The sequence below is a fragment of the Lepisma saccharinum genome, chromosome 8, assembly GCF_977018435.1.
Source record: "Lepisma saccharinum chromosome 8, izLepSacc3.1, whole genome shotgun sequence".
Classification (NCBI taxonomy): Eukaryota; Metazoa; Arthropoda; class Insecta; order Zygentoma; family Lepismatidae; genus Lepisma; species Lepisma saccharinum.
Window position 1 is genome coordinate 70,633,700 of NC_139236.1, and position 121,803 is coordinate 70,755,502.

Here is a 121,803-nt window from a genome sequence, read left to right on the forward strand (position 1 = left end):
AAGCTTGACAGTCAGGGAAGGGAAATCGCCCAGGCATCAGCAGAGATGCATAGGAAACTGGAGGCTGTTCGTATGGAGTTCCAGGCTAGACTGGACTCCATCCACAACGTAACGACAAAAACTTCCGAAGCATTGGTTAGGACGGTATCGTCAAATACCGACAGGATCAATAACGTAGAAATCAGATGTAACAAGCTGGAAAAACAGGTCAATAGGGATTATGTCCAGCTATCTGAACAAGTTAGTGAATTGAGGGAAATAGTGCAAGGGGTAAATGGCACAGACAACTAGACCACCGTAGCACAACTCCTAGGCAGGTTAGATGCCCTGGAGAACACTTGCAGGGAAATTGCCCGCAGTGATAGTGCCATCGCCATAGAAGATAGAATTCTTGAGCGATTGAGGAGGGAGATGCAGAACTGTATGGTTGAAGAACCTAGTTCGCACAATAGCATCTCTGAGGGTCAGAGTGTTCCGCAGCCCGCCCTTCCGCTATCAGACAATAGTGAGGAGGATCGGGCAACCGAACAGGCTAAAGATAGTGCAGCCCTCACAAAAATTTTGGCGTGCCTAGAGGGGTTGGAGAGGTACATTACTAAATAAACCTGCTCCGGTAAACCCATGCACCAAGCCAAGTCCTCACCCAAGTAGAGAGTCTACCGTCGGAGCCACCAACCACTAGCACAAGGTTCCCGAAGTCACTAGCAGAGGTCCAATGTCAGATCATAGTAGTGGGTATTCCTCCCCCAAAGGTACCATGTTTCACATAACTTCTCGGAATCCTCATCCGGAGGTTCGGACACAGAATTCCGAAGCCAACGGAAAAGGAAAAACCAAAGAAGGGGTAAAAGTGCACCCAGGGTTAGGTTCTCAGACCTAAAACAACTGCCCACGTTTAGCGGTCAGGGAAATAATCTGGCCTCTGATTTCCTACAAGAATTTGAGAGGGATCTTGATCTTCTAGAAATAGATCTAGAAGATGCCCTTAAAATAGTGTCGTACAGTCTACGGGACAAGGCACGTCAGTGGTTTGAAAGAAACGAACACAAGTTCCGATCGCATGTGAACTTTAAGAAACAGTTCCTGAAGTATTTTCAAGGTGATGGGTGGAGGGCTTCCTCATTATCAAAAGCCCTTAATGGCAAATATAACCCTAACCTACATAGATCAATGCATAAATATTTTTGGAAACAGGTGAAGATGTTTAGACTGGCCTTACCAGAAATCGCAGATCACCAGATTTTTACACATGTCATCCAACAGCTGCCACGTAGCTTAAGGGATCAGCTGGTCCTAGCCCCCTTTACCTCTTTACAGGCAGTGGCCAATTCCATACTCAGGTATGAAAGTGTACAGGCGCCACAAAACCCTGAGAGGGATAGCACAAGGCATGCACGACTTCCATATGGGAGAACCACCCCTCACGTCAACCAGACGTACATGAGTCGTGGGAAGGATGACCCAAGTGGTCCATCAGAGCCCGATAAAGCATACAGTAACCAGTACAGGTGTAGGGATAAGAATAGGTTTAAGGAACCCAGCAGCGGGAAAAAAGGTAAAGGACCAAGAAAGGGTATAGAACCCCAGGGTAGGAGTTCGTTAAGACCTCTCGGGTCCACAGAGCATATAGCTGAGGTGCATTCCGAAAGCCACAGTCAGGGAAACTAGATAGGCAACGTCCTGAAGTGGGGAGGGGCGATGCCGAACCTAGATTAAGCCCACCATGTTCAACCCAGTGTAATCATCATCCAATCATTAAGGCCCATCAAGCCATTGGAGATTCAATGTTGTCTAGGCTAGCTCAAAACAAGTTTGGGTACCCAGTCCAAAGGGACTATGACGGTAGATACCATGTAGGGCTATGTAAGTCGGGACAATCCTCTAGCCAGCTGCTCAGTGAACTCCGTCGTATTAAAAGTGTGCACGATAAAGTAGTGTTGATGATTGCAACAAATGACATGCTCCGAGGGGAAGACAGCGACCGAGTGCTGCGGAACCTCAAGTGTATAGTAGGGGTTCTTAAGAGGAAAGGTGCCAAGAAGATAGTCATTCTGACACCTCCACCGATTCCCAGACTAGCTAAGGAAAATAGAGCTAAGTTCTGGGCAGGGTATGATTCTCTCATAGGTAAAATTACCTCACTGGAGAACAAAGGTAATATAAGAGTGCTTGATGTTTCTTCCAAGTTTACTCACCAGGGTCGAGAATTAAATATGTCCTTATTTGAGGAAACCATGGGGTATGGCAGTTACAAAAGGCCTGACCTGGTTCACCTCAGTCCCAGGGGTATGGACGTAATTCTCAAGGCGTTGGATGAGGTACGGTGGTTTACCCAGCAACAGCCAGAGACCAACAAACGTCAGTCACCTCAACAATGGGAGGATGTAGACGCCATAATGCCATACAACCCACCCACGGGAAACTAGCCAACGCTGCTCTCGTAGGGGGTGATGGTGGCGAAGGTGAAATAAAAACCTCCAGATTAGTAAATGTATCATTCCTTAACTTAGATGACTATGAGTCCATAGAAAAGGAACTGGTTAGGGATAATTGTAACAGTGTAGTACCCATTAATAAAACAGGTGTTAGCAGATATGGTGCCCTTATAAATGTAACCCTAGTAGACATGCCCACCAGAGCTCTTGTAGACTCGGGTGCGGAGATCTCTGTACTCCATTCCAGAATGTGGAGAAAGATCAATCAAAAAGCGTCACGCCCAAGGTTAATCAAGTGTGACAACATCAAGTTGATAGACTATTCAGGGTCCAAAAAGCAGAAAATCATGAGAATCACATCCGTAGGTGTCACGATTGAAAATGTCACGCTAATGGTGGAGTTCTTAGTCGTAAATGAGCTAAGCATCGACTGCATTCTTGGTCTCGATTGGTTATATGGGGTCAACGCACAAGTACATTTTGCATCACACCAATTGCTATTCCAGAGTAGCTCTTGCTCCGCAGTCACCAAGTTCTTACCGGTTGACTCGGCGACGGAACCAGACGGGCCATCTCCTATCCACAAAATTGATATTTTCCCCCTGGATATATTCCAGGAGACAGATTTTGCGTCCCGTGCGGATATAAGGAAAGCTGCCACCGAAGCAGCAACCCTAACAATAGAACAGCAAGAGTCATTGTTTCAAACCCTCTCCCGAAGGAGAAAAGTTTTCAGCGACCGCCCTGGCAAATGTAACATGCATGAACATAAAATAGTCCTCAACAAAACCGAATATATAGCTCGTAAGAACTATCCCATACCGATCAAGTATAAAGAAGGGGTAGCGAGGGAGATTGACCAACTCGTCAGGTGGGACATTATTGAACCCTCCAATTCTGAGTTCGTCTCCCCTGTCTTAGTGGTCCAGAAACCAAATGGGTCTCTGCGACTTACACTAGACCAGCGCGAGATCAACAAACTGATCCTACCGCTGAAAATGAAGCCCCTCAATATGGAGGAGATCTTCTCACAATTTCAAGGCAAGAAGTATTTCTCCTCCCTGGACATATCCTCAGGATTCTGGCAAATTAGCTTAGAAGAAGGGTCCAGGAGATATACGGCGTTCACGTTCAATGGGAAAATGTACCAGTTCAAGAGGTTGATTTTCGGACATGTCAACAGTATGCAGGTGTTCATCGAGGTAATGAACAAGCTACTAAGTGGGACAGAATCCTTTGCGTTAGCTTATGTCGATGACGTGACAATCTTTTCGGAGACTCTAGAAGAACATCTAGAGCACATTGACAGGATACTTGAGATCTTCCAAAATGCAGGCATGACCCTCAAGTTATCCAAATGTTCCTTTGGTAGGGACCAAATCAGGTTCCTCGGACATAACGTCAACTCACAACACATATCCATGTGCCCCGAGTATGTAGAATCGATTGCGAACCTCCAAGCTCCAACCAACATTAAACAATTGCAAAAGGTCCTCGGTTTGTTTGGGTGGATAAGAAAGTTTATCCCTCAGTACAATACACATACTCAACCACTTTATGATCTGTTGAAGAAGGGTTCTAAATGGCAATGGGATGCGAAGGCACAACATGCTTTCGAGGGGCTGAAAGTAGCTGTCCAACGGGACTGTAAGATCTTCCACCCAGACTTCTCTCAGAAGTTCTATCTTCAAACGGATGCATCCGGATCCGGGGTAGGTGGATTCTGTTTTCAGTATTCAGATGGGGAAAAGCGACCTCTCGGATACATCAGCCGCTCCCTCAAAAACTATGAATTCGGATACACTTCAACGGAGCTCGAGCTTCTCAGCATTGTGTGGTGCATCGAGAAATTTTCCTTTCTTCTCCAAGGCCAGGTTTTTACCATATTATGCGACCACAAGAGTCTCTCATGGCTCAACTCTGCCTACACCTGGAATGTACGGCTAACCAGGTGGTTCTTGAAGCTGCAGAACTACAGCTTTCACGTAGAGTATGTGCCTGGGAGGGATAATGGCCTCGCGGACATGCTGTCACGAGCACCAGACAAACAGCAGCAGCAGGTGAAGCACCTAAACTCTATACATCTGTTGCCCGTATCAGTGGGTAATCTATCCAATGACCAGCTCCAGCGGGAACAGCAGGCTGATCCAAAGAGTAAGGCCATCATTGACCATCTGACTAAAGGAAGTCAGAGCAATGACCCCAGAAGTAGGAACTGGGACAATCAGTACCAGATCCAAAACAACATCTTGGTAGTCAGGGATTTCCATTTCAGGGATAATTTTAGAATTTATATCCCCCAGACATTAATACCCAAAGTTATTACCGCCTACCACAATGATGATGGGCACCTTGGTGTCGATAAGACACACAACAAGGTTTTCCGCAGCTATTTTTGGCCAGGAATGAGACGGACAATTAAAGCCTGGGTCAATGACTGTGTACAATGCCAGCAGGTCAAGCCAAATCTCCATCCTCCTCGCCAAATCCTGCAAACCCACCACATACAAAGGTTGGGGCCAACTCTCTTCTGTGACCTCGTAGGCCCGCTGCCTCCCAGCAAACGGAAAAAGAGATACATCTTAACTGTACTCGAAGGATGTTCAAGGTACATCACTGCATATCCCCTCAGGAATGCCACCACAGCGTCAATAGTAAAGAAAATAAAGGAAGTGTATTTCATGCACTTTTCACCCCCCGAAAGAATAATAGTTGACAATGGTCCACAGTTCAGGGCAAAGAACTTCACCCAAGCATTTGAGAGCATGGGGACCCAGGTTCTTTTCATACCAACGTACCTTCCTTCGGCCAACCTGGTAGAGAGGACTCACCTAGAAATGGGCAAACTCCTGAAACTCATGTGTCACGAAGACCACAAAACTTGGTCTGATAAGTTGCCAGCTGTTGTCAACATTATCAACCATTCGATAAATGACACTACAGGGTATGCGCCAGCGGAACTACGGTTGCATACATCCCTGAGAAATCCGGTTATGGAACATTTCCATATACCGGTCGGAGAACAGACTGAATGGGACCAGCAACTCTTCATGGCTGTGTCCCGGACAGCTGACAAAAGGGCTAAGAATAATAAGAAGTTAAATGATCTGCAACAACACAGGAGGGAAATGAAGGGCCAGGGGGAAAAACGATGAATGTCGATTTTTCGCCCATTTTGAGATCGCAACGCCATCTGATAGTTCAGAAGCTGTACTATAAGAATGAGAACGGCCTTGGTTGGGAAACGATGAGAAGTGCCTGAAAAACGCATTATTATTTTGGCATATATTAACGTACTTATGAAAAGAAATACTTTGTTTTTCATTTCCTGGCAAATCGTCTCGAATGAACATTCATAGTTTTTCCCCCTGGCCCTTCAAATTCAATTGCATGACCTAGTATTCCTCAAGTCACATTTGCAGAGTAAGGCCCTAGAGGGACAAACTCATAAACTCTTTCATACATTCTTTGGTCCATTTATTTGTATCAGTCAAGTAACATGTAATATTTTTAATGTTATACATTGTGTCAATGGTAGAAATATAAGTAATCAACATGTAAATAACATGAAGCTATGGAGATGTAGTCCCAAAGTATACAACCTGTACATCGACAAGCTCAAACTATTACATCCTGATTTAGCATCCAAAGTGCCTCAAAAATGCTAAGCAAAGTTGTGGATGGGGTTCAGCTCTGTCTGAATACAGAACAACCGTTGTAAATAGTATATGGGACCTATATTTCATTTTTGTGCATTTTATATACTTTCAATGTTATAATATACCATATATTTATAGTATTTCACATTTATGTTGTCTTATTTGAGGGTATGGTAAGAAACATCCCTCAGAGCTCAAAATGCCAAAACAAAATTAGCAAAGATCTCCACTACCACCATGTTTGAGTAGGCCAAAGGTAAATGTCGACACAACCAAGGTACAGCCAAAGCCAAACATGGGAATTCACCACCAACACAGCCAAATTGTGTAAGTAATGGGGCAAGTGATAGTGTGCAGTGACCCATCACAAGTGTGCCACCATCCCAAAACACACAGGTTTAGGGGTGAAGAGCGATACATCGCAAGCAAGATGTTGGGAACTATCCACCATGCCCCCTGAGGCACAGGAAGCATGGGGAGTGTCCGAATAGTGGTTGTCACCCCCCAAGATTACCGAGAGGAAATTAACAACCATGAAAACAAGGACATACCCATAGTGCGTATTGTGTAAGTGCGCATAGACAAGTGATATCCGAACCTACGTATAAAGAAAGTCCAATGTGTGTATGCAGACTTAGGTACACAAGTACAGTGTTCAAGGGCTTCTTTTTATAAATGTGTCTCTTTGGACTAAGTGCTGAAAGGGTAGAGTAATCCATTCCCTTCAAGGCGAAGAGAACAAACAGTCTTACAAATTACGTACGGTGACCAAAGTATCTTATATATATATATATATATATATATATATATATATATATATATATATATATATATGTACATCTATATAAATTCTTTATCATAATGGGTAGTCATGACTCAAGACACCCAAGAACTCTCATAGGGATAGGAATGGAACAGGAGGCAGAAACTCTGTCCTCAATGTATTACAAATATTTTTAATATGTATATTCCAAGAGTGCATCAATGTAGATGTATATTTCAAGTATGGTAATTTTCAACATGTCTATTACAGGATTATATTAATGTCAATATGCAAGACCATTTCAAGTATTTCTTTTAACAGCATATGTGTAATTCAATTTTATATAGCCGTGAATATTTATTTTTGTGTGTGTTTGCATAATAGTGTTTAAGGTTAGTGAGGGTAAAGAAAAACGAATCGCTTCTCGAATCCTTTTTCTTTTTCCCGAGGGACCGGGATATGTATGACCAATCAGCATTGGGCATACATGCCCACACACAAATAACCACAGGCCAACCTAAGTACAAGGGCCATTAGGTTGGCATCAGGGAAAGCTTGTGAGAGCTATTTTCCCAAAACTCCCCACCCCCAATTAGAATCATGGGTCATGTTTACCAACCACTTGTCACTCATGGGAGGGGTAGAAATGCTTTATTTATAAAGAACCAACCATTGTTAGGCTAACAGTAGCCATTTTGGAGAACAAAAACCATGTGCTCCAAATCACATGTTTACTAAATCTTTTATTCTTTACTGAAAATCAGAGATAACACTCACCCATAGATAAAATAATGCCTAATTTATTAAAAGTAAACTCATTTGCAATTATCTGGCATAATTAAGCCAGAAAAGCTGAAAAAACACTTTTGTTTATACTTTTTAAGCAATTGATAACTCTGCCATCTGGTGGGAGAAAGTGGCACTTCTCCTACAGACAAGGAAAGATCTCAAAGGACTCCAGCTGGCCAATGAGAAGCCTTCAAGGCTGTGACGTCACAGAGGAGACTTTCAGATGGCCTAGTGTGTTCTGAGCTTGCTAGTCAAGCTCACTTGTATTACAGACCCACCTGAGAGCAGGTCACCTGGACGTTGCTGGTAAAATCCAGTGTGTGAATGGCCACCTGTGCCAGCAACAAAGGATACATAAAGGGAAAAGGGATCTAAGGTCCTGTTACAGTAAACACAGGCCTAAGTGTGTGTGACCAAGTGGGATATTGTGTCCACAAGTGCATTTAAGGACCCCAGTGAAAATTCAGCAAAATAGCGAGTTTTGTGTCCCTCATCCCATGTGGAAATCCAGACCACATGGTCGGCAGAACTGACGCCGTAGAAGCATCAATAGGATATCAGAGAATATCCAAGTTGTTCTTAGCCATCCATCCAAGAAAAGCCAGGAAAACTCATTTATCATCCCCCAAAGTCTTTGTTACACCAAGGAAGCACATAATATTAAATTTTTAGTGTGGTGTACCCCAAAATTGTCCATGTGTCGGGATGTGGCGATAAAGAGTGAAATAGTGTGTGTACGGCCCCAGGTATGATTGATATAGTGTGAAAACGGCTGATATGCAAGTACAAAATCTTTTGTATATCTTTTTTGTGTCATGTACAGTGAAATGCTCATGTTTGGTGGCAGCTATGCCACAAGCGGTGTTCTTTTCAATGAATAAATATGTCGTTTAAAGGTGTCTGACCTATCATTTTAGTGAATCATAAGCCTATTAAGCCCTCCTCTAGTTACCGATTATTAAAGTTAGGCTAAAGTTCGTCTGTTGCTTAACAGATATCTCAGGGGATATCTGTTACTATACGGAACACCACACGTGGAATAGGGTCTGCGTGTGGCCGCGTAAAGCATGGTTCTCTTTTGTTTTTGCTGTTTTGATATATTATATATTTAAAGTTAACCTTTTGTAAAACCAACTTTAAAGCAACATAATATAAACAAGCACCCAAAAAACCATCCCCTCTTAGTATGCAATTGATTTTGCTATTTGTGGTTGGTTAACTAGACGTCACTTAGATTTATGTTAATATTCTTCTGTGAATGGGTCACCAAAATTAACACATGAATATTTCATTTTTCTTTTTTCACAGAAGTTACACAGATTATTACATATTAGTGTAAGACGTGAGTTTTAAAGGTTTGTACAATGAATTTAAATGCACCAGTGGCTTCACTGTCTTCTACAATTGATACCTAGGTATACATTAATTTCAATTTCCTCTAATACTTTTCACTGATTAAATGAACTGCCTGCCACAAGATGCACTTGAATGAATGGTTAACAGGGAGAATGTCCAGGGGAAAAGGAAGCAGCTGATGGTATATTAAATTAAGTGTGTCTTATATGCTGATGCATAAAAAAGGTGCAAGATCTTTCTTGCTTTCCACTTTGGTTATTTTATGTTGCTTTTCTACCTCTTGCATTAATTTTGATTGAGGATGAATGAGACCGACTGAGTAATATATGATTTAACTAGGGTTCGAACATGGGACACCTCTGGCTTCATAGCTGACCACTTGGCCATGGAATTCAGTGTGTGACACGATCAGAAAGCAAGGAGGTTACAGTGAAAAATTTACTAACTTTGCAGAGAACAATGAATGAACGTACTTTCAATATTGACATCTTACATAGTGATGATGAACAATTCTTGTGTTTTATAGCACTTATAAGAAGCCCTTTTTTTCATGTACTGAGTACACTGAGGTGAGATTACACATGTAAACATGAACACATGAACAAACACACACATACATGAATCTATTCACCCAAAATGCACACAGAATGGAACAGAACACTTAAAAAAACTTGTTATAAAAGGGAAAAATAATACAAAACTGATACATGTGGACTGTATTATTAATACATAACATTATTTGACACTAACAATATTTATTTTTCCAACAGTTCTATAAACAAATAATTTAATTCTTTTATAACATCCCTTTCTATCTTACATAGCTCAAGTAATTCTCTTAACAGACCTTGAGTAACCTTGTTATAAAACATCACCTAACTAGAAATTCTTTACTCTGCTCACTGCAATCTTGCGATTACACCTTCACATCTAATGAAGCCATATTATAATTTACACTAAGTATCTGGTGGGGTAGGAGAAAAACAAAATATTTATGCAATTTCTACACTGAACTAAAAAATGAACAGGTATTAATGAAGCATGTGAGTTTCTCTAATATTTACATTATCATTGATTACTTTAAACATATTTTTGGTTTTGTTGCAAGGGGGCTTTATGGAGAAACATTAAATCAGAAAATAGGGATGAGATAAGTAACCAATACTGATAGAGAAACACAAGTATAAGGGGAAATAATTAATTATTACATGCTTCTTTCATCTGGACACCATTTTTCATAACTTTTCGTTATTTTTAACCCTGAAAGGAACACACTTCTATATAAAATAAAAGCATGGACAAGTGTTCAAAAATCACCTCAAATATTATGGTGCATTGTCATAGAAAAAGATAAGAAATTGTGATCTGCACGTAAAATTCAACATGGCTAAAATTCTTCATTGTAGAAAGACATGCGTACACATACACACACAGACACACAACAGTTAACAAAAATCATTCTGCACACTGGTTTCGTTTTGAAGGAAGAACAAAATAAATCACTTCTTTGAATAGAATAACAACAGTTCTGTGTTTCTTTTGGACAAAATATATTAACTGTCTATCAATTTCTGTGTGTCTTTCCAACCATTCACATTTACCATATTTTGAGAACACGTTACAGAACACTCTTTTCTTGCTTGAAAGCATATATTACAAAATGTTATTTCAGAGTTTTACTTAATCAAGGGGAGCAATTACATCATATCAAAGATCGGATCTCACTTTAAACTGTAGGTTTAGTCCTGATTAGCCTTGTCTGAGCATAAAGTGGACTATTTTTAAAAAATACAAGAAAATAGAAATTGCAATTTTTCCCTTCGCTATTATTCTATAAGGTATCAGAGGAAGAGAACTGGAGACTACATTTCACAGATTAAGGGGATCGTTTGGGCATAATGCCACAAATGAGAGTGGTATGCCGCTGGGATCCTCTGAATAAAGCCAATTTGCAGAACAGTGGAATGTGACTGTGCAACTGAACCAGAAGAGACCTTGAGTTTCCATGACTGCCTTGTTTTCAGCAGGATGTCATGATTCCTAGGACAGATTAAAAAAAACATAATAAAAAGAAAGGAATGGAATTGGCTCTCAAACTTCCACTGGTAGTGAGCCACAATTATAAGCAAAGAACTGCATTGGTTAGATCAGCACATTTCATTTGTAATGCCTGTGGCCACTTACTGGCAGTCAGTAGCACCTTTCATGATGTTTATTCATCCAATAAAAATATGTGATCTGTAATTGGCCCAAAATAAATTGCCAAATATTAAAAAGTGGCAGAGACTCACTGAAATTGATAGGCAATTAATTCACTATTCCACAAGTCTCAGAGAAATGCAGTTATTTTATACACAGAAATGAATTTTTAACCATGTTTGTGCCATGAATATAATAAAAAAATTACCTCCAAGTTCACAATTCATGCACACCCTCACATACAAAAAGCACATACAGTACATGTAAAAAAAAATCACAGCTACAAAAAATACACTATTTTGGCTTTAAAAAAAAGATAAACAAATCATTTTTAAACATATATATAGTTATATCTTCTTTTTAAACATTACCAGTGAAGAATTGAAATGAGCAAAGGGTAGGTAGTGACTAGTAATCAAAATCAATGGGGAGGGGAAAAATTAATAAATAAATTCATAATCACACTGGAAGGGGGGAAAAATCCCAACAGGACGGACAGGTGGCTGGGTCAGTGACTTCAGTGACAACAATACTTAAGATATCACTGAATGGTAAGTATCTGCATATTCTCAAAATATGCACGGAACAGTAAAAGTACTGTGCTCCTCTAAAGCCATGCAACAGAAAATTAAACACAACCATGTATATATGCATGTGGTACGGAAAGCACCATGCTTATGTAAAAAGAAAAAATCTCATTTGTACGTCAACTGTTGAGTATAAAATCAGCAGTAAGTTTTCCTCGGTACTGTGAGGCATTAGATATTGTGTCATATTACATGTTATTTTCAGAAAGCAATTAATATGCCCATATATTTTTATAATGCTCAACCTTTTTGTAACTATCCATCACAATTCTTGGAGAAAAAAAAAGATCCATACCTTTAAACTCTTAAATCCACAGACATGAACAGGTTTAAACACACAAATATTACCTGTGGTGGAAAACTGTGTTTTGGAAGATACATAAAACACTGTAATGCAACAGTAATATAAAGTGATTTGTACTTGACAAACACACCAGCTATTTTTTAATATAAATTTAGCCTTGCCATTATCCGGTCTATTATTTTTTCTCATTATTTTTCATTCTATGAATATTATGTCTAGAGAAAAGAAAATTACACCTAACCAACACAAAGAAATTGTAATTCTACTGTAAAAAGGGGAGTCACTTTATTATTACAATCTATGAGGTTCCTTTGTAGAAATTAGATAGGAGAGAAAAAATAATCAAAAATTCTTACACAATTATATAGTACATATTCACCAAGCCTATGGCATCTCACTACAAAAGTTAAATGTTCTGATGCACCCAATTCTTCTGCTTCTATTGTTCAGGGCACTGATGTCACTCGTCTTCTGAATCACCCTCACTAGAGTAGTCTTGTACTGGTGCAGTTTTGCTGAACGGAGCTACAGCCATCTGCCTGTGGGTGACAACATTCAAATTAAGTACCTTTTACACGAGTGGATCTCTAAATACATTGGGAGTTTTCAGACCAAAATAACAAGGTACATGCAGCATGGGAGTTTCAAGCCAATGTGACAAGCCATACGTGATAAGATCACAAACTGCACATGAATGACCACGACACCGAGGTGACACAATGGATGATACTATTGAGAAAAGGACCCAGTCTGAGTGACATACGCAGCTTTTGCCACTCCAGTATGAAAATTTGCATATACTTTTGAAAGTTCACAAGAGATGTTTGTCACATCAGTCTCAAATGCGGTGACCAGCTGGAAAAGTCCCTTTCTTTGAGTCTCTGTCCCGATATTTGATGAACTTAAAACTGGATCCAAAAATGTCCTTTTTTTGCAATAGTGACTTATCAGCATAGAATTATTGCAGTAATACACCTTTGCTACTATCGCTATGAACTTGTGTAAACTTTTACAAGATGTTATTGGAAAATAAGGATGTACTGAAGAAGATCCACAAAGGAACAGTATTTATTTATTAAGTTTTCAAACATAAGTATTCATGATGAAACAGTTTTTATATTAAAATGTGAATATTTTGAAGTCCCGTTTGGTCCCATTTTCCCTTGAGGAAAATATGAAAAAAGTTCCATTTTGTTGTTTTAAAAATTTGGTCACCTTAGTCTGAAACTTCCCTTAGATGTACATTACAGTTTACATACAAATATTTACATAAAATCTAAATTTCGCATTTTAGAGTTTATTTTGCATAATTTTGCGACAAAACATGGTAGGAAAACATACCTCACACCTTTCAAAACCATGATAAATGAACATTAAAACAGGTTATTTCACATTTTGGGTTTCCATCAAAATCAAAATACGCATATCTATATTCATAAATAAATCTTAGCAAACGGTCCGTGTAGCCATATTCATCATCACTGATTAGTGAAAACTTCAAGCTGAAGAGCCATTCTCCGTACGAAATACATGGGAGTCTGAACACATTTATTAATATTTTAATACTTTTTATCTATCTTAATAAGATCCACTTACGTGAGGAGTAATCTATAATCTAGAACTCACTATTATATTTTTTCTAATACTCATGTGCATTTTGAGATAAGGAAATAAATGCGCACCTTATGTGAAGCTGCATCTCACCCCCTTAGCGGGCATTGCCTTAGAAAAAGAAACTCAATATTTAGACAATTACTTTACAAAACCATGATACATGAATTATACCTTTGGAATTTGATATTTATGACACACACTGGATTTGTAAAATTAAAGGCAATTTCACCAATAAACTCACATGCCTATATCTGCTGACAACTGATAGGACTAAACTTTCACATATCTTATGGACGAGATAAAATATGTAAAATATATTTAAGGTATGCCTAGCATCCCAGTATGTGCTCCGTGCAAACTTGAGCATGCACAGATTAGACCATATTTTCCATGTAAAATTGAAGGGTCGGAGGAAAAACATAAGTCAATGCTTGTCACACTCCAGAAAAATGAAATTTTCATTGCAAAACATTACTGGACATACAAATGAAAAGGTACAAAAACATATGCTTTGATGAATATAGGTGTCAAATGTATGAAAAGAAAGAAAACATGTAAAGTCGATTGATTGATTTAGTTTATTTTTACTTCGTGTTTTGTGCCTTTTGGCTAATTTGCGATGATTGGGATGAGTGATGAAATTGATGAATGGACACTCACAAACAACCAAACCAAGCCCGAGCGGGATTCAAATCCAGTACCCTTTGCGTCGCAGCACGATGTGCTAACCACTTAGCCACAGGGTCCGGCTGTTGTAAAGTCGAGCACATCATCAACATGGCAGGAGATGACACCACTTACTCGTTTCTTTCCCTGACCCTTCAATTAATGCGAGGAGTACTTGAGGAATTCTGGATTCAAAAACATTTTCATGCAAAAATTTCACAACATTAAGAACACACACACATACACACACAAACATGGGTCATTATGGAACTCATGACAACTATTTTTCCTGAAAGAACAACAATGTTAGAATACATGTGTGAAAGCCCTTTGGATGTGCTTGTGAATACTACCACTATATGGGCAGTGGTTGCATTTTAGTGAGCAATCAAAGCTGCCAGTATGTTGCTGGCACCATTCGAAGATGGATTTTTTCGTTTGGGAAGAAAAAGTAGTTGCTATGAATTCCACACCCCATATTATCAGTTACAAAATACCAAACTCATACCTGACTATTTTGTGTTCTCAAATTTTCAAACACTGTCCTTATTAGGTGTGGACATAAAGTAGTGCATTGCATCATGAAGGCACACAAGGGAGGGGAGGGGGGGGGATCATAGGGCACCACACATTCTCAACCTTGGCCATAGTGTAGGTGATGTGATCAACAGTATATTTTCTTAAATGTTCGCATAACCAATGCTTGCAACTATTAAATAAAACACAAGTCACTACTTATGTGTGGTTTAACAGGTTCTTTCGGACATCTCTTCTTCTATCTCCCTCTTTCCTTCCATAGAAAGAAAGAGAAAAAGAAAACGGAGAAATACCAATATCTCCTCCTCCTCCTCTCTATTTCACTTGCCCCACCCCCTGTAGGCACCTTCTTCTTCTCCCTCCTTCCAGGGATTTCCCTTGGAGGGAGAGACACAAAGTAAGTAAGTAAGTGAGTGAGTGAGGGGAGGGGAGGGAGAGAGACAGAGAGAGAGAGAGAGAGAGAGAGAGAGAGAGAGAGAGAGAGAGAGAGAGAGAGAGAGAGAAAGAGAGAGAGAGAGGAGGAAGGAAGAACTTGCTAAACCACACTTAAACAGTGACATGTGTCTTTTATAATGTGCTCTGGCTGCCATTACCTCCCAGATAGTGAGAGGCTAGATGAGCCCCAGAGCTGATTGGAAAATTTACACTTGAGATCACAAAAAATGGAAATCAAATTTGGGTTTCCCATATGACCATCAGACCCAGCAGGTTATAAAGGTTATAAATCTGCATTACAGACCTCAATTTTCCTCTCTTTACAATTTTATGTGTCAATTGAGAATCAGAACCTACAATTTATAATTTCTCACCACAAATAGCAACATCCTGTGACAAACTACTAATAGCATGGTTCACTCATTTTGGGAGGGGAAAAAAATCCTGGCCTCTACATATATATTTTAAAAATGAAATTCCAGACCATTCTGTGATGCTTTATCATGCTAATATACAAGCGTTAGCTTTTAAATGAAGAGAAATGACAAAATGTTACATGCACACATGCATGAAAAAAAAAATAATTCAGTCTCAAATCATAGCAAGTACAAAAACCACCTAAATTTCACTGCCTTTCCTGAGGATTTTGAATAGATTTACAAAATTCTGTGATTTGTTCTAGTCTCCTTCACTAATAAGTTGATTGCAGACTTCTCCAGATTTTCCAAATCAGTGAGAAACCTGAATATTGACATTTTCCGATACAGTGGAGTTATAAAAAGGCACAACTAAGCCAAACTACAGCTTGAAATTAGTCGTGGCTAAGAAACCTAGAAGCTATCGATTGGCATAGTAGTCACTACACAAAGAACTAAAATTAAAATTTAAAAAATGAAAAGCAAGCATCTTAGCACTTGCACAAAATCCTGTAAGGCATGCCTGAAATAGCACTTTGGGAAACAATCATTCATAGTTTGTAGTATGATGTGCTATTTATGATGATAAACAAACAAAATACACAGTGTCCCTCCTCTAAAGAACCACCTATATTAACCCCCTCTCTACACAGAAACGTGAATTTTTCTTCACAAGTGATATTAATAATGAGTGATAAGATGATGACTCATTATGAATGATGGCCAGTGGGTGCTATTTCTGCCTTGTGCAATGAACATGTGATTCACAGAGTCTTTCGAACATCATTCATCAGAGTTTGGCACCAACTATTATTTTCTTATGGAAATACCTGAAAAGTTGTGATTAAGTCGCACACATTAAATGACTTAGAAAGCTACATATGTGAATCAATCCAGATTACTGATGAGGGAATGCTACAGATATCTTTTGATATTATGGAGCATCACGTTTTGACTGTGTATGATGTGCAGGAGGGCATTCTCAGCATTTCTTGTGAGCACCATGGTATACTATGAACCACATGTCCTCTTTCTACAATCAGTGTGCTGACAAATATGAAGATTCTTTAGGTGGGACTACTTAGTGAAACACCCTGTACGTAGAGTATCTGAAAATTCAAAGATGCAAATAGCTTAATACTTCGTGCTCAACATTTGATGTTTTCTAATACTTTGGGAGCATGCAGTGTACTTGCTAATTTATGAAATACAAACAAACTGACCCGTATTCAATACCTGGAGACGTAAGATTCTACTCACGCAAGTCTGCGATAATGATTAAGCCACTCTTCGACCATTTGTGCTACTAGAAGTGGTCGTTTAACTAAGCGCTGTTGTGCTACCATGATCCCCCCTTCCGTTATACACACATCCATCCACTGCCTGAGGATTGCTTCTTCTCTGCCAATCTGAAATGAAAAATGGGACAGTGAAGCGAAACAAGAGACGAAAAGGGGGGAAACCCCAAGAAGATGACCCCTCCACTCAGATACATTCGAGGGCATGCACTTATGTTCTGGTACCTAAGAAGACCAGAACGTCTTTTCAACAGAATATTTGTTCCCCAGTTTTCATTTCATCGTGACTGTTTGGTTCAAAGAATACACACAGATACAGTCCAGCAAATTACAATGTAATCGCCATGATCTTGTACCGGGGTTGATCGGTAATCCAGAACAAGCCCGGTTTGCAAAGTTTGTTATTATGATAATTTTTTTTTTGGGTGTGTAGTGTGTGTTTCAGTATGTCTGTTTGACTGAGATAGTGTTAGGAGTTGAGTGGGTAAATGTGACGTTGTGTGGACATGTTCTCACGTTGTTTGGTGAGTTTATATGTGTGGTTTTGTTTATTTGTAAGTGTGTGAAGGAAGATTGAAGAATATTTGATTAAAGGTAATGAAGGCAGGGAGAACAAGTTATTCAAGTGAGAGGGTTAAGAGTTTGGACTTTGGCTTAAGTATGAAGTGTGATAGTAGTGTCAGATACAAGGGATGTGTGTCTTGAGGTAGGGGGGGGGGGGGGATGTATATTGAGAGAGCATCAATATTGACTATTCTGGAAACTCTAGGAGAGGTTAATCCTGGAATTTGTCAGGATAGTGAGGTTATGAAAGAAGAAGGTGACAGAAGAATAGTTTATTAGAAGTGGGTACTATTCTTCTTAGAAGTGGGTAAGTTAAGAATTCTAGATGTGTTTGTAATTCTGTCTTGGTTTTGGTGAGATTCGTTTGGTATGTTTCTTTTCCTTACTGGGTTTGAGTAAAAATGGTGCTTTTGGGTGGTTAGGATAAGCTACAAAAGAAAAAAAAATTCATATCATATATATATATGTTAGGGAACATACAATATTTGTTGATACCAATTAGTACTGATACATAAAATTTACTAATAACTGATATTCTCTCAATCCAAAATTATATTGCAAATTTTCTTTGAGAAACATGAATGGTTCATGAAGCTTGTTAACTTATGTTTGTAGCTAAGTGACCACAATGGTTTTTTTTACCTCTGAAAATGAAACTCAATTTACTGTTTTTTTGAGAAACCTAGTAAAAAAAACTTAAAATATGGGAAAATGTAAAATTGGGTAAAACTTTGACATTTTAATACATTGGAACCAACACGATTGAATGTATGTGGGGTAATATAAAATTCAGGAAATGTAATTTTGGGGTTCCATTGTACAAGGGTCGTTCAAGGTTGACCAGGACTTTTATTTCTAGACAGGAAATATACATACATAGAAGCACCAAACTATGTCAGTTTTTCAAAGTATTTCCCCTGAACATCCAGACACCGTTGCCGTCGTTGTGGAAGTTTTGGAAGGCAGGGATATTATTTTTCCCTAAGAGTAATAGTATGATAACATTATTTCAAGCTACAGTGAGTGACCATGTGCTTTGGAGGAATCTCGTTTGAGTGTTTGGATTACAAATACTTTTCTTCTCAAACCTAGGTCAGTACATGAATTTGTTTTCACTAGCATGGACTAAGTATAATTCAGCAGGTTAATAATAAAATTAGAAACCCAAAGCAGGGGGTAATTCAATCCAACATCCTAAAGAGAAAAATCAAAGATGGCTGTTTTGTCCTTACCATGAACAAAATGCCATTAGCATCGACCATGAAATTTTCAATAATTAAAAAAAAAAAGATTGTGAAATTTACTTCTGCTGCCTAAATAGCATCAAAGTATTACACATCTAGTATAAAAAAAAATCACAATTTTTCGATCACAAAAAAAAAATCAAGTTAAAAGTGACCCCTAATTGTAGAATCACCCATATACTATTCAAGCATCAAATTCAAGATATCTGCTTCCTAAGGCAATTACGACTATATAGCAACCACAAGGAAAAAAATCTTGGACGAAAAGTCGCTGTCCAGCTTTCCCTTCCTCCATTCAGCTCGGGCCATAAGGAAGCATGGTCCACTCTCCCCCTCCCCTCCATGTGGGAGTATGATGCACAGGAGTTGTGGGTCTGTGCAGGTTTCTTTGCTTGTGGTTCCACTATAGTTATAAGGCAGAATTTAAGCATAATTCAAGATTAACTGCCTCAGTAACAATGCACATCAAAGGTGGCAGGTTCAAGTCTTTGACTCTGGCATGGTAGTGGAAGAAAACAATATAAATTAAGATGCATACAACAGTCAAATTTTGAAGTTTAAATACTTTGTGGAGAGCACAACTTGATACCTAATCTTGAGAACATTTCCTCTGATAATAACTGTGGTATTCCAACCAGTGAAAAGATAAATGAAGTAAATGCTTCAATTTATGTCACTTTCCATCTTCCTGTGTTAATCATGACAATGAAGATGAATGATGAACTGAAGGATGGGATAAACACAATGATGTACAAATGTGGCACTGTGGTTAGCACAGAGTACTACAATGTCAGGGATTCCGGGTTTAAATCAAATGGGTGTTCTCTGGGAGTGTCCATCAGTTTCATCACATCACTCATCCTTATCTTTGCAACTAGCCAAAAGTGGCAGAAAGATGATTGAAAATACACCAAATCAATCAATCAACAAATGTTTGGTGTGGTTTGAACCTGGGACCTCCTGGGAGCACACCATGCTGACTACTGCACCATGAAAGCTGACTCACTAAATTTTGTCTGATATTTCTTCACATTGACATGGGGATAGTTTGTTTGATTGATTGATTTGTTTTATTTTAGTTCGCACTTTGTGCCTCTTGGCTAATTTGCGAAGATGGGGATGAGTGATGAAATTGATGAATGGACATTTACAAACAAACATGCCCGAGCAGGATTCGAACCCGGGATTCCTGGTGTCACTGTGCGATGTGCTAACCACTCAGACATGGGGTCCAGCGGGGATAGTTTGAAAATTTAAGATTAACTGTTACATATATCATTGCTCTACTTGTGATACACACAATATTGGCAAATGTAGCTGAAAAACGAGATATAAACTTATATAATTCTACTTGCCTGAAAGAGAGAGAAGAGAACATTCCTTTATGAGGTAAATGAATAGTAAGGTGTTTCTTCAAAGAATAATTTTAGAAAACTTCAATACTGCCATCTTGAACTTTTTAATAACTAGTGTTGGGTGATATATCATCCAGACAATATATCGCGATATTGAAAAAATATCTTCCAGGTGATATCAACTAGACAATATATTGTCTCGATATTTTGGTGATATACCAGGTGTTTCATAAATAATTGAGGGGTTACAAAAATTTATAGCAAGTATACTATTGAACTTACGTTAATGAAACCAGTGCTGAATGATCGAGTAAAGCAAACAGTTTGTTCAGGGATGTTTTGTTAAGCTGAGAGTTCATATCCCTGTCGTTAGGAGAAACTCAATCCACGCACATGACTCACAGTGTTTTGTGCAATGTTTTGGTCCCCAAGATCACTGGACATTACAATGTGTGACTTGTTTTTGTGGGTATTACTCTCACCAACGCCACGTGATATTGCAGCCCTAAGAGAGCAAATCATCGCAGTGATAGACACTATCGACAGGTCCATGTTGATGTGAGCAAGAACTAGACTATCATGTCGATGTGTGCCATGTCACCCATGGTGCACACATTGAACATTTGTAGGTGTAAAAAAAATGAGTTCCTCGTTCATTCTGCACTGGTTCTATTAACATAAGTTCAATACTTAACTTCCAGTAAATTTTTGTAACCCCTCAATTATTTATGCAACACCCGGTATATTGTGTCGGCGATATATCGTCATGATATTTTAGCAATATATATTGTGTCAGTGATATATCGTCATGATATTTGGCGATATATATCGTAGAAAAAATATCGTATCGTCATGATATATCGCAATATCAAATTTCCGATAATGTCCATCCCTATTAATAACAATAAAGCAGATACTAACCTCAGTTTGTGTAAGAAAATGGACAGGAAGCATCTTCCCATCATGGGTCATCAAAGGCAAAAATGTAACCTGAAGATCATCTGTGTCGGCCAAATTGGCCCCCGCACTAGCTCCAAGCCCATATTGTACTGAGGCGTAAGGCTCCATAGAAACAAGTGCCGAAAAATGGCCTCGGGTGTAGCCCAGGGCAAGCGGTGTTTTCCAGCAGAAACTAGGCTCCCACAGCAGTGGTAAGTAGACGCCTGAAAACAATACAATTAAGGCCATAAAAATCTACTAGTTTCGTAAACACCGCAATGGAAATTATGGGATGTAAGGGAGTAAATGTCAAAGGTTTTGAAAACAATGCAAGTCATTTGGGATTTTAGAAACCACTGGAACGTGCTTGCAAGGGTCCTTCAAGAATCCTCATAACAAAAAGTAACTAAGAAAAAGTATCCCTTTCACTACAAAGTTTGAATCAACTTTAACCTTTACTTTGGGTTGGTTCAATATACACTTCAAAATAAAGCAAGTGAACTGATCCCTTGATAACAGTAACTTTATGCAACATTATAGCATTAGCTACTGATAAAAAAAATCATTTTTATCCATGGCTAATTAAATAAGCCTGTATGGACAAATAAGTGATTGTTACTTTTACTTGTATTGGCATATTTGACACATATTTTATTCCCAACTTTGATTATTTGTATAAGAAAATTAAATATTACACAAGGCATCATCTATGGAAAAGAAAAGGAAAAATTAGAAGAGAAAACAAAAGAAATATGAAACCCAGTTCAAGGTTAGACTTAGCATGCTTGTTGAGTTGAGTTGGTGTTTTAAGTCCACTTTATGAACAGTAAGGCTAATCTCGACCTACAGATTAATGTGGGATCCGAACCACCATGTGCTCCACCAGGTATCAAACCCAGGATCCCTTGATTACAAGGCGACAACGCTACCACTGCACCATCGGGTAGTCCCCTTAGCATCCTTGTTATCTCAGATGAAGAAGACAAACAATCAAATTGTGTGTTTAGAGCCAAATGTGCCAAAAATTACCAATAAAAGTTTAAATTTAACTTATTTATTGATAGGAATTGTAGCTTTCCTGGCGACGTGATTCGAACAGGTGTTCTTGGGTTACCAACCAGGTTAGATTGGAGTTAACTTCCAACGTTTTGAGTGCATACATTGCTCTCATCATCAGGGAATATAGAAATACAAGACCAGTGTGGGGTTAAATATAGGACAATTATTGTGCAGAATTTGGGTTCTGTCTTTTGTCATTGTTTTTACGGAGGAGCGAATACCAGGCGTGACTGAGCTGGAGTCTCACGTCCCTGTTGAGATTGGTGCTTTCCCGTGATATGGCTATGGCTTCTTTTACTCGTCGGTCCCAGTACCTGGCACATTTGGCTATTATGTTTATGTCGCAAAAGAAAACCCTGTGTCCCTCTGTGATGCTGTGTTCTGCAAGTCCTGACTTTTCAGGTTGGAATAATCTGATGTTGAGCTGATGTTCATTGCATCGTTGTTCAATCGTGTGTCCTGTTTGGCCTATGTATGGTGTCCCACACTCGCAAGGAATACGGTATACTCCTGGAATCCGTAGCTCCAGGTTATCCTTGACTGAGTGGAGAATAGCCTTGGTCTTGAGTGGTGGTCAATGGATGGTCTTCACTCCGTGTCTTGCGAGAATTCTACTAAATTTCCCAGAGGTGTGCCCAATAAAAGGTAAAACTGTTGTAGTGGGGCGTTCTCCTGTGTTGCTGCTAGCAGGGGGGCTGTGTGGTGGAGGCACCACATCCCCATGTTTGGCTGGTCCGGGTGGTGAAGAATCGGCCCACTTCCCACTGCTCAGATTATTCCAAACTGAAAAGTCAGGACTTGCAGAACACAGCATCACAGAGGGACACAGGGTTTTCTTTTCTGACATAAACATAATAGCCAAATGTGCCAGGTACTGGGAGAGACGAGTAAAAGAAGCCATAGCCATATCACGGAAAACCACCAATCTCAACATGGGCATGGGACTCCAGCTCAGTCACGACTGGAATTCACTCCTCCATAAAAACAATGCTGCAGCCAATAAGAAGACAGAACCCAAATTCTGCACAATAATTGCCCTATATTTAACCCAACACAGGTCTCTATTACTATATTCCCTGATGATGGAGAGAAATGTATGCGCTCGAACATATCGACTTTGGTACAATTTATAAGTTACACTTCAGTACAAACATAAAAAAATATGGAAAAATACTTTCAAGAAGCTCTTAATGCAAATTAAATTTCCACACATCCCTTAATAGCAACCCCACAACAGAAACCACGATAAGCACAGATATTTACCTTCAAACCTGGCATACCCCAAAGCCTCCCCTCTAAAGCTCTTCACGTACTTAACGCCATACACTATAATTGGCCTCCGCAGAATATGAGCAAGGGCAAAGACGTGCAGCTGCTCCAAACTAGATCCCGGTTGGCTGGCAAGGGACAGGAGACCTGCCCAGTCCTCTTCCCACTGCTCCTCCTCCAGACTGAACTCCAGCATCTGGGCTTGGGTGGCCTCATATTCTTTCCACCGAGGATAAAACCTGAACAATAAAAGTAAGGATAAGCTTCTTCATAATAGTGTTTTGATAGAAAATCAAATATGAATTCAATAAAATAGGGATGGAACGATATGGAAATTTTACCGAAACTGATAAAGTACCGATATGACATTTACCAATAGTTTACAGATCTGATATAACATTCCAAATAGTTCATGAAGAACGTGAATGGTTTATTGACCTTTTTAATAAATGTACGTAACCAAAAGACTGCAATGCAAAAGAAGCTGCATATTGAGGCAGTTATTAGGGAAAGAGGATTATATGTGCGTTCCCACAGAAAATTCTAACAACATGGCAGAATATTGCACGGAAAATACTATGGGTAATTTTACCGATAAACTGATATGACTATATCAGTTGATTGATACAGTACAGATTAATCATTCCCATCTCTACAATAAAACAACCAGATTACTAGAGTTGCATAAAAAACCTAACTACGAGGGTCATCCAGAAAATAAAGACTTGATTGGTTATACAAAATGAAAAACACAATATTTATTGGAAAAAACAATTCTGTTACATACCTGAAGCTTCCTTCACTTCTCTACATAATCACCTCCTACATTTAAACATTTGTCGTATCTGGGCACGAGCTTCAGAATTCCCATGTTTATACTCTTCTGCCGCCAGTTCATTAAGCCAGGTGGTCACTGCATTCTCCAACTCTTCACCACTTCCAAAATGTTTACCGCCACGCCAAGAAACTCTTTCAGCTTAGGGAAAAGGTGGAAATCGCTAGGAGCAAGGTCTGGACTATAGGGTGGATGATTAAAAATGTAACATCTGAATTGATCCAGCAATTCTAGAGTTGCACCAGCAGTGTGTTTGTGTGTGTGGGGGGGGGGGGAGGATTGTCGTGCAGAAGCACAATTCCTCCAAAAAGCATTCCTCGCCTCCTGTTTTGGATGGCTCACCGTAGTTTTCTTAAGAGTCTCACAATAACGATTTGCATTGATCGTAGTACCTTTTGGCGGAAATGCATGAGCAGTCTTTTGTTTGAATGCAGTGACCACCTGGCTTAATGAACTGGTGGCAGAAGAGTATAAACATGGGAATTCTGAAGCTCGTGCCCAGATACAACAAATGTTTAAATGTAGGTGATTATGTAGAGAAGAGAAGGAAGCTTCAGGTATGTAACAGAATTGTTTTTTTCCAATAAATATTGTGTCTTTCATTTTGTATAACCAAACTGTCTTTATTTTCTGGATGACCCTCGTACATTATTAAAAGTATTGCATTAATGACACTGACATTGTAAATTCTTTTAACTTATATCTGCTTAGAACTCCTACTAGACCATTCTGGAGAGATTGAACAAGGATTCTATTCACTGTTGTGTATATATTTGAGATATAAAATTAGCGTTCTGGGCAATGACACAGAACATGCAATTCACATGAGCACTATTCTTAATATTCCAGGATCAGTTTAGAATTTAAAAACTCTGGGAGATTCTTCAGGGGAAGAAAACCAAAGTATTTTATAGATATTTCCAAGATTCAGCATGACCTTAAAATTCATGAAAAGTTATGAAAACCAGATGAGAAAAAAAATTATAATAAATAAAAAAATGTAAACATCGCTTTGTGGAATGCCACCATGAAGAACTGGGAAAGTTTTCAGGAATTTTGGCCTTCAGGCTGTAACTCACACTGGCCTTGTGCTTTACTAAAATTATTGTAGAGTGAGAGTTTGCTCACAAAGTTTGTTCAATGTCAGTAAAAAATGAAATAAACTTTCTAATAATTCTAAAGTCAGTACTTATTGTCTCTATAAGAATTCAATGTAAAAGAAGACATTAAAACTCACACATGGCTACCCTGATGCAAACTATCAGCCAATGCTCTTCTTAGTGTGTTGTCCCTGTCGAAGACACCCCAAGTGGCCTGCATTGCAGAGTCCAACAAACAGTCTCCGGCTGAGCGATTCCACAGAGCATACAGTCTCGATCCCAATCTCACTGTCAGTTCCAGGGACCAGTTTAGGACTGGAGGTTCACACTCCAGCTGCTGCTGTGCATCTTTATCCAATAGCTCCTCAAATAATTGTTCTTGTACTGTAGGGTTCAGATCTTCAACTTCTGAAAGTGCAAAAAAAAGGATCATTTAGCAAAGTTAATGAGTAAAAATCAGAAGTGAACAAATTAATTTTATTTGTTGCATACGGAAACATCTCTATCCAAATGTCTTGTAGTACAATTAGAAACACATGCAGAAAAACTAGAAAAATCTAGTAGTACTTAGTGATGTTACAAAACAGGAAATTTATACATTTTAAAGTTTTCACTAATAATTCTTAGTACACTGTTCTGATGTCAAATTTAAAGGTTCCAATAAGATTTTTTAACAAATATTCGATGTTATTTCCAACATTCTGAATATAAATGCTAGGAAACTTTCATTTTTGTATTATAAATGGATCAAATCAAAATTTGGTCCTAATGAGATGGAGAAGATACTTGCTATCAAGAATTACCACAAGGGTTGTGGGAATTAAATGTGTTTGTAAACTGCACTTTTCGTTGCAAATAAAATATATGTGAAATGAAACGGAGTACTTAGGAATCAATTGTTGTTAATTAATAATGAAATAAAAAGTACCTGCTGCAAAGGCAGCCAGAGAATGGTGCATATTACATCTCCGCACACCCTCACATACCTTCATGGCATGTTGCAATGTGCATTATCATATCTATATATATTTATATATTTTCGAACTTTGATAATTTAAGTTATTCGGTAATTCAAACAGAAGTTTATTCCCCTTGCAATTTCTATTGATAGCAATGTTAAAAATTTATATGTAATCAACATTTCAAACCTTTTATTTGTATAATTTGAAGGCAGCTATCCAGAGACAATCACACGGATAGGAACAGAAAGTTTCCATTTGCTGATATGCAGCCTCCAGCCTCTCTTCAATAACATGAGACTGCCCACACCTTTTGTGTGCAGATGTTCATTCTTGAACCGCAACTAGCCAATGATTTGAAAGGGTCTTCCTATCTGCCCTCAGTTGTCAGTTGTGATTAGTCAGGGTATTTGTTCATAATGACTATACTAGATTAACAAATATCAAAAACTTCTGTGAGAACAGGTAGCTAATGTTGTTACTCATGTATGTAATTCTGTGTTGATACTACTGTACTTACTTAAATGTGTTTTCCATTTACTATAGGGCGTACAGTTTTAGAAGCGATATCGGGCACGGCAATGCAGAGCGTGTTCTTTGTGACCAGCCAATGGCAGGAGTGCAACGTTGTACAGTTAGGAAACTGCAGCATGCAAGTTAAATGCAGTGTCCTGTATTTTTCTTGAAAACTCGCCACTTTAAAGTCCATCATAAGATGGGGACAAGACATTTTGAACCTGACTGTCCAAGTCTCATAAATTTCAGTCACCTACAGCCAGAGTTATCGTTTCTCGCAGAAACACGGGAAACAACACGTCTCAACACATCCTTTCATTTTCATTCTGTCTGTTTTGTTACCACTGTGTTGACAGTTGAGTTGTTGTTTATTGTTGAGTTATTTGAAACAACAAATTCTTCTTTCCCCTTCCGTTAGCAGTTAGTTTTGCAAGAGCGCAATAGTACTGGCTGAACTCATGTTCCTTTTAAAAGCGTACACCGTATAGTAACTTAATTACAATTGTGAGAGGAATTGCTTTTTGCTTGCACTATAACACCATGCTCAAAATAAGGCAATTTTTACAGTAAGATCCAAAGAATGTTCATTAATTTTGTTTATACCGTAGTACAGTAGTTTTTTTAAAATTTTCTTTAATAATGTATGCTTTTGTTCATTCAATTTTCTTTTATTCTCCCTTGGAGTTCAAAGTAAAAAGAGTCCACTGTACATCAGATTTCCTATCTGAATTGGTTTGTTTTATTTAATATAATTGTGTATTAATGGTGTACTTGTGTGTTAACAATGAAGAAAATGGCAGTAACACTGAACCAATATGTTTTAAATTTTGATTCTGGCTCATTTTCACTGAAAGCATTAACAGACCAAAATAATGCTGAATATATCTTCAAAATATATTTCTGTAACTGGCATGTTAGGCAAATTTCAGTTATATTATGGAATGTATCTTATTCATATGCTTTTAAGTTAATAACTTGAATTAAATTATTTATACTTAACTGTTTTCATAATTCATGCATATATTTATGTTTTCTTACGTTATTATATTACTCACGTATTTGTGCAACATTAATTCAGATTTTATAGGCTAATAATTATACTTTATAGTTGCAATGTTGTTGTTTAAACACATGTTAAATACATTTCTATCTAATACCGACATTTCTCAACAATAGACAAGATCAAAGTAATTTAGTCTTTGTTATAACCAAATCTTTATTTAATCATTTTATGTGCAAGGGCAAATGTGAATTACGTTATAAAATCTCTTCGTTATTTGCTGTTCTAGTTTAATATTATAACATTATAGCAAAGCAATTCTCTCTCTCGCTTTCAATAATATAGTATTTTCCTATTGGCTGTTTATTTTAGGAGTGGGGAATGACGCTTCGTGTATATGGTGACGTCAAAAGTTCCACGTTGGAAATCTCAATTGTTGCCAACCACAACCTATCGCTATTTAACATTAATCTGACATATACATTATCAGCATTTCTTGTGTTATTTTTATGGTATGAGTTTGAAGCATTGACAGAAAGAATCTGTTAAGCTGTGCCTCGCGCCTGAGGTAGCAGTTGAAATCGTGCTATTAACAGTGAAGGCGGTGCGTGGATTCTGTCGTGATAAATAAGTTGCTTATCACTGCCTATGAGCGTGCAGGACCCAACAAATTATATTTTTATTCAGTACGAATAAGTATGTACGCGCGTGTTCGTAGATTAAAGTTTTTGGACATTTATATTATAACATATTTAATTTTATTTGACCTGATGTCCTGCTCGGTAGTTAACTTCCTAGTAGTTTGGGGATCGCCTTAATCCCAATCCCTGGGTGAGAACTGATGCTTAAACTGTATCTTAAACACAATAACAACTATAACTAACCTGCCGGAAGAGCAAATGTAGTAAGCTCAGTTACAAAGTAGCAAGGGAAGGTTCCTTTCCTCTGCCTAACAGTAGATGCCATGTGCCTCCGAATGTCAGCTGCCAGATCTGGGGCTACGTAGGAGGGGACTCTCTTCACTCCCGACCCACTGCCTTCTATTTGTGACAACAGGGTGGCCAACATATCTTCACGGTGGAATCTGGATTAAAGAATTGTTACAAGTTAAAAAGATGATGAACACTGATATTCATAATTTTCCCTATTAATCTACCAATGTGAAATTTTTACAAGTTCAAATGAAAACAATATAAGAACTGACAAATTTTGGAAATCAAATTCATTATTGCATGCATATATTTGACTATTCTTAACACCATATATCAGTGACACCTGCTTCTTTCTGTGTGTAGCCTTAAAAAACATTAGTCATATTGGGAAAACAAACCCATTAAATCTTTTCATTTTCTTCTATTTAGGAACAAGTTACTCGACTATTCTTAACACCCTACATCAGTGGTACTTAAGTATCCTAATCACAGGGCCCATTCAGTATGGTCACAAAGACCAGGATTCCGATTGCATAAAGAATTTTACAAATTGTCCAAGGGGATGAGGACAATGTTTATAATACTGCCAATGAGTTGAAGTAAGTATGAAGTTTGGAAAAACTTATCTGCATCGGTTTGCCATTGAAAACATATGTAAATGCAGTAAAAGGAGGGAAAATACCAAGGCATCAAAACCAACAATCCTAAACTAATAAAAACTTAACACTGCAAGCATGTAGCAACATAATTACAATTTTAAGAGCCTCAAAGCTGACTCATCTAACCTACCCACTTCAGCATATACGAGAGGAATTATAATCAGAAATAGTTACATCCATGCCCTGGCCGGGATTCGAACCCAGGACCCCAGGCAAGTGTTCCCTGGATGCGCATAGTACAGGCAATATCACTTGAATGTTTGGAGTTACGATGCTGGGCCATTCACGTGCAGAATGTTCCTGGGAGTTCTTTTGGTATGCCTCTGCATTGTGCTGTACCCTGGTGGTGAAATTCTGAACCATCTTGTCATTGAATGGAAAGCACAAAAACACAGGAAACTGGCACGTAACGTGATACAAAGAAGTGTCTTGCTGCAAGTCTTTGTGAAGTTGGAACCGCTTTTGAAGAAAAATAGACAAAATGCCGAGAGGACTTAGTGCAAGCGATATTGCTGAAGCTTTAGAAGAGTTGACAGTAAAAGAGTCATATATAGATTCTGGATCAGAGGGCAAGTTGGAGTTCTTAGATGACGATCCTGATTTTATAGCCGAATCAACAGGTACGCATTTTTTATTTTCTTTGTAATATTTCATTTCATTGATTGCAGTACTAGGCCTATATTATTAGTGCTTTATCATCACTCACAAACACACACACACATACGCACACTTGACCATGGGCACCCATAAGGGGGCCTCGAGCTCCCCTTCCTGGCTAATGGAATTTAGTATGCTAACATTACTTTTTATGTTGATGACAGGATCAATTTCAGTACACCCTACATATGGAATCTTAAAGAGCCCCCCCCCCTTGAGAAAACTTCTATGGGCGCCCATGCACTTCACCAATGTGTTTACTTGAAATATCGAAAGGAATGGAACACTTATTTATTTACTTGCACACTGCCTGCATTTCAGCATAGAGATTAGCTTTACCTTATGACCTACACGTTCAATGCATAGAGGTGTTTTTATTTTCTTTCAATGCAGATTTTGGAGAAAATTCAGATTCGGAAAATGGATTGGATTTGGCCCAACCAGTCACCTCATCTCCAATCCCACGTCATGTGGCCATTGTTGATGATATACCAGACCAAGCAGAAAGTGTAGAAACGCAACCAGTAGCTTCGAGCTCAAGGAAGCGATCAAGGCTTGATGTGCAGTGCTCTGACTCAATGCAACATTGGTCTTTGCATGCCAGAATATATCAAGTTGTATCATAATAAGGGTAGATATGTAAAGTATTAGAAGTACGGACTTTTTCATTATATGAAAAACGAGGATTATGTTCAACATCTCTAGCACATGCCAGAATACACAGATTTTAATTGTTTCTTTTTTATCGTGTAGGCAAAGAAATTGCCTTTATTTTGATGTATAACACATGTAGTATAGTAAGACGAAAAATAAATTGTTTCACATTGTTGAAAATTTGAGTTATTGCCAATTTAAATACTCTGGGATTCAATGTGTTAAGAATATAATTCTTTAACTGACTTGTTAACTGAAAGTTTATTGTTTGTTTTAATATCCCCATTTTTAAACATGTCAATGTGATGTAGTAGCTAAACAAAAAATAGCTGCTACAAGATTAAAGCCTCGCGTGTTCAAAATACTGCTAGCAGCAATTATTTTGCCACATCTTCAGAACCTAGTCAATTTTTGAGAGCCCTTATCATAATAGCATTGAGACTGGTCATAAGTCTGAAGCGATTAATGTACATCATTCAATTATTAACCAATAAACATACAAGAAAGCCATTATCTTGTTTCCTTTGTCAATTTCTTCATGTTGACAATTTTATATAAAAAGCAGTAGCATTAATTTTCGACATATTCTATGTGGACATATTTGTAGGTATTTTTGAGGGGGAAAATGTGTCTGATGGAAAAATTCGACTCAACTGTTTATTCAACCAAGCCTACATGATTGAATTGCAGTAAGTCATAATTTTTCTATCTTAATAATAAGTCATTCTTATTAATGAATAGAGCCCGGAAGTTCAGGCATTTATTTTCGTTAAAATAGGCAGGCAAAAAGGCATTTATAATGTGGTAAATATGCACCAAAAATGAAAAAAAAAGGCACATTTAGAAGTCGCTTACTTTTATCTATAATTTCTGGCAAAATGTTAAAATCTAAATTGGGAAGAGCATTTCAATTTTCTCCGTCTTGATTGCACAGAACAACAAGGTGCTTTTTAAGTTCTCAACATTCATTGATAGTCGTCTGTCAGAGAATGTTTTTCATAATAGAAAATGATCTGTCTACTTCGACAGAAGTTATTGGAGCATACATATAACAAGCTAATGTAGCTGGACTCATTGTGGTAACAGCATTTTCACCTTTTAGAATATCACAAATTGTTTTCAATTGTTTCAAGTCCTCATTTGCACTCACTACCCGTTAGCACTTTCCCGCAACAGCTGACCCCTTTTCTCCTGGCACTTCCATCATCTGCTGCATAGCTTCCTCAAAGATTTTCATGGATGCTATAATTGTAATTGTCTCTGGCAATGCACCATAATGTGCAAAAGTAAACTTGAATAGCACAGGAGTTTTTTCACTTCACAAATTGAAGCCGCTTCATTTTCTGGAAGAGCATCGATCACCTCACTGATTTTTTGAAGGTTGTTAGCATAATATATAGCTGCTGATATCCAGGTTTCCTATCTCGTCAAGACTGGTTGCTGAGGTAAACTAAGCTCAATCGCAACTTGCTGAAATTTTCGGATTCGAGAGGGAGATTTCAGTACTATTTTCTTTGTGTTCGAAATCAACCTGTCCACTTCAGCAGTCAATCATGCACAAGAAATGTTAACCGAAAGGCAATATCCTGACTCAGCATGATATACTTTTTTCTCACATTTTTCTCCTTCAGCAATGTTGAAACATGCATGAGTTCAATATTACTTAAATAAGGTGAAAATTATTCACATAATAAAGGGAAGAAAAATAAATGCCAACAACGTTTTTTGGGAGAAAAATAATTTATATACACTTTTTTTTAAAAAAATGTCAAATTTCATTGAAAAAGGCATTATAATTAAAAATAGGCAGTGGGGCCCCAAATAGGCAAAGTGAAAAGGCTTCCAAAACATTCGAAACAACATAAGAAACGTATATCCGGAAAAATTTTATCAATATATGCAGTAGATAAAAAGAGGCATTTTGCCAAACTTCCGGGATCTATTAATGAATATGAAGAAGCTTCTAATCGTGTGCACAAAGAGTGAAAAATACGTGTATCAATGTACACTGTATAAAACACACAATATTAGTAAATTTGTTGTCCCTGTAGAAGAGAGTTTATTATTTTACAAGTAAAAATTGCACAACTTTTAATTAAAAGTTGCTATGCATAACACTAGAAGCATAATTGTTAAAAGTTGCATGGGTACTACTACTACTAATAACAGCAGTCTTGATAAGAGAGAAATTAACACTAAGCGAAAATCAAATGCAATTATGAAAAAGCACACGATCTCTCAACCTTTTGCCACCCAAGCATCTCGAACGAGATACCCAAATGTAACCCTCACTGTCCCAAGCATCTTGATCGAGACCCTGTGTCAAGGTCGTAGTTTTTACGTTATAACTTTTCTATTTTTGGCTAGAACTCCGATTTTATTTTTTTATATTGTTCATAACACATGTATTTAACAGAAATGGTTTTTTGCATTTTCTTTTGTCTTCATGAAAATGGAGGGGAAAAGGCGGAAAAAGGTACTTCTCTTTTGCGGCTCTTTTCAACGTCAAATTTTTGCCGACAAGGGAAGACCGGCTTTGTTGTTCTAAAGCAATGTTTTTCACTCCCTCCTGCTAAGTGCATTCGAAGGAAGCTTGTTTATCAGTATCCGATGTCAAAATGAAAGTTTTCCATGAGGGCGCAAGCAGGGGGTGGGGGAGGGGGAGGGGGAAGACAGGTTGTTGAATCTGCTTTGTGAGAATGGAATTTCGAAGCGCGCTGAAATTTTTTTTTTTAGCACAAGTGTCCACAAGTGGCAACAGGGGTTACCCAGCATTGTCTAAAAATAGAATTTCAAGCAGCTGCAAGAATTGGCGCTCATTTTTCACTACGTTGTAGCTTTTGTAGCTCTTCGTCTGTGAATGTTGTGCGTAGGTGTCGTTTTGTGCCCAAGTGCAAGGACATTTTTTGGGTGGTGACAATTTTTTAAAATAATTTTTGGGGGTTTTCTCCCTTCCCCCACCATATATATGCCAAATTTGCATAAATTTTGAATTTTTTCGGGGGGCTGGGAGAAACACCATTTTTTTTAAAGAAAAGTATTCTTGAGGGGATTTCCCCACTTTCCCCCTCCATATGTACGCCGAATGTGCATAAATTATATATAGTCTGAATCTGTGATTCATTCTGCGTACAACGGTATATCGTTCATATCTCTAGGGCATTTAGTTTCTGAGCTATAGTCATTTCAATGTAACTCTGCATTTTGAAGCCTGAATCAGTGGCGTGGCGACCATTCCTTTTGGGGGTACCACTCAAGTTACATTGGTCATATGATAATAATGCAAATATTTTTGTGTTCCTTACATGTTAGCGATCATTTCCATGTGCATGTCGACACTGTCATGTACTTTTTGCTTGAGGGGAGGGTGGGGGAACAATTTTTTTCCCCCGAAATTTTGGAATTTTGAGAGTTAGCCCTCTCCCCCCCCGCCACATATACGCCGAATTTGCAAAAATTTCATATAGTCTGAATCTCTGGTTCATTCTGCGTACAACGGTATATCACTCATCTCTCTAGGGCAATTAGCCTCCGATCTACACTCATTTAATTGAAACTCTGCATTTTGCTCAAAATCGGCTTGGGACAGAGAGGCTTACATGTGAAAAAGGCCTTGGGCGGCAAAAGGTTAAGTGAATACAACAAATCTTAAATATATGGTTAACAATGTCGTACTATTCCTTGTACAAAATGAAAAAAGACGTTTTTCCATGACCCTTAAATATCAACAATCAATCGAGTGAGCTAAAAATGTCCCTAACAATTATTCTATTTGACAATAAAGAAACCACTTACCTTATAGCTAAATGAACCAGTGTATGACCCACATCAAATGCTGAGGGCCTGTTGAGGAGATTAACTTCACTTTGGGTCAACTGCCTGGCAGGATCGCCTCCTGATGACAGGTAGGCTTCCACTGGATTCGGGTCCCCATCGACGACAGCAAGACAAGCATTGATCCACTGCCAATCAGCCTCCCGCATCCGCTGACGAAGCTGCCGGACTCTCCGCTCGTGCTCATAGTTATTTGCTGCTTCTGTAGGAGATTCTATGTGCTCTGTGCTAGCATAAGATCTATTGTTGCGTTGGCTTGTACTACGTCGGTTTTCGTCACATTGATTGGAAGTGTGGCCCTGGGCATTGCTATCTTTGTCGGGGGAGTTGTCTTGCAGCCTGTCAAACACCCGGTTCCCTCTGGAGGTACCGCACATTATGCACTTGGTGGATTTTGGCCAGTTCTCGTACGTACACACGCTACAGCACCATTTCCGCACGAGCAACTGTGATTTACTCCTGTCGTTCTCCACTTCCTTGTTCTCCTTCACATACTCTGGTGAATTGGGTGATCCTGTCCTTGCACCTGCGAGGGAAGAGGCACTTCCCTCGGGAACATTTATGTGCAAGGGTTGCAACTGTTCATGCAGGTTATTTGTTGTTACAGGGGAGGAGCGCAACTTTGGTGTTAAACACTCGGTGCAATGGGTACTTTGGGGCCAGTTCACATATGTACATAAATTACAAGACCACTTTCCAGTTGGATTTCCTGAATCTTTGGAACTATGGGAAGCATTCTGGGAAGGAACACTTGACTTTTCCGAAGTGCTAACAAGAGCTGTAGTACTATCATCCTGCAGCTTGTAGATATCTTGATTGCACATTGCCTCTGCAATGATCTGTGGTGGTCTCGGAGCCCTACACATGGTGCATTTCAGTGATGATGGCCAATTTTCATATGTACAATATTCACAGGTCCATTTTCTGGTTTCACAACTCATAATTATGAAAGAAACAAATCTTATAAATAGATTTGCCCCCAGTCTGTCACCTTGTGTCAACTCCTTACAATGTCTATTAAATAAATATGAACATGCATTCATTCACACATACACAGTATTATTCTTATACAGATTTAAATGCCTACAAGGGCTGCTTTAAGTCATACAATTATCATAAGTTCCTCATCTTGCAGAATTCTTGCCTAAGAGTTCTCAAATTGGACTAAATCAGCCAGAATCTTCAATAAGAGATTATAATCCTGGGGGACATCTGAATTTGCACAAACATTTGTCAAAACTTCTCATCTGTTACACATCACACGTCCAGTACTGACTGATTGGGATGTGTTGAGTATTTCATTCGCATAAGGCTCACCTAAAACAATACACAAAATAGATTATAACAGAACATTATCTATGAAAACGAACAAAATAGTACACCATCTATTCACAGGTGAATTTTTCAGGATAAAAGTTGACTTTTTGACTCTCAAAATTCCATATATGAAGTTTTAAAGGAAAACCGTGAGAATTTATACACAAACAATTCAAACTGTCAGACATACATAAGAGGATACTGATTGAAATTAATTACTTTCAAAGTTCAATTGTTCCTGTGAATGTAGAAAAGAAGTGTCTTTAATCATGTACTTTCATTTTTGCAGTTCTTTGTTTGGGTTGATTTTTCATGTTATCTAGTGCAAGGCCAAATAGGAGAGAATTTTCCAACTGCAGAAAAACATGTAAAAATGTGTTGAACATATAGTGCCTTGGGAAAGGAGTTGATAGTACTCTTGTAATACTCTGGGAAATAAAAAAGTCACTCCCTGTAGCAAATTGAGGTTTCACATTAATAACTAATTTGTTAGAAAGGGAACCTCATTTTACTAGGAAGTTGTTACTTTACACAACATTTCTGCCATAAAAGTAAGGAACACAGGTATGGATGATCGCTCAGAAGATCCTACACAATATTCAGAAATCAATATCCTTGGCAATTTGACCTGCACGTAAAATATAACATTACACGAAATTGTTGATTCGTCAATAATAACCTAGGCCTGGGAAGTTATTTACGATGTACACAACAAAGATCACACAGCGGATTTCCTGACCTTGATTCGAAACCCTGTTCTTCGAAGCGTAACATGGACATATTTACACTTTTTTTTTTTAAAAAAAATTATTAATCTTGGCATTATAACCAGCAACATAATAAAAGTACACAACCATTTACTATGAAGTTTAACTATACCATAAACATAGGTCAACATAAATGATCTCTCTACCTACCTGGTCGCACAGAGTTGAGCCCCAGTCGATTTTAACTTTCACAATTATACCACATCGTCACTATAACACCTTTTCTTTGACTATCATGTGCGGATTATCTGCTAATAGGATCAAAATTTTTCATTTGTTGCACACCAGATCTTTATGAAGATTTCAGCCTAAATACTTCATTGTTTTTATCTTGTAACCCACTTCACCCACCAGAGACCACCGAAGTTTCATTACGTCACAAATACTTTGCTGCCATCTTTCGAGAAAAGATTCGAGATAAATTCGAATGTTACCATCTCATTCGACTCTTGGGAAAACGATCTTTTCGAGATTATCCAATAGATCATCAACAACATCAATAAATAAAAAATTAAATGTAACACCATTTCCTGTGCTGCAACAGGCTGAAACAGTATAGAATTAAAGAAACTAATTCCTATATATGATCCACGTATTATCTGGAGTCATGCCTATTCCTATTACCATGCTATTACTATACCAGAATATCACTATTTATTTTTTTAAAAAATATATTTTATAGTTAGCCTGTGTTTTCATATATGAAATACATATTAATTGCTCTATGATATGGAGGTTTTGAATAATTTCTATCCTAGTATCATTGGGATGAAAAGCTGGTCAAACAACATAAAAGGACGATACAATCACGATGTGTAAGAAATACCGAAAGTAAGTAAAAAAGCTCGTGATTGTTAATTTACACACAATTGAACGGAATTTGTGAGGTGTGCGTGATATTGGTAATAGTTAGGATTTTAATGTCTAGTTAACCATACCGTAAATTACAGGGCATAATTTATTCACGTGCAAGTGCAGAGCAGATTTTTGTAAAGAGCAACTCTACAAGTTGGTTACATAATAGTATTTTGTACTATCTCGTAGGAAATCTAGGCGAAAAACTGTTATTTGCAGTCTTTAATTTTTGAAGTAAATATAAGTAAGTAAATATGTGCACGTATTTGCAAAATTGGCAAGGGAAAGTGAATATGTTATTGTTGTAATTATTATATTGTAATATAATATACGTAAAAATAATCACCAGAGAATTGTCCACCTACAGAAGCGTTTTTTTTTTTACTTCCCTGAAAGCGTAATGAATATTAATTGTGCGGATCCATTTCTAGTATGTTTAATAACGTATATCTCCCAATTTTGGAAGGAGTAAGTTATAACTGCAGTGACAACTGAAGGCAAAGAATGGCCCAAGTTCCTTTTGTTTTATTGCGATTTCATCATGCTACGAATGCAATTTTTACATGGTTCGTTTTCGATTAACTTCTGTTAACACATACTGCTGAGTTTTAGCGATTAATTAAGATTTTGTTCGATATATGCTTTCGTAGTTAGGTTAGACAGGCCAGGTTGGGTTCCCTTAGCATTAAAATAAAGTCCCTAAATGCATTGTACTAAGGTTCCGATTTACTTTACATTAATACCCACTAGTCTACGATACTTACAGTCACTTGCCAACGGAAAATACATTGTCCATGGGAAGCCCACATGCTTGCATAAGATAATTTTTAAGTTGTTTTTTTTCAACATAACTAACTTTTTTCGAAATCCAAACAGTGCTCATTACTTTAAGGAAGGTTCAAATTTCGTGTGACAATGATTGCCGAAATTCTAGGATAATTAGTCTTCCTGCTGGGAGAATTTGAAAAAAAAATCATAAAACAATCTGAACCGTTACCGCAAAGAATTTATCCTCATTTGCGTACTGGTAATTCTGTTTCACATGTCAAATTAGATTATTTTTTTTGTAATTTACCATGGAACAAGAATCTACCAAAACCTCAGAATGAAAATGCATGTTCACGTAAGCTGAGGATGCCCTTGTGAAACATGTTAGGTGATTTTCAATCGCACCATCAAAATTACCAGGTTTGAATCCTACTCTGTGCACTTGAGTTCTTTGTGTCAGTTTATCAATTTCATCTAATTGTCATGATTAACCAAAAGTGGCAATAAAAGCGATGTAAAAACAAAAATACAGTGCATGTCACCTATAAAACAGGGACATATATCATTTGTAAATATCCAGTACTAAGTTGTTGGGCCCAATCAAGATCACTTGCAGGGGCTTATCCAGAAATAAAATTTTGGGGGATGGGTCCAGTCAGGGTGCCCATCCCCCAAGGCCAGTGGCACATCTCCCCCCCCCCCATCTCTATAATAGTACAATGATAGTTATCTCTGTTTTTCTTTTTGGTTTTCTTTTTCTTTTGTGTTTTGTCATTTTTGGACTTGAATGTCTGTTGACACTTTTCTGAAGCAGTTTCGTGACGTCTGTTGGGTAAGAAAGAGCAGAGGCTAAATTGTGATGAGGGCTCTAAATACTTTGAAAACTGTCCCCTTTTCAACTACAGCTAGATGAGATCACTTGCTTAGAATGATTCACTCGAACTGGCCCACTTAACTGACAAGATTGAAGAAATTTAAGAAAAACATGAAGTGAATATTGTTTTTCTAGAATTCGAGTTTCACATACTGACAGTAGTTTGTTTTTACTGTCTGGTACATAATGCAATAGATTTGTTTTTAGTATTTCACCTCTGCATGCATTATGTGTAAAAAAAGACAAACTTCACGTACTGTACCAAAACAGTTTCTCACTGAAGTTAGATTTTCAGCTGAAATGAGCCATGAGCCAGGACCTCAAATTTAGGCGATAGGTACCACTTGGGGGCATGGGTTCTCATATCATTTTTTTTTTCAAGGTCTGGATGTCTGGAACTTGAAAATGTGTGATAGCATCTCATAACTCTTTGATTTTTATATAATATTATTGAATTAGTAACCATAGCTGAAAAATAATGGTTTTTCATATTTTTTATAAAAAGCATATAAATTGATCACAATATTTGAATAAATAAATTTAATTTCATCAGACTTATTAAATTCAATATTATTTTACAATTTCAATAATAATAGTGGCTAAATCTTAAATATGTATGTATGTTATAATTTAACATAAACAAAATTATATTATTTACATTCATCATTATCTTCCGAATAGGTGTCATCCTTTATTGATTTTCACATGTGAGTAGTCGGCACTTGTCAGTGCACCTGATGTTATTTAGACAGAAGACTCAGTTTGTAGTTTCTAATGAATTGGTTGGTTGATTGATTTAGTGTTTCAAGTCCACTTTATGCACAGTAAGCCTAATTTTGATTGGACCTACAGTTTAAAGTGGGATCTGAACCACTATGTGCCTCCACCGGGTATCGAACCTGGGACCCCTTGATTAGAAGGCAGTGATGCTACCACTGTACCATCGCACAGTGGGATAGAATCGAAAAAAGCTGGCCATTGGGGAAAAATCGAAAGTCCCAGTTTAACGTTGCCTTGTGTACCGACCGTTAGTTGGAACCCCATAACACAAGGAAAACCGGTTTTCAAGTGTTTGATGCCACTCAGCAGTGAGTCAGGTCATTTCAAAATTCAACGTGCAAGCGGACGCATCTAACAAAAATACAGGGTGTATATAAAGTGCCGGAGAAATAGTGCGCTATTATCGGCATAATATATGATATAAGTATAAATTGTTTCGGATTCTTTTCTGCAAGGTATGTGTAATACGATAATTAAATCCAAGTTTATTCATAATTAACTGTAAATTAGTTATTAATAATTAAAGACACTCATGTTTTTTTCATTTTATTGAGAACATTTTTATAAACATTGAGAAAAAAGTTAACCACTCGACTTCACTCGATCGATGATTCTCACTGGAAAATGTTTGTTGAACCCTTAACTTTCGATATTTCAAAGAATTGGCTGCTACAACCTGCTACCCTAGTATTAAGACTAATTGTTTAAACAATCTGCAGTCATAAACAAAATATAAAGAGAACGTACGTGGGTGGAAAATCGGTTAGATATTAATGAATGTTGTTGAAAATGGATACTCGGGGGTTTTTGAGGTCGCTGATTACGAATCTGACAATATTTTTCCGAAAAACAAAATGGCGGATCCAATATGGCGGCCAAAAATTCACCAATGTTGATAAATATTAACGAAAATTGTTACCCGGGGGCTTTTCGGGACCGCTGATTACGAATCTGACAATATTTTTCCGAAAAACAAAATGGCGGATCCAATATGGCGGCCAAAAATTCACAAATATTGATAAATATTAATTTTGATTATAATTATTTATAATCAAATAATAAATAAATCGATTATTTCTTAGCTCCGATCCATATGTTTCAAGTGTTCGGAAAATCCTCCCAAAAAATAAAAGATCACTGTCACTAGAAGCACGTCAAATGATAATTAATGATACCGATACCGACACCGAAAGTGAAGTAGAGTCATCAGATGTTGGAGATGGCAGCAATTACGAAATTGAAAGCGATTAAATGTATTAATAATTTCTTTACTTTAAATCATTTAGTAATAAAAATTAAACAACATTCCTTTGTCATTTTAAAATTATATATATATGTAATAAAACCTTTTGCTTAAATAAATTTTCACGGTAGAAACTGTATACTGCAATAAAAATTGTTTTTACAAAATTATTTTTAAATTTATACACTTTTGAAACCCACGAGTAACGATTTTCGTTAATATTTATCAATATTTATGAATTTTTGGCCGCCATATTGGATCCACCATTTTGTTTTTGGAAAAAAAATATTGTCAGATTCGTAATCAGCGGTCCCGAAAACCCCCGGGTAACGATTTTCATTAATATTTATCAACATTTGTGAATTTTTGGCCGCCATATTGGATCCGCCATTTTGTTTTTGGAAAAAAATATTGTCAGATCCGTAATCAGCAGTCCCGAAAACCCCCGGGTAACGATTTTCATTAATATTTATCATCATTTGTGAATTTTTGGCCGCCATATTGGTTCCGCCATTTTGTTTTTGGTAAAAATATTGTCAGATCCGTAATCAGCAGTCCCGAAAACCCCCGGGTAACGATTTTCATTAATATTTATCATCATTTGTGAATTTTTGGCCGCCATATTGGATCCGCCATTTTGTTTTTGGTAAAAATATTGTCAGATTCGTAATCAGCGACCCCAAAAACCCCCGAGTAACGATTATTGTCACGATTTTTCAATTCTGTCTCGAGTTATTTGATGATGACCACCTTTTTCGAATTTTATCCCACTGTGCATTGGGGAGACAGAGATTCTAATGGAGTTGCAAGCTAGTAGATCTAACACAGTTTAAGATGCTGGCTGCCAAGTGCATCCCAGACATTCTCTATGGGATTTAAGTTCAGTAATCATGGTGGCCACTCCATAGTCACTATTCCCTCGCCCTCTGGCACGTTGTGCACTAACAGAACTCTGCGAGAATGAGCATTATCGCCGATGAAAAGGAAACGATCACCTATTGCATCTGTGCATGGCCTGGCAATAGGTCTGAGGTTCTCGTCCCCATATCTAAGGGCCTTCAAACTGCCATTTGGGATGACATGGAGGTCCGTACATGCCACAATTTTTATTCCAATCCACACCATTAGTCCACCGCCTCCATTTTAGAATGTTTCTTGAACAAAAACAGGGTTATAGCATGTTCCACATTCCGTCCAGATTAGGCACATCTATTGTAAGGCAGGGGGTTGTATCGCGACTCGTCTGAGAACACCGCTCAACCCCATTCATTGTGGCCCCAATTGCAATGTTCCTTAGTCAAGTTTCTACGGACTGAAAGCTGCACAGTGGTGGAACACACGCCATGAGTGTACGCTCATAGAGACCATCTTTAAGAAGTCAATTGCAGACAGTTTGAGACATCTGCACCCTATTTCTGTGAGAATGGCATGTTATAGTTTCATTTCATTCTATCGTCTGTTCCAATTGGTTGTTAACAAGACGTACCTGTTGTCTCTTGCTGTTGTTGCTCGCGAACGGCCTTGACCGTGTTCGTCCTGCTGTTTGAATCCGAATATACAGGCGAGAAGTTGCATTTTGAGACACTCCAAGGGCTACAGATCAGGGTTGGCATTTTGCCTGGGTTTTTTCAGATAAAACCCGTATTGTTTTTTTTCAGGTTATGTTTATAAATATATATATTTAAAAAATGAAATACATTTTTCCCTGATAGTAATATATTGGAATATTCAATTTGTATTGTTTTAGTTCACTGAGTCAAAACTACTTAATATTTTCTGTTAACATAGTTAAGAATTGACAATGAAGGTCTCACACCTTGAAATGATTAAACTAAAAACATACATAACCCGTGCTGCAGCAGACCATTGAGGGCCCAGGCCTACCTACTGACTGCCGGCCGCACTCCCACCTGATCCTACTCTTACGGGGTGATGTGTGGTCAGCACAACTAACCCCCAGTCGTCGTCATAGGTTTTCATAACCAGGTTATGCTACTCATTCGTAGCTCCCCAATTTAATCATGATTGTGAGTGTTCACAAGTCTCATACACAGGCCGAAATCTCAGGAGATTCAAACTTGCACACGTCCCATAGCCAGAGCCCAAAGCATGACCGCACAGCCACAGTGCGGGACAAATGATTAAATTATCTAAAATATCATGTTCTGAAATTTTTGACCAAAAGTTTGATTCTACTCTTCCTGGATGGCGTAACAGTTAGTAGATCTGTGATCAGTTCCCTGGGTTGTGCATTGCAATACTATACTAATTACTAATACTTGATAGCTGTGGTGGTTTAGTTGACCTCCGTGACACAGTGGTGAGCACAGCACACTGCAATGCCAGGCGCCCCAGGTTCGAATTCTGTTTCGGACTTGGATGTTTGTGTTTGTCCCAATGAGAATACAGAGAAAATGGAGAAAATTGATGTGTGTGAAAATTGAGAAAAAGGGGGATACTACTGCTTAGGGGCATTCCTTTTATTACAAATGCAAAAAAAGTAGACAGGCTGGCTGACTGCCATGCAGAAGACCCAGGTTCGAATCTCGGGGAGGGTGATCTAAGGTCTGAATTTTTCCGGTCTTGTCCCTGCATAAAGCAGCTGTGGAACTCACCCAGCCTCAAATCAATGGGTCCTGGGGGGTAAACGCAACCAGAGTTTAATTGTGATCACATCATCTCGAAAATGGCCAAGTTCAAGAATATGTCGGGTCCTACTCCCATATACCCTGAATGTGCCTTCATGGTGTGGTGCTATATGCACGGCGAACTTTACCTACTATACAACATACGGTAGATGCACACACACTTTTAAATCTGCTTCAATGCAGTTTGTTCACAATTTTATTTTTTCATTATTTTTGTAGATGTTTCAAGTTTAAATATCTCCTCCGTGTATTAATCATGCCAAAATTATAAGGCTGACATATTTGTCTTGACTGATTTCATCCAAATGGAATACCGTATCCATCCTCCAAAATATCTGATTGCTATGAAACTAACAGTTCCCATGGAACATTAGTGGCCCCCATTTGGATCCCAACATACATATGCACTATATTGTTAAAAAATTATTTGTCCCACCATAGCTTAAGAAATGCCCTAAAATATTTAAGTCTCTTTTCTTAATGTCCAAAAATATAGTTTAGGCAGATATTTGAAAGTGGCATCAGAATTTGGAGCTACCTCAGAATATGAAAAATCAATTTTTCATCCACCATCTTGAAATGTTTTCAACAAATGCAAAATAAAACCATTCCTTGGGTGTACCTATATGCAACATGAGTTTCAGCTTAAAAACTCTAAATTTGCTACAGATATCGTGGTCTCAAAATTGGTGACTTTCCCCCATCCTTACTAAACCACACACTATATTACAGAGTTTTACTAAAACCTTCAAGCTCAAGTAATGTCCTAACGTAGCTGAGGCTTGGTTTTCTTAATCTATGAAAATCTAACCTCAAATATTAGCATAACTTAAAGCTCTCTCAAGGCATGTTAAATTGTCCACCATCTTGAAACATGGTGACATTTTTTTCCCAAATACAATATGACAACGATCCTTTAAGTTATCTTTTAACTCTAAAAATTGCAACTCAAAAGCTTAAAATTTATGGCAAAATGTATGTTTGCGATTTTACCACCAATCGTCTCTTAAACTATGAAATATAATTTTAAAAGTTTTACTGCAAAATTGCGGACTGACAGATTATCTACAATGACTGAATTTAGTTCCTTATACTCCGAAAATGCATTGTAGACAGATAGTTTTGGGAAAAAAAGAGAGCATGGTATAGAGCGTGTGTGCAACATGAGGAAAATCAGTTTTTCATTCACCATCTTGAAACACATTGTTCAAATTTTACTCAATGCAATATCATTGCAGTCTGCCAAGTTTTTTAGCTGCAGAAACATGTTATCATGGTCACTAAATAGCTGACTTGTCTTTCTTTGCCCATCCACCGCACCCATGCTCCTCCTAAATTATGCATTATGTTTCAATAATTTTATTGTGAATTTACAGAGCAAGTATTGTCACAATGCTCCTGAAAGTTTGAGGCACAAAGCTCGAAATTTTAGTCTATAAAGGTTTGAAAATGTCAAAAATGGTCAGAATATGAAAGTACGTATATAAATGCATTGTCTTTACTTGAGTACCCCACACCCCCTATTTTTAAGAAAAAAATGAAATTGTGGTAGATTATGAGAGTGCTCGACTTCTTGGGTATAGAGCTCCTAAACACAAATAACATTTATCCTACATGGGCAAGCAACCCATTATGTTCAATCAATGCACGGAACTGGAATGGTCACTGTCTCAATGCAAGGCATTGGAAAGAAAACAGAACACTTGCACACACACTAAATTTTGAGAAATGAAATTAATGATTTGAAAAGTGTTTGATTTAATTATACCACAGTTAACTTTATACTTTCATGATATTTCAATAAAATGTACTTAATTCTCCTTTGTAGTTTTATACATGGAAAAATTTATTGTAAAAGTTGATCGTCACAGGTGAAACTATGTGGCTTGCCCACATACGGAAGTGACTGATATCTAAAGTGCTACCACATTTCAAAATTATAAGCTTTGTTCGTTCAATGTTTTATCTAAATATTTTAGACCCTTTTGATTTTTTGTTTCTTGGATATATGTTCGTATTATTTCTTGTTAAAAGTCTATTTCTAACATGATTTGAGAAAAATATCCTGAAAAAAGCCCCTGTGACTTGTACCACATTAATTATTTTGAGTATTATAAGCTTTGCTAAGCCTTTACTTTACAAGTTTTCTCAAGCTGTTGACAATTCTAGAATCTCGCAATTATTTAAAGCAATAATTTACAACATTTTCTGAAAAAAACAACACATTTTGAGTGTTTTTTTTGGTGGGTTTTTCAAGGTTGGTTTTTCTGAAAAAAAAAAAGAAACGTGGGGGGGGGGGAAACTGGGCTGGGCTCACCTGGGCCAACTTCCTATGGCTCTCTCCATGCCAGTTATTCAGGTAAATCGCACTTTAGAGGCATTGTACTACTTGCCCACGTTCCTCAATGAACTCTTACACTGTCCTTGGTCTGCTACTGTCATTCTCACAGCTGCGCACCAGTTGTTAATTCAGAGATATTGGCATTAATGATGGGCAAATAGCCAATTGACTCCAGTAATAGTGTTAAATACCATCCAACTTGTCAATTAAATTATTAAAATATTCACATTTTAATTAGTGTTATTATTATAATCTTAATTATCATCATCATCATTATTAATTTAGATCAGAATTACTGTAATTGTCATTTCTAACAGTAAAAGTCAAAATATTAAAAATTATCAAAACTTTCCATTTACATACAGGTTATCTGGGGAGTGGAGTGATAACACACAGAAGGCAAAGAGTTATGACATGCTATCACATATTTTCCATCTCTAGGCATCCCAACCTTCCCAAAAAATCATATTAGAACCCATCCCCCCGAGTGGTACCATCAACTTGCCTGGCTCAAGGCCTGTATCACTATAGTGGAACCACAAGCAAAAAAACCTGCGCAGACCCGCAACTCCTGTGCACCATACTCCTGCATGGAGGGGAGGGGGAGAGGAGCATGCTTCCTTATGGCCCGAACGGAAGGGAAAGGTGCACGGAGACTTTTCGCCGAAGGGTCTTTTTCTTGTGGTTACTCTATACCCAGTGTGAAACAAAAAAAAAAATCTTTTAGTGGATATTGTTTTCAGAATCCACCAACTGTCCACTCTGAGAGAATTTTCTATACCTGCCACATCAAGTGTCTCATCAGAACGTGTGCTGAGCCTACCATAGTATTTTAAAAAAGGAAAGGAATTTGGAGGGGGTGGTCCTGGATCCCCTGGATATGCCCTTGATCACTTGTACATCCAACAGCAAAAGTAATAGTAGGTGAATTGTCCATCAATATTTCTGTTTAGTATATCAATTTACCTACTATTAATCCTTCTTTGCCATTCACTGTACACACCCGGTGGAGGCACAAGTGGTTCGGATCCCACTTTAAACTGTAGGTCCAGTCCCGATTAGCCTTACTGTGCAAAAAGTGGACTTAAAACAACAAATCAAATCAAACCATTCGCTGTACAGCTGACGGCAAGGATAATAGTATGCAAATTGTACATTACCATGTTCTATATTAGAAGACCCTGCATCCAACCTCCAGGATTGAAATAGTTTCATGTATTAAAACACACACAAAGAGTAAAACATAAACAGGCATTGGATTTACACATTCCCAAACACACACTGCAAATGTCGAGAACCTGACATCAGAGGAAATTTGGAAAAAAACAAAACGGAAAATCATAAATCATCTAAAGGTGTAGAATATGCCCATACTTCCTTAAAATATTAACAACTAATAAGCACTAACTACTTTTCATGGTATATAGGCTTTAGATAGATGGTTATTTTGCATTATGCCAAGCTCCATTCCAGAGGGTCTCATTTCATCATATCATCACTCATCCCCATTGTCAGAATTAGCCTAAAGTGGCAGAAAAACAAAGCTAAAGAAAATCAAAATTTATTGTGCATTACGCATTAATTGAAATTTGGGTCATTCGTAAACTACTGTTTGTCAAACTTACGATAATATTTGTTCTGTACATGATGTGTTCAAAATTTTATTTTCTTCACTGTGCAAAGGTGTTTAGTCTCGTAAAACATGTAATATTAGTTCTTAATTAAATGCTTAGTGATGCCATTTTATTCTTAAGTTAGTTTTGTTATTGGCATCATGAAGTGAAATGTTATGAAATTGTTGCTGATACCAATAAACTACTGATATAAAACTGATTGATGCTGGTAACTGATATTCTACTGATTCAACATAAAATTTCAAATGTTCCTTGAAGAACATGAATGGTTCTTTCATTTCTTTAATGAATGCATGCAACTAAGTGATTGCAATGGGTTTTCTCACGCAGTGCGTCTCACGGTCGAGTTGTCCATGGAGCACAATAGGACCTTTGCTGTCACAATGGCAGCAAAGGTCCATTATTAGTGAAAAAGGAAACATAAAGACACATAGTGTGATCAAAACCAAAGAGAAACATTGCAGTAGAGCTCAGATTTTTAGGGAAAAACAAACTAAAACACTCGCCCTCGAGTCCACCGTCCGTCACTGGGGCATGCAGTAAAATTTTTGAATAACTCACTCGAAAATGAATGTAGAAAAGTGAGACTTTTCCCCCCTGCAAATTTGCTGTACGCAGAGTGTGGCATTATCAGACTGCAGAAAAGCACCAGTGATACATAAACTAAAAATGAAACATCTAAAACACTTATTAACACCTTAAAACTTCACAAACACGTGCAAACTGTAGGGTAATTCCATACAAAAAGGAACAAAATAAACAATTTTTGAAAATACATCTAGTGAAATATTAGGTATGATTTTACAATACCGGACACTTTCCCAATTTCTTTCATATTTCGCATACTCAATAATTTAGGGCTCCTAATCATGAATCTGCAGTTAAAATTTGGTGCTCACGTGTGCAACTTGCAAAATAACATGTAGAAGGTTGCAATTTTAGAATACCAAAAAGAGGCATAATTTCGTTAAAAAAAATTCTAATACTCACTAATTATGGAGCACTGGTGACGTATCTGCAGGTAAGATTTGGTGGTGATGTGTAGAAGTTGTAAAATAACGTTGTGAATTACCACGATGATTCTCGATACATAAACAACAATTGGAAACCATGTTTTCTCATATGAACAAGTGACTTTCGCAACTCTTTACGTTGTCTACAGCATTGCCACACTGTTGCATGGTTGGAGTGCATTCAGCATGGAAGAATGGCAGAACAGAAACATGTTAATGTGATACAGTTGTTTAAGTGGAGTGTGGAGGAAGTTTGGCAACGGTGTAGGGAGCGTTCAGTTGTTTGTGAGGAAGATGGCATAGTTGAAGGGAGGAGATAATGTCCATTTTTTTGTAAGTTTTGCTTTGAAAAAAGCAATTTTTTAGTCAGTTTCGGTTGGGTAAATATTAATAATACAGGAGCATTCGTTCATGTTTCGCATACTCACTAATTTAGGACACGATCACGATTCTGTGGTTAAAATTTGTTGCTCAAGTGCTACGAAACTGACAATTTTTGACTGTGCCTGGTTGCAATTAGCCTTAAACCCCTGGAACGATGCACGGGTAGCCCCACAAACCATTCACAGATATTCCCACGAACCATGCATGGTAAGTTTAGGTTCGGTTAGGCAAACAGTTAAAATTTGGGGTCGTAGTAATATCAGGAATATATATATATTTCGTTCTTTAAGTATTCGAAATGCAAAAACTTGTGATAAATAATGAGCAATCGTGCATTGTCGGTTGCGATCACGGACCACCTTATTTTGTAAGTTCCACACGTGAGCGCCAAATTTTAACTGCAGTTCGTGACTAGGAGCCCTAAATTATTGAGTATGAGAAATATGAACGAAATTGGGGAAATGTTCGGTATTGTAAAATCGTTGCAAATATTTTCTGTATGAGCAAATAGTATACTTTCTATAGTTAAACACAATAAGTTGCTGACCAAGGCAGTTTATTAAGATAAAAACACTTAACACGTAACATTTCAACCCTGTATCAGGGTCTTCCTCAGAGGAAGAACTAAACTAAAATGATGAAATAAACTACACACAGAAAGATTACATACACATAGCAGGGTCACTAATCACACAACAACAAATCAAGTTGACAGTCCTTGTCTAGGAAGATTTCTCCAAAGGAATTAAACATATCACCTCCTGACAGTTGTTGACTAATGGGTCTACTACACTGACAGGTGATTGACAGGTCAAGATTAGCAAGAGTCTAGAACCACCTGCTTACCACTCCCCCACCACCTCCTGCCTCTTTGGTTATGGATGAATACCTCCTCCTCTGGTCTTCTTCTTTTCTCTTCTTTCTTCCTTGTTCATACTTCTTTTTTCTTCATTCCTTTTCTTCATCCTTTCAACTTTCTCTAACACACTCTTCCATTCCTTGTTTATCTTGAGTCCTCCATTCCAATTCATGATGTATTCTACTTTCTTTTCTATTTCTTTGGCCTCCTTCCATTTTCTCACTAGTTCTCTCTTTTCTTTTCCTATTCGCCTAGCCGAATCCCATTCAACTGCATGTCCTGTTTCTCTAGTGTGTTTGAATATGGCATTCCTGTCTCTCTTCAATCTCACATCATCCATGTGTTGCTTTAACCTGTCTTTAAGTCTCTTCTTCGTTTCCCCTATATATACACTTTCACATCCTCTGCACTTCACCTCGTAGATAACCCCTTCCTCTTCTTCCTCTCTCTTTTCTTCCTTCTTCTTGCTAGCTATACTTAAAATAGTGCATCCTCCCTTCCTGTAAGTTCTTATACCCACTTTCCTCAGCACTTTGCATATCTTCTCTGTGGCATCGCCCATACTTCTTATACCAAACCATCTCTCTTTTTCTTTTCCTTCCTTCTCTTCCAGTCCTCTCTCTTTTATCTCTTTCCTTCTTCTGTTGATGTTGTGTCTGTCTTTCTTTTCATAGCCATTCTCTTCTAGTTGTTCCCACAGGCTATTAATCTTGGTTTCTTCCTCCCCCTTCTCTGTGCATATCTTCTTTATTCGGTCTTCCATGTTCCTTATAAAATTACATTTAGTTCCATCACCCACATCACTTCTTTTGTGGCAGAACACTCGTGCCGAACACTTCTTTTGATACCATGTAGCCACAATCCACATTCCTCTCTTCTTTTTCATCTCAATATCCAAGAAATTTAATGTTCCTTCCTGTTCCGTTTCGAGCTCAAGGAATATCCCTGCTTTCTCATCTTCTACATCTTTAACAAGCTTACTCAGTTGCCTTTTTGTTCCCTTCCATATCCCAAAACAATCATCCACATATCTACAAAACAGACTTAACTTATCTCCTCCTTTCACTATCACTTCCTTCTCACATTCATTCATAACTAATTCCGCCAGCACAGGGCTCAAGCAAGAGCCTATATTCAGACCTTCACTAATCTTGAAGATTTTACTCCCCACTCTGCTGTAGCCATTGTCCAAAATGGTTTCCAGCGCTTGTACCACTCTCTCACTATCCCATTCTCCTATAATGCTTTTCCCCACTTTCTTTCTCACTATATCCACTACGTGTCCCCTTTTGATGCTCGGGAACATGCTTCTCACGTCTAGGCTAAACATTGTGATTTTATCCCCAGACTCCTTCAGACCTTTTATAAGGTCCACCACCTGCTCACTGTTTTTCACGGCTCTGCTTTCTTGTTCTCTCACTAACACTTCAATTCCCTTTTTTAACTTCTTCTCCAATGGTTCCAAAATATTGTCCCTGCAATTCATCACTGGTCTCAACTTTATCTCTTCTTTATGTATTTTGGGAAAGCCTTTTAAACAGGGCAGTCTTCCTGCCTCCTTCGTGAGCTTTTTAAACCCCCTTCTTCCACAATCTTTTATGATCTTTTCTCTCATATTGCATTCCTCTTCCATTCCACAAATCTCCTCATACGGGTCCCCTTTCAGGTCTTCAAACTTCTCCTCGTACCATTCTTTTTCCATCACGACTCTGGCCCCTCCCTTATCTGCCTGTTCCACTACCACATCATTCCTTGTCTTGATTCTTTTCATACCCTCCCTTTCCTTCTGGCTCAAATTATCTAATCTTCTCCATTTATTTATTTAATAAACATGTATGAGGAGATTTGTGGAATGGAAGAGGAATGCAATATTAGAGAAAAGATCATAAAAGATTGTGGAAGAAGGGGGTTTAAAAAGCTCACGAAGGAGGCAGGAAGACTGCCCTGTTTAAAAGGCTTTCCCAAAATACATAAAGAAGAGATAAAGTTGAGACCAGTGATGAATTGCAGGGACAATATTTTGGAACCATTGGAGAAGAAGTTAAAAAAGGGAATTGAAGTGTTAGTGAGAGAACAAGAAAGCAGAGCCGTGAAAAACAGTGAGCAGGTGGTGGACCCAGGTGGGGAGTAAAATCTTCAAGATTAGTGAAGGTCTGAATATAGGCTCTTGCTTGAGCCCTGTGCTGGCGGAATTAGTTATGAATGAATGGGAGAAGGAAGTGGTAGTGAAAGGAGGAGATAAGTTAAGTCTGTTTTGTAGATATGTGGATGATTGTTTTGGGATATGGAAGGGAACAAAAAGGCAACTGAGTAAGCTTGTTAAAGATGTAGAAGATGAGAAAGCAGGGATATTCCTTGAGCTCGAAACGGAACAGGAAGGAACATTAAATTTCTTGGATATTGAGATGAAAAAGAAGAGAGGAATGTGGATTGTGGCTACATGGTATCAAAAGAAGTGTTCGGCACGAGTGTTCTGCCACAAAAGAAGTGATGTGGGTGATGGAACTAAATGTAATTTTATAAGGAACATGGAAGACCGAATAAAGAAGATATGCACAGAGAAGGGGGAGGAAGAAACCAAGATTAATAGCCTGTGGGAACAACTAGAAGAGAATGGCTATGAAAAGAAAGACAGACACAACATCAACAGAAGAAGGAAAGAGATAAAAGAGAGAGGACTGGAAGAGAAGGAAGGAAAAGAAAAAGAGAGATGGTTTGGTATAAGAAGTATGGGCGATGCCACAGAGAAGATATGCAAAGTGCTGAGGAAAGTGGGTATAAGAACTTACAGGAAGGGAGGATGCACTATTTTAAGTATAGCTAGCAAGAAGAAGGAAGAAAAGAGAGAGGAAGAAGAGGAAGGGGTTATCTACGAGGTGAAGTGCAGAGGATGTGAAAGTGTATATATAAGGGAAACGAAGAAGAGACTTAAAGACAGGTTAAAGCAACACATGGATGATGTGAGATTGAAGAGAGACATGAATGCCATATTCAAACACACTAGAGAAACAGGACATGAAGTTGAATGGGATTTGGCTAGGCGAATAGGAAAAGAAAAGAGAGAACTAGTGAGAAAATGGAAGGAGGCCAAAGAAATAGAAAAGAAAGTAGAATACATCATGAATTGGAATGGAGGACTCAAGATAAACAAGGAATGGAAGAGTGTGTTAGAGAAAGTTGAAAGGATGAAGAAAAGGAATGAAGAAAAAAGAAGTATGAACAAGGAAGAAAGAAGAGAAAAGAAGAAGACCAGAGGAGGAGGTATTCATCCATAACCAAAGAGGCAGGAGGTGGTGGGGGAGTGGTAAGCAGGTGGTTCTAGACTCTTGCTAATCTTGACCTGTCAATCACCTGTCAGTGTAGTAGACCCATTAGTCAACAACTGTCAGGAGGTGATATGTTTAATTCCTTTGGAGAAATCTTCCTAGACAAGGACTGTCAACTTGATTTGTTGTTGTGTGATTAGTGACCCTGCTATGTGTATGTAATCTTTCTGTGTGTAGTTTATTTCATCATTTTAGTTTAGTTCTTCCTCTGAGGAAGACCCTGATACAGGGTTGAAAAGTTACGTGTTAAGTGTTTTTATCTTAATAAACTGCCTTGGTCAGCAACTTATCGTTTTTAATATGGAAACAAGGCTTAATTATATTTCTATAGTTGTTTGGTAACAGTATAAAATTACCCAGCATTTCCTACTTTCCAGATGGCAGCTGTGAAAAGTTCCCTGTAAAGTGACTGCTGGTTTCCAAGAGATTTTTTACTTTGCAACTTAAGTGACTATTGTTTTACAAATTAATTGCTGTTTAAAATGATATAATGAGCCATCTACACAGGGTTTAATTTAATTAATATAAGAAAATAAGGTCACACTTTTACTTGAGTAGATTGTCATGAAATTGTTTTGATAGAAGGTTCCTTATAAAGTCATGAATGTGCTTCTGGAGTTGAATAAAGTAATGCTGTTGCCTTGTAATAAGAAGGGGTTGGAGTCTTATTTGCTTCCGCTTCAGTTTTAGTGGCAGTGTTTTTCAACCCCCGCGCTGGGTAAGGGGTTGACGACTAATTTAAATGTAATTTTATATTTGACAGCAAGTCTATACATAATTGAACTATGATTATGCCATACTTGATATAATGTTAATTAAGGTTGCATATTAATTTCCATATAAACTTTAGAGATCAGAAATGTATTTGAGAGTGAAATTTTTGGGTTCAGGGCATCAACTTGTAAGAAATAAATTTACTGTTCTGTGGTCTCACAAAGGTTGAGAACCACTGCAACAAGCAGCCAAAATACACCACTAGTTGCTTCATGACAAATTTTAGCAGCCATTTAACCAAATTATACATGATGTTCTACAAAAACCTGCTAAATTAGATAACTTCCAATAAATATTATATTTAGCACATCACTAAATTTTGAAGCAAATTAGCCATCAATTAACTTGGTAAAACCTAAATACTAAATATCATTATGTATTCAAATGAAAAAAACATTACCTGATAAAGACATTCTCTTGGGAACCAGCAGTCACTTTACAGGGAACTTTTCACAGGTGCCATCTGGAAAGTAGGGAATGCTGGGTAATTTTACACAATTGTTTATTTTGTCCCTTTCTTCCCACATGTCACTTACGTTTGAGTTTTTTATTACTCACACACTAGCTAATACCCTCTTCCTAATTCGGACTGGTAACGTAAGTGACTATTATTTTATTTTTTCTCTCTTTACACATGAGTATTTTTAATAGTTCCAAGACACTATATCTAAGTTGACACAAAGTTATATTTTTTAAATCGTAAAAACAGAACAGGAATAAAATTGCAAGTTTACTTTTCACATATTACTGTCACATTTTGTGTAATGTAAGTGACCGTTTTATTTCATTATACAATGAATAACATTGATGAAATTTGAGTGAGAAACTTGAAGTATAATTTTAATTAAGCTAAGGAAATTTTTAAACTGTGGTAGAAGTAGTAAATTATTGTGAAATCACATTTCAAATAATTTTATCTTCTCTGAATGTAACGTAAGTGACCGTGGAATTACCCTGTCCACCATATATCTGGATTCTGAAGCACTGACGTGCCTAGTTCTGAAGTCAGCGTAAAGCTGTGGGTCTAAATGCCGGAAGACATGCTCCCACCGCCCAGCCTGCTGGCCACCACACCATGGACAACTCGACTGTGAGACGCACTGTATAAATTATGTTTTTTTTTATAAATATAATAGACAAATGAATGCTGCATTAATTATGGGCTATTAATAAATATATTAGATTGGTAAAATTATTGGTAACAATACTGATAAAGTGGATACACTGATATACCTATATCAGCCAATACCAATAGAGTACAGACTAATCTGCCCCACCTCAAATAACAACAAACAAGTTGAGGATGTTATGTTGACAAGGAAAATTGAGGAGCCTATTGTAAAATAAATTCTAAATATTAATTGCACTGTGTACTCTGAAAAAAAAATAGGATTATGTAAAACTCAGGAAAAATAATTGCCCTGCAATTTTTGTCCTTTTTACCCCCTACATCCTATGCTTTTATGGGATGAAACCACTGAGAGCAGAAGTTGCCCACTAATTGGCATTTATGTTTCAATTCTTCAACCCCCCCCGATTGTGGATTGAACAGGATGATGAATATATTACCCAATCTGTTCTTTGCTGTCTGCTGTACAAATCAAGTCCCTTGATTTTTTATTACAGTAATGAATAAGCAACAAACTGTGGCCAATATGATAATATTATTTATTTGAATAAATTTTAATGAGTAAGTGGCATTGCATTCTGCAACATCAAAACTTTAAAATACAACTGACAACTTTTTCATACATGATACGAGACATTTCACACACTGTGTATATAGGTGAGATAAGTTTGAAGTGTCCCATTCTTTGTGTGGATGGCTGTGCAATGTACGTAGACACCATTCATTCTACAGCAGGATATCAAACATTGTGTATGTTTTGCAATATGGAAACTTGGATTGCAGGGAACTATTCCAATGAATTGGTGGATAATCATCTAGAACAGTGGTTTCCAACTTCAAAAGGTCCGAGGGCCAAAATTATATCCAGCAGTTGATAGGCGGGCCGCATTTTTTTTTGGGGGGGGGATTAAAAATTACAAAAATTGTAAGTACTGAACTGAAAATGTAGTACTTTCGCATGACCTAAATTTCTAAAATGAGGCAATAAAACAATGGAATTACAAATCAAAATTGTATAATTACAATTTATTTCACAAAAAACCCAATACTTATTGATGAATTGAAAGAAATTAAAGACACACCATACAAATAAGAATCCTTCATAGTAAGTGTTCAATGTGAAAATTGAGCCCGATCTGCTTCTTTTATTAAAGTTGTATTTGAATTTCTGTATTTGAAAGTCTCAGAAGGTGAAGCAGTGAAGAATCTGCCAGTCGGCTTCTGTAGCGGTTCTTGATGAACTTCATTGAAGAAAAAACACTTTCAAACGTGTATGTGCTGTCGAACATCGATGTCATTCTTTGCCTAAAACTACGAAGGTTTGGAAAGCGTTCCTTTAAAAGGTATTTGAAAAACTCTGGCCCCTTTTCTTGCCTCGTTTGAAAGAACACATCGTCTTGCAAATCACGCAATTCAAGTTGGAGAGAAGCTATTTTAATTTACAATCTTACGTTTTTTGGAGATATTGCTCATTTCGATATTTGAACAAACTTTAACAATCAGTCACAGTACAATCCGAGTTGGAACACTGGAAATCTCTTGGTACTTCTTGCGTAGTAAAACAGATCTCTTTAGAGCCGCTCTGCGGTTTGCTTCTGAACACAAAGAGTGAAGTCTTCGCGGAAGCAGACGAGTTCATTCCACATAGCGAAGAGATGGAATGCATGGTGTGAAGAGAAAGTTACGTCACTTTAGATTCTTCTGATTATCATTATTGACTGCAAAATCAATACCTGTGATATTGTCTTTCTTCACAGAGCATTCGTTCCTTCAGTAAAAAAAGAACGTATTTTAATAAAAATAAATACAATTAATGTATTTTGCGAACTGGCTTCGCGGGCTGCAGAAAAAGGCAACGGGGGCCGCATGCGGCCCGCGGGCCGCCAGTTGGAAACCCCTGATCTAGAAAACCAGCCCCCCAGGAGTGATGGAATTTGATGCTTTGACCACACATCACACAATGGAAAGTTACTTGCAGACCATACACATGAAGGACTGTAGTAGGATGAATCCAAATTCTGAAAGAAATGAAAAAAATAAGTAATTTGTTGCGTAGCTCTTGAATTTTATTTTTTAAACATGTGTAGACCTAAAGTTTTGCAACTATATAATCTGTACTATTTTGTATTCTAATCTTAATTATAGAGGAGGCATAAATTATGGAATCTCTTCAAAACATTGATATTGATAAACCACGATGGGACCAAAGCACTTACTGGGGGAGAGCGAAGCATTTCTTCACCACAACAAATCCACTCAACGTACTTTGTTCCTCTGAAGAACTGGATAGAGCAAAATCTGTTGTTCAACGACACCGGTAAGTTGATTTCATAGGACTTCTCAGAAGATATGTGTACTACTTTTTGCTCACATAGTTTCGAGTTTAATTCCAAAACACCATGTTAATTCCTGTTAAAGTACAGGAGCAGAATAAAGACGCAGCATGGAACAAGAACACACTCAGAATTACTTGTTTTTCACCCACATTGTCAAGAACAAGAAGGTAGGACATTAACCCTTTAGTGTACGATAGCTTCTATGGACAAGGTCCTTTCAGGCACACACTTCTTAAATGTGCTGTGATGTAGTAAATATATCATAATAGGACAACTATTTCTTGTAGAAAGGTGTTAGTGTTTTTTTTGTGGTGAATGACAGACCTCTCATGGAAAATGAAATTTATACGTTTTCCTCCCAATGCTAATAGTAGAGGGCTCATACCCCACATATGAAGGTTCATAATTAATCCTTCCCTTTTTAATGCTCACAACCCCTAAAAAAATAATATTCCTATTGACCCTCACAATAGGAACCCTCCTTTCTATTTCTTCCACCTCATGATATGGAGCCTGAATAGGCTTAGAAATTAATTAATATCCTTTATTCCATATAAAAAAGAAGTAGAAGAAAATTGAAATTTTATACAAAAAACTCATGTTTGGCACCTCACTGTGGGTACCACAATAAACTGAAGTGAATGAAAAAATTAGTAAGTCGTACTATTATGTTCCTACTTGCCCAAGCCTTTTGTGTGTGTGTATTTGACACTGTGTAGAGAACCTTAAAGTAAACAATTTTTCTTGATAACTTTTTGCTAATTGAGACCTTGTTTTTGCACTGCAAGTGCTAGAAAACATTGTATCATGCTTGTATGCAGATTCATTGTTGCCAGAGGCATTTTTTTTTTTGTCAGTTAACATTATGAACATACTATACAGGAACAGGATCATGCCAGCAACAATGCCAACAGGATGAAACCCTGAGATTAACCTTTTTTTGCTCAACTTGTGCATTGCACAGTATTTACGAGGGGCGATCAGGTTGCTCCGACCCTAACATAGAAGGAATGACGTCACGATTGATTTTTTATTTTGCTATTGTTTAGTGATCCTTTATATGCTTTCAATCTGAATTGCAAGTCTAAGTAACGTACAGTTGTCTGTTTACAGGGGTTTAACTGAGTGAAGTTGTGTCAGTGTGCCAGAATGGAGAAAACTGGGGTGAGAGCGGTGATCAAATATTTTGTGAAGAAGAACTGGACGGTATCCAAAATTCATGAGGACTTGGTGGATACATTAGGGGACGGTGCTCCTTCATACAGTATGGTGAAGAGATGGTGTCGTGAGTTTAATTGTGGGAGAGAGTCGTGTGAGGATGAACATGCAGGTGGAGCACCAAAAACTGTCATGACGACCGAAAACATTAACAAAGTCCACGATGTCGTGCTGAAGGATCGTCGAGTCACTATCCGTCATGTTGCTGAGATGTGTGGCCTGTCATATGGCACTGTGCAAAACATAATTACCCAGGAATTGCAAATGAAAAAAAATGCTGCAAGATGGGTCCCTCGAAACCTCACCCCAGATCAGAAGCTCACCAGAGTGCTCATCAGTCAAGAACTTCTTGACAAGTTTCGTGCTGATAGAGACGATTTCCTTGCCCGATTTGTAACTATGGATGAAACATGGGTCCATCACTTCGACCCAGAAACAAAATCACAAAGCATGGAGTGGAAACACCCAGATTCTCCACCAACGAAGAAGTTCAAGGTGCAAACGTCAGCCAAGAAGGTGATGGCCTCAATTTTCTGGGACTGCAAGGGTGTCCTTCTTGTGGACTATCTACAAAGAGGCCAAACCATCACTGGCACATACTACAGTGACCTAATCAAGAAATTACGTTATTCCATCAAGAAAAAGTGGCGTAGGATGTTGACCCGTGGTGTGCTCCTTCACCAGGACAATGCACCTGTCCACACCTCACGCATTGCGAGGGCCGCTATCGCACATGCATCGTTCGAATTGCTGCCCCACCCACCCTATTCCCCAGATTTGGCCCCCAGTGATTTCCATTTGTTCAAACATTTGAAGAATGACATTCGTGGTCAAAAATTTTCTCATGATTCTGAGGTGATAAGGGCTGTGGACTCATGGTTGGAGGACCAGTCGGAAGATTTTTTTTTGCAAGGTATCCACGCGTTGGAGCACCGATGGGAGAAGTGCATTGGAGTTGCAGGGGAGTATGTTGAAAAATAAAAAAAAATTGAAACCCTATTGCCGCTCTTTCTATGTTAGGGTCAGAGCAACCAGATCGCCCCTCGTACATGCAGTATTTTTTTTAAAGTGCTTTCCAGAGTTTAAAAAAGCATCCTTTATTGTTTTCTCTGGAGCCTTTTGGAATCCTAATTTCATATGTGTATTCCTTAGATATCAGAAACACAAAATCATGTGTTGTGGCATGCTTCGCACTCTCGTAACAGTGGCTCTGTACCTTTTTGAAAAATACAGTTGCAGTCTACAGGTTTTTAAACTTGTTTTTAAATTACAGATCTGGTGATAAAATTCCTGGATTAACAGAAGAGGAGTTATGGAAAGCAAAACATATGTATGATTCTGCCTACCACCCAGACACAGGAGAGAAAATGTTCATCATAGGCAGGATGTCAGCTCAAGTTCCAATGAACATGTGCATAACAGGCTGCATGATGTCATTCTACAAGTGAGTGAATTAGATTTCAAGTTCTGTAAACCAAAATTTTGACCACACACAAAACAAAGAGATATTCACACTTTAAACCATGTAAGAATAATTGGAAAATTAGGTCAGATTTGAATTTTTTCTTCTAGTATGTAAGTTACAAAATCCAAACTCAGTTTTAGGTTAGGAAATCAGTAAGCAAGAGCTTTGGAGAAATTACAAGAAAAAGCAAATTTAGTTGATGTATATGAAGAAGAGTTGACTGGAAAGTAAGGTTCAATCAGCTGTTGTGAGGATAGCTACTTGGTCTAATAAAACATCATAAAATAGTGGATTTATGCTATCCTACCACGTGTTTTCTGAACCATACTTTTACCACATGCTGCACAAGTTTGCCCAGTTGCGAGAATTTGTTTTTCACACATGTGAAGACAACAATAATATGGTGATTTGGTCAACCAATGAAGCTTTTTAGTTTCAAGTCCTGGCCTGGAAATGTGTGCTCCTTTATGAGTGCCCTTTTTTCAATTTCATCTAATCATCATTAATTCTTCTTGTGATTAGCCAAAAATTGAAGTAAAGAAAGACTAAATACGAAACATACAAATACAGTAAATAATATCCTGAACGTTGACATTAGCTGGACTTATGTGCAGTCTGTGAACTCAGTTTCCCAGCATAATTAAAGGTTAGACCTAAGCAGTCAAAACAGGATTTAGTTTGTAAAAAAACAACAGGGTTGCCATTTCTACTTTATAATCCTAGTTTCATTTTAGGAGTACGCCGGCTGTGGTTTTTTGGCAGTGGATCAATCAGTCTTTCAATGCAATTGTGAACTACACCAACAGAAGTGGAGATACACCAATAACAGTTAAGTAAGTATATTAATAAAATAAATAAATGTATACAAAATTAAAAAAAATATAGAATGTTGTTTTCAAGCTAATGTGAACTTCTCAGTTCAGTGAATGAAATTTTAAAAATTGCCTGTTTTAATACAACTTCTGCAAAAATAATGATTAGCACACTCACCTTTAGTGCAAGGGGTTCCTGGTTTTAATCCCCAATGGTAGCTCCAAATATCCCAATGTTAATCAAACATCGTGAGAACAGCTGGGGGCCTACTTGAAGAAAATGGTCTAGGATGTCAGGCCTTGCCCCCCCCCCCCCCATCCCGCTGCTGCACTATGAAGTTTAGTAACTTTGAAGAAAATGTTTAATGTTTGAAAAATTAAGAATACAAGTTATATAGCAGAAGAAGGCAGTAATATAGTAATATGTTGAGCAAACAATGAAGGGATTAAAAATAATGAAGATGCTTGCAATGGAGGGCATCTGCTCCTTCAAATAATCCTTATTTTATATTAATTTCCTGCAACTGTAACTCGGCGAAAATGCATTGCTGGTTTTGTGTAGGCCTATACAAGACTTTTTACTTCCCGTAGTTATCTGTAGAACATGTTTTTAAGGCACATCTGTATTCTATATAATACACATTTATATACCCAGTATTATAAGGTAAATGCCTAAGCTGAAAAAATCAAACTGCATATTTAAAATGCAAATTAGCATTTAATTTTTCATATTTACTGACTATAATGAAGTTGTCTTTTCTTTTAAATCACAGAAATTTGAATTACATATAGGTATTTGAGTATTTTGAGTGTGGTATTTCATTGTATGCAAGTTTTTTTTTTGGTGGTGGTATTTTCTATTGTACTATTTTTTTCTCTCTTTCATGTAGACAGCTTGGAGTTTCATATGTTCTAGCAACAGGTGGTGCTGTGGCCACAGCTCTAGGGCTTAACAGCCTCGTTAAGGTACATTGGTGTAATTTAATGTATTTATATATAGTGGGTATAATGAGATGGAAATACATATTTTGCAATTTAAGGCATTTTAAATACTGAACATTCAATCTCTCCTGATAATATATTAATATCGAAGGGCATACAGTTTTACTCCTGAGGTGGTGGCATCAAATTGATAACATGGGTTACAAACTCTACATTTTAAGTACAAATTAATGCAATTGAATAAAAACATTTGTCTTGAAGAGCAAGTCCAGTTTAATTCTTTAAAAAAAAATGGTTATATGCATTTTTAAAATACAACAGAATGGTTTGGAAATGTATCTCAAAATTGATTAGAAAACTTTGAAAGTTGATGGAATAATTTTGTCAAAATGAGTGGGAACCCCAATATGATTTTTTAAAAATTGTTTTACTAATTTGGAGTCATGTTTTTTACTCTGTGCTCTTTCTAACATCATTATTAATGTTTGCCATACTGGTAAGCAACAATCGTGTATAGTTAAGCACACAGTGTGATGCTATTTACTATTTACTCCCCACCCCACTTCCTTAGGATAACACTGTAGGATGGATCATGAGCTATTTTATATTAATGCATTATTGGACAATGGGTGATTTCTTTCACATTTCATTGGCCAATCAGTTTATATTTTTTTGCACCTTAATCTTGACTATGAGTGAGAACAACCTCAAAACAATGTCTTGGACTGGATTTGAATTAAAGAACACTAGCTTTCCAGATCCAATCAATTTGTGTTCCTTTCATTATCAAACGCAGAAGTGTAACATATAGACAGATTTTCAAAGCATTATGCTGACTGCAAGGTTTCACATTTCAATAATGTTTCAGTTCAATAATGTTTCAGTTCTGAAATAAAGTAATATTTAACGAAAGTAGACTGTATTAATTTTATTACTTCTGCCTATGTACAAAATCTTGAGACATAGCCATAAAGGAGTTTATGAGACTGTATCTCCATGGAAATTCCTGAAGCAATGAATTTTTTTTTATGAAACTAGTGAATTTAGGAAAATTTTAGTTAGTGAGGTCCAGATGCATCCCTGCTAAAAGAAGTTTAGCTCCAAATTATTTCTCCATCTACCCTGTCTATTTTGTTTATTGTTTTCACTTAGATTTACTCATAGTTGAGAATCAATTTTTTTTGTGCATAACTGAAATGCTAAATATGGCCACATGTCAAATTTTTGGATTGCCTAGTTTCTCCAAATTGGAAGGTGGGCAGAAAGTGAGCTTGCTTTCTGTCCTACTGTAGGCAAGCTACATCTGCATACTGTGCTTGAAGAAAAATGAGTACATACCAGAGAAATCCACCATTTTCAAGACAATTAATAGGCTATATGAGTTGTGTGATGCATGTAAAAAGAAATAACACACACACACACACACACGCAGAATGTTATCTCTAAAGTATTGTATTTTTTTTGGATTATTGCATACTTTAAGCTGCTCTTCTACCTCCTTCAATCTACCACAGTGTAGTCATCATGTAGGAAGAAATATTGCTTGGAATTTAAATTGCTGATACAGGCAAATACAGGGTCCGGCAGAATGAATAGTAGGATATAAAAAGGATAGAACGTCGAAACAAATCGAATAATTTATTGAAACACACATTGAAAACAAAGAATAATAGATGCCATTACATACCATATATGCCATTTTACTTTATTTTGAAGATAACACCCGACAGATGGTTGCCATCACGTTCAGCGCATTCTTCCAGGCGACGAACAAAAGCTCGCATCACCCGCTCCAGCATGTCCAATGGGATCGCCTCCACAGCTGTACGTATCCTTGCCTTCAGTTCAGCCACGGTATGAGGACGTGTAGCGTACACTGACTTTTCAGGTAGCCTCACAAGAAGAAGTCAGTGGCAGACAAATCGGGCGACCGTGATGGCCAATGAATGTCCCCAAATAGGGAAATCAATCGACGAGGAAAATGACGCCGCAAGACAGTCATGGACCGGCGGGCCGTGTGGGCTGTTGCCCCGTCCTGTTGGAACCATATGTCTCGGTTCACCCTTGGAAGGAGAAAGTCATGTAACATTTGGACATAGCGATCGCTATTAACCGTTACCGCACGTCCATGAAGATCCTCAAAAAAATATGGACCGATGATGCCAAACGATGCCACACCGCACCACACCGTCACACGTTCACTGTGCAGGGGTTGCTCATGCAGTCAACGAGGATTACATAGCGCCCAGTATCTGTAATTCTGTTTATTGACACCACCGTGCAGATCAAAATGAGCCTCATCCGACATCAGTATGTTGTTTCGCATCTGCGGCTCGGCTGCTAAAAGTTCCAAGCAACGCAACGCAAAGGTTCGTCGGGCATGTTTATCTTGTTCGGTTAGTTTCTGTGCGACCTGCATTTTGTAGGGGTGGAAGTGGAGGTCTTCATGGATGATGCGCCGCAGGGAACGATCTGACATTCCTAGCGCCAAGGCGTGTCTGGCAGCAGAACGCCGAGGACTTTGGATCAGTGCTTGACCGGCCTCCTCCACTCGCTCTTGGGTCCGTTGTGTCTTTGGTCGCCCCGGGCTTTTCTTTTTTGCACACGATGCAGTAGTCCTGAATTGTTGCACCCACCGTACAATCGTCCTATGATCCGGGACGTTCTGATGTCGGCCCACCTGGAAATGGCGACGGAAGAGCCGCTGCACGGTGATTGGAGACTCGTTTTTTTTTAAATACACCTCAACGGCGAATGCTCGATGTTCCGAACTCCACAAGGCCATACTTACAAATGGCAGTCCTTCCTCAATGCAGCGCGCACACACGTCGTTGCACAGGCGCAACAGCGACGCCGTACTACGTGACTCAAATCAGGCTATTCATTCCGCCGGACCCTGTACTTTTGTGGAGTTTGGGTAGCTCACAATGTTGTTAGACATCTTCACAGAGACTCCTGGAAATTTTCCAAAATGCACAGTTTTCATTAATTTTGTACTGGAATTTTGTAGATAATTGACTATTTTATATTCTGATTACCTCAAGTGAACTTAGGAACATTTTAAAGGAAGACTCTGCTAGGGCATAGTTTGAATCAAATATGTACATAGTAACACTTTTAAATATTCTAAACTACTTAAAATTTTACAGTATTTAAAGTTCCCTATTGGCAAGAATTGGAAAGAGTATTCTCTCAGCCCTAAATCACACCCAAGCTGGGACTTGAATGCAGAATCTCATAGCCAAGATCATGAGAAACATTTGGCCACCAAAAGTTGAAATAATTATGAAGCTGGTGATTGGATAGCATGCTAGCTGGTGCCTGTCACAGTGTAATGGAATCATGAATTCAGTTCCTGTCGGTGTCGATTAGGCTCTAGACAGAGCAAGCAAAGTCTGAAGCTTGTGTGTAGGATTGACTTAGAATATAAAGGTCCAAGATTCATACAATGTTTAGACAAAAAAATTTCACCTGTTTTCAATGATAAAGCAGAAGTGTGATTGCCAAGATGATCATTTCAGATTTTTTTTATTTCAGCATGCACCTCCATTGCTCGGCCGATTTGTTCCCTGGGCTGCTGTTGCAGCTGCTAACTGCGTTAACATTCCAATGATGAGAATGAAGTGAGTATAATACTTGGAAATAAAAATACCTTCGTGATGGTAATGTACAGTCATGGGCACTTCTGCCTTGTAACTACATCATAGATTATGGTGATGTTACAATCCACAAGTGTCCATGACTATACACATACCTTATTTGACCAATCTTGTCTAACAGAAAGAACCATGATGGTTCAGTCAGTTGCCATGCAGGAGACTCAGTTTTGATTCCCAAAGTGGGTGATCAATTTTTAAAAAAATTCCCGACTTTGTCCCTGCATAATCATGGCTCTGGGGTTCATCCAACCACTATTAAATGGATAACTGGGATGCCAGTAGGGGCTAAATGACTTTGAGGGTTGTTTGACACCTCATCATTTGGTTAAAGCATGGTGCTGATCACATCATCTCCAGTATGACTGAGATGTCCCTTCATGGTGTGGTATAATACAGGGTGGCTCAATAAGTCACTTAACACCCCCAGTACAAGGCCACTGCAGCGCGCAGCATGGAAATGGTGATGACCAATCGTTATCAGGCCAAGGGGGAACCACATTGACGCCACCCACACGGTCGGTGGCCATCTTGATGTCCGCCATCTTGATGTCCGCCATCTTGAATTCAACTTCAGAATTTAAAATGGGAAGGGGGTCGTGTGACATATCAAAATGGGCTAGAATTTCACGAGAAATGCAATGGTGAAGGTTTTTTCGACGTATCTTTCACCAGTAAAAAGTTATGACTGAATTCTTGTACCAATTAGTTCCTTTTCGAGGTGTTAGAAAAATGCCTTAAAATTTGTTTAGCGCATCGGTAATGCATCGAGATCAAAGTGACGTCTAGGGAGAGAAGTTCGCATGCCATTGCACACAATTTTAATCGGATACACCCATGAAGAGCTGCGCATTATGAATGGTTGTCGCGAACAATTTACAGTGTGTCGCTTCCATTGAATTAAAAGTCCTTCACAGTGACAAGGCTAATGTTTATGTTCAGAAGGAAGTTTTATAAACAGAATATTCGATGTTTTTTATCTGATAACCCATTTTCGACAGATCAAAGCTGATGGTTAGTGTTGGTAAGTTAATGGTGTGGCGTGCTGTGTGGAACACGATTGGTTAGTCAATTTTCCATCAACGGAACCTTAAATGCTTAGGGCTACTTGGATTTGTTAAATAAACAGGTTTTTTCATCCTTGCTTATGGAAGAAGGCACTTTTTACAGAGTTTTTTCAATAGGGAAGAACACCAGAACACTTATGGGAACGTTATGAACCAGTTTTTGTCCAAAGTTAGTTATCAGATGACAAGGGTCACATATTCTGTTTATGAACTTCCTTCTGAACATAAACATTAGCCTTGTCACTGTGAAGGACTTTTAATTCAATGGAAGCGTCACACTGTAAATTGTTCGCGACAACCATTCATAATGCGCAGCTCTTCATGGATGTATTCGATTAAAATCGTGTGCAATGGCATGCGAACTTCTCTCCCTAGACGTCACTTTGATCTCGATCCATTACCGATGCGCTAAACAAATTTTAAGGCATTTTTCTAACACATCGAAAAGGAGCTAATTGGTACAAGAAATCAGTCATAACTTTTTACTGGTGAAAGATACGTCGAAAAAACCTTCACCATTGCATTTCTCGTGAAATTCTAGCCCATTTTGATATGTCGCACGATCCCCTTCCCATTTAAAATTCTGAAGTTGAATTCAAGATGGCGGACATCAAGTTGGCCACCGACCGTGAGGGTGGCGTCAATGTGGTCCCCCCTTGGCCAGGCAATGATTGGTCATAGCCATTTTCACATTCCATGCCGCAGTGGCCTTGTACTGAGGGTGTTAAGTGACTTATTGAGCCACCCTGTACACTTGTGACAGGTGTACTATACCGGGTGGTCCATTTATAATGATAGTGTGGAATATCGCATGCAGAATGCATCCAATTGAAAAATTGCACAGAATAAAAGTTTGATCCTTTTGAGGGGGTAAGTCAATGCCGCAAAAAATTCGTCGCCACCACCCACCCCTTAGGGGGTGGTGGGGTGGGGTGGAAGTAGATGTGGAATTTCAAATGGCACACCCCCATTCGTTTTACATATTTGGATTCCGTGTTGAAAAAGAATAATTTTTTGTTTGAAAAATTTTAAAAATTTTGCAAAAAAATTGCAAACTTCGAACATTTATAAACATTTGGTAGTTTCAGATTCATTTTGTTCCCTTTATGTAATAACGGTTTTGGTCTCCGTTGAGAACATTGCATAAACGAATTTTATTCAAAAAATGTGTGCAAAGAATTCGGCAAAAGAAAATTGTTTGCAGTTTATGTTTTTGTGTAACAATAAGTAATATTAATTTGATCCAACTCTTTGGTTTCAAGGAACAATTTCATATGAACAACACTACTCACTACTCCATTCAGGCTCGAGCCATGTTGGACACAAAGTTTCTTGGTTGATGGATAGGACGTGGAGGATCCGTTTCTTGGCCAGCTCGTTCACCCGATCTCACGTTGCCTGATTTCTGCCTTTGGGGACTACTGAAAGAAAAGTGTTACCACGAAGTTCCAACAATGCCAGAAAACATGCAGCACGAATTATTGATGCTTGTGCCTCTATCATTCCTAACATTTTGGGACGAACAGTGTGGAGCTTCAGACACCGTGTTTTGAAATGCATTGAAGAGAACGGTCATCATTTTGAACAGTTGCACCTTTAAACATTTATTTGTGTACGTCAGGCGTGTATATTGTAGGCTACCTAGGCTATCGCCGAAGCCCATATTTAAATACAGGAAATAATTGACTCGCAAATTTAACCGATGCTTCACTCTCAAGTAACGACCAAGGAGTAAGTGCTAGTGTATGGTCGTCTTTATTTATCGTCAGACTTCTTCGTCTGAGGGAAAAGTCTTTGAACCAGCAGGCTGTCCTTTCAACCCATGACGTATTTGTGCTGGCAGGGACGACCTTGGTGATCCTTCGTGCTGGCTTCCAACCCCAAGCGCTGGTGACTGAAGACTTCCCTGCATCCTGGCGATGTTGTAGTGTTGCCGACAATGGAAATACGAAATTCGCTAATTCGCTGTGGAAAAAAATTATAGGCGAGGGTGCCAATGCAAATTATCCAAGCTAGGGGGATGCCTCATGAAAATTACATCACATCCCCCCTCCATCCCTTCGAGCATTGCCCGTCTCTCTTCCAGTTCCATGAATTTCTTCACATACAAGCATTATAAATCTGTCAAATTTAGTGATTTTTCTCATGAAGTTGGCACTCTGCTTCTCGTTAGAATTCCGCTGTGGTCGCAGCTATATGGGACATTGTGATGACGTCAGCCATGTTGCCATCCTGTTTACTTCTGTTTCAAGCAACCCCCCTCCTCCCTGTCAAAACCTTTGCGCTCACGGTGGGGTTTCAGCCCAAGCCACCACCATGAGCCATCCCTTCTGAACGGAAATACGTTTGGCAACACAAACAGTCCTTGTTGTCATAACAACTATTCACCGCACGTGTTTTCAGGGACGCGGGTTGGTGTTTTTCGCAAAGTGTGTATATATGGTCAAACGTGTCAGAGATCAGAGTTCCTTGTGTCGCCCGCGTAGTGTTTTCATCATTGATGTGAATGCTTTTTTTTTTTTTAAAAAAAAAACAGTGACCGAGGCCGTTTTGTTGTGCTGTATTGTTGACATGTGTTGTGTTATTCTGTGTTTTAGTAATTTGGCTATTCATGTAAGGACACATTCTTCGATAAAGTGACCAAAAAATTCACGCAAAAGGAGGGAAGAATGGAGTTTACCTTCAAGTAAGGTAAGAAGTTTATTATTATTATAGACTGCTCCTTTTTATAAATAAGCATGAAATGGTTGATTGATTTTCTTTATTTTACTTCGCTTTTTGTGCCACTTTTGGCTAATTTGCGAAGATGGGAATGAGGGATGATATGATGAAATTCATGAATGAACACTCAGAAACATCCAGGCCAGGATTCGAACCCGGGACCCCTAGCATCGTAGCACGATGTGCTAACCTCTTTTTTTTTTATCTATATACATAAAAGGAAAGCTTCCCCCATCACAAGTCATTCACTCATAGCACTTCATTCGAATTTCTATTTCAAGACTTTTCAGGACAGACAATCACAAATATCCATGTCTTACCCGGGACTCGAACCCGGAAGCCACGCTCTGCTAACCACTCCGCCACGGAGGTCGACACCACTCCATCACAGTGGCTGGCTATGAAATAGTTTATGTCCATTGCTTATTTTTGTTGTTTTTAATGGTAAGATTTCGATGTAAACAAAAACAAATCCAAAATGAATGAGGAAGAGCCCCCCCCCCCCTTGCATTTAAAATTCAAACACTACTATAGTGGCTGCGGTGGCTCAGTCGGTAACACGTCTGACTACCATGCTCAAGGTCCCGGGTTCGATCCCTGGCCGGTTCAAATCCGGGAACTTTTCTAACGTTGGAAGCGGCCCTGGCGCCCACCCAGCGTGGAATGACATGGGTACCTGGGGGAAACCCTGGGGGGTAAAGGTGGCCAGGGGCGTGATGCTGATCACATCACCCCCACTACTGACCGCATCAAGAAAGTGTGGGGCGTTACCCCCACACCCCCTATATGCCTTCATGGCATGGTGCTAAGCACAGGGGAGAACTTTACTTTTTTTTTTTTACTTTACTATATTTGGGGAGAGCCCTGGTGTTGGTTTCAGCATACGCCACTGGTGTATGTCAAATGATAACTAATTTGTAGTAACATACTTAATTTTGTTGCTCATATGAAATTGTTTCTTGAAACCAAAGATTTGGAACAAATTAATATTATTTATTGTTACACAAAAACATAAATTGCAAACAATTTTCTTTTGCCGAATTCTTTGCACACATTTTTTGAATAAAATTCGTTTATGTAATGTTCTCAACGGAAACCAAAACCGTTATTACATAAAGGGAACAAAATGAATCTGAAACTACCAAATGTTTATAAATGTTCGAAGTTTGCAATTTTTTGACAAAATTTTTCAAACAAAAAATTCTTCTTTTTCAACACGGAATCCAAATATGTAAAACGAATGGGGGTGTTCCATTTGAAATTTCAAATTTACCCCCCACCCCCCCTAAGTGGTGGGTGGCGGCGACGAAATTTTTGCAGCATTGACTTACCCCCTCAATAGTATGAAACTTTTATTCTGTGCAATTTTTCGATTGGATGCATTCTGCATGCGATATTCCACACTATCATTATAAATGGACCACCCGGTATATCAGGAATGGGATTTATGAGCAAAATAAATTGTTTATTGGTACTTTTATCAGTATTGGCAAAAATTGAGTGCATTTCTGTTGCATACAGTGGGCATTTACAGGATTTTTTTTTCAAAATGCTACTACAGTTTGAAGTTATTACACATATATGCATACAATGATAATTAATGCAAATTACTGTGACTGAAATAAATTTTTGTATTTCTTCTTGTCTGTTTGTATTGCTTGCATTGTAGAAATTTTGTTCTCATTTACGGTTACAAACAAGTAAACATTTTTTTTTTAATATTTCACATTATTAAAGAAATGTGCTAATTCGCTTTTCAACAACCGTAAATGAGAAGAGAAATTATATGTGCAAAACGTATAGTTTTAGGCTGACATTGTCTCCCCCCCTTTTTTTTTTGTCCCTTCCAGATGTCTATGTGCATATGTATGTATAAAATAAGGGATGTCCAAATAACTAAATTGTGCACAGATGGTGAACCTCAATGGCATATTTACCTTGTTGGTTATGCTTTAGAGGAATAAATGTTTGAAGTGACACCTCCATAGCCAATCAAGCCATATTATGAAATTTTCGAAAATTATATATTTTTTCCAGCTTTATAAGTTCTGCTTTACAAAGCAACCTGCAAGAATGGTGCTTAATGTTCATTAATACAATAACCATTGTGATAGAACATTTGATTAAGTGTTGGGTGAACTTATCAACAGTCTTCTACAATTAAACCTTGAAAATGTAACTATAAATTTACAGATGCATTAAAAATACTTTTATTTTTAAATAAGTAATGTTGGAGCAGTTAAACTAATGAAATGCATTAGTGGATAACTTGTTCAACATTATATTCATAATATTTGCATAGTGCAAACTAGGAGGACTTTTCCCATCTTTATAAATAAAGGTAAAAGGTAAAGTGTTCCCCTGTGCTTAGCACCACACCATGAAGGCATATAGGGGGTGCGGGGGTAACGCCCCACACTTTCTTGATCCGGTCGTGAGTGGGGGTGAACCCCTGACTGCCTTTACCCCCAGGGTTTCCCCCAGGTACCCATGTTATTCGATCCTGATTGGGCACCGGGGCCATTACAAAAGATACATAATTAATAGACATCTGAATAATATTGGTTGAATTATACAATTCTCAATATTTGTATACTTTGAATTTCACTTTTAACGATATGTTTATATTACAGAGAAATTAGGGAAGGGATTCCTGTATTTGATGACAATGGCAATCGGCTTGGGGACTCCAAAACAGCTGCAAAAACAGGGATTGCTCTTGTAGTTATCAGCAGGATAGGAATGGCAACTCCATCAATGAGTAAGTATCCTGTTGATGTTCAGACTTTTTTCTGTGAGAGCAGTGGGTGTCAAGTGTGCATACCTCTAACTTTTACAGACCCTGAAGCAAAGATGATACGAACTTCATTCACTTTTTTGAAAAAATAAAAATAAAATCTGTGACGATGAATTTATTTGTTGGCACCTTAGTCATATTCTTTGATTTCAGTGAGCACCTGTTCATTACAAATTAACAACACTTTACTAGTTCTATAATAAATACACTTACAAAAGTAAAGCATGTGACGGTAAAATCAACAAAAATGGAAAAGTAAAGCTTTGATTAACACAAAATTGCACATGAAGGTAGCAAGTGTGTTTTTGCATTAAAGAAAACAAGAATTGTGTACAAAGATAAAAAAAAAATCTTTTCATAAGTTATATAATGACGTCATATTTGGGTCCATAACATAGTAATGTTTAAAGGCAAGCAAATAAACAAAAATTACGGTAATATGGTATGTCACCAAAACAAAACTTACATTAATATGGTATGTGACCACCCCGGACCTTCACACGAACTTTACTACGATTTTACATGCTTTCAATGAGGTGATCAACCATCACAGATGCGAGCAATGACCATTCCTCCATTAGGGCAGTTTCCAACACTCTGAGACTGGCTGGAGGAGGTAAATGTGCAGAGACAGCATGCCCGAGGGCATCCCAAAGGTTTTCAGTGGGGTTAAGGTCGGGGGAATACATCGGCCACACCATACGAGAAATGCCCTCACTTTCCAGGTACTCGTGGACGATGTTGGCTCGATGGGGACGTGCATTATCCTCCATAAGGAGGAAATCAGGACCAACTGCTGCAGTGTAGAGTTTCACAATGAGGTCTAGGATTTCATCCCAATACCACGCAGCCGTCACAGAACCACCTTTAAAGATGTGCAGCTCGGTACGATATCTCATTGAAATTCCAGCCCACACCATGACGCTGCCACCTCTTAATGCGTGATGTTTTTGGCCTGATTGCATGTGCCTCGTTCTCTCCAGACCCTTACATGCTTATCATCTGATTCCAGGGCAAATCTGGACTCGTCCCGTGAACAGGACGTTGCACCAATCTGAGACAGTCCAATTGACATGTTGACAACATCGCTTTAATCTTGCCCCTCTGGCTTGGACAGTTAGTGCAATACAAACACGTGGTACTCGGGCGTACAATCCCATCATGTGGAGCCTTCGGCGCACAGTACTGGCAGATAATATTGTCTTATCAAGTGGTGCTGCAACCATGGATGTAACAGTTGTGGAGGTTGCTCGTCGATTCCGCTTGGCTCTATAGCAATATATCGATCATCAGATGATATATTAGATGACCGGACACAGGTCTCCGGACAACTGTTTGACTTGTTCGGAATTGTTTCCATAATCGAGAAATTACCGAATGATCAACGCCAAAGAAAAGAGCGACATCTTTAATTGACTGTCCTGCTTCAATGCATCTGACAGCATGCCAGCGCTCACTATGTCATTCATCTTCTTTCAGCCATAGAAACACAAATATTATCAAAAAAAAATCCTACAAAAGTTATAAACACTTCGTATCAGCTTTTAAATATTCCTCAAACCCTTCAGAATGCTGGCGTCTTCAATGAAAGTGTGATGATTCTTGCACGAAATCCTCGCTTTTATGCTATTTCAAGAGCACAGATTAAGCACCTAGGTACAGATGATTCACACTACTTACAAAAGGGATGCTACACTTAAAAACTGACATCTACATCCGAAGCGATTTTCAGCCACTCAAATTCACATACGCTTTCGAAAATTTGCTTTACGTGCTTAACTTTTGGAAGGCAGTGTAGAATCAGTGAAACTTGAATTGTTATAATTATTAATACTGCTACTTTTGTAATTGCTTACTTGAATCTATTTCTTGAAAATTTTGGTTGCTTTGCACTTGTAAAAAAAAAATATGAGAAATAATTACTTCATAGTAATGGCTACCATATTAATTCTGCAGTGGGCTTGTGGATTCCAATTATTCTAATAAAAAGATAGTCATTTCCAGGTCCATTTTGGTGCACTCTTTGTGTAGCACTCTGAAACATTCTGATGCATCAGCTTGCGTATAGGACTGAGTGGTTTGGGTGATGCATGTTGAAACTATTTGCAGTTTGTTAGAGCAATTACATTCATAATACACATATATACTGTGTGAATTGGACAGATTTTTCACACCATTCTGTGAAATGAATTCATAAATGTAAATGCAGGAAATAAGGATTAAATATTAATTCAAAACTGGTTTATATTTGGAAGGCACATGAGCATTGCAAGGTTAAATTGAATCTGGAATTACTTCAAACTTTTTTTTTTGAAAGCACTGGTTATTATATTATAAAATAATTTTATATTTTTATTTTTAGTTGGGATACCTATTTTTATGAACTACTTAGAGAAGCGTGGTGTTTTACGAAGATATCCAGCCATAAATGCACCACTTCAAGTGCTTCTCTGTGGTGTATTCCTGACGTTTGCCACTCCAATGTGCTGTGCACTGTTTGAACAAAAAGCATCTATCAAAGTGTCAAGTCTTGAACCTGAATTGAAGGTAATGTAATAATTTGGCATTACTTTTGAAAAAAATGGTTGTACTTTTTTTTTTCTTTTTTGGATTGTTATTGTGGCAGTGACGAGTTCAGAGCAATCTCTAGCAGTGTCCCTTTGTAAGTGGCCACAGTATGGTGCTGATCATACCATTTCTTCTGTGGCAGAGGTTGAAAATATGTGAATCCTAACCTCCATGTTCCCTGTGTCTTCTTGGCATGATGCAATGTGCTGGGGTGATTTTACTTGTTATGCCAAGCTTTCTTATGTAGATTTCATACATTTACTGTTGCATCTAACATTGTAACATCGGTCAGCGACTTCTGTTTAGTAAATAATACAGTAAATTACAAATTAACATTTAGATAGTTGCCAGTCCCTAGATGGACCACCATAGGTAACATGGTTCATTCATATAAGAAGGAGCACTATGTTGCAGCATTTTTGTTTCTATACATAAAAAGGTACAATATACTCAAATTACAAGACAAAATAAGCATTGGAAGTTTGTCAAAAGCTGATTTTATTTTTTAGATTATATAAATTTTAAAGCATGCCCTTTTTAAATGCATGTATATATTTTTACAGTTTCACACAATGAGACCTATTTGTCGTAGAGAGTGAAGTTTGTTAATATTTTGGATGGATTTTCTAGTGCTGTTAGAGGAAGTACAATGTTGACATTTCAACTTGATACAGGTGCAGTTTAGAAAAAGAAAAGTGTAAATGATTCAAGAAATTGCTGTTTGGGGAGCCACTCTGGCCCCCATATTAAACTGAAGTGAAGAGCAAAATTCCAAAATGTAGCACTGCGAAGTACCTATAATCATGTTACATATAGGTTCATGGTTTCTCATGAAAGCAATGAAAATATGTTGTGCAATAGCGAACCAAAAGTAGGGTTGCCAACTAAATACGTATTTGTTTTTTTGATTTGAGAAAAAAATAAAAAAAAAAAATCCTCTGTGTGTGTATGTACAGTTCTGTTCACAGAATCTGGCACACTCGTTTTGAGTTAAAGATCAGCTTCGGAGCCGATCGAGTGTAGCAGTACAGCCGAAGTAAAGGTTTGGGGGAAAACAGCAGTGTTGCTTACCACAAAAGGTTTTCACCGGATGCAAGGAATTTACTGACTTACCGAATGAAAAGAAACGGTTACAGGAAAGCTTCGCATTTTAATTATTAATGCAATGCAGTCTCCAATTTTAAAAAGAATGGCGGGAAAAAATTCAGGAGATAATCAGTATCCCATAACAAATCCAAAAAAAGAAAAAAAACCTGCCTCAATCCCTTTGCTTGCAAAAAGCTGATGTTCATTTGAAAGCAGAGGGGAGTGGATGGTGGTTCCATTACCTCTTTCCCTAGATTAACATAACAGCAAAGTCGACGTTCACCAAGAGGACCTGGGTTCGAATTCCGACCTGGGTTCGAATTCCGACCTGAGCGTGGGTGTTCTTTGCAAGTGTCCCTTAATCAATTTGCCCATATCATCATTGATATTCTTCTTTGTGATTAACTAAAAAGTGGAAGAAAAGCGAAGCTAACAAAAAATAAATCAAATTGACGTTCTAGATGCGGATGGGAGAAAATAAACAATCCAAGGCAATAAGAATATCTATCACGGCCCGAATGACATGACTTCAGTATCACTTTTGTTACTTTTTCTTGCGTATGCAAACTGCTTTTCTAGCTTGTAATTTGAACACGAAAACAGGATAAAAGCTCCCAAAATCAATACAGGCTGGATGAATGTCTTCATATTTTCCTGAAAAGTCACTCTTCTTCGTCAAATAGTTAGTTTCAAAATATATTTATTTATGTGCCATTGACTTGTAATATTGATCGCCACATATCAGAATCTGCTATGTCGACAGAAGCTACAGAACGAAGATTAGTAGGGTGTGGAAACACTAACCTTGCACAAAAGCACATCTTCTATAGTCTTCATTAATATACACACAGAACATTAACTTATAGTCTGTGAGCAATGTGTGCACAGCTTAGTTACACTATACCATGAAGCATATTGCTTTCAAATTAATGTAATTAGAGAGAAGGGACATTGATGCGAAAGTTGGGATGCAGACAGGTAAAAGTGCAATCTTCAGGAGAAATCTCCATAATAGCATGCTTTTTCGCACAGCGGCTTGTGTCCATGTCGGTAAAATGCCAGTTTCGTAAGCTAAAATCCTAGGTTCGATTCCCCGTGTGGCCAAAGTTTTTTTGTTCCCCTTTTTCTGGCAAACGGGTGCCACGAAAAGTATTTCACCTAGTCACAGCTGTATACTGTATTGTTCGTGTGTCAAGGAGAAAATGATTATTGAAAGGACTATGCATGTCGCATAATTTTGATTTGGAAAGATTTTTTCTTTATTGCGTTGTTACTGAAACTCCGTGTATATAGCAACCTCTTCTGTTGAAAAAAAAGGGGGGGGAAAGGAGGGAAGTGGCAAATGAATGACTGAAAACATTAATTTTCACTTATCGATGTAACCCAAAGTTTCGAACTTAAATTCTGTGATTTTTCTTTAACGGAAGAATAATGTTTGATCTTATGGTGGGATTTGTCAACACTACATGAGATACATAAAATACAGTACGCTTACATCAACATTAATTTAAAACAACACAAAAATGTGTTTTCATTTTCTGTTTCAAAACAGTGAATAACATGTTGTTGTAAGTGTTCGAACATGAATTTCCTTCTGTAGTCTCTTAAGATGAATTTATATTGACTAAACTGTGTTCAAAATCGCAAGATATAATGGGAATGTATTTCAAATTTGTCAGTTATCCGCAAGAAATTAACTCAACTCATTTGGTCACACAGGAACATGGAGTATATGTTGAGGAATGTTCTGAAATATGGAAATAATATGCAAAAATATGGAAAATGAAAACTGAAGTGTTAGAGTTTGCATGCAATGATGCGCAAAGATAATACAAAATATAACTGATTTCAGCTTAATACATAAATATGTAATTACATATAAATCCATTCCATGCTAATTACTAATGACATACCTCATGGCTCACGTAACACTGAAAACATGCATCTCCAAACATTACCTGAGTAGTCACAGTATGTACCAAAAGTCGAAGACTCTAAATGTGACATCCTGGCATTTAAGGGTTAAATATACGTTTAGATGTACTGCAAGAAATAATCCTCCATCACATTGAATTTACATGTTGAAATTCTCCAACCCTAAACTACCTATTATGTATCTTCCAGGAAAATATCAAGAAGTTTCCAAACCCTCCTGATGTGGTATACTACAATAAAGGACTATAAGAAGATAATGGAAATTGAAACGTAGCTCAGGATAAGACAATAGTTCAATTGCTTGCATGTGCTTGGGATGGAAATGCATTAGATGCACAAAACAATAAGAGTACTGACGTTCAGATCAGCATCTGATATGAAATGTGTATACATTGTTTAGATATAATTTTGTTAAATAGGAGATGTTTATTTTTTTATATCTTTTGGATTTTGTAAATTTTGTAAGAGAAACTTGAGCCCTGCAACTCCTATTGAGCAGACTGGTTTGATGGACACTTGCAAGAATCATTGAAGTAGGTTATAAGTTTACTTTAACACAAGTGGTAGTAGATAATGTAAATTTGTTATCTTAAATGACATGAGTTGGAAGCCTTGTTTTGTTCAGTAACTAAATGGAATGAACTGGGTTGTAGTTGACTATCAATCTTTCTGTTCATTCAATTCCAAACAAGTGACACTGCAGGAGTGAATTAGTGTAGAAAATAAGGTGTGGTTTGATGTAACCCTCCTCCCCCCCCCCCTTTGTGTTAAGAAAACCATATGAATGTTAAGGTTGTGAAATTCCAAAGTTATCACTGTGCAATGTTTAAACTTTCACTTTTACAATGCTATTTAGTTTTATCTTTACTTCTGTTAAATTATTGATGCACTTGACTATGTATTACACTTCTGACACCAGAAGTTTGTTGTTGTTTCTATTGTTGTAATACAAAAACAAAACAACAACAACAACAAAAAAGAAAGTCAATGCTAATAATTGACATTGCATCAATCTGATAAAAATGTGAACATTTCAGCCAGAACCTGAATGACGCATTCATCTCCTTCATCAATGTGAAAGAATATTTATGATGAATTTTATTTAAAAAATACAGTCTAACTTTGTCAATATCCCAAGAGACAATAGGGGAAAGGACTTGTAATACAGAAAATGTAAAATCCGGAAAAAATTAACATTTTGCTTTATTGGGACTTGAAAGTTGTATAATATGGGGAAATATAATAAAGTTTTGCTGTACAGTGTATACATTTTATGTTTACATGGATAGGAATAACAACAAAGACTAAATTATGATAGGTGTTTATAGGAATGGGACAGCTTTTAATTAACATATCAGCCATTGTAGAAATGTTAATGTTTTGCTATATTGGTAAATTTACCAATAATTGTAGCAGTTGAATAATTCTGTAAATAGCCTGTAATTTAGTGCTTCCAATATATTCCTTTTTTTTTGAGAATATAAAGGAAGTGTTTTTTGCAAGTTTCAAAATATGCAATTTATTTTTGTAAGGCAAAACCCATTAATACCCTATGACAATATATGGAGAAGATGAGTGAATTGTTCTGGACTTCAATATCAGAGAAACTTATACAGTAAACCCTCGTTAACACACACTCGGTTAACATGAACAAAATATTGGTCCCTGCAGGGATGTATTATATTTTATAGAAAGTTTTATCGGTTAACGCGAATTTCGGTTACCACGAATTATGAACTGTTTTTTGGTCCGTTATGTCATTAGATCTCATTTAACACGAACTTTCAAAGTTTTTCATAATTTTTTTCTGTTCCTCTGCTAGGTATGTAAGAAATCGCTCAACAATCTCTATCATCTTGTCAACTTATACAGTATTGTAACCAACAGATTCAGATCAACAATGTGTTCAAATGTGTTTTTCTATTCTTTAAAACATAACCAGTACAAGTAACATCAAAATTAAAACTTTGAGTTCAATTGCTCAACAATCGCGACCATCGCGTCAACAATGAGCTTATACGTATTTAACCAACAAATTCAGTTGTGTGGTCAGATGTGTTTTCTATTCTTTAAAACATAGTCAGTATGAGTAACATCAAGTTGCATCTTAGATGGGAGTCATGGCCAAGGTAGAGATCTGAAAACAAAACTGAGAATCCTAGAGGAAGTAGACCGTGGTGCATTGAACAAAACTACAAATGCTGAACAGTATGGAATTGCCAAATCTACATTATCTACAATACTTAAATACATAATACGTATTGTAAATGGTTAATGTGTAGAAAGAATTGTATTGCAACAACAAAATTTGAGTCCTCGGTTAGCACAAATTTTTTTAACACGAACTCTTGATTTTTTGGTCCCTTGGGATTCGTGTTAACGAGGGTTTACTGTATCAACAATTTTTTGGTCTTGCTTCAAATTTTATATCATTACATCTCTAATGGAAATATCAGCCTCGCCAGCCACTTTTCACAACATTAATTTTTTTGTTAATGTACCACAAGCTATTTCATAAAGCTTTTTTGGTTCATCTCAAACTTGAAGTATCACACATGAATTATATAATATTTACCAGAAGTGTATTACATATTAATGTAATTCAAGTACCATATTATACATTAAAATAACATTTGTTTCAAGGATATACCCATAGTTCTTGTCTTGTAATTACATTTGATTACAATGCTTGTGTGCCATCGTTAAACGTGCAGGTATGAGTAAGTACATATAATATAATGAGTTCTGGAAATGTGCCAAATTACTGGATAATAAGTACATTATTCTATTTGACTTCCAGCAAAGTAACAACCTTACTTAGAGATGCAGTTAGCCCTAATAAACACTTCCAATGCAAGTATTGAGTAATATAAGATATTACCAATCCAATGCAAGTATTGAGTAATATAAGATATTACCAATTCAGCTGGTGTAACCATTATTTTTGAAAGGTCACATGGTATGATACAAATTCATAAAAATCACTGAAGGCAGTTTACGTAGCATGTTTATATTTATGCATATCATCATACTGTTTTGTTCCAATACTCTGGTACTTATCAGTGCAGTAGTAATTAATTGTTACAATATTTGCACTACATACACACAAATTTAATTATGCTCTCTTCAAGCATTTTGCCTAGTTTTGTTCTACAATCAAAATCAAATATGGTTTTAAGTTCCTATTTTGTTATTAATTCTCAAATGCACAAGATCAAATACCTGAATGTGTTGTGTGTTGCAAATACTCCACTGTGTTTATTTACTGTTTGTAAGGTGTATATATAGAATTCAACTCAAGAGGTTACACTATTTAGAAAAATGATGTTCCCATTTCAGTCTGTTGTACTTGAATATTATTGTCAGGGTGGTTTCTTAAAAATAGTTAATGGACACTGAATAAATCAAGTTGGACCAATTTCCAGTCAGTTCACCCACATTCCTTTAGTGTCTGTTTATAGAAACCTTTAACTCATCACATGAACTCTCAGATGGTTCCTTAACAAAAATATGTAAACCATTTATAGCTACTCTCATGAAATGTATAAAGTGAAATGAGAAATGGCAAACACTTCATAACAAGGATGGATGATATCAGAAATTTATTATGTGATGTATCATTGTTAATGATTCAATATTTTTTCTGTATCATGGTCAGCAATATATATATTGTATAGCTTATATATATAATTTACTGCATTGTTTATGTATTGCCTTATGAAATATCATTTGCAGTATTCAGGGCAGCAAGAAAACTCACACTGGATACAATAAATACCATGATATATATAATATTTTATGAACAACAATAATATTATAAAGAGGTTTTCTTGGAGTATCAGCCAGGTGATTTCTGGATAGGCTTCCAAGCTTGTGACGTTAACTCTCGAAAGTTCAGAAGCCTATCTGGAAATCACCTGGCTAATATCACAAGTAAACCTCTATCATTCGCCAGGAGATCTTCAAGAATTATTTAACTAACATTAATCTTGAAGCCTCCGAAAGTTTCTGGACTGTGGACATTCCACGGCATATGCAAAATGTGCAGTTTTCATCAATGCTGTGGTAATGTGTGTATGGTTGTTACAAGAATTTAAATGTGTTTTTTTACATTTCAGGAGAATACACACTCCCTTCAGGCATTTATAACAATAGGATGAATTTTATAAAAATTGTAACTGAAAGAAAAAAAGAAGAACTTACACCACTTGCTGGAACAATCCTGTAAAATCAGACTTTGTAACTAAGAAAATAAAAAGAGTCACAGCATAAAACAAATTCAAATATTAGTTCCAATCTTTGAGATTTTATCAGGAAAACAATTACACTATATATAAATGCCTGATGAAGGGAGCATGCGCTCTCCTGAAACATAAAAAATGTGTTTCAATGCTCATAATATCGAAAACTAGAAGAATATTGTGTGGCAAAATCAGATTTTTGTTATTAAAGGGCATTATTTTACTACTCTGAACATCTCATGCAAATTTATTAATATTTTAAACAAAACGTGGGTAAATTGGTTTGGTACAGTTGCAATGGAATAAAGCATATTGGTGCTGATCACATCACCCCCAGCTCGGCCGAGATCGAGGAAGTGTGGCGCCCTAACTCCACATCCCCTGTACACCTTCATGGCATGGGGCAAAGCACAGGGGAGAACTTTTACACATTACAACTACTGGGTACTATTGGCTCAGTTCTATACTAGATGTATTGAGAACAACTGATGAGATGCATGGCACTTTGTTTACTATTAGATTGCTGTGACGTCTAGTTTGCAACCTGTTAGAAACATGAGTAGATTAATTCACTCCTTCCCCTCAGCTTAAACTTTCGATTAACATAAGGTGATCACTTTGTAGGCATGAATAATTATGCATGACCTCAATAAGTCTTAAAAGGTCAACGGATATAGTGGGAGCACAGCTCCCTAAAAAAAACGTGTCCACTCCTAAAGAAATCATTACATCACCTCTGGTTAAATACCAGATATTGAGAAGATATTGCATAAAAAAGGGGTTAGGGATGTGCCCATTCCATAGCTTTTGGCTTTGAAATTTGTACTGAAAAATTCGGAATAGTTGTTTAGTTGTGCTTGAGTAGCAAATTTGGACAAAATTCAGAGTATTCATCAATTGTTGACGAGGTCTTTCTTAGCTGGAAGATGATTCCATGAATCTTAGTGAATATATGAAGGAAAAGGATATTAAATTCCTGTCGGCAGCTTAACAGAAACTCAGAATCACCTGGGTCAAATGACAGTTTACCAATTAAAACAGTATTTTGCCAACTTTGAAATATTTCTGTGCCAAAACTGGAAATACTTGGGAGTTGTAGCGTCCCTTGTAACATATTGGAATATTATGAAGATTATGTACCACTTGGGGATCAAAACTAGTTATTTGACATTCTGTCTTGGTAGCATGGTGATGGAGCATTGACATGAGATGCTAAAGACCCCACGTTCATTACCTGACAGTAAAAATTTTCATCCTGTTACCTCTATGCACGATAAAGATCAAGCTCGTAATACGTGCAAGTGTGAGCAACCTTGTTGCACTGCCTTCTAGTACTATGTGAATGAAGCCGTTTCTTCAGGGTTTATCAGTGTTTTTGTGTTGTGTTTGGCAGGGATGCGGCTTGTAATTCCAGAGAGGCTTTTGGTTTCTGTCTTGCGGCACACTCCTTTGTAGGGTTCTCCCGACATGTCTGTGGCATATCTGGCTTGCATTGTGTGTCCAGATTGATTCAGCATCACAGAATGATCGTCAATTCGTATTTTATTGGGATCACATGATTAAGGAAGTAATAGCCATTCATAGGGAAAAGCAGAATCTTGTCACATGGGGCTCGAACTGGACCCAGCTTGGGTAATGATAGTCAATGAACAGTGCTAATGCAGCAGACACAGCCCTGATTAGTCCACCATCTACACTGAGAAGCTCCCACCCCAAATACATATAAACCAGGTTCAAGACTCGGCACTTACTTCACTTCTACCCTGAACTTTTCCAGAACTCACCTGGTCTATCTGTTCATCACTTGCTGCTAGGAAAGCTTCAAGATTTAGTTTGAGTAATTGTTTGTAGGTTAATGGTCTTTGTGTGAATTAAACTTCCTGGTTGACCTAATTCTATACGGATTAAGATACTTAATGATGTTCCAACTATTCCTGATCATAGGAATGTTAACCATGTCAATATCATCATACTTTCCAACCCCTATTCTGCAGAAAACAAATTTTTGCATGAAAGGGAGCTTGTTCAAAGTTTAAGGAAAAAGTGAAAAGTAGATAATTGATTTTTAAATATAATTTTTGCATCCATTTTCAGAGATTTTGAAACTTCCGTCCCAAAATAGGTTGCTATGCTTCATTCTAGTTTTTTTTTGTTTTTATACATATATGGAGTTTGAATCATGTGTGGATTAAGGATGTCTGAAAATAGCAATAAATCATAAAATCCTTGACAATGAAAAAGTGATTGATCTCTTTCCTGTTCAAAATTAACCAATTACCTTCTCCCCTCTGGGACACAAAACAGACAACAGATTGTCCATTTACACACTAGGAGCATTCCACAAAAAGTGGTCGTACTTCATGGGAATAACAAAATGAATCAACCTAGAAATTATTGTTTTTAATTGTCTTAAGGTTTAAATGTTTGTGAATGCATATAATTTGCATATTTCACCAACAAAATTATTAGCGTCTGATGCCTCACAGACAAATGAACAAACCGTACATCAGTTTTAAAGCCTCTCACACGTAACATATTTTCATTAATGATTTTCATGCATTCAGGCTATGGCATCATACACTCATTTTTTTTTTTTCGTTTGTTATCAGGCACCACAAAGTTCTTCATAATTTTATGAAATCGGTTCAGTATGGATATTTTAAAGCAATCACACATTTAGAACTGTACATTTTATGTTTGAATGTCACACACGTAAAGCTGGAATGCCCCAGTAGTGAATGTCAATCACTTCTCTTTGCCATCTAAAATAGTGAACACCAGTTCAGGATATCAAAGAGTAACATTACCAATTTACACAAGAGTAAATGGCAAGCATCCCTTTTATTACATACCACCTAAAAACATCTAAAGCTGACTATAAACCTAACAAGTGAGAACTGGAATAAGATCTTATCTTCTCTCCCATAAGAAATTGCCCTTAATCCACCACTGGCTTGAAGGCAGGGATTGCATTCTAAGTATGGTGGTGCAGTCAAATGTCAAATCACACTTTTGATTTGATCCCATCTATGGATCATGGTATCATACTTTTTAATGCCCTGATTACCATGGGAATTTTGTATCAGAATTTTAATCATATCTTAACACTAAGCATCAACATTTTATCATATAGTATGCTGGTTTAGTCTGCCGAGTTGGATAACTGTTGTTCATGAAATGTGCCATTGAAAGTACTGTATTTTCGTCGCCTTGTAATCAAGGGGTCCCGGGTTCGATTCCCGGTGGAGGCACATAGTGGTTCGGATTCCACTTTAAACTGTAGGTCCAGTCCCGATTAGCCTTACTGTGCATAAAGTGGACTTAAAACAACAAATCAATCCAATCCAAAGTACTGTATTTAGTTTTCATTTTCCCCAAAGATATTTCCAAAATGTTAACATATGTTCAATATACACTGCCCTCCAGAAATTAAGCAACAACAAGAAAATGTGAGGTAAAAGAGAAAACAGTTGGAGAAAAGAGAAGAAGAGTGGTGGGCACGCTGAAAGAAAGCAACGAATGCGTTAGGGATCATACCCCTTATTAGTGTCAGACAACGGCCACTTTCGTTACAAATAAAATATGTACACCCTCTGGCCTTGTGTTTGATTCTATTGGATGATCACCATTTGTTGCTTAATTTATGGAGAACAGTGTACATAACATTTATTGACAATTCCAGAAGGTGCCATAAGTCTGGGCTAATAGGCAGTTATTTTTTTGTATTAAACTAACAAGATAATAATTGAATTGTCAAGTAACACTATAGATTGGACTGCATGACCTCCTGATCTTAATCCCACTGATCATTCAGCAAAAAAGAAGGGAGACTGAATTCATTAGAAAATTGCACAATGTCTTGAAAATTTGGGACCTTACCTAGAACATGTCAAAATGTTAAATTATGTATACCAAACATGACCTATGTAGCCAGATAATAATGGCATCTTATATATATGGTTATATTAGTTGTACAAATGTACGACTTTTTTTTTAATATCTAGCAGGAATGTATCTACTTCTGTCTGTTGAAACATTTTTCATTGTTTTAATATTGAAGAAAATGATTGGTATTTTTGTTGTTTTATAAAATTATTAGTTAGTAAGAGAAGGCTGAATATATTTTTGTGATTTTTATTTGCTGTTAGTGTACTTTGAGCTATTGTTTATATTATAGTAGAACTGTTAAAATGTTTGTTTTATGGTGGTGTTTGAAAATTTGTGATGCTAGCTCCAAAGTGGGTTAAGAATGAATAAAAGACTGCAAAAAAAAGTAAACATTGAGCGTTTCTTGCTTATTGGTAACTATCTGATTACCTGGCATTGCCTGGGTATTTATTTATCCCAATCTTGTATTAGAGAGGAAAATAATGAATTCTAACTTAGTGTAAAATGTAATTAATTTTAAATGTGATCGTGAATGTCACCAATTAGTTTAGCGACTCCGAAAACTATGGATTCGACACTAATCTAGGTCATTTGCGGCATTTTATTTGTAACCCCCCTCTCACCCCCATGCCGATAGGTTATGAACTTGAAGTTGAATCACATTGGGACTGTCACGAAAACTATTTAATATTGGTAATTTGCGATTATTTTTACATACCACCCCTAGGGATGCCAGGGGTGTCTTACCCCAAAAATATTCTTTCCAGATTGCAAGTGATATGTGTACCAAGTTTGGTTGAAATTGCTCCAGGCATTCGATCGTTATGCCAGAACAAACAAATATATACACCACACACATACATCCATTTTTATATATATAGATTATTGAGTCAATTCCAAATGTAGGAACCAATCAGACAATTAGATATTTTTTATGCTCAGGCCAGAGCTCAAACCCAGAACCTTCAGTAATGCGATTGAACAAGATTGGTCACTGAAGAACAATATTGAAATCGCAAAGCAGTGAAATGTGTGGTAAATATTTACCACAGACTGTCCGATGTTAACATGCTACCTGCCACAACCAAACTAAAAGCAAGATTGAGGAAGTCTATGAGAGCACAGGCAAAATTCTGAGCACGTAAGAAAAAAATAAGTCTGTTAAGAGTTCCGACAACATAGCTTTGCAGATGAGAATTACCATTTACAGCTTAAATGTGAGTCCTGGCAGATTGTGGTGTTGCTATTATTATTCAAAGTAGAACAGTATTGCATAGTCTTCAGAGTTCTTACAATATGAGAATTGATGAAAATGTTCATCAACTCGCAAAAAAAGAAAGCCACCAGAAATTAGAAAGATCTACATAATTTGCTCCAAGTGACAAATTGCTTTGTGTTGTAACACTTGCGCAGTATGAGCTATTGTTTTAAGCTCACTTTATGCAGAGATAGACTAATCACTACTGGACCGAGAGTTTAAAGTGGGATCTGAACCACCATGTGCCTAGAAAACCTTGATTACAAGATGATGACTAGAGCCATGGACTTTTTATGTTTTTTATTTGGCATCAGATCTAATACTGGGGTGAGATCTTTACATATCTGATGAAAATCAGCCGAAATAGACTAACTAGATAAGGCATATTTTGACATTTTACCAATTTCGCATTTTCGCAACATATTTGTTCAATTTTCTCACAATAAGACATATTTCTGTATAATTTCGTAATTGTCTTACTTATAATCTCTTATTTTATAATTTATTCTTCGTATATTTAGTGCAACGGATAGTTCATATTATTGATAGCAGGATAAGAAAATTACAAACAAAGAAATTAAAAGCAGATGGGTCAATCCATATGAAGTCAGACAACATGGTTGCTTGACCATTTTTAAAAAAGTTTATTTTATGTGTGGTGTGAGCCTCAGATGTTGACAGTTCAGAACCACTGTTATTTTATTTTTACTATCACCGGTTTGAAGATGGCGGGCATTTTTTTATCGTTGCGTGTGTCATTTTCTCCATTCGTAAGCATGAGCGGCAATTTTTTTATCTCAGCTCTTGTAAGTCCTACAACAATGAGACAAAATCTGTGATGTTAAGCACATTATAGGCTACAATTATATTTCTGTGTAATTTTGTAAATATTATTCCTTCATAATAAATTTTAAGGTCAAAATTGTGTATTTTAATCGCTCAAAATGACATTTTTGAACATTTTTTTGGGGGGGAAGGCAGTTTGTTTGACACTTGAATTTTTTTGTGCAAGTACCTGTGTACCAATAGAGTATGTCAAAATTATTTGAAGCTTGAGACTCCAATATTTTTTTTTCTACAGGGTCATAAATTTGTACTTTTTGTTTAAAAATTCCAAGTTCAGGGTTAAATATCTCTGGTAGGCAGTTGTTTAAAAATCTGAAATTTGTACACAATACAGTACTCCATGATAAGTAACTTCAGTAAAAAATTTGAGTTTGAGATTCAGTTGGTTTAAGAGATACAAAACTCGTGAAAAATTCAATATTTTGCATTAAATATGCTATGCCTAATTTCATTTCTTATTAACATTTTGTGTTAAAATTCTGCAAACTGTAATTTGGAATGTCAATGAACAATATTACAATCCTGAAATGGATCTGCAATAAAGTATATATACGAGGGCATGCTGAAAAGTAAAGGTTCATATGTTTTTATTTTCTTTGTTACCTTGTAAACGCATTTTGGATTTTGAGCAAACATACAATGCACTTATAAGACTTTCCCCCTTCTCCATTGAGGGTTTCAAACTTCTATCGCCAGGGGATGCTGAACTATAGCGAGGAAAATGGCAGCATGTAACCATGCAATGTTGGTGAAGTGCCTGAAGTAGCGTGCAGTGATCGAGTTTATAACCGCAGAAAATGTGCTACAAATTGACATTCATCTGAGACTGAGGGCATTTTATGGGGATGAATGCGTAGACATCAGTACTGTGCGATCTTGAGTTTATCATGCTCTTAAAGAAAACCCCAGTTGAAGAAATCTCAGCTATGTGAGAGAATGGAATGAAAAGCCGCTAACTGCAACTGATGGAGGTCATCGGAATTGTGTTCAGCTTGGGTTTTCTTTACAAGGATGAACAGCCTTTTTAACCGACATATTTACAGAATCCCTTCTTAACTGAAGAATGTTCTGACTTCATTTAAAACCCCACTCCTCCACCTTAGTCGATCTTCCCTGAAAGATACTGACATCCCGTCTAATGAGAAATTTGAAAGTACTGTTTTGCATATTTTTGGCTATATTTGTAATATTTCTGCCTTTTTCTGACATTTTTAATTTTTCATGACATATTTTTCAATTTTTCTGACATAATTAGAAATAAATACAGACAAACTAGTACCCAGTTTATCCGCGAAACTATTTTTTCTTTTGTAGATTAGCACACACAGGAGTGTGTACTACGTAGAAATTTTTCAGCGAAAAATGCAGGCTCGACCAGGACTCGAACCTGGGTCTCTTGGCATACCGTGCCATTGGTCTAACCACTGAGCTACCGAGCCGGCCTGGCCTCACCTGATCTTTCGCTATCGCTGTTTTACCTGCGTGGAATTTCTACGTAGTAAAACTCCTGTGTGTGCCTAATCTATAGAGGCACATATTTTTGGTAATTAAAAAAGCAAAATTTCAGTACAAAAACAGAGTCGATTTCGGGTTCAAAAGCGGTAAATAATATGAAATTTCGGTGTTATAGCGGTGAATAATCACATGAAAAGTGCTATATAAAATGACATTTTGGTTTTAAAATTGTGAATATAATCCTAAGTTTGATTTAAAAACTGCACTTATTACACAAAATAAACTTATCCCTTCTAATAGCACATTTATGAAGTTACCAGAGTATTAAGTTTATTCCAGTGTAAAGGGGTTTATTTTTGCTTCTCAAATATTTACAGCAGAATTAATCAATTTTCCGTGAATTGCATAACTCACAGGATACTTCAGACTTCAGAAAGTGTCGCGTCGGTATATAAACGGTAAATTTCGTGTTTAAGAGTTAATTTCGCTTTTTGCAGTTCATTTCGCATTATTTCGTGACAAAACATGGTCACAAAATGCATCTCACACCTTTCAAAAACATGAAAAATTAACACTACAATGTGTTTTTTCACATTTCGTTTTTCGTCAAAAACGAAATATGCATGCCCCTACTAATCTACAATTATTAACATCTCTACGCTGGGAGGAACTAGGCAACGTCGAAGTCTACCGTGTTTCAAAGGCAACAGATCCCGTTGCAGTAGCACTGGCAGAGACGATTCCACACAGGTAAAACAGCGATAGCGAAAGATCAGGCGAGTCCAGGTCGGCTCGGTAGCTCAGTGGTTAGAGCAATGACACGGTATGCCAGAGACCCAGGTTCAAGTCCTGGTCGAGCCTGCATTTTTTGCTGAAAAATTTCTACGTGGTTTTTCTTTGTTCTATTAAATTTCAGTGGCCACTGCCTGTTTTCTTTGTATTTATCTACTACCATGTCTCTCATTTCCCAATTATGAATAATTACAAAGATATTTTACAGCGGCACCATCCTGATTTGTGCGCATCTGGGCAGTTGTTCTTATTGCACGACAATGCAAGGTACCATACTGCCTTATCAGTCCAGGAATATCTGGCCAAGCATGTATCCCTGCTCTACCACATCCCTCATATTCACCCAAACTGTCGCAGTGTTTTTTTTTATTGTTTTTTTTTCCCTGTGTGAAAACGTTGCTGAAAGCGTCATGAAGATATTGCAGCAATTCAAACGGTTGTGACATGTGCTGACAAGCATCCCAGATGAAGCTTTCTCTGCTTGCTTCCATGACCACCAGAAACGGTGGCAGCTATGCATAGATAGCCGAGGGGACTATTTTGACAAGACCTAGGACCTTTAGTTCGTAAGTTGAATAAATTACTTTTTATGAGCTCAGTCCGGGGAACTTTTCTGACAAAGGATGTATTTCATATTTAGTGTGTAATGAAGTACTGTGGGTTGTCCATCACCATGTTTAATCTTTTGTTTTACGTAATGAGAGATTCAAGAATGGATACAAAATGCCAAACAAGCTGCTCACCACCTCTTCACCACCACATATAGCATGCAAGAGAAAAGTTAATGAAATTAGTCCTGGACAATTTGCCAAGCAATACTTGTGCATCCCACTGTACATATCCAAATCAAATTGATGACTTGTGCCACTTCCATAATGTGAATATTTGGACACTTGAGAAATATTAAAAAATGTTAAAATGCAACTAAAAAAAGTTCATATCCTCATGTATAGTCACGGTGGGAATCTGCTAATAGTTTGGAATCAGCTCAGCCATAGTTACCAGCATATGGGGATTGTTGAATGAACAATATGTCATGATTGAACTACTAGTGGGTTTTGATTGTTATGAAACTTTTATACACTCACACAGTTTCTATGGTGTAGAGTTTAATCTATTCCCTGGCTGGCACCATGTGTGCAAGGATAAGAAAATTTTGCTAGTAGTTTTTAAGTCTTCTATGAAATCATCAAGTGACATGGAATAGTTTTATTGCATATACCATGCAAACTTCAAGTTTTGCAATTCAATTTCTGTGGAACACCACATTCTGAGTAAACCTGGTAAGTGCTACTTTACAATTTGATTCACATATCCAATGCAGATGGAGTGATTCATTCAGTCAAGAATATGTGAATGCACTGGTGGAGTATGCTGAAAATTTGATCTGGTTTACCACAACAATTTTTATTTATTGTATATATTTATTATACGCCCCATCCAGATTAATTAGATATGGTAATAGAAATGAAACACCAATGCAGACTTGCCAGTGTGGAACAAAAGCAGGAGTTTGACAACTTCAAACTTTGTGGCAATTTCCATATTTTTCATAAAATTTCACTTTTCATTGAAAATTCTCTTCACCAAATAAAATTTTCCTTCATGCAGCAACACTGCCTCTGCCAAGCGCAGCACAGAAACAGAACAGAAGAAGCCGTTTTCTCCTGCCAAGGATCAAATCCTGCATTGAAAACTTGACAGGTAAGCATTGTGCATATGATCTTTCCCAAAGTGATTCAAGGTATGATTATCGTGATCATATGAGGAATGTGTACGTATAAAATATCAGAAATTTCTCGCTGTTAGAATGCTTCTCATACATTTTCCTAATGTGTGGATCTGCTTGTGTGACTTCATGCTGTTTTTTTCCCCAAAGTACATTGCGTGATGACGTCAAGTTTATCATTAATTTGTTATGCAACAACGTGTCACACCAGTTTCAGGCTATAGCATTAGATGGTGTATCTGCATATACAGGGTGAGTCAGAAATATGGTTACATGTTTAAAGTAAATGTAGTGTGTTACTGTACAATGTAGAGGGAAATGGTGAATGATATATTAAACTTGAAACTTCATTGTTTCATTTCAGATAAGAGTCACCCATGCAAGCTTACATCATTAGCCAAGATGGAGCTGAACATGCAGCAGCAAGTTACCGTTGCAGTGTGGAAAAGTGCATATCAGAATGATTGTGAGAGTCATGTGCACAGAAATGGATGAAAATTAAACAAACATTTGATGTAACCAGTTGTTTTCTCCACTTTCCCACAGTCGATGGCAACAATGTTACGTTAAGATCACGTCTTACCAGTCTCATGATTATTCTGGTATGCAATTTTCCATGCTGCAATTAAACTTGCTGCTGCATGTTCAGTGCCACCTTGGCTAATGATGTAAGCTCGGGAACGTGACACTTATCTGAAATGAAACAATGAAATTTCAAGTTTAATATATCATTCACCATTTCCCTCTACATCATTCTACTTTAAATGTGTAAACATATTTCTGACTCACCCTGTACATTCACAGAACTTAATAGACGAGCAAAATCAGTCCATCTGTGCTGGATGCATGAGCTTGGATCTTAGTATATTTGAACTTTGTGTTTTTCGATTCTGAAGGATAGCTTAATAACATGTATGGGGCAACAGGCTTTAGAGGGATACTCTCTTCCTAGTTGTCTCTTTGTTGGATGCCTCATGGTCGGCATATCAACTTTTCCTGGCTTTCTCAACCAGAGTGTGCCATTTATTAAAAATATCTAATTGTCTCCCCCAAAGGGAATTGAACTCAAGATAACTTGCAACGAATGAGTGCGAACATTAGTACAAACAGGGACCTGACAAGATGGCTTTCTTTGCATTGGGTTTAATACAAAATTAACCTTTGGTTCTATTGACTGTTAGCGTATGGAAACATAGTGCTATTTTCTTTTTTTATAACAGTAAAGAGCACGATAAATAAATAATATTTAGGAGTAAGCAGAGAATCACATGCTACCATGGTTGCCAGGTATCCTTGATTTCAAGGGACATTCCCTTATTTACACAATATGCCCAGCATCATGTGACAATCTTTTCTGGGACGTCAATTGTTCTCTATTTGAAAAACTACTGGCTGTATCCACATTTTTGAGTGGCTGGGTCATCATTTTTTTTTCACCAGTGACAGAGCATTGTGGGACAGATATTAATTCCAGTACAGTTTCCCCCACTAGTTTCACACCTTATGACCTCTACCTCCCCAGCACTCTTTCTACTTCCTAATGAGTGTGGTACATTAGTGCTATCAAAAGTTCAGTTCAACATGTTTCAAGATGAGTGGTAAAGTGGAGTCTTGTGATGCAAAGAAGACAAAACGACTTTTCAATATTTCACAAGTCATGGTTGTGGGAAGAAGATTTTCACACTTGGTTCAAGGATAATAAATATAAAGCAGATTGCAAATACTGCAACAAAGAATTTTCAGTTTGATGTAGTGCAGCATGCTCGAGGAATGGAGTACAAGAATAACTTTATCTACAGCATCTATTAGTATTTTTTTACATGAGAAGGAACTGTTTGGAAGATGAAAAGATGAATAGAATTTTTTTAAGGCCATATACTGTATTTTTATAATTTTGTGCCTTATTCTCAACTTGGATTATGATTTTGTCCCACATTTTCATCTAGACAACCTGGCAACCCTACATTCCATCAATTCTTTCCTCACGATCAACTTGAAACATGATGGTAGTCTGCAGAGAGGGAAAACAGGGTGACCCCTCCCTTAATTCCAAATTTTACATTCATGGACATATTACATGACCTTAGGATTATTTCAAAATGTACTACAATTAAAAAAAAATACCTATAGGGTCATTCCACGCCATTTCAACGAGGTCATGTCAACCACCAACTCGGATTTCGATTAAATTTGGTATACACCCTTACTTTATGGTTGAAAGAAATACCCTAAATTGTTTTCACTCTTATCTCAAACAGTTTTCATTTTACAGAACTTTGAAGTGTCATTAAATCACCGTTGTCTGTCATTCTTGAGACCCTCAACATAAGATACCCTTGCTTACATTTTTTTCTTTTCTCCGTAACCAATAATCAGATCTCTTACAGAAAGTTCAATGAAATAATGAGGATTTCTGAAAAAAATAGATCACCACTCAAAAAATTTTACAAATCCCTACAAAAAGACTAATAATGGACTTGTAGCCTAATTTTTGTTGTGGAAAAACTTGGTTACGAAAATCCAAATTTTCATGATGTAGGTATGAGGGAACCAAAAGCTTTTGATGTTGAAAATCATTGCAAAGACATGCTCTTTCTATACACAAAATAATTTTTTTTGTTTTCTTACTCCTTCTAATAAAAATTTTACGTTTTTTGGACATTGCATAAAATTTTAAGGTCAATCCATCCAGCACTAGTCACTCAAACATTTTTAAAAATTTTCATTTGTTTGTCGTTGTAACCCCTGTACAAGGGTAGTTCAAAACAGGCATTATTTTTCTAAAACTAGACTTTGTTTAAAAATTGCGGCCATTTTTGTTTCATGACTTGCAACATTTTTGACCTGTGCAGACAGTTGCAATAATTATGATAACTCAGCTAAGAAAAATTATAGAAATCTGGTGTAAAAAACATTGTTTTCAGTACATAACATTTCAGGCTATATTTTATGTTTGGTACCTTTTTTCACCATATCTAATGCAAATGACTGAAATTTAGTTTCAAAACTGACTTATATTTAATTTTGAAGGGAAATTGAGGTGTAAAATATATTTTTTTTAGTAGGTAAGCATTGAAATATCAGAGCTATAATTTTTTTTTAGAGGAAACACATACAACCAAAGTTACAGCAGAAAATATTTGACACACAGCCTTACATACCTTTTCATTGATAATAGCTACTAACGGGCTTACTATGCCATTCGTATGTTGCAATTAAATAATACATACAATAACTGTAATTGCATGATAGCTCATTAAAGTGAATATTTATAATTGTAACTAATAATTTAAATTTACCTGTTTTTGCCAAACTTCCCCCTTTTGTAACTTTGTTATCCATGTAATAACAATCTTGAAATTTTTTACAGGTACATCTTTATGCTGTAAATATCAAATTTTATTAGGTTCCCAACCAGATATTGGTTTGATTTCAGATTTAAGTCCACTTTATGTACAGAAGGCTAATCAAGATTGGACCTACAGTTTATTAAAGTGGTATCTGAACCATTAGGTGCCTCCAATGGGTATCGAACCCAGGGCCCCTTGATTATAAAATGACGACGTAACCACTATGCCATAGGGAAGACCCTCCTAACCAGGTAAGTTTCAGGCCAAAATTTTGAGAAAAATGAGCATTTTCAAAGAGCTCTAACTCAAAGCGAAAACCAGTTACAGAGCTCAAAAACTTTGGATGTATATTTTTTCTGTAAAAAATTTCTAGCTCTGATATTTCATTGCTTACCTACTAAAAAAAATATATCCTACAGCTCGATTTCCCTTCAAAATTGAATATCAGTCAGTTTTGAAACTAAATTTCAGCCATTTGCATTAGATATGGTGAAAAAGGTACCAAACATAAAATATAGCCTGAAATGTTATGTACTGAAATCAACGTTTTTTTATTCCAGATTTCTATAATTTTTCTTAGCTGAGTTATCATAATTATTGCAACTGTCTGCATAGGCCAAAAATGTTGCAAGTCATGAAACAAAAATGGCCACCATTTTCAAACGAAGTCTAGTTTTAGAAAAATAATGCCCGTTTTGAACTACCCTTGTACAGGGGTTACAACAGGCGCGGTTGGCTGTATAGCGCAAATGTGCAGTGAACCCCCAGTAATATACAAAATAAACAATAACTGAGATGTTCATAAGCGTAGAGTGCCAACCAAATTCTCTTAGAGAGAAGGAGAAACCGCGGGCCAGAGCCACTCAGCTCCCCTCTAGTTCCGTTTCGTGCAAAGCCTCCGCTGAACCTCCGCAAGGCAACCCCTACCATACTAAAAGCATAGGACGGCTAGCAGAAGCTTGACGCGTACATATGGCGAAAATACATGCAGTCTGATACTCCAGGAAGGTCGTCTCGTCAAAACGGACATTTGCAGTTCGTAGTATCACCAGCGAGCTGGAGTGAACCACGCTCTTCTCTCTTCCCGTTATGTGTTTCAATTTGAATTCATTTGGCATTCTCTTTGTATTATTTATATTTTACAAGACTTATTAGATTAACGAAGAGGGTGTAATATAAATGTAGAGGTGACCCCAAAGGAAAGCTAGAAGTAAAGATGATGGGACAAATAAGATAAATATGATAGAAAGCAACTTGACTACAAATTCAGAGTTTTCATCTTTAAGATGGAAACACTTCAGGTGGAAGGAGCCAAAAAGTCAAAAATAGCACGAGGGCAAGGGGTCGGTTATCGGACAAGACTTAAACAACCTTTTGGTCTTCTTATGTCAGACTAAATACTTTCGTTGACATGTTAGGCTTTTTAGGTTTAGTTGTCTTAGAATATATACACTGCAATTTTCGGGGCTTTACCGTGCTTGACGAAAAATGTAGTATTTACTATTTATTCAAGCCTAACCTATCAATGAAGGCATTTCGCACTTACGCCAGAAGACGACCAAAAAGTTGTTTGGGTTTCGTGCGATCAGTTATACTCTAGAAAGAGAGGGTGTTCGAGGGGACGCGCACGATTTACTTTGTTATGTGTCATTGTCTCCATACTTGTTAGTTTGTTTTGAAGTGCGTGGCTGATGATTGAAATATATTTGGCATGGTGATACGTTGAGTGGAGTGAGTGGAGTAGATATTGCCTAGGACATTTTTTCTGCAGCCAACAGAAGCGTAGAGGGAGGCTGTTCCGCTACCCTGAAGAGGCAACAAGGGAGAAGAGGGTGCCAATGCAAGGAAAGAGCGGGGAAGGACTTTATGGGGTTATTCATATACCGGTTAAGGGGCCCTGTTGCCGTTCAGACCCACCGGAGCAGCCAGTGTTGTCACATCGGATTGGCAGAAAAGAGCTAAATCCCACCTAAAATAGGAATACTATTTCTGTGAAGCAACTAGAGGTAGACTGCAGAGCCAAGGCTGGATTGAACTACAACTGAGACCAGTTAGGTAATAGACAAAAATATAGTTCCTTGGTGTGATTCGTGATTTGGACAAACCTTGCTCCAAAATACTAAGTTGGCAACAGTAGTACGTACAGCTGGACTTAACCTTCCACGAAGGAGCGGAGTTCTGTCGTCTGCTCAGGGCTCACCACACAAACGTCAAACTGTCGCGAGAAAAGTGTGGTTCTTCTTCTTCCCCTTCACAGCTCATTGCAAAGAAACGGAGACAGATGAAGAATTGACAAGGGTCTACCACTATTCATTGGATTTTCGTGGTAACTGTCTCATGAGTGGTAGTTCTTTGTAGGAGTGTTTGTAGTTAAATCACTGTGCTGATTGCAAAACAAGAACGAAATGAACAAATATCTAGCTCGAAGAAATGTTTTCTTTACCGAAGGGGGGAGGGGAGGGTTGTAATAATGTCTAGCAGGCATAAATGTCGTACTGATAGCCGGTAACACCTTTTAAACAGTCACGCCACGCCACTGATAATACCAATTGTAATATTGATTGCATTGAGACCATACTACTACTTAATCAATTTTAGATTATAAATCCTATTGCCTATAAAGAGTTCAGCCCTAAACTGAACATTCTACTTCATCTGATGAAAAGCAATCCTTGAGACTCCCTCCAAAAAATTCTGCGGACACCCTTGGCTTTTAGATATACAGTGCTCTATTTTAACTTTACTTGCATATGTGCTGTTATATGAATGCCATACTTCGTGTGTGATGATGCAGTAAAAGTTTTATTCCATGCTGCAGTTGATGATTAAGAAGAGGAATGCACAACATGGAATCCCATTTCATTGGGTGTGTTTTCATGTTTAAATTGCAAACAACCAAGATGTTATTAGATATATTGAATACATATAATTTGGGCTCCTGCATAGCCAAATGGTTAGTGCTCTTGCCTTTGATGCGAACAGTACTGGGTTTGATTCTTGGTGGTAGCCTCCAAAATTCGGCATTGACCCAGTATCGTGAAGACAACTGGGGAGCAACTTGAATAGTAGTAGTAGTGGGCTCCGATCATGAAAGCTAGAAAAAGCAGTGATGGGATTTGATGCGCTGACCGTGCGTCATCTGATGAAAAAGGCACTCTGGCAGGTCCTGGCTCTTAAAGAGGGCTGTTGCACCATGGAATTTAATTGCTTTCTAGTACATACAATTTAACGATATTTGCAAAAGCAGCAGTAAAAATAGTAACACACTGTTCATATATGAGGCATCCTGAAACTAATTATCGTATAGCCACTTAATGACTCAAATTATACTTATAATACGAGTACCTACCTGAAATTTTTCTAACCTCCATGTGGAATGTTGGTTGCTGACATTGAGTCTCTCAATATTACATAGCCACAATACTGCTTTTTGGCTTATCTTCATCCTCCTTGATCTGTAAGAAAGTACGATTACTTTTTGATTACTTCTGTTCACAGTCTTTTTTAGTATTACATAGCAAAAATAGAACCAATTAAAGTTAGTAGATTTGATTCGAAGAACAGATATTATGGACATAAGATCCTTATCACAAGAACAAATTAAAGAGACTGAAGATCTGTAATCAATACCCGCTCATAAAAGCATGGTTTATTGAGAACAAACTGAAACACATGTAGTACTAAATCAATAAGCCATTTATAAAAGCCAAGACTGTGAAATGGCACTCAAAACACACAAGACAACACTCGACACTAAGCCCTCTCACCATGGCAAGGTGGACCTACGGAGTGGAAAAGGTTCAGTAAAAGAATGAGATACTATAGATATTAAAAGAAAAGACATGTGATGTATTATGGTGGATGGGGGGGGGGGGGATATGCACCTAGGAAGAGAAAGGCTATCAGGGGAAGAGGATATACACAACCATTTCTGTTAGTTAGTTGTATATTAGATGCGAGTGCAAGCTGTTATGTACATTTTACAGAATGAAACAAGCTGGGATTTTTTTGGATGTTAGCGGATTTCTTTGGTACATATTTCAGGGAAAATTCTAACTAAGGAAGATCTTGTATCAAACAGATTAGAAAGCAGCTGTTTGAAAAATAGGAAGTTGTTGAAGAGTTTAACACACTTATAATAGACAAAGGTAGGACTGAAGTTGAGTAAATTGATAGTGATTTTGGTGGCAATCTAGCATTACAAGTAGGAAAAGAGCCACTTTGAGAATGAAGTACATCATCAATTGATAGTCAAGAAAGCAGTAATTCTTCAAATGCTTAGTCATTATCAAAACAGGAGAAAACAAAATTTCCTGAAAAGTACCTAACGAATGCATACAAAATCTCGAGCGATTTGCATGTCTGTCTAAAATATTCAGTAGATGGCCTTATCAATATATAGGCAGATTCTTATCATACAGAATCTATATGTCAAGGCTCATAGCTTCTATGCTTTTTCTCCATAGCAGTTATACATTTTGTGGTATGCATATTTTAATATTGTCTATCCAACACAGCGTAGAAATAAGAATTGTGTGACAACACTTCAGTGCCCTTCTTTGTATATCAATTTGATACAATACAGTGTGCTTTTCCTTATGCTTTCCTGAAGATATACAGCTTTTGCAAATATATCTTTTCTTGTATTTCTATGGCTCTGCAACAAAAAAAGGAACACTGTTATTGGCACTTGATTTATAGTGAGAAGTAATCCACTTGCATATGAGTTGGGCATACTGATAAGTGTCTGCTTTTGTCCTGTAGCGCAATCTTCCTACCTCAAATATAATTCCCTGTGAAACTGAATATGGCGCCCCCAAGGAGATCAAGACAAAATGTAAGCAGCACAAGAACTTCTGTTAGTCCAGAATGTCCATGTAATCTTGGAGAGATTGCTGCCAGAAGTTCTTCACAGCGGACACCAGTTAGACGGGCGACACCACAACGTGGCATTGAGTGTCCTTGCCCTCCTTATGGAAGGACACCTCAGCAGCACCTGAGAGGAACATCGCCACAAGGAGCACATTATGTGTCGCCACAAGGAGCACATTATGTGTCTCCCAAGGAGCCACAGCTCAATCTACAAAGAATCGGGAAGGCAAGTAAAGTAGCAACGAGGAAGACTGACAAGATCCAATGGCCAAAAATGAAACGTGAGGAACTGAATGCTATCCTTAAAAAGCAGCTGCTGGAATACAAGAGATTCCTAGCATCAGAGTTATCAAGTGAAGAAGAACAACATTCTACAGAGGAGGAAAGAAGCGATGAGATGATTGATGCAGAGGCTGCTGAAATTTTACCTACAAGCAGAGCTATGGACAAAGTAAGAAAGGAACTGATGGGACAGGAGCGCCTTCCATATTCAGCTGCTGCTCAGAAGTCTTCTCGAACTCCCGACCGCAGGACTTATCACCAGAGCCTCCCTAACCCGCCTCGTCGTGAGGACAGGGAAAATACTGCAACGTGTCCTACAGGTGGCATACCCAAGCGCCAGGTTGCTGGTCCATCCAGTCATATGTCAACGATGACTTCTCATCGAAAGCCACAGACCTCCACTGGCGCCATTCCAAAAACTTCAGTAAGAGACTCAAAGCCAGTAATTCCAACACGCTCCACAGGTTCCATTCCTTCAAAGCGCAGAACTGAATCTCCAGCTAGAACCGAAACCAGACGTCCAGTTGAGCATGTGCGATCTACCGGGTCTATACCTCGTACGAGACGGAAGGCTGAAGAATCATCTTCGAGCAGCGAGACAAAGAGTGTTGGACCGACAAGGCCATCACCCTTTAGAGGTTATTCATCGCCAAAGGAGCAACAGCTCACTCCACAAAGAATCGGGGAGGCAAGTAAAGTAGCAACGAGGAAGACTGACAAGATCCAATGGCCAAAAATGAAACGTGAGGAACTGAATGCTATCCTTAAAAAGCAGCTGCTGGAATACAAGAGATTCCTAGCATCAGAGTTATCAAGTGAAGAAGAACAACATTTTACAGAGGAGGAAAGAAGCGATGAGATGATTGACGCAGAGGCTGCTGAAATTTTACGTACAAGCAGAGCTATCGACAAACAAAGAAGGGAAATAATGGGACAGGAGCGCCCTCCATATTCAGCTGCTGCTCAGACGTCTTCTCGAACTCCTGAGCGCAGGACTTATCAGCAGAGCCTCCATACCCCCCCTCGTCGTGAGGACAGGGAAAAGACTGCAACGTGCCCTACAGGCTCCATACCCAAGCGCCAGGTTGCTGGTCCATCCAGTCATGTGTCAACTACGACTTCTCATCGAAAGCCGCAGGCTTCCACTGGCGCCATTCCAAAAACTTCAGTAAGAGACTCAAATCCAGTAATTCCGACACGCTCCTCAGGTCCCATACCTCCAAAACGCCGAACTGAATCTCCAGCTAGATCTGGCACCATTCCAAAAACTGAAGTAAGAGACTCAAAGCCAGTAATTCCAACACGCGCCTCAGGTTCCATACCTCCAAGACGCCGAACTGAATCTCCAGCTAGACCTGGTGCCATTCCAAGAACTCCAGGAAGAAGCCCGAAGCCAGTATCTCCAGCAAGCTCGTCAGGTTCTATTCCGCCGAAGCACCGAACTGAATCTCCAGCTAGAACCGGCGCCATTCCAAAACCTCCAGGAAGAAGCCCAAAGCCAGTAACTCCAGCACGCTCCACAGGTTCCATTCCTTCAAGGCGCAGAACTGAATCTCCAGCTAGACCCGAAACCAGACGTACAGTTGAGCATGTGCGATCTACCGGGTCTATACCCCGTACGACACGGAAGGCTGAAGAATCATCTTCGAGCAGCGAGACAAGGAGTGCTCGACCGACAAGGCCTTCACCCTCTAGCGGTTCGCGCCACAGAGAACCTCAGGAACCTTTTAGAACAGACGAACGCCCTCACGCTAGGCGAAACATCTATGGCTCGTTGGACGACACTCAAGAGTTGTGCGACCTGAGGGTAAAGCGAACGGGCAGAGGAATGGAACGAGGAGAACTCCTCCGTACACCGACACCCAGCGCTAGAGTGAACATTCCGAGCATGCATTACGAGTACATGCCGTACAGAGTGATGTCCATTCTCCACAACACGCTTTACTCGGATACAGAGCTTAACCTATACCCGGAACTAATAAGTGGCGGTATAGAGCTGGGAAAATCGGACGCCGAAATAATGGAGGATGTACGTTTGCATCACGAAAGATTGGGCCACGTGGTGACGGACTACGACAAGTTCCTCGGGGAACTTAGCACGCAGATTACAGTTACGAGGTACCGCAACCGTTTACAGAGAGGCGTAGCGGAAAGACTTCCCATCTTGGAGTCAGATCTCGTAGATGTCTGGATCAGCAAAGGTTTCACCGACGACCAAATCATGGCGATGTTTGTCGAGCAGGAGCAAGGTTGCGAGAAGCAAGAGCTCCTGCAGTTCATGGACGTGGTGAAGCGGAAGAGGCGTTACCACACACACAAGCAGTACCTGAGCTACCAGAGACTAGCCAGAAGGTTCTTCGGCCTAGTCTGTAGCTACGTGAAGGACGGAAGAGCAGATGACGAAATCCGAGCTGTCCTGGCTAATTCGGGACTCGAGGAAAGCTCAGTAGCCTCCCTGATGCGGCTCGTGCAGAACTATAGGAGGAAGGGAGTGATGCCGTGGCCGGAAGAGGGAGTTCCGCGATGGGTGGAAGAGTGGGTCGACGACTGCGTCCGTTTGGGATTCACCAGCAGCGAGATAATCGAAAGGCTCTACGATTTCCATATGACGGACCAGAGGTTTAACGCCGTAGTGGAGATCCTAGTTCAGAAACAGGGAGAAGAGTGGTCCCGGGAGAGAATGCGAGAAGGGATAGATATGGAAGACTTGCCGGTGGCACCGTACCACTCTGAGTTCAGGGAAATCTACGACTGCATGGCGGATCTATTCCAGTTCGAGACTTTTAATCCGTCGCGCGAGAATCCTTTGACTAGAAGAGTTCAGCGAGTTCATAGACGCAGGTTACCTTCACTGCGTGAGAACTTGCAGGAAGAAGAGGAAGAAGGCGAGCAAGACGAAGAAGAAGAATCGGAATAGGAGCAGAAACAGACTGTTATGTGCACATTTACCAACATACAAATTCAGCTCTACTGGGAAATAGTTGAAAAAATAACCTCTTTACACCAAAATAGCAATGACGACTTTGTTTTTATGTTCAGTACTAATATATATATCTCGATTTTTATGCAGATGCACACAACATAGAATGGACCAATCCTTGATTTATAGCGATGTATGTATAGCGGAATCAATGACATTGTATAATTTTCCACTATGTTAATTAAAGTCATGAATAACAAATTAAAGAGAATGCTCTATTTCACACCAATCGAAGAATAACTTTTTCTGTGATTCTACATTTGATCAGGTTACACAATATACTTCTAGACCAGGGTTTACGGTTTCAGAAACAGGTGAATCAAGCCTAGGCACATAGCAAACGAAACCCAACAGAGCAAATGGAATGCATCTGCTCCTACCAAATGAATTTTCCAATTTCCGTAACGAGTAGTTAGGATTGGTACTACGAAGCCAGAAGCCGTAGGGTCGATTCCTAGCTAGAATGTGAATGTTTCATTTTGTTGATGGGTCTACTTCTTCAATTAATTATTAGTCATGATTATCCTAGAGAAGTAGAAAGCGACGTCAAATTACTAACACAAAACACACTACAACAATTATTTTGGACCAATGGAATCCAACACCTCAAAGATAACTCGTATTGAACACATGCTTCTGTGTGCTTTGTAAATCGAATGCTAATTTGACGTTGCAGTCTGAAAGATTAACAACCGAGCGTTACTCTTGCAGTGTGTTACATTTAAGGGATAACACTAAGTTTACTAAATTGGCAACTTACAAAATTGAAATCCGTTACACAGCTCATTGCCGCATGTGAAAATCCGTAGTTCTGGATATGTAGTCAGAGTATTTCTAAATATTTTTTTTAGCACACAGTCACGTTATGATTATTGCCGTTCTTCGGAATATATTTCATTTCCTATGAAACCAAATTACTCATGCACAGAAGTATCGCGTAACAATTAGGAGCAAATGGATGATCTCTGACGGTTGGGTTTTGTTTTAGAAGCTTGATTGGTAGAAACTTGTGTGTTTCTTAACGTCAAAGAAGACAACAAAGGAGTCTCCCAAGTGATCATCTGAGCGTGGCCGCTGTTATAAATTCCTCCTCTGCACTAAAGAACTTCCCTTTCAATTTTCCCCAACGCTGACTAGTAACTTTCAGGCTGTTGTTCTCACGTGAAACTTAAATACAGAATTTATTTTGATCTGTATTAATATTAATGCCTTTTTGGTGGTCTCCTCATAGGAAAGTCTACTCGGGTAATACATTCAAGATCCGCTGGAGAAAATGGCTGAAGGATACACAGGACAGGCTGCGGGCGAACATCGCACGAGAGAACGGAAACGGAATTCCGAGTACGCTGAATTCTTGCAGACACACGAGGATTTCGCTTTCTGTAAATGTCCACACTGCACTCTAGACATAGAGATCAAAGAAGGGATTCTCTCCGCCAAATCTGACGCCCATTGCTCCTGCTTCCACTGCGCCCTGGTAGAACACGACGACACCAAACGCCGACGGAAACGTGGTTTTGATCCACCGTGCACTTGCCCCACACACAGACCTGAACTGGAGCGAGTAAGAATCCTCAGAGATGTTCTGCAACGTCCACCGAGAAAATCTCCATTCAATGTTCCTCCAGACTCCCGAAGGAACGTCTGGGATGAGTATATCGTGAGAGAGATGCAGCGGGTTCAAGAACATATGCGAGAAGCTCACGGCGCGTGCACATGTCCGCATTGCAGAGGAAAGATGGCAGAGCTGGAAGAGTATGCCCGTTGTCGTTGCATACATTGCGTTCAATCTGCCCCCGCGTCTCGAAGGAAACATAAGCACGAATATCCACACGGTGGCGAAGATAAAACAACTGACAGGCCACCATCGCTACAGAAATCTTGCGAACGTCGAACATCTCCTCAAAGTTTCTCGGTTGTCGATGGTCACAAACGGATGGCTGAAGATGAGGAAACAATTCAAGTGCAAATTCGAGAATCACTGCAAGACATGTTAGAGGATGAACCAGAAAGTCGCCCTACTCCCATCGGGAAGGGCAAGAAGGGAAAGGGGAAGAAAGGGAAGAAAATCGTTTCAAGAAGCGTAGGTCTTCCTCTGAGGATCAGGCATCCTCCCCTGTCTCCAGAGAGAGCCAGGTACACTCATAAACCGGACGACATCGCGACGACATACATCTACAAAACAGCTCCATCAGGCAGAGGTGCCGTAAGGGTACTTGCAGATCATGACCTTTCGGGTCCTCATAACGCCGTACAGCCAATGGAGTACGAGCAACAAGTAGGCGAGTATTCTGAGATGAAGGAAGCGCAAGATGTTATGGAAGACTCAAAGGAGGCTAAGCAAGGTAGACATTATTCGTCGCCCAAAGAGCTACAGCTCACTCCACAAAGAACCGGGGAGGCAAGTAAAGTAGCAACGAGGAAGACTGACAAGATCCAATGGCCAAAAATGAAACGTGAGGAACTGAATGCTATCCTTAAAAAGCAGCTGCTGGAATACAATAGATTCCTAGCATCAGAGTTATCAAGTGAAGAAGAACAACATTTTGCAGAGGAGGAAAGAAGCGATGAAATGATTGACGCAGAGGCTGCTGAAATTTTACCTACAAGCAGAGCTATCGACAAACGAAGAAGGGAACTGATAGAACAGGGGAGCCCTCCATGTTCAGATACTGAGGCTACTGACATTTTACGTAAAAGCAGAGCTATCGACAAACGAAGAAGGGAACTAATAGGACAGGAGCGCCCTCCATATTCAGCTGCTGCTCAGAAGTCGTCTCGAACTCCTGAGCGCAGGACTTATCACCAGCGCCTCCCTTCCCCCCCTCGTCGTGAGGACAGGGAGAAGACTGCAACGTTCCCTACAGGTGCCATACTGAAGCGCCAGGTTGTTGGTCCATCCAGTCATGTGTCACAGGCCTCCACTGGCGCCATTCCAAAAACTGAAGTAAGAGACTCAAAGCCAGTAATTTCGACACGCTCCTCAGGTTCCATACCTCCAAAACGCCGAACTGAATCTCCAGCTAGACCTGGCGCCATTCCAAAAACTGCAGTAAGAGACTCAAAGCCAGTAATTCCGACACGCTCCTCAGGTCCCATACCTCCAAAACGCCGAACTGAATCTCCAGCTAGATCTGGCGCCATTCCAAAAACTGAAGTAAGAGACTCAAAGCCAGTAATTCCAACACGCGCCTTAGGTTCCATACCTCCAAGACGCCGAACTGAATCTCCAGCTAGACCTGGTGCCATTCCAAGAACTCCAGGAAGAAGCCCGAAGCCAGTATCTCCAGCAAGCTCGTCAGGTTCTATTCCGCCGAAGCACCGAACTGAATCTCCAGCTAGAACCGGCGCCATTCCAAAACCTCCAGGAAGAAGCCCAAAGCCAGTAACTCCAGCACGCTCCACAGGTTCCATTCCTTCAAGGCGCAGAACTGAATCTCCAGCTAGACCCGAAACCAGACGTACAGTTGAGCATGTGCGATCTACCGGGTCTATACCCCGTACGACACGGAAGGCTGAAGAATCATCTTCGAGCAGCGAGACAAGGAGTGCTCGACCGACAAGGCCTTCACCCTCTAGCGGTTCGCGCCACAGAGAACCTCAGGAACCTTTTAGAACAGACGAACGCCCTCACGCTAGGCGAAACATCTATGGCTCGTTGGACGACACTCAAGAGTTGTGCGACCTGAGGGTAAAGCGAACGGGCAGAGGAATGGAACGAGGAGAACTCCTCCGTACACCGACACCCAGCGCTAGAGTGAACATTCCGAGCATGCATTACGAGTACATGCCGTACAGAGTGATGTCCATTCTCCACAACACGCTTTACTCGGATACAGAGCTTAACCTATACCCGGAACTAATAAGTGGCGGTATAGAGCTGGGAAAATCGGACGCCGAAATAATGGAGGATGTACGTTTGCATCACGAAAGATTGGGCCACGTGGTGACGGACTACGACAAGTTCCTCGGGGAACTTAGCACGCAGATTACAGTTACGAGGTACCGCAACCGTTTACAGAGAGGCGTAGCGGAAAGACTTCCCATCTTGGAGTCAGATCTCGTAGATGTCTGGATCAGCAAAGGTTTCACCGACGACCAAATCATGGCGATGTTTGTCGAGCAGGAGCAAGGTTGCGAGAAGCAAGAGCTCCTGCAGTTCATGGACGTGGTGAAGCGGCAGAGGCGTTACCACACACACAAGCAGTACCTGAGCTACCAGAGACTAGCCAGAAGGTTCTTCGGCCTAGTCTGTAGCTACGTGAAGGACGGAAGAGCAGATGACGAAATCCGAGCTGTCCTGGCTAATTCGGGACTCGAGGAAAGCTCAGTAGCCTCCCTGATGCGGCTCGTGCAGAACTATAGGAGGAAGGGAGTGATGCCGTGGCCGGAAGAGGGAGTTCCGCGATGGGTGGAAGAGTGGGTCGACGACTGCGTCCGTTTGGGATTCACCAGCAGCGAGATAATCGAAAGGCTCTACGATTTCCATATGACGGACCAGAGGTTTAACGCCGTAGTGGAGATCCTAGTTCAGAAACAGGGAGAAGAGTGGTCCCGGGAGAGAATGCGAGAAGGGATAGATATGGAAGACTTGCCGGTGGCACCGTACCACTCTGAGTTCAGGGAAATCTACGACTGCATGGCGGATCTATTCCAGTTCGAGACTTTTAATCCGTCGCGCGAGAATCCTTTGACTAGAAGAGTTCAGCGAGTTCATAGACGCAGGTTACCTTCACTGCGTGAGAACTTGCAGGAAGAAGAGGAAGAAGGCGAGCAAGACGAAGAAGAAGAATCGGAATAGGAGCAGAAACAGACTGTTATGTGCACATTTACCAACATACAAATTCAGCTCTACTGGGAAATAGTTGAAAAAATAACCTCTTTACACCAAAATAGCAATGACGACTTTGTTTTTATGTTCAGTACTAATATATATATCTCGATTTTTATGCAGATGCACACAACATAGAATGGACCAATCCTTGATTTATAGCGATGTATGTATAGCGGAATCAATGACATTGTATAATTTTCCACTATGTTAATTAAAGTCATGAATAACAAATTAAAGAGAATGCTCTATTTCACACCAATCGAAGAATAACTTTTTCTGTGATTCTACATTTGATCAGGTTACACAATATACTTCTAGACCAGGGTTTACGGTTTCAGAAACAGGTGAATCAAGCCTAGGCACATAGCAAACGAAAGCCAACAGAGCAAATGGAATGCATCTGCTCCTACCAAATGAATTTTCCAATTTCCGTAACGAGTAGTTAGGATTGGTACTACGAAGCCAGAAGCCGTAGGGTCGATTCCTAGCTAGAATGTGAATGTTTCATTTTGTTGATGGGTCTACTTCTTCAATTAATTATTAGTCATGATTATCCTAGAGAAGTAGAAAGCGACGTCAAATTACTAACACAAAACACACTACAACAATTATTTTGGACCAATGGAATCCAACACCTCAAAGATAACTCGTATTGAACACATGCTTCTGTGTGCTTTGTAAATCGAATGCTAATTTGACGTTGCAGTCTGAAAGATTAACAACCGAGCGTTACTCTTGCAGTGTGTTACATTTAAGGGATAACACTAAGTTTACTAAATTGGCAACTTACAAAATTGAAATCCGTTACACAGCTCATTGCCGCATGTGAAAATCCGTAGTTCTGGATATGTAGTCAGAGTATTTCTAAATATTTTTTTTAGCACACAGTCACGTTATGATTATTGCCGTTCTTCGGAATATATTTCATTTCCTATGAAACCAAATTACTCATGCACAGAAGTATCGCGTAACAATTAGGAGCAAATGGATGATCTCTGACGGTTGGGTTTTGTTTTAGAAGCTTGATTGGTAGAAACTTGTGTGTTTCTTAACGTCAAAGAAGACAACAAAGGAGTCTCCCAAGTGATCATCTGAGCGTGGCCGCTGTTATAAATTCCTCCTCTGCACTAAAGAACTTCCCTTTCAATTTTCCCCAACGCTGACTAGTAACTTTCAGGCTGTTGTTCTCACGTGAAACTTAAATACAGAATTTATTTTGATCTGTATTAATATTAATGCCTTTTTGGTGGTCTCCTCATAGGAAAGTCTACTCGGGTAATACATTCAAGATCCGCTGGAGAAAATGGCTGAAGGATACACAGGACAGGCTGCGGGCGAACATCGCACGAGAGGACGGAAACGGAATTCCGAGTACGCTGAATTCTTGCAGACACACGAGGATTTCGCTTTCTGTAAATGTCCACACTGCACTCTAGACATAGAGATCAAAGAAGGGATTCTCTCCGCCAAATCTGACGCCCATTGCTCCTGCTTCCACTGCGCCCTGGTAGAACACGACAACACCAAACGCCGACGGAAACGTGGTTTTGATCCACCGTGCACTTGCCCCACACACAGACCTGAACTGGAGCGAGTAAGAATCCTCAGAGATGTTCTGCAACGTCCACCGAGAAAATCTCCATTCAATGTTCCTCCAGACTCCCGAAGGAACGTCTGGGATGAGTATATCGTGAGAGAGATGCAGCGGGTTCAAGAACATATGCGAGAAGCTCACGGCGCGTGCACATGTCCGCATTGCAGAGGAAAGATGGCAGAGCTGGAAGAGTATGCCCGTTGTCGTTGCATACATTGCGTTCAATCTGCCCCCGCGTCTCGAAGGAAACATAAGCACGAATATCCACACGGTGGCGAAGATAAAACAACTGACAGGCCACCATCGCTACAGAAATCTTGCGAACGTCGAACATCTCCTCAAAGTTTCTCGGTTGTCGATGGTCACAAACGGATGGCTGAAGATGAGGAAACAATTCAAGTGCAAATTCGAGAATCACTGCAAGACATGTTAGAGGATGAACCAGAAAGTCGCCCTACTCCCATCGGGAAGGGCAAGAAGGGAAAGGGGAAGAAAGGGAAGAAAATCGTTTCAAGAAGCGTAGGTCTTCCTCTGAGGATCAGGCATCCTCCCCTGTCTCCAGAGAGAGCCAGGTACACTCATAAACCGGACGACATCGCGACGACATACATCTACAAAACAGCTCCATCAGGCAGAGGTGCCGTAAGGGTACTTGCAGATCATGACCTTTCGGGTCCTCATAACGCCGTACAGCCAATGGAGTACGAGCAACAAGTAGGCGAGTATTCTGAGATGAAGGAAGCGCAAGATGTTATGGAAGACTCAAAGGAGGCTAAGCAAGGTAGACATTATTCGTCGCCCAAAGAGCTACAGCTCACTCCACAAAGAACCGGGGAGGCAAGTAAAGTAGCAACGAGGAAGACTGACAAGATCCAATGGCCAAAAATGAAACGTGAGGAACTGAATGCTATCCTTAAAAAGCAGCTGCTGGAATACAATAGATTCCTAGCATCAGAGTTATCAAGTGAAGAAGAACAACATTTTGCAGAGGAGGAAAGAAGCGATGAAATGATTGACGCAGAGGCTGCTGAAATTTTACCTACAAGCAGAGCTATCGACAAACGAAGAAGGGAACTGATAGAACAGGGGAGCCCTCCATGTTCAGATACTGAGGCTACTGACATTTTACGTAAAAGCAGAGCTATCGACAAACGAAGAAGGGAACTAATAGGACAGGAGCGCCCTCCATATTCAGCTGCTGCTCAGAAGTCGTCTCGAACTCCTGAGCGCAGGACTTATCACCAGCGCCTCCCTTCCCCCCCTCGTCGTGAGGACAGGGAGAAGACTGCAACGTTCCCTACAGGTGCCATACTGAAGCGCCAGGTTGTTGGTCCATCCAGTCATGTGTCACAGGCCTCCACTGGCGCCATTCCAAAAACTGAAGTAAGAGACTCAAAGCCAGTAATTTCGACACGCTCCTCAGGTTCCATACCTCCAAAACGCCGAACTGAATCTCCAGCTAGACCTGGCGCCATTCCAAAAACTGCAGTAAGAGACTCAAAGCCAGTAATTCCGACACGCTCCTCAGGTCCCATACCTCCAAAACGCCGAACTGAATCTCCAGCTAGATCTGGCGCCATTCCAAAAACTGAAGTAAGAGACTCAAAGCCAGTAATTCCAACACGCGCCTTAGGTTCCATACCTCCAAGACGCCGAACTGAATCTCCAGCTAGACCTGGTGCCATTCCAAGAACTCCAGGAAGAAGCCCGAAGCCAGTATCTCCAGCAAGCTCGTCAGGTTCTATTCCGCCGAAGCACCGAACTGAATCTCCAGCTAGAACCGGCGCCATTCCAAAACCTCCAGGAAGAAGCCCAAAGCCAGTAACTCCAGCACGCTCCACAGGTTCCATTCCTTCAAGGCGCAGAACTGAATCTCCAGCTAGACCCGAAACCAGACGTACAGTTGAGCATGTGCGATCTACCGGGTCTATACCCCGTACGACACGGAAGGCTGAAGAATCATCTTCGAGCAGCGAGACAAGGAGTGCTCGACCGACAAGGCCTTCACCCTCTAGCGGTTCGCGCCACAGAGAACCTCAGGAACCTTTTAGAACAGACGAACGCCCTCACGCTAGGCGAAACATCTATGGCTCGTTGGACGACACTCAAGAGTTGTGCGACCTGAGGGTAAAGCGAACGGGCAGAGGAATGGAACGAGGAGAACTCCTCCGTACACCGACACCCAGCGCTAGAGTGAACATTCCGAGCATGCATTACGAGTACATGCCGTACAGAGTGATGTCCATTCTCCACAACACGCTTTACTCGGATACAGAGCTTAACCTATACCCGGAACTAATAAGTGGCGGTATAGAGCTGGGAAAATCGGACGCCGAAATAATGGAGGATGTACGTTTGCATCACGAAAGATTGGGCCACGTGGTGACGGACTACGACAAGTTCCTCGGGGAACTTAGCACGCAGATTACAGTTACGAGGTACCGCAACCGTTTACAGAGAGGCGTAGCGGAAAGACTTCCCATCTTGGAGTCAGATCTCGTAGATGTCTGGATCAGCAAAGGTTTCACCGACGACCAAATCATGGCGATGTTTGTCGAGCAGGAGCAAGGTTGCGAGAAGCAAGAGCTCCTGCAGTTCATGGACGTGGTGAAGCGGCAGAGGCGTTACCACACACACAAGCAGTACCTGAGCTACCAGAGACTAGCCAGAAGGTTCTTCGGCCTAGTCTGTAGCTACGTGAAGGACGGAAGAGCAGATGACGAAATCCGAGCTGTCCTGGCTAATTCGGGACTCGAGGAAAGCTCAGTAGCCTCCCTGATGCGGCTCGTGCAGAACTATAGGAGGAAGGGAGTGATGCCGTGGCCGGAAGAGGGAGTTCCGCGATGGGTGGAAGAGTGGGTCGACGACTGCGTCCGTTTGGGATTCACCAGCAGCGAGATAATCGAAAGGCTCTACGATTTCCATATGACGGACCAGAGGTTTAACGCCGTAGTGGAGATCCTAGTTCAGAAACAGGGAGAAGAGTGGTCCCGGGAGAGAATGCGAGAAGGGATAGATATGGAAGACTTGCCGGTGGCACCGTACCACTCTGAGTTCAGGGAAATCTACGACTGCATGGCGGATCTATTCCAGTTCGAGACTTTTAATCCGTCGCGCGAGAATCCTTTGACTAGAAGAGTTCAGCGAGTTCATAGACGCAGGTTACCTTCACTGCGTGAGAACTTGCAGGAAGAAGAGGAAGAAGGCGAGCAAGACGAAGAAGAAGAATCGGAATAGGAGCAGAAACAGACTGTTATGTGCACATTTACCAACATACAAATTCAGCTCTACTGGGAAATAGTTGAAAAAATAACCTCTTTACACCAAAATAGCAATGACGACTTTGTTTTTATGTTCAGTACTAATATATATATCTCGATTTTTATGCAGATGCACACAACATAGAATGGACCAATCCTTGATTTATAGCGATGTATGTATAGCGGAATCAATGACATTGTATAATTTTCCACTATGTTAATTAAAGTCATGAATAACAAATTAAAGAGAATGCTCTATTTCACACCAATCGAAGAATAACTTTTTCTGTGATTCTACATTTGATCAGGTTACACAATATACTTCTAGACCAGGGTTTACGGTTTCAGAAACAGGTGAATCAAGCCTAGGCACATAGCAAACGAAAGCCAACAGAGCAAATGGAATGCATCTGCTCCTACCAAATGAATTTTCCAATTTCCGTAACGAGTAGTTAGGATTGGTACTACGAAGCCAGAAGCCGTAGGGTCGATTCCTAGCTAGAATGTGAATGTTTCATTTTGTTGATGGGTCTACTTCTTCAATTAATTATTAGTCATGATTATCCTAGAGAAGTAGAAAGCGACGTCAAATTACTAACACAAAACACACTACAACAATTATTTTGGACCAATGGAATCCAACACCTCAAAGATAACTCGTATTGAACACATGCTTCTGTGTGCTTTGTAAATCGAATGCTAATTTGACGTTGCAGTCTGAAAGATTAACAACCGAGCGTTACTCTTGCAGTGTGTTACATTTAAGGGATAACACTAAGTTTACTAAATTGGCAACTTACAAAATTGAAATCCGTTACACAGCTCATTGCCGCATGTGAAAATCCGTAGTTCTGGATATGTAGTCAGAGTATTTCTAAATATTTTTTTTAGCACACAGTCACGTTATGATTATTGCCGTTCTTCGGAATATATTTCATTTCCTATGAAACCAAATTACTCATGCACAGAAGTATCGCGTAACAATTAGGAGCAAATGGATGATCTCTGACGGTTGGGTTTTGTTTTAGAAGCTTGATTGGTAGAAACTTGTGTGTTTCTTAACGTCAAAGAAGACAACAAAGGAGTCTCCCAAGTGATCATCTGAGCGTGGCCGCTGTTATAAATTCCTCCTCTGCACTAAAGAACTTCCCTTTCAATTTTCCCCAACGCTGACTAGTAACTTTCAGGCTGTTGTTCTCACGTGAAACTTAAATACAGAATTTATTTTGATCTGTATTAATATTAATGCCTTTTTGGTGGTCTCCTCATAGGAAAGTCTACTCGGGTAATACATTCAAGATCCGCTGGAGAAAATGGCTGAAGGATACACAGGACAGGCTGCGGGCGAACATCGCACGAGAGGACGGAAACGGAATTCCGAGTACGCTGAATTCTTGCAGACACACGAGGATTTCGCTTTCTGTAAATGTCCACACTGCACTCTAGACATAGAGATCAAAGAAGGGATTCTCTCCGCCAAATCTGACGCCCATTGCTCCTGCTTCCACTGCGCCCTGGTAGAACACGACAACACCAAACGCCGACGGAAACGTGGTTTTGATCCACCGTGCACTTGCCCCACACACAGACCTGAACTGGAGCGAGTAAGAATCCTCAGAGATGTTCTGCAACGTCCACCGAGAAAATCTCCATTCAATGTTCCTCCAGACTCCCGAAGGAACGTCTGGGATGAGTATATCGTGAGAGAGATGCAGCGGGTTCAAGAACATATGCGAGAAGCTCACGGCGCGTGCACATGTCCGCATTGCAGAGGAAAGATGGCAGAGCTGGAAGAGTATGCCCGTTGTCGTTGCATACATTGCGTTCAATCTGCCCCCGCGTCTCGAAGGAAACATAAGCACGAATATCCACACGGTGGCGAAGATAAAACAACTGACAGGCCACCATCGCTACAGAAATCTTGCGAACGTCGAACATCTCCTCAAAGTTTCTCGGTTGTCGATGGTCACAAACGGATGGCTGAAGATGAGGAAACAATTCAAGTGCAAATTCGAGAATCACTGCAAGACATGTTAGAGGATGAACCAGAAAGTCGCCCTACTCCCATCGGGAAGGGCAAGAAGGGAAAGGGGAAGAAAGGGAAGAAAATCGTTTCAAGAAGCGTAGGTCTTCCTCTGAGGATCAGGCATCCTCCCCTGTCTCCAGAGAGAGCCAGGTACACTCATAAACCGGACGACATCGCGACGACATACATCTACAAAACAGCTCCATCAGGCAGAGGTGCCGTAAGGGTACTTGCAGATCATGACCTTTCGGGTCCTCATAACGCCGTACAGCCAATGGAGTACGAGCAACAAGTAGGCGAGTATTCTGAGATGAAGGAAGCGCAAGATGTTATGGAAGACTCAAAGGAGGCTAAGCAAGGTAGACATTATTCGTCGCCCAAAGAGCTACAGCTCACTCCACAAAGAACCGGGGAGGCAAGTAAAGTAGCAACGAGGAAGACTGACAAGATCCAATGGCCAAAAATGAAACGTGAGGAACTGAATGCTATCCTTAAAAAGCAGCTGCTGGAATACAATAGATTCCTAGCATCAGAGTTATCAAGTGAAGAAGAACAACATTTTGCAGAGGAGGAAAGAAGCGATGAAATGATTGACGCAGAGGCTGCTGAAATTTTACCTACAAGCAGAGCTATCGACAAACGAAGAAGGGAACTGATAGAACAGGGGAGCCCTCCATGTTCAGATACTGAGGCTACTGACATTTTACGTAAAAGCAGAGCTATCGACAAACGAAGAAGGGAACTAATAGGACAGGAGCGCCCTCCATATTCAGCTGCTGCTCAGAAGTCGTCTCGAACTCCTGAGCGCAGGACTTATCACCAGCGCCTCCCTTCCCCCCCTCGTCGTGAGGACAGGGAGAAGACTGCAACGTTCCCTACAGGCGCCATACTGAAGCGCCAGGTTGTTGGTCCATCCAGTCATGTGTCACAGGCCTCCACTGGCGCCATTCCAAAAACTGAAGTAAGAGACTCAAAGCCAGTAATTTCGACACGCTCCTCAGGTTCCATACCTCCAAAACGCCGAACTGAATCTCCAGCTAGACCTGGCGCCATTCCAAAAACTGCAGTAAGAGACTCAAAGCCAGTAATTCCGACACGCTCCTCAGGTCCCATACCTCCAAAACGCCGAACTGAATCTCCAGCTAGATCTGGCGCCATTCCAAAAACTGAAGTAAGAGACTCAAAGCCAGTAATTCCAACACGCGCCTCAGGTTCCATACCTCCAAGACGCCGAACTGAATCTCCAGCTAGACCTGGTGCCATTCCAAGAACTCCAGGAAGAAGCCCGAAGCCAGTATCTCCAGCAAGCTCGTCAGGTTCTATTCCGCCGAAGCACCGAACTGAATCTCCAGCTAGAACCGGCGCCATTCCAAAACCTCCAGGAAGAAGCCCAAAGCCAGTAACTCCAGCACGCTCCACAGGTTCCATTCCTTCAAGGCGCAGAACTGAATCTCCAGCTAGACCCGAAACCAGACGTACAGTTGAGCATGTGCGATCTACCGGGTCTATACCCCGTACGACACGGAAGGCTGAAGAATCATCTTCGAGCAGCGAGACAAGGAGTGCTCGACCGACAAGGCCTTCACCCTCTAGCGGTTCGCGCCACAGAGAACCTCAGGAACCTTTTAGAACAGACGAACGCCCTCACGCTAGGCGAAACATCTATGGCTCGTTGGACGACACTCAAGAGTTGTGCGACCTGAGGGTAAAGCGAACGGGCAGAGGAATGGAACGAGGAGAACTCCTCCGTACACCGACACCCAGCGCTAGAGTGAACATTCCGAGCATGCATTACGAGTACATGCCGTACAGAGTGATGTCCATTCTCCACAACACGCTTTACTCGGATACAGAGCTTAACCTATACCCGGAACTAATAAGTGGCGGTATAGAGCTGGGAAAATCGGACGCCGAAATAATGGAGGATGTACGTTTGCATCACGAAAGATTGGGCCACGTGGTGACGGACTACGACAAGTTCCTCGGGGAACTTAGCACGCAGATTACAGTTACGAGGTACCGCAACCGTTTACAGAGAGGCGTAGCGGAAAGACTTCCCATCTTGGAGTCAGATCTCGTAGATGTCTGGATCAGCAAAGGTTTCACCGACGACCAAATCATGGCGATGTTTGTCGAGCAGGAGCAAGGTTGCGAGAAGCAAGAGCTCCTGCAGTTCATGGACGTGGTGAAGCGGAAGAGGCGTTACCACACACACAAGCAGTACCTGAGCTACCAGAGACTAGCCAGAAGGTTCTTCGGCCTAGTCTGTAGCTACGTGAAGGACGGAAGAGCAGATGACGAAATCCGAGCTGTCCTGGCTAATTCGGGACTCGAGGAAAGCTCAGTAGCCTCCCTGATGCGGCTCGTGCAGAACTATAGGAGGAAGGGAGTGATGCCGTGGCCGGAAGAGGGAGTTCCGCGATGGGTGGAAGAGTGGGTCGACGACTGCGTCCGTTTGGGATTCACCAGCAGCGAGATAATCGAAAGGCTCTACGATTTCCATATGACGGACCAGAGGTTTAACGCCGTAGTGGAGATCCTAGTTCAGAAACAGGGAGAAGAGTGGTCCCGGGAGAGAATGCGAGAAGGGATAGATATGGAAGACTTGCCGGTGGCACCGTACCACTCTGAGTTCAGGGAAATCTACGACTGCATGGCGGATCTATTCCAGTTCGAGACTTTTAATCCGTCGCGCGAGAATCCTTTGACTAGAAGAGTTCAGCGAGTTCATAGACGCAGGTTACCTTCACTGCGTGAGAACTTGCAGGAAGAAGAGGAAGAAGGCGAGCAAGACGAAGAAGAAGAATCGGAATAGGAGCAGAAACAGACTGTTATGTGCACATTTACCAACATACAAATTCAGCTCTACTGGGAAATAGTTGAAAAAATAACCTCTTTACACCAAAATAGCAATGACGACTTTGTTTTTATGTTCAGTACTAATATATATATATCTCGATTTTTATGCAGATGCACACAACATAGAATGGACCAATCCTTGATTTATAGCGATGTATGTATAGCGGAATCAATGACATTGTATAATTTTCCACTATGTTAATTAAAGTCATGAATAACAAATTAAAGAGAATGCTCTATTTCACACCAATCGAAGAATAACTTTTTCTGTGATTCTACATTTGATCAGGTTACACAATATACAGGGCGAGCATAAATGATTCATTCGTTTCGAAAAGGCTATATTTTCAAAAGTATTACACGTACACACATGAAAGATATATGAAAAGAACCACAAACTCACCAAGTTTGTATTGTGTATTACAGGTGGCAGCACGAGATCATTATCTTTTTCTATTATCTATTATTTCGAAGTTGATATTCAGCAATGAAGCAACGTTCCACTTATCCGGGAACGTGAATCGTCATAATGTGCGATTCTGGGGCACAGAAAATCCACGTGCAGTCGTGACAGTTGAAAGAGATTCGCCAAAGGTGATGTTTTCTGTGCAGTGTCACAAACAAAGATGTATGGGCCGTTTTTCTACACTGAGCAAACTGTGACCGTTAAATGTTACCTGGATATGTTGCAGTTGTGGTTGTTCCCGCAACTCAGTTTTGACTTCAGGGATTTTTTCTTCCAACAAGACGGGGCACTCCCTCATTGGAACATCCCAGTTCGTGACTACCTAAACGATGAACTTCCGCATCGCTGGATTGGGCGTATTTGTGAGGATGGCCTAGCTTGGTTCCCCTGGCCTCCCAGATCTCCTGATTTAACGCCCTGCGACTTCTTTCTGTCGGGGTACGTTAAGGACCTTATTTACGTACCTCCTCTACCGCAATCCTTAGTCGAACTCAAAGAACACATCAGTGCTGCAGTGCAGACCATTGACAGGGCTATGCTACAAAATGTATGGAATGAGCTCGAGTATCGTCTGGACGTGTGTCGTGTAACCAAAGGGGCACATATCGAACATTTGTAGAGGGTGTATAAACTTGTTGAGTTTGTGGTTCTTTTCATATATCTTTCATGTGTGTAAGTGTAATACTTTTGAAAATATAGCCTTTTCAAAACGAATGAATCATTTATGCTAGCCCTGTACTTCTAGACCAGGGTTTACGGTTTCAGAAACAGATGAATCAAGCCTAGGCACATAGCAAACGAAACCCAACAGAGCAAATGGAATGCATCTGCTCCTACCAAATGAATTTTCCAATTTCCGTAACGAGTAGTTAGGATTGGTACTACGAAGCCAGAAGCCGTAGGGTCGATTCCTAGCTAGAATGTGAATGTTTCATTTTGTTGATGGGTCTACTTCTTCAATTAATTATTAGTCATGATTATCCTAGAGAAGTAGAAAGCGACGTCAAATTACTAACACAAAACACACTACAATAATTATTTTGGACCAATGGAATCCAACACCTCAAAGATAACTCGTATTGAACACATGCTTCTGTGTGCTTTGTAAATCGAATGCTAATTTGACGTTGCAGTCTGAAAGATTAACAACCGAGCGTTACTCTTGCAGTGTGTTACATTTAAGGAATAACACTAAGTTTACTAAATTGGCAACTTACAAAATTGAAATCCGTTACACAGCTCATTGCCGCATGTGAAAATCCGTAGTTCTGGATATGTAGTCAGAGTATTTCTAAATATTTTTTTTAGCACACAGTCACGTTATGATTATTGCCGTTCTTCGGAATATATTTCATTTCCTATGAAACCAAATTACTCATGCACAGAAGTATCGCGTAACAATTAGGAGCAAATGGATGATCTCTGACGGTTGGGTTTTGTTTTAGAAGCTTGATTGGTAGAAACTTGTGTGTTTCTTAACGTCAAAGAAGACAACAAAGGAGTCTCCCAAGTGATCATCTGAGCGTGGCCGCTGTTATAAATTCCTCCTCTGCACTAAAGAACTTCCCTTTCAATTTTCCCCAACGCTGACTAGTAACTTTCAGGCTGTTGTTCTCACGTGAAACTTAAATACAGAATTTATTTTGATCTGTATTAATATTAATGCCTTTTTGGTGGTCTCCTCATAGGAAAGTCTACTCGGGTAATACATTCAAGATCCGCTGGAGAAAATGGCTGAAGGATACACAGGACAGGCTGCGGACGAACATCGCACGAGAGAACGGAAACGGAATTCCGAGTACGCTGAATTCTTGCAGACACACGAGGATTTCGCTTTCTGTAAATGTCCACACTGCACTCTAGACATAGAGATCAAGGAAGGGACTCTCTCCGCCAAATCTGACGCCCATTGCTCCTGCTTCCACTGCGCCCTGGTAGAACACGACGACACCAAACGCAGACGGAAACGTGGTCTTATCCAACGTGCACTTGCCCTATGCACAGACCTGAACTGTAGCGAGTAAAAATCTCTATTCAAGGTTCCTCCAGACTTCCGAGGGGACGTCTGATATGAGTATATCGCGAGAGAGGTGCAGCGGGTTCAAAGCATATGCGAGAAGCTCACGGCGCGTTCACATGTCCGCATTGCAGCGGAAAGATGGCAGATCTGGAAGAGTACGTCCGTTGTCGTTGCATACATTGCGTTCAATCTGCCCCCGCGACTCGACGTGAACCCAAGCAGGAATACCACACGGCGGCGAGGATAAAACAACTGACAGGCCACCATCGCTACAGAAATTTTGCGAACGCCGGACATCTCAGAAAGTTTCTCGGCGAGAAGCTACGGAATTTTTGCAGAGGAAAGGAGATTTCGCTCTCTGCAAATAACCTCACTGCACTCTGGACGCTGAGGTCGAGGAAGGGATGTCAGATGCCCACTGTCCTTGCCTCCATTGCGCTATACTTGAACATGAGACTAAGTGCAGACGCAAACGGGGCTTGACTCCCCCGTTCTTATGCCCGATGGAAGCACCCGAGCTCGAGAGATCGATTGGAGTTTGATCAACTCTGCAACGGCCAAGAAGAAAGTCACCCCGAGCGGAGATGGTGAACGAGTTCTTGGAGAGGGAAGCGCAAGAAGCTTTGGAATTACTCAACCTGCCCGACACAGCTTTGGGCTTCCACGTATGCAAATGTCCCCATTGCATCGGAGATAATGTCCCCATTGCATCGTAGAGGGGGAAGCACGACAAGGCACCCTGTCCGCGAAGGAGAATGTCCACTGTCGTTCCTCGCATTGCGGCGAGGTGGAAGCCGATGATCGTGTACGTCGTAAGGGCCGAGAACTGAAACCATGGTACCAGTGCGTCATTATGGGTGGCCTGGACTTTATGAGAGAGATTATCACTAAAACTTCTACAGGAGATTCCAGGAAGAAATCACCTGCAACATCCATGATGTCCCCGTTAGGAGAAGTTGTCGATGGTCACAGACGGATAACTGAAGATGAGTAAACAAATCAATTCCCAACTCGAGATCACTGCAAGACAGTTTAGAGGATCAATCAGAAAGTCACCCTACTCCCATCGGGAAGCTCACGGCGCGTGCACATGTCCGCATTG

The 121,803-nt window shown here is 39.1% G+C and overlaps 3 protein-coding genes and 1 non-coding gene across 12 annotated transcripts; 3 read left to right on the forward strand and 1 right to left on the reverse strand.

Annotated features, from left to right (window-relative positions):
* Window positions 1-10,748: 10,748 nt before the first annotated feature.
* Window positions 10,749-37,106, reverse strand: trbd (ubiquitin thioesterase trabid). Of its 5 annotated transcripts, none has more exons than XM_083126872.1 (9): window positions 36,869-37,106; window positions 34,596-35,951; window positions 28,783-28,982; window positions 25,561-25,831; window positions 23,483-23,727; window positions 21,143-21,384; window positions 17,021-17,169; window positions 13,775-13,814; window positions 10,749-12,631 (listed from the first exon to the last, which is right to left on the reverse strand). In XM_083126872.1, the coding sequence occupies exons 2-8, from the start codon at window positions 35,675-35,677 to the stop codon at window positions 13,793-13,795; spliced, it is 2,211 nt and encodes a 736-aa protein (XP_082982998.1). In that variant the 5' UTR covers window positions 35,678-35,951; window positions 36,869-37,106; the 3' UTR covers window positions 10,749-12,631; window positions 13,775-13,792. The 5 variants fall into 5 exon arrangements, 4 of the variants coding, with proteins under 4 accessions (XP_082982998.1, XP_082982997.1, XP_082983000.1 ...); XR_014442008.1 differs by having other exon boundaries at window positions 12,570-12,631; window positions 16,997-17,169; XM_083126871.1 differs by lacking the exon at window positions 13,775-13,814.
* A 449-nt stretch (window positions 37,107-37,555) lies between these two features.
* Sfxn1-3 (Sideroflexin-1-3) lies at window positions 37,556-85,780 on the forward strand. 4 transcript variants are annotated; one of them, XM_083126880.1, is made up of 9 exons: window positions 37,556-37,605; window positions 57,492-57,663; window positions 60,174-60,344; window positions 61,100-61,198; window positions 62,068-62,143; window positions 65,657-65,742; window positions 72,197-72,324; window positions 74,723-74,907; window positions 78,139-85,780. In XM_083126880.1, the coding sequence occupies exons 2-9, from the start codon at window positions 57,506-57,508 to the stop codon at window positions 78,196-78,198; spliced, it is 963 nt and encodes a 320-aa protein (XP_082983006.1). In that variant the 5' UTR covers window positions 37,556-37,605; window positions 57,492-57,505; the 3' UTR covers window positions 78,199-85,780. The 4 variants fall into 4 exon arrangements, with proteins under 4 accessions (XP_082983006.1, XP_082983003.1, XP_082983005.1 ...); XM_083126877.1 differs by having other exon boundaries at window positions 37,558-37,620; XM_083126879.1 differs by lacking the exon at window positions 37,556-37,605 and adding an exon at window positions 37,630-37,817.
* Window positions 85,781-90,426: 4,646 nt separating this feature from the next.
* Window positions 90,427-90,498, forward strand: TRNAT-GGU (transfer RNA threonine (anticodon GGU)). The gene has a single exon. It is a non-coding gene; the product is annotated as a tRNA-Thr (tRNA).
* A 1,044-nt stretch (window positions 90,499-91,542) lies between these two features.
* On the forward strand, window positions 91,543-103,834 carry LOC145991113 (uncharacterized). Of its 2 annotated transcripts, XM_083126876.1 has the most exons (3): window positions 91,543-91,712; window positions 92,041-92,133; window positions 100,273-103,834. In XM_083126876.1, exon 3 carries the CDS (start codon window positions 100,316-100,318, stop codon window positions 103,577-103,579), a length of 3,264 nt encoding a protein of 1,087 aa, XP_082983002.1. In that variant the 5' UTR covers window positions 91,543-91,712; window positions 92,041-92,133; window positions 100,273-100,315; the 3' UTR covers window positions 103,580-103,834. The 2 variants fall into 2 exon arrangements, with proteins under 2 accessions (XP_082983002.1, XP_082983001.1); XM_083126875.1 differs by lacking the exon at window positions 92,041-92,133.
* The last annotated feature ends 17,969 nt before the right edge of the window (window positions 103,835-121,803 follow it).

Excerpts from the sequence above, each read along its gene's own strand:
- Sfxn1-3 (XM_083126880.1), top strand. The coding sequence starts at position 57,506 with ATGGAATCTCTTCAAAACATTGATATTGATAAACCACGATGGGACCAA. Across the intron at positions 57,664-60,173 it reads TCTGTTGTTCAACGACACCG|ATCTGGTGATAAAATTCCTG; the intron begins GTAAGTTGATTT and ends TTTAAATTACAG. Across the intron at positions 72,325-74,722 it reads AATGGCAACTCCATCAATGA|TTGGGATACCTATTTTTATG; the intron begins GTAAGTATCCTG and ends TTTTATTTTTAG.
- LOC145991113 (XM_083126876.1), top strand. The coding sequence starts at position 100,316 with ATGGCGCCCCCAAGGAGATCAAGACAAAATGTAAGCAGCACAAGAACT.
- trbd (XM_083126871.1), bottom strand. The coding sequence starts at position 35,677 with ATGAATGCATGTTCATATTTATTTAATAGACATTGTAAGGAGTTGACA. Across the intron at positions 21,385-23,482 it reads GGGGTATGCCAGGTTTGAAG|GCGTCTACTTACCACTGCTG; the intron begins GTAAATATCTGT and ends TATTGTTTTCAG. Across the intron at positions 12,632-17,020 it reads AATCATTATCGCAGACTTGC|GCAGATGGCTGTAGCTCCGT; the intron begins GTGAGTAGAATC and ends TGTCACCCACAG.